General features: G+C 43.7%; 1 protein-coding gene across 1 annotated transcript; it reads left to right on the top strand.

The window, feature by feature from the left end:
* The first annotated feature begins 415 nt into the window (after nucleotides 1-415).
* LOC148019831 (P-loop containing nucleoside triphosphate hydrolases superfamily protein) lies at nucleotides 416-121,484 on the top strand. Its single transcript, XM_087700017.1, has 8 exons — nucleotides 416-799; nucleotides 6,884-6,950; nucleotides 9,292-9,455; nucleotides 9,691-9,841; nucleotides 9,936-10,046; nucleotides 72,455-72,590; nucleotides 72,689-72,804; nucleotides 121,017-121,484. Exons 1-8 carry the CDS (start codon nucleotides 618-620, stop codon nucleotides 121,209-121,211), a joined length of 1,122 nt encoding a protein of 373 aa, XP_087556143.1. The 5' UTR covers nucleotides 416-617; the 3' UTR covers nucleotides 121,212-121,484.
* The last annotated feature ends 412 nt before the right edge of the window (nucleotides 121,485-121,896 follow it).

Below are 121,896 nucleotides of genomic sequence, written 5' to 3'. Positions count from 1 at the left end.
TTTTTTTGCCATTTCGGGGTTAGTGGCGATTGGAGTTGTTCCATCTTTGTATGCTCGTGCAAATATCCATGTGACTCGTTTAAGGCTAGAATCACCTCTTCTGTTAGTATTGCCACACAAAGCTACATTATCAATCACCTCTTTCCACACTGCAATGATCATCTGGACTGCAGAAGAGTGTGGGATCTTAATTTGGGTATTGTGGCATAAGAGGATATCCCCATAGGAGAGGTCATATGCCGATGCCTTCGTGAACTCTACGCACCGAAATCCATTGTCTAACCATGGCTACCCATGTGGCTGCTCGGAGTCTAGGTCCGTTTAACGTTTTGGTATCTAAAACTTTGCATCTAAAAAGAAGAGCGTAATTTTGCTTGAAAAGGGGGTGTGTCGGGGAAGGTTGTTCACTTTGTAATTCAATGAGCTTTTGCTTGAAAAGGGGGGTGTCACTGTGTCGGGGGAGGTTGCTCGCTTTGTAATTCAATGCAACGCAATCTAGTCATTCTTTTTCAAAAAACACATTTCGACGAGGAAAGAAGACAGGTCACTCGGCGATCGCTCTGTGAGACGGGCTTTCTTCTCCCTCTTCGCGAGGCAGGGCGACAGGAGGAGGAAGAATGGATCATGGAGGGGGAGGAGGAGGAGAGGAGCTGGAGCTGGAGCCCGAGGCCAGCATCGCCAATGTGCTAGAGCAGGAGCAGCTCAAATGGATCTTCGTAGGAGGCAAGGGTGGCGTCGGAAAGACCACCTGCAGCTCCATCTCTCTCTCTCTCTCTCTCTCTCTCTCTCTCTCTCTCTTTCTCTCTCTTTCTCTCTCTCTCTCTCTCTCTCTCTCTCTCTCTCTCTCTCTCTCTCTCTCTCTCTCTCTCTCTCTCTCTCTCTCTCTCTCTCTCTCTCTCTCTCTCTCTCTCTCTCTCTCTCTCTCTCTCTCTCTCTCTCTCTCTCTCTCTCTCTCTCTTTCTCTCTCTCTCTCCCTTGACGATAATGCTCGTTTATTAAATCGGCCATAATTCTTGTTGGCCACTTCCATTATTGACGATTATTCTAGTTTTCATTTGCATCATTTCCATCATTGATGATAGTTTTCATTCGATCACTGTCGCATCGACAAAACTCTGGTCTATTAAATTGATCATAATTCTAGTTGGCCAAAGCAGACATATACATGTGTTGCCTGCCTAGACGCCTGTATGTTTAGCACTAACCATTATGTGTGCGGTGCGCCATGTGAAAAAGCACAATTGATCGACATGCTATCTAGATTCATAGATATGTCTACGTTTTAGAGAACATTTTCCTTTGATGCATGGAAATTACATATAGTTGAAACTTGAATTGCAAATGATGCCGAAGATCTGAGCCAATCACACAATAGTTCCCATCATAAGGCTCAATAAGAACATCAATTATGCACATATAGACATAAGCTTCATTGAATAGAGGCTTCTACATTGATATTCATCATTTCTACTACAAGTTTTCTTTTCAAAGCACTTTGGTATATCTTGATCAAAAAGGATAGCATAACCTTTATTAAAAATATTGAAACAAATAGGACTCATATGGTAGTTAGACAACATTTATGGAGATTAATGATTGGCAAAAAACTTTTTGCCACGGCTGCCTTAGAATCACATCAATATTGAGGAGAGCAATCACTTTCAGATTATCTCAAACCTTGAAATCTTCTATTTGGACAGCCATGACCTCCACTTATCCCCTTAAAGTGCTATTTCTTAGCTTTGGTCTTCCTCTTTGATCGCAAAGCTTGCTCCACTGGTTATGCCACATTTGTAAGTACCATTTGGAGATGATAATTCTTGACCAACCTACATTGGATCAAATTTTTAGATGCTCCACCATCCAACAAACATGTAGGATAGCCCATCACCATTGCTTGTACAAGCACAAGATCATGATTGGAGAGATATGCTAGGGTTTCCATCCAGAAAACACAAAATGTATGAAGATGACTAAAACACAATAACTCAAACAAACACAATAAATGCAAAATATGCAAAAAAGAAAACATGCAAAAATAGGGGGGAGTGGAATCTAATGAAATTAAATGAATGCTGAATGTACACAATGCTCGAAGTGTAGAGCAGTCCGACAGCCAACGACTCTCGTTGTAGTGGTTTGTGGGAGATGTTGATGTGTTGTCCACCAATGATAGATCCCAAGTGCAATAACCACCTGTTCGAGCAGAGGTTGATGAAGAAAAGTATTGAAAATGCAAGAACAACTTGCTTTTGATAAAAAAGGAGATCAAGTTGATGCCAAAAAGTGCTGGAAAACTGAAAATGCAGCAACAAGTATCTGGAATGATCACGTGGCAAAGTCAAGACAAGCTGACGATAGTCATTGCAAATAGACCAATAATTGGGCAAAGCTAAGAACTAGCTGGAAACTGTATTAGCATCCTGGTTTGATGATGGCGATACAATGAATAGTGAATATTGAATAGAATACAATGCTCAGTGAAGCAAACACGCTATGTAGTGAAGAATATTGACCCTCAAACTTCCATGTCTCGAGGACCAGGGCAATGAGTATGACTTGAACAATGTGTCATACTTTGATGGATCCCAAAACATAGCAAGTTAGCCTCTGAAGGTGTTTGGCAGCAGAAAACGTAGTAGAGATGTGTTGGATCCAGGCAGAAGAAAGAGTAGAATCAACAAACATGGATAATAATGACGAGGTGGTAGCTGTATGGATGACTAAATAGCAAAAACGAAGATTTGCAGCAACTTTCCCAAGTAGTGCGGCATTAGGCTGATCAAAACGCAACAATTTGCTAACATTGACAGCTAGCTGCAACTTCTCCATAAACAACAACAGGGGTTGGAGTAGGTGCCCAATGGTAGATAGTAGTGATGGACAGCTCCGGTTGAGATATCCTTCTGCGCCCAACTTGCATTGGCCATGAAATGTAGGGAAGAAGAACAACTACGGCTGGAATTACACGTAGCATAGTGGTCATGGAGCGGGTAAGCCCAAAAAGACCATGGACAAGCAATGGATTGAGCTGAGATATCTACTTGATGTCAAGGATGGACATATGGCTGCTGATAGATATCTGCATGGCCCTACTTTTGATTGGCGCTACCTGGTTCAATCCAGTCATGGCCCATGGTACCATCGAGCTTCTTAGAGGGGGTATCTCCATGGATGTTGAAACCAGCCTTCCTTTTTGGTTAGGGTGGTAAATAACTTGATTAAGCACTAACTACAACAAGCATAAGATTCACATAAACTGAAAATGCATACTTTATCACTTTAATCTTGGAAAGTGGATAGCTTGTTGGTCCCAAAATTGGTGCCACTTACGGTATTTCTTTATCTTATATTGCAACAGGAAGGAGTATAATCGAGATTCTTTGATCTCCTTTGCTAGTGTAAGTGTCTATTATTGTCAAAACTGACTAGCAAGCCTCTAAACTAAATTGCCCCTTGGTTTGCTAGGGATTGGCCTTCACCTTGCTCCTTGACAAGCAAATGTAGCCGCAAGTTTAATATTGGTTGGTTGGCGTATTAAATTTCCTTGAAAGCAATTCTAAGCACACATCTCGATGTGGTTGTCAAACCCTAATTTTTGCTGTAAATTGGGTTTTATAGCAAAGATTTTCCAATATCTCCACTCGTGATGACTCAAATGGCTGAATTTTACCGAGATAACTTGAGAGATGGCTAGGGGATGGGAGAGAATGCTGTAGAGAGAGAAATCTTAGAGTCACGTGAGAAATGTCGAAAAACTGTTGTTGTCCTACTCAAACGGCCATGAAAGCTGTCACCTACAGCTTAGGACCACTAGAAAGACTCTTGCCCCCTCCTACATGTTGTCACTTGCATCAGAAGGACCTTGGGCTACTGTCACTTGCTCTTGGAGGACTCCAAACTGCTGTTACCTGCTGTAGGAATGGTCCCTGGTGGTTACAAATCCCATCAACAACATCTCCTTGCTCTCTACTCCTTCTCTCTCACAATGACTGGAATATACTTCCATTAGCCCTTAAAAAACGTTTTTCCCACTTGTATGGGCAAGTTTTGCCAAGTGGTAGCCTTCTAATGTCATTTTCTAGCATTATCCAACTATTAAATTAATTTTCAGAATATTAATTTTAAAAATTAATTTAATAATTATTCTAGTACTCAAAAATTTAGTTTCACCAGCCAATAATTAAATTGGCTAATGCAATTTGTCTTCCAAGTATTAGTGGGTAGTTATTGAGCCTTAGACTAGCATGAATTATTTAATTAATGCCGAGTCTCTAATATCACCATTGACATTAGTGGCCAATACATTGGTCTAGGCCAAAATCTAATACCAGGTACCACCTAGTACCTGTTAGACACAACTTATTACAACTTTTACCTTTGGCACCAACTAATATCTCGAGGTCCTACGTTCCACACGGTGAAATAATTGATTTTCACCTCACATGTGCAAGTCACATTAGCACATTTGATTAACTTTTAATCAAATGCTAATCAAAGCAATAAAATTTCATGTCCTTGTGACATACGTAGTGGTAGCTTGTTGATAGTAGAAACTGAAACACAATGGTAGAGTCAATGGATTGATTCCTAGCAGGACCCATGTGTGGGCTTATCCATAGCCTGGACATTATTATAATATGCAAAGGACTAATGGACAAAGATAGTACTAGAGGTGCAATCATTGTTGCTAGACTCTTATAGAGGCTCACAACTAGAAGATGGGCACAAAACAAGACAAGAAATAACACACTTCCTAATCCACGAGTAAAGGCTTTAGGATCACAATAGTAATTAGGATGATCCTCTTGATCTCGAGGGCCTTTGTGGCAATCCTCGTAGTCTTGTCAACCTTGATTGTGATTCTTGTAGTCTCCATTGAACTCTTGATCCACGTGATCTTACCGATTGTTATGGTTTGGTGTCTTGAATCCTTTGAAATCCGCAAAAAAAGGCTGCATTTGTTGAAGTCGGCTGCTTGGGATCCACCAGTTGAGATACAGAGTTGCCAGGTGAGCAAGCATGATTAGGCTTAGAAGAGGGCTCAAAGGAGGGAAAACATGGCAGCTACGATCAAGAAAGAACATGGAGAGAGAAGAAGAATGTAGATGAAAATGAAGGGAACAAAACTGTGACCAAAGTGAACATAAGGAAAGCTGAATGCAACAACCCTTACACTTGCAGTCACTACCATGTCTGTGAGGGTGTCGGACTACAAAAGCTAGGAGAGAGAATGTGGTTGAGGAGAGAGGAGGGAGAAGACGATGATGACTGAATAAATGATCTGCAAAAACATAAATGATGACAAACACTAGTGGCAGCAAAAGGAGAAGCAAGCTCATGGAGGGATGATGCTAGATACAAAACGAAGGCTCTCTATATCCAAAAGGCTGAAACTGGCCGACAAGTTAAAATGCTGGTTGGACCAGTCTAAATGACTGCAATGCAGCTGACCAGCCATTGACCTCCCATCCCAATTGCTGGAACAAGGCTGCCTTGCCTGGGAAGGTGCCACCCAACTTGAAAATGTGCCACCTCTTGTTTGTGTGCCCCGTTTGACAAGGGAATCAGGAGCTCTGACTCTGTCAATTTCTCATGGATTTCTTGTGTGCTGCATTTTCATCCCGCAATCATTATTCGAGCATTTAATATGCATTTATGTGCACTTTTGCTGGCAGCTGAAACCAGCCTTCCTCCTCGGATAGGGTGGTAAGTCCCTGATTATAACTTAATTACAGCAGCAAACAATAAATGCAATCTGAAAATACAAATTTACCTACTGATCTTGGACAATGCACACCCGATTGGCCCCAAAATTGGCGCCCCTTCCGGTATTTCTTTAGCTTTATTGAAGAAAAAGTTGATTTACAATGGGATTCTCCCAATCCCCTTCGGTATTTCAACTCCCCTTGCTGTCCAAAGTGACCCGCAAGTCTTCAATCTATTTTGCCCCTTGATTCGGGCACTCAATTGGCCTTCACCCACTTCACAGACGATGGAAATGCCCCAAATTCAATGGCTGGCTAGTCCTCCACCTGAATTCAGCTGAAATTCACCTTTAGCCTTGTTGAATCCAAGTCTTGGAGTTTCCAATTTTTGGCACGCTTCCCAAGGCTGTTGGTAAACCCTAATTTCTGCTGTAAATTAGGGTTTACAATAGAGAAATTTGCAATTTCTCAGCCTTCAAGGGTCCAAATGTTGTGATCTTCGGAACAAGACTGTGAAATGACTGGGAGATGAGAGGGAAAGCGGTAGAGAGAGAAAATTCAGAGTTTTGTCGCGAAGAATGACTGAAAATCAGTCAAATGTAGCTGCTGCCCTGCCACGACAGCTTGTAGATGCAAAGAACTAAAGAAAATCAGTCATTTACAGTTGTTGCCCTGGCTCAACAGCCTGTAGATGCTGTCTCTTGCTGTTGATTGGTCTTCTTTTGCCCTTGGCTGCCTTAGAAAGTCCTCCAATGGCTGCAAATCAGACCAGGAGTCTTCGCTCCCTCTCTCTTGCAAGCTGAATTTATAGAAATGCCTCTCTCCAGCCTCTAAAGACGTTTTTCAATCTTGCATGGGCATTTTTCACAAGTGGTAGCCTTCCCAAGTGGTTTCTTCAACATTTTTCATAATTAAATATTAATTTTCAGCCTTTAAGTACTGAAAATTAATCTAATAATTATTTCGGTGCCCTAAAAAGTAATCTGACCAGCCAATAATTAAATTGGCTAGGCAACTTCCATTCCCAAGTGTCTCTACGCCATCTTTGACCATCAGATTGGCGTTAGGTACCATTAAACGCCACTTTTCTAATGTCACCAACTGACACTTATGGCCAAATGGATGACCTAGGCCAACAACTGGCACCAGATACCACCAAGTACCTGTGCGGCATAACTTATAGCAACTTTTGCCTCCCTTGATTTCTTCGGGTCCCGGGCTCGTAAATTTACTTTAACCCCAGTTGCACCTCACATGTGCATCATACTTAATCATGTGATTAAAAATTAATCCACATGTTAAGTGAGGTTTCAAAAAATACATGTCCTCATGACAACGGCTGTTATGTCGTTATGGCTTGGTGGACGTGCATATTGCAGCTAGGTCTATTTTTCAACATTTCGGCTATTTTTGCAGGTGATCTACCAGTTCTTGGAGTTTATGCTTATGTAGGCAGCCCGGTGAAACTAGCCTACCTTCTTAGAGAGGGTGGCAAAACCTGATCGGGCACTTAATGACAGCAATTATAAAATGAATATAAACTGAAATGCGCACATTATCATAATAATCTTGGACATTGGACACGTTGTTGGTCCCAAATTTGGTGCCCCTTGTGGTGTTTGTTTAAGTTGTATTGCTATTAGATGGAGTGCAACTAAGATTTCACAATCCCCTCCATTGATCCAAAAACCCCTTGCTGTCACCACCAATTGACAAGCAATTCGGGCCAATTGCCCCTTGATCTTCATCTAGGGCTTGCACGAATGGAACCACAAACTGGCCAAATGCTGCCACAAATCAAACGGGGTGGGTTGGCATGTGAAATCCTTGATATTCCTTTAATTACAATTGTTGATTTTAGTGTACAATGGCTTTAATTGATGGCATGGGTCCCAAGGTGGCTGCTAAACCCTAATTTTTACTTTTTTATTTCAGGGTTTAGTGTATAAGTTCCAATGCTGCCCACCAAATCTAGCTGAGACACTCTCCAATTGGTTGAGAATTGCTGAGATAACTAGAGAATGGGCAAGAGAAGCTGAGAAGAGAGAGAATTTGGAGTCTCCATGGGAGAAATCCCCAAAACTGGTTGCTGCCCTGTCAGATCAGCAGATGGAGCTGTCACGAACTGTCCTGAGACCACCAAAATGTTATCGCCTAACCAACAATGCTGTTGCCTGCTGTCCTTGGTGCATTAAATGTAGTTGCCTAGTTCTTCGGGCCTTGTGGTAGCTATTGCCTACCTTCAATAGCTGATTTCTGCTCCAAAATCAGATTAGCAGCACTTCCTTCTCTCTCCTAGCTAGTATACACATTGAGTGAGCCTCATCCCCCAAACAACGTTCTCCCCCATTGCATGGGTATTTTTGCCAAGTGGTAGCCTTCTAATCTCATTTTCCAGCAATTTTTAGCTAATTGATTAATTTTCAAAATTGATTAATTTTGAAAATTTATTTCAGCCCTTTTGACCCTGCCCAAAATTAATTGTGCCAATGCACAATTTGATTGGCTAGGCCATTTGTAAACCCAAGTGGTCCCTAGTCTCAATTGACCCTTAGATTGGCATTAATTAATTAATGCCTAGTCCCTAGTGTCATCACCAACGCTTAATGGCCAATTAACTATTCTAGGGCCAAATTTACACCAATTAACATCCAAAACCTAGCTTGCATAACTTGTCACAACTTTTGCCTTTGACACTCACTTCCTCCTTAGAGTCCTTGGCTTGTTACCATGAAATAACTACCATGTGCAACACATGCCTTAAAACATTGCACATTTGATTATTAAGTTAATAATCAAATGTTACTAGCAAGAGCAAAGCATCTCAAAAATTACACGTCTGCGTGACAACCACCAACATTGCATTGCATCTATTCTCTACCATTATCCTTTTCTTCATCAACATTCCTCATCATGGCTTGTGTCTTCTCCTCATCTTGTTGTAGTTTGGCACCCTCATTGACTAAATGCTTCTTTGTATGTAGCCCTTTGATTAGATTAGTGTGTGTGTTAATATATCTTTCTTTCTTTCTTTTTGTGAGCGTGCGTGCACATGTGCTTTCCTTCCACTTTGAACACACACAATGTGCACACGTGTGTGCACATACAAATGCATGCACTCATAGTTATGTAATCACATATACAAGCAGTCACACCTGTGTACAGCATAAGAAATAGCAAATTAAAAAAGAACCCTCAAGGATGAAGTTGATGCTTGTCTACATAATTGGGAACAAGAATAGCAATCCACATTATTATAAATAATTATTTATCCTCAAGTTTGAGCATTCAAAGTATTATTAAATTCTTAGAAACAAGCAGGTTGATAGTCTGCTTCATTTAATCTTACAGTTCAGTAAACATCCCTTATCAAGTTTAAATGAGATTGCTCTGGCAGAGCTCTTAATCATTTGTTATCTTATTTTGCAATGTAAGTTTTGAGTTATTGAAATACATACAATTATTATTATTATTATGATGCTAATTTTGTTATGTACCTTGACATTTTGTATGTGACAGTTGAATGTGCTGTTTACTTTCCTAAGTTGTTTGCTTTCTAACTGAGGTACTTAGATCTTTTAAGTTCCTCTGGCATGGTGTAGTATTTACTGTGCTATACTTTCAGGAAGTTGATCCCAACGTGGAGAGTGAAGATTTTGATAACATGGACAGTGGTGGATTTGTGTCGGAACTAGCCAATGCAATCCCTGGCATTGATGAAGCAATGAGTTTTGCAGAAATGCTCAAGTATGTAGGTTCTTAGCCACAATTCACAGCTGGTTTTTTTTCATTTATTGGAATGCTGGAGGAAACTTTAGAAAGTTACTTTTGCCTCTTTAAGCTCTTGACTAATAGTTTGGAAGGTTTGTTAAATGTTCAGGTGAGCATACAGTTGGTCTAATTTAGCTTAGTGCATGAAGCAAGATATTTGTCTTCATGGGTTGCTTCCTTGATCTCATGGATGCCTTCCTTCTTTTGCTAGGTTAGTTCAAACCATGGATTACTCTGTTATTGTTTTTGACACGGCTCCAACAGGCCATACACTGCGCCTGCTGCAGTTCCCTTCAACATTAGAGAAAGGGCTTGGCAAGATGATGGCCTTGAAGAACAGATTTGGGGGTCTGATCAGCCAAGTATGTTCAATATGTGTTTTGGGTAGGAGAGTTGTTCATAGAATAATTTACAAGTGAGTTAAATTGTTGAAAAATGCTCAAACTGTCTGGTCAGGTTTCTCGAATGTTTGGAGCAGAGAATGATTTTGGGGAGGATGCTATCATGGGGAAGCTAGAAGGCATGCGTGATGTGATTGAACAAGTCAACAGGCAGTTCCGTGATCCGGTGTGTATTGACTAATTTGCTAGTTATCATTGATATTTGCTTGTGGAAACATTTGCTTCAGTCCAGTTCAGAGTGCCGGATTTCTGTATTTATGGCAGGTCAGTATTGCCATTTTTTTCCATGTGCTTTTGGATGTTTGCTTGTGGAAATATCCACTTCAGGCCAGTTCAGAATGCCAGACTGTTGTATCTTTGGGGGATCAGTATTGCTGCTGTTTTCAGTTTCTTAATTTTTAGTAACTGTTTCTTAGGGGCATATTCTCATTGCATTTTTTTGAAAAATCCACTCTACTATCACAAAAGAATTGTCTACAAAAGGTTGAATTGTTACCAGTATTTTTGTTCAACGTTTTAGTTAATGAGGTTTCAGCATTGATTTTCTCCATTCCCAAAGGATTTGCTCCCATACCCACATGCAAAGTCTAATAAACTTTCACATCTAGTGGAGATGTTGTACATGTGTCTATCGTGTATCTCTCCAGCCTCAAAAAAATCCACTGTAGTGCATGATGGAGCACTATTCATGAAGAATATAGTTGCACTGCACTGTGCACATGCCTTTGGGGAGCTTTTTAAGAATGGTTCAATCTTTTCCTACCATGGCAAAAACGTCTAGGAGAAGAAGCTTCATCAAAATTCATCCCCAAATTTAAGAAAGTCATAAGAAAAAGAAAGTTGTCTTGAAGCGTGCAGCCTATAAACCAGAATGCAGAAGTACCTTAAGGCTTGATGATAGAGATATGAAAGGAAAGAGCAGCTGCATGGAAAGTTTCAAACCAAATAAAACATACCTTTCTCACAAGTCAAGAGAGTGGTTGCCCAAGTTTAAGGTTTAGAGCATTCCTGTATCAAGAAGAAGAGAGAAAACAATATCGAAGTAGATTGGAAGATTGAATGTTGGGTGTTGGGCTTTGAGGCTCAGATGGAAGATCTTCCAATACAAAATGAATAAGTGGTTGTAACTGCAGAAGGAGGATTCTTAGAAAGTTGTAAGAAAGAGAGGAAGGTAGAATTGGGAAGTTATAGTGACCATGTTGTTTAAAAGTTCAGGCTTTGGCTTTCTAAAAAAGTCTTGTAAAGGTAAGAAGACATGGCATTCTAACATAGTACCTCAGCTCCTCTTTATGAACTCTTGAAAATCATGATTTCATATACATGGATGTGACCTTTTTGTGGGTTTGTACTAGTTCAGAGAGAGAGAGGAGGGGAGGGATGGGATTGTATTAACATCTACCAGAGGCCAAAATGACCTAGGAGACCAAAATGATAAGTGAAACTGATCCATGGGTATGTCTCATCATGGATGAACGATAACAAAATGAAAACCAACCTAAAAGCCAATGCAAGGATGACTCAAAGTATACAAGAGCATCTGGCTCTCCTACCATCTACAAGATTCCTGTCAGGATAGAATTTGATGGGAGTTAATCCCTTGACAATGTCCGACTTGTTAGCAGATTAGTCAGCTCAGGGTGAGTTTGTGCTGCAGAGGCTGTGGCCTTTTTATAGTATTTTTAATGGCATTTTCTGGTGCCCTTTTTAGGGCTAGGGAGCATTTAGTGCTGGCCAACCAGCATTAAATGCTGGCCGACTGCATTTATTGCTCCCCCCATTTTATGCCTATATATTGCTAGGGCTCCTCCTCCTCTTTTGTACTTCAGCCATCATTTGTGGATTCTTCTGAGGAGAGAGGAGCTGGTGCCTGGGTGCCCACACAGCCAGTGACTCATTGTTGTATGTTGCTGTCTCATGTTCAATATGGATTCCGTTTCCCGAGCATACATGTGAGTTTTCATCTGCATTTGTGTTTATTCTTTCTCTTGTCTTGTGTTTCGACAGTTTATTTCAGCATGTTGTTTATGCTTCCATTGCTGCACCACTTCTGACATGGTATCAGTTTTTTAGGATTTGTGTTTCTGCTGTGTTTTATTGCTGTTTTCAAGACTGATTTACCCCTTTGTTGCCTTGGCGACTGCTGTCAACCTGATTGTGACCAGATTTTGGCTTCCGTACTCTGCGTTTTGATCAGCATATGCATCGCCTGCCTGTCCAACACCTCTTGCTGCCTGTGTTTTCCTCATCAGGTTGCTGGCGATAGTTCCCTACACCTGTTTAGGCAGTGTGCAGCCTGCGTTTTGCTGTTTACAGCACTATTTTGGGCTGGGCGACTGGCCGAACAGGCCGTTTTTGCTGTTTCTAGCAGATTTCCACTGATTTTTTGACTTTGTGCAGCAGATTTTGGCTTCTTTTGATCAGTTTTTGGGTTATCCTGCTTGTGAACTCTTGTTTTTTGCAGTCTGTGCTTGTGGTTTGGCTGTGTTCCCTCTCCCAATCCCTTCTTTTCTCTACTCTTTTTCTCAATCCTCTCTAGATGGCTCCTCCATGCACATCCACTGATGACAAGCTCCATGGACTTGATTATTACACGTGGAGTGCGGTGATGAAGGCTTGGTTTATTCAGAAACGGTTACGGTACGTAGTTAACAGAGCCGTGGCAAGTCCTCAATAACCTTCTCTTGTTCCATCTGATTTTGATGAAGACAACCATGAGGAGGCTGTGCTTACCTGGGATTCGGATGATGCCCATGCTTATTCGGCCTTACTTCGGTGTATTTCCAAAGAAGTCCTACCGGCGGTCACCTCCTGTACGACAGATGTATGGTCGAAGTTACAGTTGATGTACGAGGCTCCTTCTACCATGAGGGCCAGCTCCAGCAATTGAAGTTTGAATCCAAAGATACGATTCAATCCTTCCTACTTTGTGTTACCCAACTCCAGGACCCGCTTCGTACTATGCAGTCTGCCCTATCAGAGGCACATCTTGTTGGTGCGGTACTCTACAAGCTTCCTCGGGAATTTGATGGAGTGACGAATGCTTTACGGGTGCAGACATCTACGACTCTTGTCAGTTTTCTTCACATGTCCTCCATGCTACTTGAGCATGAGGCTACTTTGCGACTACAGGGGAGGCTTCTATCACATTATGGAGGTTTAGGTGAGGCTTTTGCAGCTTCAGAGAGAGGTTCGAAGATGAAGAAGTTGAAGGCCCAGTGTTATCACTGTGGCAAGAAAGGTCATTTAAGGAAGGACTGCAAAGAGTTAGCGGCTTCCAGGAAAAACCAAGAGCAGAAGATGAAGCGGGATGCGGCCTCCTACGACGAGTCATCTGCCTCAGATTTTGATCCCGATCCTCCCGCCAAGGTGAAGTCCAAGGTGCGGAAGGAATCCTCTTCTTCGGATCGAGGGAAGGGCTTAGTGGCACCTTCCTCAGCTGCTTTCTAGTGGTGGTGATGCGGATATCCTTCATGACTCTCCAGTGCCAAAGAGGGAGTGTGAGAGGGTGGTGAGATGGGGCAGCTGTGCCTCATCTATATGTCTATACAGATGCACAGGATCCAGAAAGGGACATCCCTGACGCATTGCGCAAAGTGTGGCAGGTACAAATCTTGGAGCTAGGATTGCCATCCAGGTTCATGATGGGTTGGTTACTTGACAGAGAGCGGGAGGATTTCGTCTGGAGCCCACATGAGGGGACACTTTGGCGGTTTTGGCCGAAGGCGGGGATTCCGTGGTCACATGTTTAGAGACATGTTTGGCAGATTGGTCTTGTATGTCTTGAGTGACATAACACAGAGAGCTGCTATGATTCTTCTCTATTTTTAGGTGGTGCTGTTATGCTAGACATCGACGTCAGATACTCTCCGAGGCATCTTGGTGGTGGGCTGGCCACTCACTGCTTGGATATCCATGGTTCTTCTGGTGGTTCTATGTTGTATAGTTTATGATACTCCATCATTGTACTATTGTATTGTATCAGATCACCCCTGATCTGAGAGAGGGTGTTAGTAAATTAGTCAGCTTAGGTTGAGTCTGTGCTGCAAAGGCCGTGGCCTTTTTATAGTATTTTTAATGGCATTTTCTGGTGCCCTTTTTAGGGCTAGGGAGCATTTAATGCTGGCCGACTGCATTTATTGGTCCCCCCATTTTATGCCTATGTATTGCTAGGGCTCCTCCTCCTCTGCTGTACTTCAGCCATCATTTGTGGATTCTTCTGAGGAGAGAGGAGCCGGTGCTAGGGTGCCCACACAGCTAGTGACTCACTGTTGTATGCTACTGTCTCGTGTTCGATATGGATTCTGTTTCCCGGGCATACATCTGAGTTCTCATCTATTTTTTGTGTTTATTCTTTCTCTTGTCTTGTGTTTCAGCAGTTTATTTCAGCATGTTGTTTATGCTTCCATTGCTGCACCACTTCTGACACGACTGTGGTGGGAGATGATAGCTTGGATCCTCTGATAATCAGAGAAAGAGAATCCACTTCCTTCCTTCTCTGCCATAGACAGCCAGATCTATTTGCAGGTCACGACTCCATCGACAGGTGCTGTTGAGCTAGTCTGCATCAGCCATGTACTCAGACCGTAGGCATTGCGAAGGACCTGGTTGTCACCTATTGCAGCTGCACATGAACTTCTGTGCCTGTCTGACCAGCACATGTATTGCAGGTGCAGGACATGGATTTTTCTGGACCTGTTGGGGGTAGTTGTCTGCTGGTTGGGAGCAGCAAGAGCAGCATGCAGGGTTCTTCTGTCAACCAAGGTATTTTCTTTGCTTTTCACAGTTATGTAGCATCACAGGTCATACCGTGCAGCAGAGTATATAGGGATGTGGCCGTTTCAAGCACAGGGTGTGGTTCTCTTGGCTGCTGACAGTGACGAGCCATAGAGGACACCACGGGATTGGCAGTCCTATTTATGTAGCATTGCAGGTCATACTGTGCAGCAGAGTATATAGGGACGTGGCCGTTTCAAGCACAGTGTGTGGTTCTCTTGGCTGCTGACAGTGACCAGCCGTGGAGGACATCACGGGATTGGCAGTCCTAGATACCCATTTGAAAGAAAGGTGCCCTCAATCTCCTGTGGGCAGAAAAGACGTGGATGCACAAGCATATGCTCTCATAGGCTAATGTATTGATGCAAGTCTCAAGATTACATGCATGCAAATGAAGGGCGAGTTGCAGGCTTGCCTGAGGGGAAACATGTTGTGGTAGTTTTGGGGGTTGATTTGGTGTTGCAACAAATTGCTGCATTCCATCAGAGGGATGCCATCTTTCATTTTACAGAAGAGACCCACTTGATTGCATGTATCAGCACATGGTTGAGGCTTTGGTTTTGAATGGCATTGTTGCGAATGAAAATGCATAGACACTTTGTTGAGGAAATTTACAATGGCCCTAGAGGCTTCTTTGAGGTCTTGTTTCGTACTTTGGAAGCTCATCTCAGATATTGCTGTGAGCTCTTTCGTTGTTTCATGGAAGCTTGTGGAAGTAGTTCAGGGTGTGCCTCAGCAAGCTTGTCAATCTAGGCAGAGGAAGTGGTGAATCTGCCTTCCCATTTGTTTGGCACCTTTTTCCATTCACCCTTGCATGCATTTGGATAGGTTTTAGTGGATGCAATATTCGCTTCCACAAACATGGTCAAAGCTTGCTTGCTCTACGATACAATTAAGCCTTGTCCTACAAAGTTGCGCTTTCAGGTTCCTGGATTGCAGCATTTTGTATATGAGTTAAAGTGGGGTACTTTTGTAGGACATTGAAACAATGTGGTCAATTGTATCAATTTGTTTTTGAATGTCCCCATGATGTTGTGGCACCAGAAGTGTCTTTAGAGCCATGACAAATTGTCACGGGGATGTGAAATTTTGAGATGCTTTAATGTTGCCGATAACATTTGATTAAGTTACTAATCAAATGTGCAAGGTTGTTTAGCACATTTGATGCACATGGCAATAATTTCATGGTAACAGACCAAGGACCCCAAATATGCAGTGGGTGTCAAAGACAAAAGTTGTGATAAGTTATGTCAAACCAAATGACAAGTATACATTGTACTATTATTTCCCTAATGGTAGTATGACCAATGGGACTCAAACTTTGTACACATGTTATTCACAGTCTAATGCACTTAACTTGATTTATTGAGATGTTTTTAGATAGCTTTATTATTTAAAACTAATTTTGTGGGGCATATTTCTTAGCACGAATGACCATTTTGAGTATACAACTAATAACTCTATACAATGCACATAGTTTACTATGTGAATTGTTGGTCAGTTGGTGTTAGTTTTGACGGGTCAATAGAGGTCCAGGTTGCAAATGGCCTAGCCAATTTAACTATGGATGGGCACATTTAATTTTGGGAGGGTCAAAAGGGTTAAACTTAATTTTTAGAACTATTTAATTTTGAAAATTAATTTAATTGTTTATGATGCTAAAAAAATGGGTTTAGAAGGTTGCCACTTGTTGTTGACCTACAATATGCATTACTTGCTGATTAGTCTCTTAAACAGCCCCAAAACACAGTAAAAAATTCTCTTTTAGAGTAAAAACGCTAAAATGGGGAGCGGTTCGAGAGAGTTCAGTGGAAACCCTAAAACAAGGAGCGGTTCGAGGGAGTTCAGTGAAAACCCTAATTTTTGGGGTGCCCTTCCACATCTATAAATAGACAGGCTGTCCCCATTCAAATTTATTCTGTCTGTGCAGGTTTCTCACTCCACGTGCAGATTTCAGCCATCAGCCTCCTCCCACGTGGCTGTCCAGCCCTCGAGACTGCTACCACTCCATCCGTGTTTGCTCCTGCTGCTGGTGCCTTCATCCATACTGACGTCAGCTGCTGGCAACAAGATCATCTGCTGCAATCTGATCATCGAGTCATCGCCAGCCACATCAAACACTGTTTCAACCTGTTGTTTACAGCAGACTGTGCATAGTTTCTAGCCTCCGATCGGTGGTACACTTTACTGGTTTTCAGCCTCTAGATTGCTGCATTTTGGTGACCAGCCTGGTGCCATTCACTATTCAGCATGTCACACTCCGACTGGTGGTCACAGACTTGGGATCCGTCTCTGATGGATGTCACACTCCAACATTGCTCTGCCCTTGAGCACACTGTACACTCTTACATTCATTTACAACGTTCATTTACTTCGGAGTTGTGTTCTCTGTCTTCCTTCTTCTGTTTGTGTTTGAGTTTCTGTGATTGAGTTTTGAGTTTTGTATTTAGGGTTTGAGTTTTTGCGTTTTGCGTTTAGGGTTTGAGTTTTGCGCTCTATGTCTTTGTCTGGTCTCTTTGTTTTTTTTTCGTGGGCGTACACTTTGTGTGTCCCCTAGGCAAATCCTAGCAGTTTTCTTCACACCACTTGTTGGCATAAATATGGTTGGGATGGGCTTCCTAATGAGCTTTTTTCAGCCCATGTTAAGTAACTTAAGGACCCATTAACTCGATTGTGTCAAGAAGTCTAGAATTTTGGTAGGATGCCTTCAGATTGGAAGATTGCTGTGATTCAGTTGTTGCCTAAGGTTCCTTCTCCAATATCTTTGAAACAATGGAGACCCATTTCTGTTATGGGTTCTTTGTGTAAAATCTTCTCTAGAATCATTGCCAATAGATTGCAGAAAGTATTCCCGCACTTGGTTCATCCATGTCAATATGGTTTCATTAAGGGACGGAATATAATGCATATTATTTTGAATGTGAAATTGGGGATTGGTTATGGCAAAGCCTTAGACCAGTAGGTTCTTATGCTTTAGCTTGAACTTGAAAAGGCATTTGATCATGTTAGCGGCATTTGATCATGTTAGCTGGTCTTGTGAGAGTGTGCAACGGAAGAAGGAACACACACACACACACACACACACACACACACACAGAGAGAGAGAGAGAGAGAGAGAGAGAGAGAGAGAGAGAGAGAGAGAGAGAGAGAGAGAGAGAGAGAGAGAGAGAGAGAAGGGTGAGAGAGTCGATGGCGCCCTGTCGCGACCTGCCGCCTACGCCCTGTCGTGACGTGACCTGCCGCCTGCGCCTGCACTGTTTCGTCACCTGTGCCCTGTCGTGACGTTACCTGCGCCCTGTTGTGACCTGCCGCCTGCGCCTGCACCGTTTCGTCACCTGCGCCCTGTCGTGACCTGCCGCCTGCACCGTTTCGTCACTCCTGGGGTCGGGGTCCCTGCCGCCGTCGCCCTGCAGTTCCGTTAGGCCTTGTTCTTCGCGTCCTGGTCCTGCGCGCCGCGTTGGATCGTCCCGGCTTCTGTTGCGCCTCTCTACTGTCCCGTCACGCTGCCACGCCTGCAGACACCCATTTTGGTTCGACGATTGTGCTGTCCGCGGGTCCGCGTGCTCGCGTTTGTTCTTCTCTACAGAGGCGCACAACTATTGTCAACCCTAATCTCGACTTCAACGAGAATGCCCGGTGTGGCTGGAAGTGGAAAATTGTCCAGCGGTCTATTGGCCATTGTTGAAGGATGCGATGGCAGTTGTGGGAACGGTGTTGGTTCCCCCAAGCCTCAGGGCTATGAATCGAAACCGTTTATGCATGTTATGGGACACGGCCAGGAAAAGGTCTGCGTGGCTTCGCCTCAATTGTTCTGGCATGCATCCTTTGCATTTTCGCTTGAAATGGGGCACTTTGCAGGACACTGCTTTTCATGTGGTAAATTGGGGCATTTTATGGCTGAATGCCTTGAAAGGCAACCGTCTTCCGAGGATGCGCAGGTTGTGCTACCTAAGGATGACATGGTGCTTGATGCCCCGACACAGGAGGCCCTTCAGCCACCTAATGTCGTGGATAAAGGCAAACAACAGGTCTTGGGTTTGGATTCACGTAGCACTGATTGGATTGAGGCACGTAAAAAAAAAGGTATAAAGTTGGATGCAGGCCTGGCGGATCCTGGGCCTAATGCTTCGCAGGATTCCGTGCGCACGTATATGTGCAGGAAAGAAATGTTCACTTCACAGCAGGCTGCGCGTACTATGGCCCCGTCTGCCTCCCGTAATCAGTCTACAAGGAAAGTCTATACAGACGGTCCCAAGGGCCCACCTGCTAAGCTGGCGTTTGATACAAAAGGTAATGTGATTACACCCTGGGATCGGCGTTATCCCCGCCCCACTCCCAAGGCAGTGGATTTTCCTTCTACCTCTAAAGTAGGTCGCCAGAATTCGTTTGTAGTATTGGCTGATTTTCTGGATGAGGGTGTCCTGGATGCTCTCGCGGAAAAGGTGAAATCGAGGCAACAGGCGCCTCGTTCCTGACTTTCCTTTTTTTGAAGATATATGAAGATAGCCACGTGGAATGTGCGAGGCATTTGCTCTCGCCATAAGCAACATACCATGTGGACTGTCTTGCATGAGAACCAGTGGGATGTATTGTGTGCAGTTGAGCACAAAAGTCACGGTGAAGCAGGAAAAGTTGTGGATTGTCATGGATTCCGTCTGTTTTATGCAGGGACACATGCCACGCACTATTCGGGCGTGCTGATGATTGTCCATGAGAAATACCACCCTGTTCTTGTTAAAAATGATGTGCAGGGCCGCTTTCTGGTAAAATCGAAGTCTTATTTGAAGGAGAGATTTTATGGTTGCTGGGCCTCTATGCTCCGAATGATCCCGCATCTCGACGGGATCTTTGGTCGACTTTGCAGGGCTCCATGTCACTTGGCCGAAGGGGGTTTTTGATGGGAGATTTCAATATGTGTGTTGACTCTTCTCAGTCCACTTCAGGGCATTCGGTAATGGATACGCCGGAAAGCCGGGTGTGGAATTCCTTTGCTTTGCACGTACTTAAGCAAGATCTTTGGTCGTGGCTTCACCCTTCTTTTTCAGGGTTTACTTTTCATTCCGCCCAATATGCAACTACTTGGTCGCGGTTGGACCGAATGTATATCATGCAGGGGGATGATTTTCTTCCCGAGATGCTAGAAATGAAGGTCTTGCAGCAATATGCGTTGTCGGACCATTTCCCCCTCCAGCTTGAGATGCGGGCACAACCTATTGCACGTTTTATGCAGTTGCTGGATAGGCTCCCTTTACGTTTCAACTCCTTTTATTTGAAGCATCCAATTTTTCAGGGCTATATACAGCAATTAATTGAGAGGTTCTTATTGGACTTCGCCTCTGAGGGCTTGGCTTCATTTGCACGACTGCTCTCTAATGTGCAGCGGGTTGCTCGGCAGTATGGGATTCATCATGCCTCTCTTTGTCGGCGACGTCGACATGCAGCAGAGGACTCACTGGCTTTGGTCCGCTTGCATGCTTCTCCGGCTCGCGAAAATATGACTAGACTCCAGGATTCGGAAGGTTGCATGGTCACTGATCCGCAAACCATTGTCAATATGTGCAGAAATTATTTTATGGAACTTCTTGGTTCTTCTCCCTCGCCTTCTAGCCAGGTTACGCATGCCCGCTCGGTCTTCTATCATGCAGGTTCCACTTGATATGCAAGCCACTTTGGAGGCGGATATTTGCGAGGAGGAGGTTATGGATGTTTTGTTGCACCTGCGTAAGGATAAAAGTCCTGGTTGGGATGGTCTCACTAATGAATTCTTTGAGAACTCGGCCACGCAGTTGGTGAAACCATTGGCGGTCATGTTTCAGCAGGTTTGGGACACAGGGGTCATGCCTTCCTCATGGAAAGAAGGCCTTATCAAACTGCTTCCAAAGGTCCCTTCGCCGTCCATGCTGCAACACTGGAGACCAATTTCTTTGATGGGCTCGATGTATAAAATCTTCTCCAAAGTGCTGGCGAATCGGCTTCACAAGCACCTTCCAGCTATTGTGCATCCTCTCCGATATGGTTTCATTAAGGGCCGCAACATTCTGCATAATATCTTAAATGTGCAAATGGCTATTGACTATGCGCGGCACTCTAGTCAGGAAGTGGTATTGATTCAATTGGACTTGGAAAAGGCGTTTGACTATGTGGACTGGTCTTTCATTGCTGATCTCATGTCTGCTATGGGCTTTGGTACTCGGATGTCCCGATTGATCTACACCATTAGTGCTGTGGCTTCTTCAAGAGTCATGCTCAATGGTGGGGTTACAGAGCCATTTGTCCTTGCACGCTCGGTTAGACAGGGTTGCCCTTTGAGTCCTCTCTTCTTTGCCCTGGCGACTCACCCGGTCCTTTCAATGCTATCTTCAATGGCGGCTTCTGCTCAGCTGGCAGGATTGTCTCTTCCTTTGGGGCAGCACTTCATTAGCCAATCTTTGCCTGATGACACCTTTATGATTTTGCGGGCGGACAGGGACAACATTCGAAAGGCATTAGATGTTTGGACGCTCTTTGGTCAGGCCTCTGGTCTTCGCATCAATGCCTTTAAGTCAGCCATTCTCAGTTGCACGGAGCCTGATTTACAGTCATTAGGCTGGCAGGGCCAGGTGGTTTCCGGTGGCTCCATTGTCAGGCATCTTGGATACCCATTGGGGGTGGATGTACGGCCAAAGGACCTACTGGAGTGGATTTCACAAAAACTGGCGGCGAAGTTTATGTATTGGAAGTCGCAAGCGTGGCCATTCCATGTCCGCCTCAAAGTGGCTCAAACAATTATGCTACCAATGCTAACGTATTTCCTGCCATTGCTGCCGTGGATGCCTACTACTTTGAAGGTTCTCACTCATCCCATTCGTTTCATGCTATGGAAGAAGGATTCACTGCAGGCAGGCATTTCGTGGATTTCATGGTCACATACATGTACCCCGAAACGCATGGGTGGTGGAGCGATTTTGGATGCAGAAACTCATATGCTGGCTCTTCGTTGGTCTCTTTTTCGTGCCATGTGTGTGGATCGTCACCCGTGGACCATCATAGCCCGTTATTTTCTTGAGGACAGCGGGCTACGCCATGGTAACACACGACTTCGAGCCTCCTGGTGGCATGTCCTTAATGCTGACTCTCGATTTTCCAGTCCCTCTTCCTCTTTGTTACTGCACTTGGTCGGCTCTTGGAAAGCGGTGCTCCAAAAGGCCCGTTGGCATCCAGTGGGGGACCGCTTGCAGACTAACTCCTTTCAGCTGGAATTGTTGGCAGTATCGAGATTACTTTCATGGGAATACAAACATCAGCTCAGACCGAGATTCAACCGCATGGCCCGTTTAGGTGTGACTTCGATTGCGGATGCTACCCTTGCCACTCGCAATGTCCTCGCATCGTTTCGGACTGCTAGGAGACTTTTCAGGATCCCGCGCGGATACCGTGGTTTATGGGGAAAGCTTTTGTCGGAGCTTCAGGGTAGGCAACCCTTTCCTGCCTTGGCTGTGGATCGTCCTTGGCAGGAGTGGGACCTTGCAGGCCGGTTGAGTCTGGAAAAGGCCTCTACTAATCAGGTGTATCATCTTCTCATTCAAGATCACCACTGGCCGGGTGTGAAAGCTAATACTGTTTGGGGACTGCGGAAATCGCTGTCATGGTGGCAGGCAACGCTGATGGAGGGCTGGCTGAATAAGGCACCTTTCAAATGCAAGGTCTTTCTTTGGCGGGTAATGATTGGTGGTCTTCCTCTTGCCTCGGCCCTTTCCAAGCGTCGAATCTCGAATGGCAATTGTTTCTTCTGCACCACTACTGCGGAATCGGCCCGACATCGTTTTCTTTCTTGCCCGCTCGCCAAGAATATCTGGTCACTCTTGTCGCAAATCTGGCGCGCAGTGGTGGGGTCCTCACTAACTCCTTTCGATTGGGTTTTTGTGCGCCCAAAGTACCCCACACCGCCACAGTTACATATGAAGATCTTATTTCACTTTTTCAGATACTGGGGATGTTGGCACATATGGACCACGCGCAATGCTTTTCTCTTTGATTCGGCCTCTAATGTACCGAGACATACTGCCAGGCTTAAAGGGCTCTTGCATTGGCAGTTAGATCTCATCCGGCACTCCGACTTGCTCCCTTGGGAGGATTTGCATCCCTGGCATATGGCAATTGCCTTTGGGTCGTTGCCATGATTGGTGTAACCTTTTTAGTGCATTAGGACGGGGATTTCCTACACGTTGGCCTAGGGCCCTCGTGCCTCTTGTAATCATGTAATCTTGTACCTTTTTTTCCGTAATTAATACAATTACCTTTTACGAAGAGAGAGAGAGAGAGAGAGAGAGAGAGAGAGAGAGAGAGAGAGAGAGAGAGAGAGCAGAAACTGAAGGAAGAAATACTGCACTGACTGAAATGAATGTTGAATACAAAGCTGTGGACTGATCAGTCCCGTGCACGCAGACCGGAGAGTCAGTGAAGGCATCAGATTGGACTTCATGTATCTATCTATCTCTCTCTCTTAATATATATATATATATATATATATATATATATATATATATATATATATATATATATATATATATATATATATATATATAGATAGATAGATAGATAGATAGATAGATAGATAGATAGATAGATAGATAGATAGATAGATAGATAGATAGATAGAGAGAGAGAGAGAGAGAGAGAGAGAGAGAGAGAGAGAGAGAGAGAGAGAGAGTATATTAACGTCTCTAAAAGGCCAATGTGGCCTATGAGACCAAAGCAATACATACAATGATGGTGTGTTTCTCATCTGGAACGAGAAAAAGATGAAAAACATGCCTATAAGGCTGAAAAAATGAAATAGCGTCCTAAAAAAGGGAAACATGTCAATGATCTAAAAGTGAGAGTAGAAAAAGGAAAACTCTCCATCAATGATATGCATGTTCTCTAAGGAGGTGTATCTCTGCATGGCTGAGGCGTCTCGGCATCTGTCTCCTGTGGCCCTCAATGATGGCTGTAATTTGTTTGTGGTGTGGATGTCTAGGCCTTCGTCCGGGTGGACGTGGGGGCCTAGACCGGCTAAGTGCCACTGCTCTATCCAAAGGGACACCTACAGAAGAGGAGGTCCAATGATGATGTACTCCTGTAGGCTGTGTGGCAGTAGTAGTGGTATCTGCCATACTCTGTCGTGTATCAATGAAAAAGTCAGTGACTGCTCTCTGTCTATGTGAGCCGAGCTGTGGGGGCCTCCTACTCCGTAGAATTGTTGCTCTGTGCCTCTGGAGCTCCAAGAGGAAGAATCCCAAGCATCTTTGATCCTCAAACTGCATGATCCGTCTCAGGGGTCCAAAACCCTCTCAAAATAGACAGTGGTATTTGCCTCGTATGCCATAATATACAGTGCATTGGCAGATGTAGTGTTCCTCTGTCTTTGGCTCTTTGTCGCATAGTGGGCATATGCGTTCTTCTGTCTGTATACCCTCCCATCTACCTGTCTCAATCCTCAGGTGGTGGGATGAGGTGCGGATTTGACCAATAACTGTGCGTAGCCCATGAGGCAGCTGTGTGTTCATGTAATTGGGTCGGGTGATGAAACCATCCTCAGATACCTGAAGGAAGTGGGTCTGGTAGTGTGCCATCCTCGTGCCATGGGGGGAGGGGGGTCGGATCCAGGTCTTCTCGTATCTAACTTCAGTATGTCTGCTCTGATCACATGGTTTAGCTTTGATCGGCTTAGGTCAAGTGTAGGGCAATCCGGGCTATGGTCAAAGGGGGGTAGTCTGTCAATCTGCAGCCCATGTAGACTCATCCATGTACTCATCTGAGCATACCAACAATGTCTGTCACCATCTGCTGCTAGTTGTCTAGAAGAGGCCAGGGCTAGCCGTGGGTATCTATCTTGGGGGAGCTCCCATAGTCTATGTATGAAAGTCAGTGCCTGGACCAAGGCCTCAGCCACCATGAGTGATACTCCCAACTCAGCTCTGATAATCTCATGTGGGGTCGAGCTCTTCGCTCGTATCATACGTGAGATCATCATGACCAGTGGTCTTTCCATATGCTCCCACGCGTCATAGTATTCCTTCTCTGGTCCATCCTGGTCTCCCAAAGGCTGTCTCCTCGTGTGAAAGAGACTCGGGCCCCAAATAGCTGCCCCATATGGGAGTGTGGGTGTAACCAGGGTGTCAAAAAGCCACAATTTGGTGCGCGGCTTATGAAATTGTATGTGAGCACATTGCCTCTCCAATGCACCTAAGGCTGAATATGCTTTTGCCCAACAAGCCTCTGATGTCTTTCTCCAAGAGAACTGTGGTCCCTTTAATGTGATCCCCAAATAGACATACTGCCTAACCATCTCCACTGGCTCTCCATCAAAATTTAAGTGGTGCTCAGCCCTTGTCACCCAAGCAGCTGAAGTGTTAAATACCATAACTTTAGTTTTCCAAAGGTTCACCTTAAGATCTCTATCTCTGCAAAAAGCTGATAATGCATCCAAGTGTCTATTTAGTCCCTCAGGTGAGTCAGATATAAGTACAATATCATCGGCATAAAGCAGTAATGGTATCAGCACTCCAGCTAGGCTGGCTCCAGCCCCACCAGTCCTGTAGGCTGTCCACATATTCTGAAATTTCATCTATATACAGCCCAAATAGTGTCGATGAAAGTGGACAGCCTTGTTTCACCCCAATGGTGCTATTGATTGTATCTGAGATGCCCTCAGGTGTTCGTACTCTGCCCGTCACTGTCTCATACAAGGCATAGATACTCCACTGTATCTCTACAGGCACATCAATGTTTTGCATTCTTCTCATGAGTCTAGCACGTGGCACTGTGTCAAAGGCCTTGCGAAAGTCCACAAAACAAGCAGTAGATCTTTTTCTTGAATGCCTTGCCTTCTTTGATGATTGCCCTCAATGTAAAGATATGGTCTAGAGTTGTATATCCCCTCCTGAAACCAGCCTGGCCTTTTGATCTCAGGCCATGCATCTTGGCCCATTCACTCAATGCTTGTTCCACGATAGAGCCATATATCTTAGCCAGCATGTGTCCAATCATGATAGTTCGGTAGTTACTAGGTAGCGCGGGGTCTCCACTCTTAAAGAGCGGCACAATAATATGGTCTGACCAACAGGTTGGAAATCCCTCACAAACTGCCCTATTAAAGATGTGAGCCAGCGTTGGTGCCAAAATATCACAGGCATGCGCAAAGTGTTCAGCAACTAAACCATCATGATCTTGGGCTTTTCCATTTTTGAGTTTCCATATGGCATTCCTCACTTTTTTTTCTGTGAAAAATCTGCAATTTTCTGGTCTTGAGGTTGAGGGGAGTGGCATAGGCTCTTGGCCAGGAACATCATAGAGTGTGCAAGCATATCCATGCCAATCATCCGGTCTAGTAATTTGTAGGGGTGGCTGGTTCTCATGCATCTTTTTCCATGCTCTCTTGCTGTCTAGTAATCTCTAGAGAGAGAGAGAGAGAGAGAGTGAGAGAATCAACACTTAAGCCTTAGAATCTAGAGAGATATCGTATCAACCATAATTCGTGAAATTAGAGACATAATAATCAAGTTTCAACAATAATAAAGATTCAAAACATTTTAATCAGAAATGGATTGCCGCATTCATGATTCAATATTGTGATCAACAATGTTGCATAAGTCCAACAAGTGTGCATCGCAAAGACACAACATATGCACTAAACTTTAAAGTCTAAAGATCCAAGTTACAAGAGCCCCAATTTCCAAGACAATACTCTAAAGTTCCAAAAGGCTAGCTGCTAAGGCTTAAGCGCTCTAATTCATGGAAGATGGCTCTACTGTGCTTGAATGCTCATCTTGCTGAACAACATCCTTGCCATCACCACCATCATCATCATCGTCATCTTTTTCCCAACGTATAAAAGAATCTGCGTTTGCAAGTGACGTACGAGCTAGCAAGCAAAGATTGGAGCTCACATAAACTAGGTCATTCGTCTTCATTGTACCAAGACAATTTCTTTTCTTTGAGTGAATGTGATTGAATGAGCTCCATAGTTACTCTAAACAAAAAGAGCTAATTGTTTGGCTAAGAATACGAATAGCCAAACTCTGCAACTTTGGAGCTTCTGCCCCGTAGTCCTCCCACCATAAAGCAGCTCCAATATTTGTCCTGTCCTGTAGTGCATCCTCTGTACCAGACGTCCCTAATGTTTGCCGGAACATAGAGAGCTGATTTTTAATTTTGCGTTGCATTTCACGGCTAGAATAAAGCATGGCAAGCAATGTGTTCCAAGCCTTGACCACCTCAAGGTCTCTTTCTTGCATCTTTCCTTGAAACTCAGGATCAAGCACATATGCTGCAGCATGCATAGGAGAGTCATACTCATTCCATATGCTGATGCATAACTCCTTGATCTGCTCATACCTGTTTGCATTTGGTTCCAAACTCTCCAACCTCTCAATCATGCGATCCATACCTTCATAGATCTTTCCAATGCATGGATCCATGCCATCTGCAAGCCTCAACATGTGCGTAATAGGATCAACCATTTGGTTGGTGCGATTCACCTCATCCTAAAAATCTCTATCAGAGACATATGCATTACATAACACAACAGTAGCAGTGGCAGCCCCCGTCCAATTTTCATACTCATCACTAGCAAATAGCTCCCTAATTGCACCTTTGCAATAGTGCAATCGACCAAGCATAAGAAAGTTATATGCAAATGGTGTATCCGAGTATTTGAGAAGTTCTTTGTCACTTCTCTTACGAAACTCAGCATGCAAGTATTGATGATTACATATAAATGTGATAATCTTGTTGCCTTTTGCAACAAGAGATGCAATCTATGGCAAGTCCCCACCATGCATGGACTAAAGGTGATATGTGGATACATTGCCATTAAAATGTTTCCTACTTCCCTGTTTGTAAGTTCACCATCTGCCACAAACTGCACTACATTTTCTGCCCCAATAGCTTGCACTGCCTTGCATCACTCAGATGCCAATACATCTACACTCTTTCCAGTCTCCGAAGCATCATGACTACCAATAAAGTATACATCTCCACGAGAATATGCGACAACGCCATGTATGGATCTATGGCGTGTGTCACTCCATCCATCTGCTATGAATATCACTCAATTTCTTGCCCATTGATTGCGAATATTTGTTATTGCAATCTCTATGGCTGCTTTCTCCTTCTTAAGCAATGTAGTCCTGATAGTTGCTGATGAAGGGGGCTTATATGAGGGTCCATACTTTGCAATCTTTGTCACCATATTTAAAAAATAAGGTGACCTGGCTGATTTGAATGCAATATGGTCATGGTAAGAAAAGCGTGCCACTGCTGCATCTGTTTCCTCTTTTTTCTTTGGTTCCCATGAAGTGTGCAATGAACTCTATCTAACACCACGACCTGCTGCCATTGATGGCCCACGAGAAGGTTGCGTAGCCACTAATCCTGGTGGTCTTCTACATGAAGCATCATGCCCTGCTGGCCTTGGAGTCCATGTTCTTGGATCCATTGCTATATTTGGAGTCCTCCTGGCATGTGAATTCCCCATAGAAGTGGCTATGCGGTCAAGTAACTCTTGCCTTTTCTCAATTGATACATCGGTGCAAAAACGCATCTCTTTCCCCTCCTCGTGTAGAAGATGGGCTCTCACTTTATCAGTCCCACTAGTGCCAACATAAGAGCAAAGTTTGCATTTCCAAGGACGAGCCCCTCCACCTCTCAATGGCACCCTTGCATCAACCTCATCCCACCATGACCAAGTAGTGCTTCGACTTCGTCCAATTGTTGACGAAGTATCCTTCCATTCATCAGAGTCTCTTCTTTCTTTCCTTCTCTTCTCCATGTTTGCCGAGTTCACTACGTGTTCCTCCCCGCAAATCCTATTGTCTCGCTGGTACGTCATCTTTTGACATGGTATCAGAGTTGGATCTGCTCAAACAGCGGCAAAGATCCTCCACTCCAGTGAATGCAAAGACCAGTGGCGGGTTCGGCTTCCACTTCTCTTCTTCTTTTGCTGCATCAAAATCTAGTTTTTGTAGATTCTAGGTGTTTCTGCTTGCTGCCCATACCCCGTTCGGGGAGGACATCTCAGCCGAAGCTGTCCATTGCTGTCTCCATCAGTTGATGCCTGATTTCGAGCCCTTTTCACGCAGTTTGGAGCTGATTCCAGCCAGGCGACTGCTGTTCCTGTGCAGATCTGGTGCTGTACAGCCTGCCACGTCATCAGAGTTCTGTTGCCTACGTTTTTAGTATTTCTCTCTGCTGCAAGTTGTCTTGCCTGCGTTTTTAGTCTTTCTCTCACCTGCTGCTTGCGGTTTTAGTCTTTCTCTCTTCTCGCCTACGTTTTTCTACTGGTTGCAACCTCTTACTACTGGTCGCATCGTCCTTCCACTAGCAGCTCACTTCCAACCCTTCCACTACCCTCCCACCCCTTGAGGCAGACATTGCAGTTCGTGCTTCACACTACCCTTACATCCCTTGAGGCGGACATTGCAGTTCATGGTTCAAGGTTCATGGTGGCTGACCTCTTTCTTCTTCAGCAAGGCACATTGGTATCCATGGCTTCTTTACCAAGAGATGACCAAACTACTGGGTGCTCCTATTGTGGCATCACGTGACACACTACTAATGCTTGCCGACTTTGACCTTTGCTCCCCATCCCTCCGGAGTATAGGCATCTTCCACCAGGCACTCCTTGTGCCACCTCTCCTTTCTGGGCCACAAAGATCGTTCCACATCAGCTATCAGAGTATTATGCTCAAGGCAATAAGATGCATCCGATGCGCACTAAGTCTTTTTGAGCACATGGAGGATCGATTGGTGCTATGACCTCTGAAGATCGTCGCAATGCCAGCGGCAGTCTTCTCCCACTTATTTTCAGGTACAGTGGCTTCCACGACCTACGGATCTGCAGTCCGCTCCATTGAGAGACAGTGATTGTTTGATATTGTCTCCTCGTCAGTTTGCTCCTTCGAGAGATAGTGTCTGCTCGACTCCTTCCTCTTCTTCAGCTACCCAGTCTGATCCACTAAGAGACAGCAACTGTTGCCCACCTCTTGCTCATTTTGAGCCCCACCCTTTCCCACCCTTGACTACTTAGGTCAGAGAGGCTACCTCTGGGCGCTCTTCGGCACCCCAGATACCTTCTTCTGTACGATCGACGGCACTTCCTTCGTCATCAGATATTTCGGAGTCCGTGATACATGAGTTTTGAATTTCCTATTCTCTTTAGAGGGGGATTTAGAGGTGGATGTTATTTCTTTGCCCTCAGAGGGGGCATCTACTTCTTCTTCGACTTCAGCGGAGGCTCCTCCACCTCCACCTCAGAGGGGGAACCTACTCTACATGAAGTTCTTCACCCATCCTCTACTTTCTTGGGGTGGTTGTCTTCGACCAGTCATCTCTTCTATTGATACCCAGGATCTTCAGGTACCACCTAGATCGGGACCTCGGAGGTTCAACCGGGACTTGGTGATGAGGCCTTCGTATTCCTTCCAGCATGGATGCACGGAGCTAGTGGCTTCTCTCCCGAGGTTGAGTTTCGGGTTCTCCAGTTCAGTCTATCTACTGTTCTTTACTAAAGATTCCCTTTGCGGTGGAAATCTTGGATCTTACGGGTCCTTTACCTCTTCTTGCCTTGGTCACTTGGTCAGCATGGAGCCACCTCTCAAGATCGAGTATGGTCATATCCTTATGGTTGTCGGCACCACACAAAGTCCGACATTCGTCCTGTGGATTGCATGTTTTCATCATCTTTGTACTAGGGCACTTGGGCAAGTGAAGAATTTCCCTACGAGGGACACTGTCCAAGTGGCACCTGTTGCATGAGCATTCTTCAGCATGTAGCATCGCATCTCCACCTCACTCTTCTCTTGTTCCCCTTTTTGGGCTTGAGAGGGGGTGTTGAGAAACCCTTCACCCTTCACCTGCAGTTTGCGTTTTTGCGTTTTTGCGTTTTGCGTTTAGGATTTGCAGCCCCAAAAAGGGGCGCCATCCTAGACTGACTGTGCTTATCTATAGGCCACTCTCTCATTCATTTCTTACGACTGATTCATTAAGTCCGTCATCTCTTCTCTCCAGTCTCTCCACTACCCTCACACCCCTTCAGGAGGGCATTGCGGTTCCTGGTTCGTGGTTGTCTTCATCATCTTCCTTGTGCTACGGCACCCTTGTTGCCTTGTATCACATTCACTCCATGATTCAAAAGTTCATCCTTCCATTCATCAGAGTCTCTTCTCTCTTTCCTTCTCTTCTCCATGTTTGCCGAGTTCACTACGTGTTCCTCCTCGCAAATCCTATTGTCTCGCTGGTACGTCATCTTTTGACAGACAGGAGCTCACAACCAGGAGATGACAGACTGACATACAAAATAGGGCAGGCTAACACCCCCTCTGAGATCTTGGGAGGGTCTAAAGACCTGACAACGTCATGTGATGAAGCAAAGAAGCTTGAGACAAAGGCTTTATGAAGCGATTAGCTGCATTGCCCACCGTGGGACAGTAGGCCATCACCAGCTATGAATCTACGATCGACTCTCGTACATAGTGGTAGTGAACCTCAATGTGCTTTGTGCGAGCATGAAACATAGGGTTCTTGACCAGAGCAAGGACACTCTAGTTGTCTACGCATAGCTCGGTAGGTCATGTCTGTGGAAAGCCAATCTACGCCAATAGAAGATAGAGCAAAATGGCTGCCATAGTGGTTGAACATAAGGCCTGATACTCAGCTTCTGTAGAAGAAAGAGCCATAGTAGGCTGCTTCTTACTCCTCCAAGAGATAGCTCTCGATCCAAGGGAGAAAGCATAGCTTGTAGTGGATCGTCGGGAATCTACAGCACTTACCTAATCAGAATCACTCCAACCAAAGAGAGTGATCCCCTCTCCATACATGATCATGCAGGATCAAGTCCCTTGCAAATATTGAAGGACACACAAGGCAGCCCTCCAGTGATCCTATGTAGGAGTCTGCATGAAAGAAGACAACAAAGCCACCACAAAAGAGATATCTGGTCGAGTGTGGATTAGCTAGATAAAAGAGCCAACAAGGCACTGGTAATGGGTGGGATTAGTAAGGGGAACTCCATCTGGCACAAGCTTGGACTCATGGTCCATGGGGCAAGAAATAGGCTGACACTCGGCCATACGAAACTCCAAAATCCCAAGATCCGTTATGTCAAACTCTTGCTGAAGAATAGTTCGAGTGTGATCCACCTCTTGAGTGTCGCTCCCTGCAATGATAAGATCATCAACATACACAATCAGCAAAACATAACAGCCACACACAACCTTGAAATGTAGGTTGGGATCATGACCGGAGCGATGGAAACCACTCTGCACATAGAAGCGGTCAATCCGTTGGTACCAAGTATGAGGAACTTGCTTTAGGCCATAAAGGGCCTTCCGCAACCTGTAGACACGATCCTCCTTCCCTTGCACAAGAAAACTGGGAGGCTGTGAACCATAAATCTCCTTCTCAAGGACGCCATTCAAGAAGGCTGACTTGACATCCATTTGATAGACATGCCAACGGTGGTGGGCTGCAAGAGCCAGAATAACTCGAATAGTAGACATCCGAGCCGTAGGAGCAAATGTCTCAAAATAATCCAATCTTGCTCGCTGTGTAAAACCCTTGGCAATAAGCCTAGCTTTATACTTGTCCAAGGAACCGTTGGCAATATGCTTGGTCTTAAAGACCCACTTCACACCTATCACCTTTTGCTTCTTGGGACGCGGTACAAGCTTCCAAGTCTGATTGCGCTCGATGGAATCGAGCTCACCTTGTATAGCGTGTCTCCAAATATCCTGTTTAAGAGCCTCCCCAACAGGAAGGCTCGGAATCCTTAAGAATCTTAGACATAAGAGCATAGTTCACACAGAGTGAACTACCCCGATGGGCTTGTAATCGGGCTGATCTGCGTGGACCTGAAGGAGTAGCAGGAAAGTGAGAAACACCGGAATCCTACATAAGCTGCCTATACCACTGAGAAATCCTAAGAGACTCTCTTGCTGCGAGGGAGACCGTGTAGCTGCCGGAACTTGCAAAGCACTTGTTTGTGGAAGGGACTCCCCCTCACCATGGGAAAGTGGATCCTCCTTATTTGAAGAAGGCTCCCTCTCTGACGGTTGAAGATCCCTAGAAGACTCTAGAGGGGAGACTGAAGGGGTAATAGAACTCGACGACGAAGTAGTCGCATCCGTCAAAGTTCGAAGGGAAGTCGGGGTGAAGGGTAAAGAAGGAGGAAGAGTGGTAGGAGGGGGAGGAGTTGAAAATGACGAAGGAGTGCGAAGAGGCAACCTGGAAGGAAGAAGAGGGATAGAAGGTGGGGGAGAGTCAATCGATAATGAAGTATCACCTGTAAGAGAACCATCAATAGGATCCTCGGAATCCGCAGCCTCATTGAAGATCACATCCTTGCTCACCTCAATCTTCTGTGTCGTTGGGTCATAGAGCTGATATCCCTTCGTGGTTGTGCTATAGCCTATGAAGAGATGCCTCATCGACTTCAAGTTGCGAGCGAGCTTCGTCTGCCTCTTTTTCTTGTCCACATGGACATAGGCATCACATCCGAAGATGCGAAAGTGAGACATGGAAGGGTTTTTTCCCAAAGAAAGCCTCATACGGAGTCATGTCCTGTAAGGTTGAAGTCAGAGAATGGTTGCGGATGTGAACTGTAGTAGCCACTGCCTCACCCCAAAGGGAATGAGGAAGGCTCCTATGCTCCAACATCGACTGGGCCATCTCCACCATGGTCCGATTCGCACGCTCCACCACACCATTGTCTGATGGTGTGTTTGGATGGAAATACTCCACCTGAATACTATGATCCCTGCAAAACTGAGAGAGGAGGTGAGAAGTAAACTTGCCACCGTGATCAACTTGAACACCACGAACATTGAAAGTAGTTTCCATCTCTGCAAATACCTTCCACTCGTAGAATCGAGAGTGCGCCTTGCTCTTGTATTCTAGAAAATATGGCCACACATAACGACTAAAGTCATCAACAAATAGCATGAGATACTTGGCCTTTCCTAGAGAGGCCGTGCCCATAAGTCCACAAAGATCAGTATGGATCAACTCGAGTGGTGAAGAAGCCCTCCTAGAAGCAACATGTGGGCGAGGCTACCTATGCTGCTTGCCCCTCAAGCAACTGGGGCATAAAGTGGAAGTGGAGGGAAATTAGGAAGTCCCTCCACCATCTTTCTCCAAGAAGCCCGCCGAATCGCATCAAGGTTTAGATGCCCATAATGAGCATGTCAAAGCAGGCCAAGCTTGTGGGAAGCCCTCTGGCTAAGGCTGTGAGCTTGTAGAGCCCACCCTCTTGTGGACCTCTCCAAAGAGGTGCATTTGTAGAAGCATCCTCCACAGTGATTGCATCGTGGGTGAAAATGACTCGAGTACCTAGCTGTGTAAAACCATGGACATACTTGAGGTTAAAACCCAAATCAGGTGCATAAAGAACTTTGGCGGAAGAAGACGGCCTGTTTGAGAACAGAGGTAAAGTCCCCACACCTCGAACAAGGATAGTAAAATTGTCACCAATGGTGACAGTGCCCCCTCTGGAATGTACATTATTAAGCCAATCCTTCCTGAAGGTGATGTGGGAAGATGCTCTGTTGTCCACACGCCAAGGCTTCTCCTGTGAGTGGTAGAAGCTAGGGCTGTATTCTCCACCTCAAAAAAATGTACAAAGGCAGATTATGTGGTAGCGGGGTTAGCCTTCGAATCCTTCGAATCCTTCTCCTTCGACTTCAAATGGGGGTACTTTTGCCAACATTTCTCTTCAGGGTGAGTGCTCTCCCCACAATGTGGGCACTTTGGTTTCTTCTCCTTCGAATCCTTCTTGTCCTTAGCTTTCTTCTTCTGCTTTTGTTGTTTCTTCCCGCCACCTGTACATGTTGTAAAAGCCTTGGTGGAGTCAGAACCATTGGCCCCCACCTCTCCGAGTCGCTTGTCATGCTCTAAGATAAGCGGTGAAAGCTTCTCGCATAAAAGTTTCTTGTGGGTCCTCTAGGTGATAAGGTAGGTATAGAAGACATTGAATTGAGGAGATGGCAGTGGAGTCAAAAGAATCATAGCCATGTCTTCAGAGGAGATCTTCTGTCCAAGAGAGGCAAGCTCACCTCTCATATCCTCCATTTTCGCAAGCTCACCCCTCATATCCTCGATTTTCGTGATGTGCTCCTTCATAGAAGGAGAATCATCAAGATTGAGCAGCCACAACTTCTTCTCAAGGGAAAAACCCTTTGGGCAAACATCTTGTGCTGATACAAAGACGCAAGCTTCGCCCACACTTCCACCGCAGTCTGCAACTTGTGAACATGCACAATAACAAAATCCTGTAGGCTAATAAAGAGAAAGGAACGGGCTCGAGAGTTGAGCCGATCCCATAAGGTGGCACGGTCCATGGAGACCCCATCATTAGGATCCTCGCGATGAGCAATAGGTAAAGAAACAAGCGCTGATAGATCCAAAGTGTCGAGAATGCACTCCACCTAGCACGACCATAGGGAATAGTTGGAACCATCCAACTTGTCTTCCTTGGCAAAGGAAGGGAGAATGGGTACCTTTATGGAGGGAATTAGGGAATGCATGTGAAGATCCGATGGAGGCTTCTCCGACAGGGTCTTCACAGTAGATGGAACCCTTTGAGATACATGGATAGAAGGACATGTTCAAGGAGACTCCTTGAAACCAGCCTTCCTTCCATGGATGGGTGGTATATCCCCGATTACAACTTAATTACAGCAGCAAACAATAAATGTAAATCTGAAAATACAAATTCACCTATTGATCTTGGACAATGCACATCCGATTGGCCCCAAAATTGGCGCCCCTTTTGGTATTTCTTTATCTTTGTTGAAGAAGAAGTTGATTTACAATGGGATTCTCCCGATCCCCTTCACAATCCCAACTCCCCTTGTTGTCCAAAGTGACCAACAAGTCTTCAATCTGATTTGCCTCTTGATTCGGGCACTTAATTGGCCTTCACCCACTTCATAGACGATGGAAATGCCCCAAATTCAATGGCTTGCTAGTTCTCCACCTGAATTTAGCTGAAATTTACCTTGAGTCCTAAAAAATCCAAGTCTTGGAGCTTCGAATTTTTGGCACACTTCTCGACGTTGCTGGTTTTTGCTATAAATTAGGGGTTACAGCAAAGAAATTTGCAATTTCTCAGCCTCCAAGGGTCCAAATGTTGAGATCTTCAGAGCTAGGTTGTGAAATGGCTGGGAGATGAGAGAGAAGGCTGTAGAGAGAGAAAATTCAGAGTTTTTGTTGCGAAGAATGACTGAAAATCAGTCAAATGCAGCTGCTGGCCTGCCACAGCAACATTAAATGTTGTCGCCTACAGTTGAGAGATCCAAATTAACTGTCACCTTGTACCCAGATGCAATCGCCCAGCTGTGGAGGGTCTCAATCTGCAATCGCCTCCTCAAAGCTCACTCGTGGCTGGTTGCAATGGCTGAAAATAGGCTGGCCATGGCTGCTCACAGCTCTCCCACATTTGCTACAACAAGAATGATCTCGTTTTTCTTCTTTTTTAGCCTTTTACCAGGTTGTATGGGCAAGTTTGCCAAGTGGCAACCTTCCCAAATGGTTTTTCCAACATTATCCATCATTAAATATTAATTTGTAGCCTTTGATTACTGTAAATTTATCTAATAATTATTTTGGTGACTAGAAAAGTATTTTGATTGGCCAATAATTAAATTGGCTAGGCATCTTCCACTCTTGAGGCGTTGTGCTATCTTTGACCATTAGATCGGCGTTAGGTATCATTAAATGCCACATCTCTAATGTCACCAACTGACACTTATAGCCAAATGAATGACCTAGGCCAACAATTGATACTAGATACCACCAAAAACTTGTGCAACATAACTTATAGTAACTTTTGCCTCTGGCATCCCATGATTTTCTCGAGTCACAGGCTTGTAAATTTACTTTAAACAAAGTTGCACCTGACATGTGCAACATTTACTTAATCATGTGATTAAAAATTAATCCACATGTTAAGTGAGGTTTCAAAAATACATGTCCTCGTGACACTTCTCCCGTTTGCAATCACGAAACTCTTGACAATCACGTCTCCGTTTAGAGGAGTGTCGAGAAAGAAGCTCCTCCTTCGAGTCATCAAAGCTTGAAAACTGGTAAGACATCCTTTAAATTTGTTATCACCAAACAATCTGTGATAGAAGATAAGCAAAATGAGTCGCCTGCTCAATGGAGACCACAATATATTCTATCACCTGCAAGAGTAGAGAGAAAAATCTGCTGCATGTAGATAAAATGTGCCACCTGTCCTCTGAATGAAGTTGCCTCCTCTTCAGTTGCTATTGCAGACACCTAGAGGGCTACATTTGATGGAAACACAGGCTGCAACCACCAGAATAGCTGTTGCCTCCACCTCCAGGAGATCCAGATCAGAAGAACCACCTGTTTATTTATAGATGTTGAAGGGTTCCCCAAAGAATTAGGGTTTTTGGGGGACCACTGAGGTTTGGCAGGTGTCGCGTGGTGTGGAGGAGCTGCTGCCTGATGGAGGAAGTTGTCGCCTGGGAAGATGACACCAAATGCAAGGTGTGGATGCAGTTGCCAGCTGCCACCAGGTGTCGAATAGGTGCAAACGCAATAGCAGGTCACTTGATGATGGAGGTGGGCTGCTAGCTCTTGCCTACACACTAGAGGAGCAAACGTAGCAGCAGAAGGTGTGGCAATAGTATTTGGGGCTTGACAGCCACTTGTGTGTGGACTGATAGATGAAATCTGAAGGGTGCCCCAAAGAATTAGCGTTTTTGGGGAACCATGAAACTTCTCTCGGATGCTCCTATTTTTAGGGTGTTCATTAATTAAGTGTGTTTGGGGCTGTTTAAGGATGCTAATCATTTGAAAAGCGTGTTTTAGCTCAATACTCCCTCTTAGGCCCAAAACTAAGTCGAAAGGTTGGGCAAGGCAGTTTGATTTTTACTTACCCCAAGGCGTCCCACCCCAAAATAGCATAGGCATTGGACAGAGGGTGCACGACGGCTGCCCAGTGGCCTACTAAGACTATAGAGGCGATGGTTATCTTACGAAGGTAGTGCAAGTAGTCACCCCAGAGAGGACAAGGCATCGGACAAAGGGTGCTAGTCAGCTGCCTAGTGGCCTACCAAGACCTACAAAGGCAGATAGAATCGCATTCAACTTTAAAAATAAAAATAAAAATAAGCGAGAGTTAAATTTTATGGGATGTGGCCGATTGAGTAAGAGTGACCCAGAAGATAAGAGTAGGGAGGGTACACCCAATACATCACAAAACAATACCAGCTTACCCATCCACTCAAGGGTGTCAATGACGAGGAAAAAAGGTGATAAGGTATCCATGTGATGGAGTATGGTGGTGTGGTGACAACAACCGTTGGTGGAAACAGCTTAGAATCCACTCAAGTGGTGCTTTGCACAATGAGATGCAAAGTATGCTGCATGTTAAAGAATGCTAATGCAGCAAGTGCCAATTTGGTAGTGTTTCTCGTGGGGAAATTGTTCACTTGGCCAGGTGTCCTAGTACAAAGATGATGATATCATGCAATGCAAAGGGGAAAGGTACAACAAGGGGGGAGAAACCGATGTTGAAGACAAAGTGCTGAAACCTGTAGAATACCAAGAAGGGTAGGAACCTCCTCTCAACTTGGATGTAGATGTCGAAGGAGGAAGAGGAGCCTAATGTCACTTCGTGTGGTGCCGAGAACCATGATGAATGGAATAAGATGATGATGAAAAGGATGAAGCACCTTGCAGCAAGACCAAGGTAGAAGTCATTGCCATGATAGCATCAAGAGAGATGCCGCACGATCCATCTCGGGAGGAGAAGCCTCCATGCTGAAAGAAGAGCAAACACTCCTAGGATAGTGAAACCATGAAAGGAATGGCACGCATTCCTACGTCTCCAGCCCAGGAAGGATCAAATCAAACCTACAAGTTAGCCCGACTGAAATACAAAACCGTGCAAAAGAGATAAGAATCTGCAAGCGCAAAGGTCAGTAGTGAGATGGTCCAAAGCAAAACATAACAGAAAGAAAAGCCTAACTGAAAGTCATAGTTACTAGGAACGGGGAACGGGGGGATGCCCAAAGTTAGGGAACGGGAACGGGAACGGGAACGGGAACGGAGGGAATGGCATATATATATATATATATATATATATATATATATAGAGAGAGAGAGAGAGAGAGAGAGAGAGAGAGAGAGAGAGAGAGATATATATATATATATATATATATATATATATATATAGAGAGAGAGAGAGAGAGAGAGAGAGAGAGAGAGAGAGAGAGAGAGAGAGAGAGAGAGAGAGAGAGAGAGAGAGAGAGAGAGAGAGAGAGAGAGAGAGAGAGAGAGAGAGAGACTGACTGACTCAGAGCTGAGAGTGAATGCGACAGAAAACACACATAGAGAGTAGAGAGCAGTAGAAAGGAGAGTGAGCACGACACTTGATGTTCTTGGGTACAAAAGACTAGTGTATCTCTTTATTTTTTTGGATAGATATATATGAAAGTACAAATGTGCTAAGGGTGTGTTCACACCCGTGTATATATAAAAGACACGATGGCGCTTTATTCCCAACAACCTATGTGCCTTAAGAGGAGAAAAGAATCAGCTAAGTCTAGGTATGTATAAAGCTGAAATACATATACCTATCCAACTTCCATCATCTGTCGGCAATGAGCAAACTGCTCTGCTGGAAGACCCTTCGTGAGAAGGTATGCAGGTTTATCATCTGTAGGTACTTTGACAAGCTCAATGCTCTTGCTGTCAAGTACATGTCTAATGAAGTGATACTTCACCTGTATGTGCTTTGTCTTTGCATGAAAGACAGGATTTTGTGCTAGCATGATAGCACTCTGAGTATCACAATGGAGAACAGGTAACTCTGTAATGCCAAGCTCTCCTACTAGACGTGAATGGCATAAAGCCTCCTTGCTTGCCTTAGTGGCAGCCACATACTCTGCCTTTGTAGTAGACAATGCAACACACTTTTGTGGCTTGGAGATCCAAGAGATTGCTCCTCCTGTGAAGGTAAACACATACCCAGAAGTGGACTTCCTGCAATCCGCATGACCAGCATAGTCTGCATTCATAAAGCCAACAATAGATGCCTTCTGCTTCCCAAAGCAGATGCACAACTCCTTTGCACCTTTGAGGTATCTCATAATACCTTTCACTGCATCCCAATGTTTCTTGCCAGGGGTTTCCATGTATCTGCTAACCACTTCCACTGCAAAGGCAATGGCAGGACGCGTAGCAACCATAACATACATCAAACTGTCAACAGGTGAAGCATATGGTATCTTGGCCATTTAAGCCTTCTCATCATCAGATGTAGGGCTGTCCTTTGCACTGAGTTTTACATATGGAGGCAATGGAACCCCAATTGTTTTTCTCCCCTCCATATTGAAATGCTGCAAAACCTTGGAGATATACTCCTGCTGAGATAGGTAGAGTAATTCTTTTGACCTATCTGTGAGTATTCGCATGCCAAGAATGTGATTTGCATCACCAAGATTCTTCACGTCAAAGTTGCCACAAAGACTTTACCTCAGTGAGTCCAAGGCACGAGTATCCCTGCCAACAATCAACATGTCATCAACATACAGAACCAAGATAATTAGGCTGCCATCTACTGCCTTCTTGGTGCACAAGCAGTGATCCACTTGACTTCTATGAAAACCTTGAGACTGCATAAATGTATCAAACTTATGATACCATTCTCTTGGTGCTTGTTTTAGCCCATACAAACTTCTTTTAAGTTTACATACCATCTTCTCGTTCTCTTTTGCCACAAACCCTTTAGGTTGCTGCATATAGATGTCTTTATGGAGATCACCATGTAAGAATGCAGTCTTTACATCTATCTGCCAAAAATGGTTCTCAATGTAGTCATCTTGACTACAGGAGAGAAGATCTCATCAAAGTCAACTCCATGTTCTTGTTTGTACCCCTTCGTAACCAATCTTGCTTTATACTTTGGCGAGGAACCATAAGTGACCTTCATTTTGTAAACCCATTTGCATGGAAGGGTTTTCTGCCCTTTAGGCAACTGCACTAAGTCCCAAGTGCCATTTTTCTCATGAGATTCCATATCTGACAACATGGCTTTATACCATTTCTTGCTGTCCTGTCTGTCCATTGCTTCCTTGAAGCAAGTCGGTTGATCGCAGTCTGCCAACATGACATAATCAGCCACATTGTTTGCACTAGGAATGAATCTATAAGGTTATCTAGTAGCCCTAGACGATCTCCTAACCCAATGATCATTGTTTGTTGGTTGTTGAGCTTGCAAATTTCCATTTTAAATTTGCTGTCATGGCATTTCAGCCTGCAAATCAGCATTAATAGCTTGCTGTCCTGGCTGTTCCTGCACATTTAGTGGCTCATCATTATGGGCAATGGCTGGCTGATCATTTCCAGCATTATTTTCTGCATTTGCACATTCATTTACAGCAGGTATTCACTGTTGTATAACAGGGACATTTTGCTGTCTAAATTTCTTGTCGGAATACAACCCTACGAACTTTCTCTGTTCTTTCGGGCTGTTTGTGCATGCAATCTTCGTGGAAGATATCATCAATGTCTGGTCAAACTCGAGCACCTCTTAGAGATTCGCCTTCTAGCCACTCATGCACTTATATGTGAGAAGGCCCGACACAAGACTTGGTTTGACAAGCATGTCAAGCAGTGCGACTTTGAACAGGGCGACTTAGTGCTCCTCTACTCAGTTAAGGGGCATAAGCAGAAAATGAAATTTAGAGGTCTTGGACCTTTCAAGGTTTGTGCGATCAGCCGCACAGGCAATGTCAAGCTCGAGACCTTAGATGGTGAGAGCATAGGCTTCTTCAATGGCAGTCGTGTCAAGAAGTACTACCCTCCCACCCATCCTTTGCACAAGCCCCTGATGTTAGAACCACCTGTCAAGATACGAGTGGCCATAATCACGGAGATTGATAATGAGGATGAGGAAGCCGTAGAGCCCGCATACCTCCATATCACGGTCACTGCAAAACAAACATGCACTTTCAACACCTTGATCAACGAGGGAGCAGACTTCAATGTCTTAACCCACAATCATTGGACTCAACTTGGCAGACCACCACTTCAACCCACTAATGCGAAATTAAGCCCATATGGGCCCCATTCCTACGCACTTCTCGGCAAGTGCAGAGCCGTCGTTTCTATCGAGTCCGAGACTGTTCCAATGGTTTTTTACGTATTGCCAAAGGTGCTGCGTTTTTCCTTACATATGTGCACAAATGCCTCGCAGCCAAACACTTTCAAGAGTGCATACGAAGGTGGCTTGCTCGACCACGCTTCTTGGGGAACTCCCTCCCCTCCCCCCCAAAGACTTGTTTGGTTACCGATTAATCAAGTGTACGGCTGTTATAACAGCCTTTGCCCAAAAACCATGAGGTAAAGCAGCATGTGACAACATTGTCCGGGCCTTCTCTTGAATGGTCTGATTCATACGCTCTGCAACACCACTTTGGGGCGGATTATGAGGGGCAGTGAGCTCCCTTTTTATCCCTTTGCTGTCACAAAATGCTTGAAAGGCCTTGAACACATATTCCCCACCATTGTTAGAGCGAAGACACTTAAGTGCCTTATCAGTCTGATTTTCAACCAATGCCAAGAATTTTTGAAACTTGTCAAGCACTTCATCCTTGCTACGAATAGGGTAAACCCATACCTTCTGTGTAGCATCATCGACAAAGGTGACAAAGTATTTCTTTTCCCCTAAAGATAACCCTGGCATCTGACATACATCGGAATGTACTAACTCTAGAGGAGAAGATTTCAACGAAAGAGACTTCTCATGAGATGTCTGTGCATGTTTGCCATAAACACAATGATCACAATGCTTAAAATCAGCGTAACAAAGACAAGGCAAGTAATCCAAACGAGAAAACACTTTCATTCCAGTTTGACTCATGTGCCCCAACTGACCATGCCACAAAGAAATGCTTGGCTGCTTGGTCACTGCAACAACATGGTCACGCACACTAGATACATGAAGAGGATACAAGGTATTACTTTTACAACTTCTCGCAATCACTCTAGATCCCTTACAGATCTTCCATTTCCCATCACCAAAGGTGGTATGAAATCCATCTCATCTAGCTGCCCTGTGCTAATCAATCTCTTCTTGAGCTGAGGTACATGCTGTGCATGCTGAAGTGTGAAGACAGAACCATGCTGAAATTGCAACTGCACACTGCCAATACCTGCAATGTCACATGCATAGTTGTCCTCAAGATGGACAACACCATGTCGACCCCTTGTATAGTCAGAAAACCACTCATGATGAGGGGTGACATGAAAGGAAGCACCTGAATCTAGAATCCAAGTGTGCATGTCATCATCCGTATTTGCAAGTAAAGCATGTGTATTAAAGTGTGAAGAGACAAAGAGTACGTCATTCCCACTGTCACTGTCATGAGTAACTACATTCACCTCTTCGATTTTGACACTGCTCTTCTTAGGTTGACTCTCTTTCTTCTCTTCCTTGCTATCATTTTCTTCTTGCCCTTTCCTTTATCTTTCTTCCATTTGTAGCAGTCATGTTTAAAGTGACCCTTCTTGCCACAATGATGGCATTTAACATCCTTACTACGTGATTTACTGCGTCCCTTGCTATCAAATTTGCCTTTTTGCTGCGATTTGCCCTTGGTATGCAAAGCACTGGAAGACTTACTAGATGCATTGTTCTGCCGATTTATTTCTTTCATGAGTAGAGCACTCTCTACATCAGGATACAAAAGGATAGCATTAGAATTGCTCATAGGAGTCCTGAATGTATCCCAACTCTCTAGAAAAGTGCAAAGCAAGAACGTAGCCTTAAATTCTTCATCAATCATGAACTTCAAGGCAACCGGCTAGCTGAAAATGGAGTTAAACTCACTCAAGTGAGTAGACATTGTTGTACCCTCTTTCATATGCAAATCCATAAGCTTTTTCAGCCATTAAACTTTGCTTGCGGCACTCTTCTGTGCATACAATTCTTCCAGTTGATTCCAAATAGCGTAGGCAGAATCCAAACCTTCAATGTTAAACAGCAAGGTATCAGAAATTGATAGCTCGATAGTTGAGCATGCAAGCTCATTTAACTCATCCTTGTCTTCTTGTTCCATACCTACGGGCTTTGTCCCTTTGGTCTTAATCAGGCTTGCCTGCTTCTTCTGCAACATGATATTATTTTCCAAGTGCTAGATGTCCAAATTGCATGGAATTAAATCCGCATGTACATAAAATGACCAAATGGCGCACAAATTTTGCCCAAACAGAAAAAGCCCCAAATTGCACGGGGTCCAATGTGCATCAATGTCAAGAAATTGTGTAAATTTCAGCCCAATTCTTGCATGTACATGAAAAGTCCCCAATGCCAGAGGAAAAATGTCAAGAATTTCTGCAATTTCTTAGACAAATATCACTGTTGTGTCTTGCTCGCATTAAATTTGGATAAATTCCCAAATTTCTCGGGTTCGCTGTCCACAAATTTAAGTGAAATTGAAAAAAAGTCACTAAAATGTGAAAAACCCTAAAATTCCCGCGAAAATGTGCACCGATTTTGCAATTTCTAAGTCAGATTTTCCAGTTTTACATCAAGGTCCCCAAATCCGAGAAAAGACCCAAAATTTTCAAGTCAAAATTGCACATTGTGCTTGTGCATATGAACTCTCGGTAAAGGGGAGAAGGAAAAATTTACAAAAAATGACGAAAAAGAGTACATCTGTCGAATCTTGGACTTGATGCGTTGACCTGTCCGTGTGTGTCGTCGGCTGGCCTGCTCGCGTGTGCCGTCAGCTTGTTTTGTCCGGTCGCAGCGCTGTTCGTCCCGTCTGGCGCCTGCAACCCGTTTTATTTGGTCGCAGCCCGTTCCTCCTGTCTGTCTGCACACGAGTCTAGTTACGTTTACCTTCAACCCGACCTTGTCGCCTGGTGCCTACCCTGTCGCCTTGTCTTGGTCACACACAATGGAGTTGTTGCCTGTTAGTGCCCACTCTGAGGTGAGAGCCCGAGACTCTTGCTCGACTGACTTTCTTTTGCCTTGAGGTTTGATCTCGGGAAGCGTGCACTCTATGCTTTGATACTAGTTTGTTGGAGCCTGACGCGGAGCTGAGAGTGAACGCGAAGGATAACACACATAGAGAGTAGAGAGCAGTAGAAAGGAGAGTGAGCACGATACTTGATGTTCTTGGGTACAAAAGACTAGTGTACCTCTTTAGGTTTTTGGATAGATATATATGAAAGTATAAATGTGCTAAGGGTGTGTTCACACCCATGTACATATAAAAGGCACGATGGCCCTTTATTCCCAACAAGAGAGAGAGAGAGAATCAACACTTAAGTCTTAGAATCTAGAGAGAGATATCATATCAACCATAATTCATGAAATTAGAGACATAATAATCAAGTTTCAACAATAATAAAGATTCAAGTCATTGTAATCAGCAATAAATTATCGCATTCATGATTCAACATTGTAATCAACAATGTTGCATAAGTCCAACAAGTGTGCATTGCAAAGACAAAGTATGCACTAAACGTTAAAGTGTAAAGATTGAAGTTACGAGAGTCCCAATTTCCAAGTCAATACTCTAAAGTTCCCAAAAGGCTAGTTGCTAAGTGCTCTGATTCATGGAAGATGGCTCCACTATGCATCAATGCTCATCCTGTTGAATAACATCCTTACCATCACCATCACCATTATCATCATCATTGTCATCTTTTTCCCAACATATAAAAGAATCAGCCTTTGCAAGTGATGTACGAGCTAGCAAGCGAAGATTGGAGCTCACATAAACTAGGTCATTCGCCTTCATTGTACCAAGACGATTTCTTTTCTTTGAGTGAATGTGATTGAATAAGCTCCATAACTGCTTGAAACAAGAAGAGCTAATTGTTTGGCTAAGAATACGAATAGCCAAACTGTGCAACTCTAGAGCTTCTGCCCCGTAGTCCTCCCACCATAAAGCAGCCCAAATATTTGTCTTGTCCTCTAGTGCATCCTCTGTACCAAACATCCCTAATGTTTGGTGATACACAGAGAGCTGATTTCTAATTTTGCGTTGCATTTCACGGCTAGGATGAAGCCTTGCAAGCAATGTGTTCCAAGCCTTGACCACCTCAAGGTCTCTTTCTTGCATCTTTCCTTGAAACTCAGGATCAAGCACATATGCTGCAGCATGCATAGGAGAGTCATACTCATTCCATCTGCTGATGCATAACTCCTTGATCTGCTCATACCTGTCTGCATTTGGTTCTAAACTCTCCAACCTCTCAATCATACGATCCATACCTTCATAGATCTTTCCAATGCATGGATCTATGCCATATGCAAGCCTCAACATGTGTGTAATAGGATCAACCATTTGGTTGGTGCGATTCACCTCATCCTAAAAATCTCTATCAGAGACATACGCATTACATAACACAACAGTAGTAGTGGCATCCCTAGTCCAATTTTCATACTCATCACTAGCAAATAGCTCCCTAATTGCGCCTTTGCAATAGTGCAATTGACAAAGCATAAGAAAGTTATATGCAAATCGTGTATCTGAGTATTTGAGAAGTTCTTTGTCACTTCTCTTGCGAAAATCAGCATGCAAGTACTGATGATTATATATAAATGTGATAATTTTGTTGCCTTTCGCAACAAGAGATGCAATCCATGGCAAGGCCCCAATATCCTTGAACAAGTTATTTAAGCAATGCGCCATGCATGGACTAAAGGTGATATGTGGATACATTGCCATTAAAATGTTTCCTACTGCCTTGTTTGTAGGCTCACCATCTGCCACAAATTGCACTACATTTTCTGCCCCAATAGCTTGCACTGCCTTGCACCACTCGGATGCCAATACATCTACACTCTTTCCACTCTCCGAAGCATCATGACTACCAATAAAGTATACATCTCCACGAGAATATGCGACAATGCCATGTATAGATCTTTCCAATGCATGGATCCATGCCATCTGCAAGCCTCAACACGTGCGTAATAGGATCAACCATTTGGTTGGTGCGATTCACCTCATCCCGAAAATCTCTATTAGAGACATATGCATTACATAACACAACAGTAGCAGTGGCCGCCCCAGTCCAATTTTCATACTCATCACTAGCAAATAGCTCCCTAATTGCATCTTTGCAATAGTGCAATCGACAAAGCATAAGAAAGTTATATGCAAATCGTGTATCTGAGTATTTGAGAAGTTCTTTGTCACTTCTCTTGCGAAACTCAGCATGCAAGTATTGATGATTACATATAAATGTGATAATCTTGTTGCCTTTCGCAACAAGAGATGCAATCTATGGCAAGTCCCCAATATCCTTCAACAAGTTATTCAAGCAATGCGCCATGCATGGACTAAAGGTGATATGTGGATACATTGCCATTAAAATGTTTCCTACTGCCCTGTTTGTAAGTTCACCATCTGCCACAAACTGCACTACATTTTCTGCCCCAATAGCTTGCACTGCCTTGCACCACTCGGATGCCAATACATCTACACTCTTTCCAGTCTCCGAAGCATCATGACTACCAATAAAGTATACATCTCCATGAGAATATGCGACAACGCCATGTATGGACCTATGGCGTGTGTCACTCCATCCATCTACTATGAATGTCACTCCATTTCTTGCCCATTGATTGCGAATATTTGTTGTTGCAATCTCTATGGCTGCTTTCTCGTTTTGAAGCAATGTAGTCCTGATAGTTGCTGATGAAGGGGGCTTATATGAGGGTCCATACTTTGCAATCTTTGTCACCATATTTAAAAAATAAGGTGACCTGGCTGATTTGAATGCAATATGGTCATGGTAAGAAAAGCGTGCCACTGCTCCATCTGTTTCCTCTTTTTCTTTAGTTCCCATGAAGTGTGCAATAAACTCTGTCTAACGCCACACCCTGCTGCCACTGATGGCCCATGAGAAGACTGCATAGCCACTAATGCTTGCGGGCCTTGGAGTCCATGTTGTTGGATCCACTGCTATATTTGGAGTTCTCTTGGCATGTGAATTCCCCATAGAAGTGGCTATGCGGTCAAGTAACTCTTGCCTTTTCTCAATTGATACATTGGTGCAAAACACACCTCTTTCCCCTCCTCATGTAGAAGATGGGCTCTCACTTTATCAGCCCCACTAGTGCGAGCATAAGAGCAAAGTTTACATTTCCAAGGGCGAGCCCGGCCACCTCTCAATGGCACCCCTGCATCTACTTCATCCTACCATGATCAAGTAGGGCTTTGACTTCACCCAGTTGTTGACAAAAGTCAAAGCTGGCACAGAGACACTCGACAATAAAAGTTGCCTAGCCAATTTAATTATTGGCCATTCATATTATTTTTTAGGGCATTGAAATAATTATTAGATAAATGTTTAGTATTTAAAGGCAGAAAATTAATATTTATTTATGAAAAATGCTGGAAAAACCATTTGGAAAGGCTGCCACTTGTCAAAAATGCCCATGCAAGACTGAAAAACGTCTTTAGAGGTTGGAGAGAGGCATTTTTATAAAGTCAGCCTGCAAGAGAGAGGAAGGGGAGGCTATTGGTCTCATTTGCAGCCATTGGAGGACCTTCTCAGCTACCAAGGACAAGAGAAGACCAATCAACAGCAGGAGACAGCATCTACAGGCTGTTGAGACAGAGCAACATCAATAAATGACTGGTTTTCTTCAGTTCTTTGCATCTACAAGCTGTTGTGGCAGGGCAGCAGCTGCATTTGGCTGATTTTCAATCATTCTTCGCGACAAAACGCTGAATTTTCTCTCTCATGCTCTCGGGGACGCACGAGCGCCCCTACTATCAGTCGGGTAACAACCGGGGAGGTAGAGAGCGCCGCGTCTAGCATGGATTCTGACTTAGAGGCGTTCAGTCATAATCCTACACATGGTAGCTTCGCGCCACTGGCTTTTCAACCAAGCGCAATGACCAATTATGTGAATCAACGGTTCCTCTCGTACTAAGTTGAATTACTATTGCGGCACCGCTCATCAGTAGGGTAAAACTAACCTGTCTCACGACGGTCTAAACCCAGCTCACGTTCCCTATTGGTGGGTGAACAATCCAACACTTGGCGAATTCTGCTTCGCAATGATAGGAAGAGCCGACATCGAAGGATTGGTGTTAGGTACCATTAAACGCCACTTCTCTAGTGTCACCAACTAACACTTATGCCCAAATGGATGACCTAGGCCAACAACTGGCACCAGATACCACCAAGTACCTGTGTGGTATAACTTATAGCAAGTTTTGCCTTTGACATCCTGTGATTTCTTCGGGTCCCGGGCTCGTAATTTTACTTTAACCCTAGTTGCACCTCACATGTGCAACATTTACTTAATCATGTGATTAAAAATTAATCCACATGTTAAATGAGGTTTCAAAAATGGGTGTGCTCATTTGCGGAAAGGTGAGAGGCACTGTGTTAAAGGGTGACATTCCTACTAACGAAGTACCAAGGTGCAAAGAGGTAGAGAATGGGGTAGAGAATAAGAAAGTGCTAGGTGTGGAAACGGAAGATTCAACCCCTAGTGTGTGTGATGCGGATGTGAAGTGAATTCCAAGGTTTTGGAAAGATGATGAGAGGTGATCAAGGTGTGATGTAGAAGAGGGTGGGATGTGAGTGAATTGAGAAGTGTGTGTTACATGCTCAAATGAAATAGAAGCTGTAGATGTATTTGAATTACGTTTGCTTTGAGGGCCCCCTCTATTGAAGTTCTGATACGCGAAGCCATCCAAATCTTATATCTCAAAAAAAGAAACATGCGAGGGTTTTGATTCATACAAGTCAAAAGGATTGTACAAACCTAACGTTGGACTTGGTTGAGATGATGAAGATGAATTGCTAGACGTTTCGAATGCCATATACCCTAAGGTGTTGATGGTGGAGGCACTAGAGCAACTAAGGCCTGTCCAAATGTCGGTTTGGGCATAATTAAATGACAAGTAGATCCAATAGGTAAGGGCATGGTGGCAAACTGTGGTTCTAGTTGATCGACACTTGGGTAAGCAGGGGTAGGAATCCTACATTGGGTGTAACCCAAAGGTGTGTTGGATGGAGGTTTAGCATCGCCCAAAGGTGCATGAGCACCACTTGGAACTGAGAAGGAAGAGGTCCTAAAGTTGAGAAACCCCCTCGGTGTGGTGGGTGCAAATGACTGATATGCGGAAGTGAATGGTGTAATATGTGATGGTGATGTAGCGGAAGAAGTGGGTGGGATTGGTGGGTTTGAAAACGGTTTAATACATTAGATTGATTGTGATGAGGTGAAGAGAAGGAAGGGAAGAAGAAGAGATACCCACTTTTTTTAAATAATCATCTCTTCTTGTATTGATGTACATGAGTGGATCTTCAATGGGAGTTTTGCCATGATCAACATATGGCAATCTTGCTTGTCTGTCCAAAAGGGGGGTCCATCCTAATGGATGTCTTGACGGCCCTGCAACATCATCAAACTTGCGTAGTATATATAATGAGAAAGAATCAAGTATACCTTCTTCATGTAGCTTTTGTTTGAAGTTTTGTCAACCCAAAGGATGGTGAAGACGGTGAAAAGGGGGGTGAAGTTTGAGGCCATCAGTGGGGCACAAGATAGATTGAAAGGTTTGATTTTCATTTAGCAGTTTGATGTAGCTTATTTGGGAGCCAACTTCACCAAATCCTCAAAAATTTGAAAGGCAACCACTTTTTTGAAGGCAAATGCATTGTAGTGGTGGTCCACACTCTTCTTGATGCAAGGTAGAGCACCATCAACATGGGGACATATTAAGCAAATGTTTGCTTAAAATCTTTTGATGATTAAATTAGAGGTAGATATTATGATAGCTCGGAATTAGCTTGTTGCAACACAATGCAAGATTTTGGAATAGTATAATAAGAAATTTTAGCTTCCCTTGTTGCCGTTAGTTCTTATTGTCTAGTTTCTCTTCATGAGCAAATGGAAAAGTATATGTGTGGGCTGCCTAAAGGAATCAAGGATTTTTGCATTAAATCCACTGTATCTAGCATGTCTTAGCTCATAGCTTACAGCTCATAAGCTGGTGCATTGGTGTGTGGGAAAGATTTAGCCTTCTAAGACATAGATGGGAAACTGAATTCTCAAATGCCAAGAAAAAGGGCAGATCTAAAAGTCAGGCTGAAAAGAAGTCAAAATAGCAAGGAAAGGGTTGGAAAACAGTGGCACAACGTAGAGAATTAAGGGTTGCAAATAAATGCTTTGTTTGTGAATAGGAGGGTCACATGGTTGGGGACTACCCCAATAGCCAGCAAGCTAGAAAATCGGAAAACTAGGGAGATCCCAAGGGAAAGAAGCTCAAAATGTCTGTTGGTTTGGTGCTGATATTGTTACTAATTAGCCCAATGATGATGCTATTGAGTTATGTAGAGCATGGGGCAAAATTAGAGGATCAATATCCATGAATGTTCTTTGATAATGGGGTGTGAGGCAACTTTATTTCTATGGATATAGTAGCCTATCTAGGCATTAGAGAGGATGAGATGGGGCCCTTGGAAGAAGTTGATATGGCATGCAAGGGTCGTGAAGACCTTGTCACATTACTCATTGGGAAGCTCCGCTTGTAGATTCAGGGATATGTGGACAATGAAGAGTTTTTTGTTATGCCGCTTGAGGGTTGTGATGTCTTGCGTGGTATAGCTTGGTGCCATCATATACATGCATTGATTGATTCACATGCTAAAGAGATCATATTCAGTATAAGGGCAAGCCCCATACTTTGAACGTAAAATTGAAAAGGGAATCTATCCTTGTTGTATTGGTTATTGTCATTTCTAAAGTACTGGAAAATCACCTTTCAGCATACTTAGTATTCACTAATGATAAGGTTGATAATGAAAATGTTAGAAACATGTCTAAGTTAGAAAAGGATCATATGTTATTTCTAAAAATGTATGCTGATTGCGTTTCTTAGTTACTTTTAGGGCAGCTACCGCTTGAAAGGACAGAAGATCATGGCACAGATCTTATCCTTGGAAGTAGCCCTCTTAATAAGCCGCCTTTGAGGGTAAGTGCAGCCTAGCAATAGGAGATGATCAGTCAAGTGAATGAGTTGTTAGAAAAAGGGCCACTTCAGCCAACTCATCACATTGGATACCCCGTTGGCCCCAAAATTGATGCCCCTTGTGGTATTTCTATAACTTGAATTGCTAATGGATGGAGTACAAGCTAAGATTTCACAATCTCGTGTTGATCGAAAACCCCATTGCTATACAAACGATCAGCAATTGATTCGGGCCAATTGCCCCTTGACGACTTATACAAATGGAACCACATACTGACCAAATGCTACCTCAAATCAATTGGGATGCGTTGGCATCTAAAATCCTTGATAATTCCCTTGAATTTCAGTATAAATGCTTTTATTGATGGCATGGATCCCAATGTAGCTGATAAACCCTAAGTTTTGCTGTAAATTAGGGTTTATAGCAGAAATCCCTTTACTGTTCACCAAGTTTGGCTGATATTTGATATAAATGGCTGAGATTTACTAAGAATGACTGAGCACAAGTTGGAGGAGGTGAGAGAACGTTGAAAGATGAGAGAAATTTGAGATTCTTTGTCTAGAAAGCCCCAAAATTTGCTTGTTGCTTGCTTAAGCCTGCATTAAATGCAATCTCCTGCTGCCAGACATGTTGTCGCTTGATCAGCAATGCTGCCGCTAGCCCTTGATGGGTGTTTCTTTGTCGTCACTTGTCTCTTGAAGGCTTCTGATGGTTGTCGCTTATAGCAAATGGTTGTATTCTGCAAGGGAAATGATTGCTCCCTCTCTCCTCTCTCTCAAAGCTTAGATGCACTGGATCAGCCTTTGCAACCCCCAAACAGTCTTCTCCCCCATTGCATGGGTGTTTTTGCCAAGTGGTAGCCTTCTAATCTCATTTTCTAGCAATTTCTAACCAATTGATTAAGTTTTAGAACTAATTAATTTTGAAAATTAATTTCAGCCCTTGTGACCTTGCTTAAAATTAAATGTGTCCATCCACAATTAAATTGGCTGGGCCATTTGCAATCTTTCGGTGGTCCCTAGTTTTAATTGACTGTTAGATTGGCATTAATTAATTAATTAATGCTAGTGCGTAGTGTCACTACTTACACTTAATGGTTAATTAATTGTCCTAGGGCCAAAATTGATACCAACTGACAACCAAAGCCTAGTTGGCACAACTTGTTACAACTTTTGCCTTTGATACCCATTGCCTCCTTGGTGTCCTTGGTCTGTTAGCATGAAATAATTGCCATGTGCATCACATGTGCCTTGCAACCTTGCACATTTGATTATTAAGTTAATCAAATGTTATTAGCAAGATTAAAGCATCTCAAAAATTTCACGTCCTTCTGATAGATCTCCCCCTTGAAATCGCTACAATCGTCTTTGGTTGCACTACATGGTGCCGAAGGAAAAGTATACTATGCTGGAGTTTCTATATGGTATCACAATCACAACATTGGCCATTGTTGTCTAACCATGCCCTATGTTCCAAAACTTGCTGAAAATTTCCAGCGAGCATAAACATAACATAAAACTGAAAAATAATCTTGTATTGTTGTTAGAAATCCATTGGATGCATCCCTAACTCATGCTTCTTAATTATTCTGACTTCACCACCATAGTAAAGCATAAACTCCACATAAACCATGGCTGAAATTGTCAATGACATTCACTAAACATGCTGTTGTCCATGGAACCAGCTGATAACCATTGGAAATTGAGCACAAATTGACCTGAAAGCTCGTCACTAACTGCTATAAATGTGACCCCAAGCTGATCACAAACTGAATGCAAACACTGATAAAAAATTGATGCAAAACTGATCCCAAAAGTGATCATAAACTTATCTCTAATGGATCAAGAACCAACTTGAAATTGATTAGAAATTGATCCCAAAATTGATGCAAAAGTATAGTCTCAGAGCCGTGGTAACAATAATACTTATTTGTATACATCTCACAGTGTACACTGAGTAGTGACCTCATGGCAGACATACTGTCAGCACAATTCCTTGGATGCATGTTGAATGTATCCGAGAGCTATACGTAATTAGAGGAGTGGAAGTGCTACCTCCCTCCTTGAGTATTAGGTATTGCTGTGGGCCCTTGCTTTGCTAAACTTGACTAAGCCTAAACTACAGTCGACTCCAATTGAAAGGCATCTTGGTAAAGTTGGAAACGTTGCAACATTTGAGGATGGTTTGCCAAGTCATGCCCTTCCATCCATTTAGTATCCATTGGTGAATAACTCCATCAAACTTCGAGGGGAGCTTGTAGAGTACCGCTCCCATGAGATGTGCCTTTGGAAGGGTAGATTGCATGTGTCGAAGTTGGTCCTGTACCTATGTAATATGGAGAAAAACTGATTGAATGGTGTGTTGAGCTAAGAAATGCACTTAGCCACTTAAACAGCCCCAAAACATGCTTATTTTAGCCAAAATCCTAAAACAGGGAGCGGATCGAGAAAGTTAAGTGGGAGAGGATCTAGAACCCTAATTTTCTATAAATTGGCAGCCAGTCCTCCACTCTTTCACAATCTCGTTTTTGTAGGTTTCAGGAGTTACCAGCTTGCTGCCCACACCCCGTCACGGAGGACATCTCAACCCTTGCTGTCCACCACTGTTTCCTACAGTTTGGCGCCTGTTTCCAGCCCTCCACACGTTGATTGCTGCTTTTTCTGCCTGACGACTGACTGCTATTCATTTGCACTGCTGTCGTACAACCTGCCACGCTAGCAAACTATTGCGTTTGCAGGCTCCAACTGCCGCCCTGACAATTTTCTCTCCTGTCTGCAGTCACTGCAGTCTTTCTCTCTCCTGTAGGCTATCCTGCCTATGTTTTCAATCTTTCTCTCTCCTGCAGGCTGTCCTCCCTGCGTTTTTAGTCTTTCTCTCTTCTGTAGGCTCCATTTTTAGTCTTTCTCTCTCCTCACTGTCGTTTGCATCAGATCCAGCTTCTCACTACTGTGTTTGCTGGTGTTCGACATCTGGAGGCTGCCTTGCTGTGATTTGGGATCTGTTCGGAGTACGACACACTCTCCAACTCATTACCCCTACCCTGATCCTAGAGATACAGGAGTTCGAGGTTCAGTATTCATTCATTGCATAGTGTGTTTTCTGCATGAGCATCAAATTATTAGTAGTCATATCATTTCATTTATTCACTGTGTTCATTGTCTCTGAGTTACTCTAACCCTAACCCTGACTGTGTTCTTTTTATCAGTCTATGCTTTGTCATACGGTTTGTGTTTTTGTTTTTGTGTTAGGGTATTTTTCTTTACATGGTATCAGAGCCTGATACTCTCTGAGAAACCTAGGCCTTTGATCTGAAAGCTTTTCGCAAGAAGCAAGAACAACAGTAGGTTCAAATGACTTCGAACACATCAACACCGATTCAGTCTCCAGATCAGCCTATGCCGAGAACCCAGCGAGAGTGGGCCGATCAGCTTGCTCCACAAAGTTCCAACATGGTGGGAGAAACATCTGAGTACATGGAAGAAAAGATAGGCAAGCTGACCTCTGAAGAATATAAACTGATTATAGCCTATCGACAAAAGAAGATTGAGGAGCTCGACCGAAGGATTGCCCTTCAAGAAAAGCTTCTAAATGAAGGTATGCATGGATTTTACTCTTCAGATGTTGCGCGTAAGTCTGATGATGTTGCAAGGCCGTCGAGACCTTCATCAAGGATGGGCCCCCCTCTTGGAGAGCAAGATCCGGAGTATGTTCCATTTTTTGAGACTCTTCCGTTCTCTCTGGTGCAAGGTACTTTTGATTCGTCTTTTGTGCCTTTTTCTTTTACCTCTTGTGTTTTGCAATATATTGGTAGAGATCATGTGAAAGAAAGAGTCCAGTCTGTTGACTAAGGAAAAGGTCCTCTAAAGGACCAATTCTTGTATGTTAACACACTTCGCGGGGATGATAAGAAAAAGCCAGGTAACTATTTTTCTGTCCTTCCTTTTTTTACGTCTACCTCAGATAATTAGAATGAATTTGGTGTTCCTTTGACTTCATTACATGGTTTATCATCACCTTCACAGTTCCATTTTCAGTCTTTAAATGATAAAAATGAACAAAAAGAATCTACATCTCATACACCTCACTTTCAAAACCCACCCATCCCACCACATTTTTCCGCTGCTTCACCACTTTCATTTACACCATTTACATTTCCATTTCAGACACCTCATGTCGCACGGCACATCACTCCGGCGGGTTATGGAAACATATGCACATCCTTTAGGGCCTCATCCTTCCCTTAGCTGGGTGGTTTTCCACCTATCTCATACACACTTTTGGGATCATTGCAGCCTGGGTATCCCACTTAGTCTCTCCCGAGTGTGGATCAGTTGTCTCCACAGTTTGTCTCTATGGCATTGCCTAGTGGATCTTCTGGTCATAATGTTGTGTCCCGGTCTCACTTTGGACAAGGCTACTGTGTCCCAGTGTCTCCACCTACACCGGCACTGACCAGGATAAGTGCCTAAGGATGATAAAAGTGAGTGTATGTGCCAATCATGTGTATTGACGAGGATAAGTGCCTAAGGATGATAAAAGTGAGAGTATGTATCAATCATGTGTTGAATATGTGAGGCAAAAAAAACGGTGGGCTTAGCAAGACAAGCAAAGTAAGCAAGCAAGGAAGGGTAGGGAAACTGCCTTTAGGAGAATTGCCATGTGTTATGCTACGAATATGGTGGATCCTAGAGTCGACCACTCCAAAAGACCGAAAAGGGATAAATGCGCATAGATGCATTATGCATGTTGACATGAACAGAATGCCAATGCATAGAGTAATGCAAAGGGAGATGCAAGATGTCATGCTCATGCAATATGCTATGCAATGGTGCCACTGGGACAATGCCCTCGCAGGGGAAGTGTTCACTTGTCCAAGTGCCCTTTTACAATCAGGTCATCCTGATAGTGCGGATGAAGTTACAAATGCCCATAATACAATACAAAAGAATAAGTGAATGTAATGTCTAAAAAATTGTAAGCATCATGACTGTCGCGATCAAGAGTAGGAGCCGCCCCCTCTCAAACTGGAAGGAAAAGCAAGAGGGAAGCACCCTCTCCCCCGTCAAGGTGAAGAAGTAGGGGAGGGTGTACCGAAGCCGATCCTGGGTAGCAGCTGCTGAAGAACCGGCCGGTTGACCGCCTTGGTCAAGATATCTGCAAAATTATCTGATGAAGGCACAAACTCTAGGCGAATAGTGCCTAGCTCAACTTGCTCTCTGGAAAAGTGAAAGTGGACTCCCAAATGCCGTGTCCATGGTGTGATGATCGGATTGCCCGCAAGGGCAATGGCACTTTGGTTGTCGCAGTAGACAACTGTGGGAGAGTCACATGAAAAATGAAGTGCCGCCAGTAAACTCCTCAGATAGATGGCCTCGGAGGTGCCATCGAAGAGAGCCCGGTACTCAGCCTTGGCCGTGGAAGCCGCCACCGTCTCTTGCTTACGGTTGGACAAAGAAATGGGAGCCGTACCCAAGGTAAAGAGGTAGCCGCCATGGAAACGCCGGGTGTCAAGATCTCTTGCCCAATCAGAATCAGTGTACCCTTGCAAACATAAACCAGAACCATATGTGAAGCCATAAGGAAAAGTACACCGCAAATAATGCAACACACGAAGACATGCAATCCAATGTGACATCCTAGGTGCTGTGAAATACTGATTGAGTATGCTAACTGAGCAAGCTAAATCTGGCCTAGTGTGAATTAACGAAAGAAGTTTTTCTACAACAGAACGATAGATGTGTGCATCGAAGGGTTGTCCTAGGGTATCCTTCGACAAGTGGACAGTAGGATCAATAAGTGTGGCCACTGGGCGTGTCTGATCCAAAGTGTATTGTTCCACAAGCTGAAGTGTGTACTTCTGCTGTGACACAAAAATACATCCTCCAGAATAAACTATCTCCATTCCCAAAAAATAAGACAACAAACCAAGGTCTGTCATTTCAAATGTAGCTTTAAGCTTAGCCTTAATTTTCGCTAGGGCAGCAGAATCTGAACCTGTGATGAGTAAGTCATCAACATGTAGCAGGATATAGCTAACCCCCTTTGGAGTGGATCAAACATATAAGTTCGGGTCATAAGGGGTAGCATGGTATCCATGAGTCTGTAAGAACTCATCCATTCTATGGAACCAAGACCGTGGTGCTTGCTTCAGCCCATAAAGAGATTTCTGCAAGCAGAATACCGTATCCCTAGGGTTCCCTGAGGGAAAGCCCGGTGGCTGCTCCACATAAACTTTCTCCTCCAAGTATCTGTTCAGGAAGGCACTCTTGACATCCATCTGATGTATTGGCCAGCCGTGGTGAGCGGCGAGCGCGAGTAGCAACCGAAAGGAAGTCGACCGTGCAGTAGGGGAAAAGATCTTTTCATAATCAATGCCGTGCTTTTGTTGAAACCCTTGTACGACAAGGCGAGCCTTGTACTTGTCTAAAGTCCCATCGGCTTTTAGCTCTGTCCGAAAAATCCACTTTGTCTCGATGACTTTCTTGTGGCTTAGACGATCCACCAATGTCCAAGTCTCATTTCGGTCAATACTCTCTAGCTCCCTTTCCATGGCCTCTCACCATTGAGGGTGCTAAAGAGCCTTCTGCCAGGTATTCGGCTCAGAATGTGCTATGTAATCAGCTGTAAACAACGATGCAAATGATGCCTGAGGAGCAAGCTGGGCAGATCTTCTAGGTCCCTACGGAGTGGAATCTGGTGGTAGGATTCCCGAATCCCGCATGGTCTGCTGGTACCATCGAGGTAACAGGTCTCGCGAAGGGGGTTTGGGAGGTGAAAAATCTGCGGGAATATCAAGAGCGGGAAGTAGACCAGGCTTAGTAGGCACGATCTCTGATGATGTGGAAGAAGGAAGCGGATCGAAATCTGGTGCAAAAGATTGCACAATATCCCTCTCGTCAAAGACAACATCCAATCTAATGATCACCTTGTTTGTCCAAGGATCGAACAAACGATAGGCTTTCGCTTCAGAGGAATATCCCACAAAAATAGGAGATCAGCTCGGGGAGTAAGCTTTCCTATCTTGTCATCAGGCGTGTGTGTGTATGCATGACACCCAAAGACTCTGAAATGGGAAATAATAGGCCAAGAGCCAAAAAATGCCTCATACGGGGTCTTTTGAGGAAGAGCCGTAGTCGGACATCGGTTGAGGATGTACACTGAAGTGTTAACAGCCTTGACCAAAGGCGCTCAGGAAGCTCTGCTGCGAATAGCATAGAGCGTGTCATTTCCATGACTGTGCGGTTCCTACGCTCTACGACTCCATTCTAAGAGGGGGAGTTGGTAGAGGTGAGCTGGCGAGAAATACCATGCTTTTGTAGAAACTCGGAAAACTCGTGGGAGATAAACTCACCACTGCTATCACTTCTCATGTACCGGACACGATGACCACTCTGGTTATGAACCAGCAGTACCCAAGTAGAAAAATATGTGAAAGCATTTGACTTATGCTTGAGAAAGTACACCCACATGTATTGAGAATGATCATCCATTATCAAAAAGAAGTACAGCGCGCCGTTCAAAGTGGCAGTGGATGTCGGCCCGCAAAGATCAACGTGAATCAATCTAAGAGACTCCTCAGCTCTATGTGTAGACTGCTGAGGAAATGGGGTACGGTGTTGCTTCTCGAGCTGACAGGCTTGACAAACATCTCGAGCTAGCTTCAGGCATGGAAGGCCTTCCCGAGCTGATAGGCTTGGCAGACATCTCGAGCTAGCTTTCAGGCGTGGAAGGCCCTCAACCGGCTCACGACGTGACAACTTATAAAGTGAGTCATAACCAAGATGCCCTAAGCGAAAATGCCAAAGACGCTCATTGTGCGTAGGCTCTCGAGATGTGGCTGAGGCTTGGAAGCTATGAAACACGGAGCCTTCGGCAGTCGGCTCGGTCAGAAAGTGTGTCATGTGGTATAGGCCATTAGACTGTGCCTCACCGTGAGGAATCACTAAACTAGTCAGAGAGTCAAGGACCTCAACTGTGGTCGCTGTAAAGAAAATTGCTCGCCCCAACCGGCAAAGCTGCTGAACAGATAACAAGTTCACCCCAAGCTAAGGGACATGATATACATTGTCCAGCGAAGCCAGATCCGGACCCTTATCAGTGGTAAAACTGACGCAACCTTGAGCCTGAATCTTGACCGAGGAGTTGTTTTCTATACGGACCCACCCGGCTGCAGGGGCTCGAGTACGGAAAATGTCCTCTATAGGAGTCATGTGATGTGTAGCTCCACCGTTCACAATCCAAACTGGAGCTGAAGTGCTTGGCTGTGACGAGTGGGCCTCTGCAATAACCTCGTCAGGAGGCAACTCACAGATGTGAACGAGACTCGCATCGGATGTCTCTACGGAGACGATGTGGGCCTCTGCAGACCAGTCAGACAAGCCCTCTGGAGTTGAGAACGTTGTCGACTGAGATGACTTTGTGGTGGCAGTGTGAGTCTGACCTTTAAACTGCCCCTTGCCATCACCCTGTCTCCCCTGTTGGGGGTTACCCGATTGAGGGGCAGGGGTCTGAGACTTAGGTTTTGGTGATGTGCCTCGTGCCTTTGATCGACACTCGTTGTCAAAATGGCTAGCCTTTTGACAATGTTGACAATACCTATTTTTTTAAGGTACATTCTGCCACCCAGGTTTGAGTTGTGACTGGGAGTTTTCTTGAGAATCCCCAGATTGATTTAGCTTTTGAGTTTGATTTTGATTTTGAGTGGAGGTTTGGTTTGGTTTGCCCTTCCCTTGTTGCCCTTTCTAAGAATGAGCAAGAAGAGCCCCCTTTGAAGAGGAATTCATATGAAACTGATCGAACAACAGTGCGTAACGCAATAGCTGACACTCAAATTCATGGAATGTAGGCAAGGTAGGCTTTGAAACTATTCCTTCCACAAAATTGAAGTATTTCTTGGGGAGTTTATTTAGGAACAATGTGACCTGATCGTCAGAGGACTTGGGAGTCCCCGTAGTGGAGAATTCAGCGAGGAGACGTCGATACTCAGCCAACTTGACTTTCAAGTCATCCCGGTCAGTGATTTTGAAAAGTGGAAGCTCATGGTCAAGATTAATACGATGGGTCCTATCTTGAGCCGCATAGCGGTTAGTCAAGTGTGCCTATCGCTCTAACGCTAAGTCAAAACACTGAAGTTGAGAATGAAACTCTGGCAATAAGCCCTGCATCAGCTCGACAATAGCAGAGGCATTCCTAGCCTTCCATGGGGGGACGACCTCGTATGGAACAAATGCGGGATCGGGTTGGGGTTCCAACCCCTGCACTAGATCCCATAGGTTCTGTGAATCAAGGACATGTCTCATCAAATTCGACCAAGGCATTAAATGCATTCTTGGCAGAAGATGAGCTAGAACCATGAGGTGTCGGGTGGGTGGAGTAAGATGATGGAGGTGAGAGTGCCTGATAAGAGTAAGAAGGAGGGGGGAAGAGGTGGGTAGGCAGAAGTAGGCTGTGAGTGTCCAATGAGTGCCGATTGATGCGGAGGCACTGGAATATGTATGTTTCCATAAGGTGCCGGTGTAGGTGAAGGCACTGGGATACAATAGCCTTGTCCAAACTAAGGCTGGGACACAACATTATGACCAGAAGATCCACTAGGCAATGCCATGGAGGCAAACTGTGAATGCAACTGATCCACACTCTGGAGAGACTGAGTGGAATACCCAGGCTGCATTGATTCCGAAAGTGTGTATGAGGTAGGTGGAACACCACCCAGCTAAGGGAAGGATGAGGTCCTAAAGGATGTGTATATGTTTCCATAACCCGCCGGAGTGATGTGCCGTGCGACATGAGGTGTCTGAAATGGAAATGTAAATGGTGTAAATGGAAGTGGTGAAGCAGCGGAAGAATGTGGTGGGATGGGTGGGTTTTGAAAGTGAGGTGTATGAGGTGCAGATTCTTTTTGTTCATTTTTATCATTTAAAGACTGAAAATGAAACTGTGAAGACGATGATATACCATGTAATGAAGTGAAAGGAACACCAAATTCATTTTGATTATGTGAAGTAGACAGAAAAGAAGGAAGGACAGACGAAGAGTTACCTGGCTTTTTCTTATAATCCCCGCGACGTGTGTTAATATACAAGAATTGGTCCTCTAGAGAACCTTTTCCGTAGTCAATAGACTGGACTTTTTCTTCCACATGATCTCTACCAGTATATTGCAAAACACAAGAGGTAAAAGAAGAAGCTACAAAAGACAAATCAAAAGTACCTTGCAGCGGAGAGGATGGAAGAGTTTGAAAAAATGGAACGTACTCCGGATCTTGCTCTCCAAGAGGGGGGGCCCATCCTTGATGGAGGTCTCGACGGCCTTGCAACATCATCAGACTTACGCGCAACATCTGAAGAGTAAAATCCATGCATACCTTCATTTAGAAGCTTTTCTTGAAGGGCAGTCCTTCAGTCGAGCTCCTCAATCTTCTTTTGTCGATAGGCTATGATCAGTTTATATTCCTCAGAGGTCAGCTTGCCTATCTTTTCTTCCATGTACTCAGATGTTTCTCCCACCATGTTGGAACTTTGTGGAGCAAGTTGATCGGCCCACTCTCGCTGGGTTCTCGGCATAGGCTGATTTGGAGACTGAATCGGTGTTGATGTGTTCGAAGTCATTTGAACCTACTGTTGTTCTTGCTTCTTGTGAAGAGCTTTCAGATCAAAGGCCTAGGTTTCTTAGAGAGTATCAGGCTCTGATACCATGTAAAGAAAAATACCCTAACACAGAAACATAAGCAGAAACCGTACGACAAAGCACAGACATAAAAAGAACACAGTTAGGGTTAGGGTTAGAGTAACTCAGAGACAATGAACATAGAGAATAAATGAAATGATATGGCTACTAATAGTACGATGCTCATGTAGCAAACACACTTTGCAGTGAATGAATATTGAACCTCGAACTCCTATATCTCTAGGATCAGGGCAGGGGTAATGAGTTGGAGATTGTGTTGTACTTTGATCGGATCCCGAATCGCAGCAAGGCAGCCTCCGGATGTCGAACACCAGCAAAGGCAGTAGTGAGAAGGTGGATCTGATGCAGACGACAGTGAGGAGAGAGAAAGGCTAAAAACGGAGTCTGTAGGAGAAAGACTGAAAACGTAGGCAGGACAGCCTGCAGGAGAGAGAAAGACTGTAGCAACTGCAGATAGGAGAGAAAACTGTTAGGGCGGCAGTTGGATTTTGCAAATGCAGCAGTTTGCTGGCGTGGAAGGCTTTACGACAGTAGTGTAGATGAATAATAGTTAGTTGCCAGGCAGAAACAACAGCAATCAGCGTGTGGATGGCCGGAAACAGGCGCCAGACTGTAGGGAACAATGAGGGATAGCAAGGGTTGAGATGTCCTCCGTGACTGGGGGAGTGTGGGCAGCAAGGTGGTAACACTTGAAACTTGCAAAAACGAGATTGTGAAAGAGTGGAGGGCTGGCTGCCAATTTATAGAAAATTAGGGTTCTAGATCCTCTCCCACTGAACTTTCTCGATCCGCTACCCGTTTAAGGGTTTTGGCTAAAATAAGCCTGAAATAAGCATGTTTTGGGGTTGTTTAAGTGGCTAAGTGCATTTCTTAGCACAACACTCTCTTTAACAGGAAGTCCACTTGAAGAACGATGATGACTGTATGTGACTGAGGAGGAGGAGCCCAATATATAGGCACAAAATAGGCCATAATGAGTGGATGGTTGGCTAACATTAAATGTTGATTGACTGGTATAAAATGCCAAAAGCCACATGAAATGCCCAAAATAGAAAATGCCTAAAATCCTAGCTCCTTTGCCTAGCCCATCAGGCCTGCATAGACTCACACATTAGTTGACAATCCTCCTAACACGAATGCCCTACATTTAGAAAAACCTGCTACCCACATAGCAATATAAACTATGAATCGTGATAGATCATAGATTTATACATACGATTAAAAAGGTGAAATTAGAATGAATGGTCATTGATTCACTTACTTATCTTGAGACAAGAAGATGTTTTTGTCGAGCGTCTCTCCAATCTTATCCATGTACTTATACAAAAGGCCTAGAGTAGTACCCTCCATATGAGTGATTCTCAGACATATGTAAATGGGAGTGAAAGATTTTATGAATGTAGCTGCATCCTTCCAATAGGCCTCATCCATAACATTTTTGATAAATGTGAAAGCCTTAGGCTGCTCCCTCTTATCCAAGACAAATAGTGTATCTTTTTGTCTTGATCTTGCGTAATGCACATAGCAAGAATGTGGTGCACACTCCCTAAGCCTTTCATGTGATATATCAAAGGTTTCATGCAATCCTTTTTTTAAAGCATCCATATTTATAATGGACTTCCAAGCAATTAGAATGTCATCCACATATAGAATCAAGAGCATAAGGCTACCATCCCTAGCCTTCCTAGTGTATATGCAGTAACAAGCCCAATGTAAGTCATCAACCTTTGTGGGAAATCTATGAAGGCCTAAGGGCATTGTAAATAGGAAATTGGTCTCACTTCTAGTATACCTATGAGATTGCATAAAGGTATCAAACTTATGATACCATTCCTTGGGGTTTCAAACTATATATGCTCTTATGTAGCTTACATATCAACCATTCCTTGCCTTCCACAACAAACCCCTTAGGTTGTTGCATGCAAATATCCTCATGCGAGTCCCCATGTAATAAAACAATCTTTACATCCCATCTGAACCAACTCCATATCCGCTCTAGCAACCAAAGTAATGATGGTATGAAGGGTGGTCATCTTGACTACTGGTGAGAATATCTCACGAAAGTCAATTATCTTCTCTTGCTTGAATCTTTTGGCCATCAATCTTGCCTTGTACTTAGAAGACAATGCATCAAATGGAGATATCTTTAGCGGTCTTTGAATTATGACTATCATCCATGGACCATAGTCATAGCATCAACATAACAAGAAGGCTCACCACAGTAAGTATGACATAATCCAAAGATGGAGTGTATCTATTTGATGGTCGAGAAATCCACGCATATCTGTGTAAAATTGGCTCAACAGGAGCCATGTGGATAGGTGATTTCTTTGTAGTTGGTGCAAGCTAGCTATCCAATATCTTGTGGTAGTCCCAACTCATTGCTCCATAATCCAACAACTAGTTTTGAGACATGCCATTATTCATGGCAATAAAAAATGCATCACTCAAAGAGGATACATATAAAACATCACCATCATCATTGCTACATGCATTTATCTCTTCTATCTTTGCCTTACTTTTCTCTTCCTTTTTGCCATCATCCTTATTTGTCCTTTCTCCCTTTTGCTTTATCTTCCACTTGAAGTAGTCCCTTTTTATGTGTCCCTTTTTATAACATAAGTAATATTTCACATTCTTTTTGTTGCATGACTTGCTCCTTGATTTGCCTCTCTCACGAGAGTTCACCTTAACATTTGACATTTCTCTCACCATAAGTTCATGGGAGCTCTTTGACCTTGTATTATTCTTTTTGTTCACCTCTTTATTTAACAAACTGCTTCACATTAGCACTTGTAAGATTATTCGCAGATGCAGAGTTACTAACGGAAATCTTGAAAGAATCACAACTCTCAAGAAACATATGTCCACCCAGCTATTGGCCATTGGCCTTTACCCCAATAGGATAAGAGATGGGTCACAGAGAAAGCAAATAAAGTTTGCTTGTTTGTGACAATAGAGCTAAGTGGCATGATCCGCTGCTTCAATTGTGGAAATCTACGCTTCCCTATTAGGGGAAAGGCTTCTTATTGGGGGTCTTCCCACAAGTGATGTGTTGCATGGTTGCAAGATCTCCCGTGGTAGATATATCTTATGTACCACATGTGATGAAACTCTTGCTCATCTTTTCATGTGTTGCTTGGTTGCCAAACAAATTTGGGACTTCATTTCTTGAATATGGGCCTCGCTCACATGTTAGAGAACACCCATCTGATCTTGGGTTTTGGGTATGATACCATCCATAGGCACGTTACAGTCCCATCATCCTTGTCTCTTATATTTCATGTGATGGACTGGTCTTTGGCACATTTGGCAAACTCACAATGCTTTTATCTTTGATTTGGCCTCCCACATTGTGGTCATCTAGGTTGTGTGTGAGGATCACTTTTATGGCAGATTACCTCCATGGTTTTTGTTGTCTTGGTTCTTAGAGAGGTGGCTGTGCCATGCATGGATATCGTTCGCTCCACCCCTTGTTCTGCCCACTTCATGATTCCTTTCTTTTGTTCTTGTAGCATTGTGTTTTCACAGCCTTTTGGTTTCAGGAGTGTTTGCTGCCTGTCTTTGGTCGTGCTTGGCTGGCCAACGGCCTGATATAAATACTTCAGTACATTGATTCAAACTTCTTCACACGAGAGAGAGAGAGAGAGAGAGAGAGAGAGAGAGAGAGAGAGAGAGAGAGAGAGAGAGAGTTTTACGAAGGGGAGAGAGAGAGAGAGAGAGAGAGAGAGAGAGAGAGAGAGAGAGAGAGAGAGAGAGAGAGAGAGAGAGAGAGAGAGAGAGAGCTGACCCTGAGAATCGCGATAGTGGGAGCGGGACCGAAACCCTACCGTTGACCCGTCGTCTCGTCTGTCGCTGTCGTCGCCTGACACGCCGTCGCCTGTCTGCGTGCTCGTTCGTGCCCGTCAGTCGCCGTCGTCCGTGCTCGTCCGCCTGTGCTCGTCAGTCGCCATGCTCGTCCGCCTGTGCCCGTGCGCGTCAGTCGCCGTCGCCGTCGTCTGTGCCCGTCAGAGAGAGAGAGAGCGAGAGGATCTGACGCGCCTCTCTTGACCTGCAGATGTGCTCCTCTGCCTCACGCGCTGCCTGCGTTCTCCCCTCGGACCAGTATGGGGTCTGTTCGACCCTGTGGCTCGACTCCTGCCCTTGCCTGTCTGCGAACAGCTGGTCGCCCTACAATGCGCACCGCACAGAGAGAGAGAGAGAGAGAGAGAGAGAGAGAGAGAGAGAGAGAGAGAGAGAGAGAGAGAGAGAGAGAGAGAGAGCTCGCCCTCTGCTTGGACGTTCCGTCGCCCCCTGCCTGCTGCCCGCCCTGATCTGCCCGTTTTGCCACCAAGGGCCAGCAGCCAGTCATACCCAGGTTGCCACACAGAGCGCGCGACAGCGTGAGCCAGCAAAGGGAACGAGCCCTTCTCTGCCTGCGGACGTGCCTTCTCTGCACAACGGCCGTCTGATTCTGCGCACGCGCTTCCCAAGCTTCTTCGTCAGTCCAGTGTCGGGTCGTTTTTTCTTGAGAAAGAGGGAGAGCGGCTTGCGCATTCCTGCCTCCCGTGAGATCTTCGTTCGGCCTCTGACCGGTATACGCAGTGATACACCATGGCTGGCCTGGACGTGGATTTTATAGACCAAACGGTGGCAGCGCTTGGTCCGGACTCTGATACCGAGGAACCTGACGATATGGTTCCTTGCAATGAAGAGATGCCCACTGCTCCTAGCTTTCAGCCTGCAGGCAAATGCACCAAGCACACTTCGGAGGAGTCAATGGATCATCAGGATCGTTCCTATGCTCAGGTTGCTTCGGACTCTGCAGACTCTCAGGATGTTGACTGGGAGCATTTGCTAGAGTTTGCCAACACTCTACTTGGCGATTATGTTCAACATAATCAGGAAGTCTTTTCTGACTCTGCACCGGAAGATGTTTTGGAAGCCACTGTTGATCCCAAATCTGTCTTGCGTTCCTTTTCAGTATTCTATGATCGCGCGGTGATACTCTTCTTCACTGGTAGAATCCCCCAGCTTTCCCGTATTCGCCAGTGGCTGCACAGTCTGCTACAAGGGGAATGTGTTGAAGAGATTTTTGTGGAGCCCCGAGGTTTTTTTGAGGTGCTGTTAAAATTTGAGATGCACCGTGTTGCTCTTCTGTCTAAACTACCTTTGTTTTTTGATCGCCGTTTGGTCCATGTTGTACCATAGCGCCCAATGGCAGATTTTTAGCGCCTACTGCAATGGGAGTGCCCTGTATGGGTTGAAGTGGAAAATTGCCCGGCTGTTTATTGGCCACTGTTGAATGACGCCATGGCTGCTGTGGGCATTGTTCTGGTCCCTCCAAGTTTAAGGGCAGTGAATCGTAACCGCTTGTGTATGTTATGGGACACTATCAGGAAAAGGCCTGCGTGGTTACGTCTCAATTGCTCTGGCATGCATTCTTTACACTTTCGTTTAAAATGGGGCAATTTTGCAAGACACTGATTTTCCTGTGGAAAATTAGGGCATTTCATGGCCGAATGCCCAGAACAGCAACACACTTCAAATGCTGGGCATGTTGCGCTACCCATGGAAGGTATGGTATGTGATGTCCCGTCGCAGGATGCTATTCACCTACCTAAAGCTTTGGATAAAGGTAAACAACGGGTTTCGGGTTTAGATTCCCGTGGCACAGACTGGGTTGAAGTACGTGCAAAAAAAGGTACCAGGGTGGTTGCTGGCATGGAGAATTCTGTGCCTTCTGTGTCACAAGATTCCATGCGTACTTATATGTGCAGGAAAGAAATGTTGCCATCGGAGCACTCTCCTCCTGCGATGGCTTCCTCTGCCCCCCGTCCTCAGCCCACTCGGAGAGTGTATTCGGATCGTCCAAAGGGTCCACCAGCTAAGCTGGCTTTTGATACCAGAGGCAACGTCATTACCCCGTGGGATCGTCGTTATTCCCGCTCCATTCCCAAGCCAGCAGATATGCCGTCTACCTCCAAATCTGGTCCACAGAACTCTTTTGCCGTGTTGGCTGATTTCTTGGATGAGGGAGTCCTGGACATTCTCGCAGAAAAGGTTAAATCGAGGCAAGCTGTGCCTCGTACCTGATTTTCTTTTACAAATAACACATGAAAATAGCCACGTGGAATGTGCGAGGAATCTGTTCCCGCCATAAGCAACATGCCATGTGGACTGTATTGCATGAGAATCAGTGGGATGTCTTGTGTGCTGTTGAACACAAGAGTCACGGTGAAGCTGGAAAAGTTGTGGATTGCCATGGCTTTCGTCTGTTCTATGCAGGGACACAGGCCATGCGTTATTCTGGTGTGCTCATGATTGTACACGAAAAATATCAACCTCTTCTTATTAAAAATGATGTGCATGGCCGCTTTGTGGTGATTGAAATTTTATTCCATGGAGAAATCTTATGGTTATTTGGTCTCTATGCTCCGAATGATCCTTTATCGCGCTGGGAGCTTTGGCATACTTTGCAGACTTCTTTGTCACTTGGCAGACGGGGCCTCTTCATGGGGGATTTCAATATGTGTATTGATTCTTCGCAGTCCACATCGGAGCATTCGGTAATGGACGCGCCGGAAAGCCATAGGTGGCATGAGTTGGCTCTTGCTGTTCTTAAGCAAGATCTCTGGTCCTGGCTGCACCCATCTTCTACAGGGTTTACTTTCCATTCTGCCCAGTATGCAACAACATGGTCGCGGTTGGACCGCATATACATCATGCAGAATGATGATTTGCTCCCTGAGATGCTTGAAATGAAAGTGTTGCAACAATATGCATTGTCGGACCATTTTCCTCTGCAGCTTGAGATGCTTGCACAACCCATTGCACCTTTTAAGCGATTTCTGGAGAGGCTCCCTTTGCGTTTTAACTTGTCTTATTTGAAGCATGCAATCTTTTAGGGTTATATGCAGCAATTGATTGATAGATTCTTACTGGACTTCTCCTCTCAGGGCACTGCTTCGTTTGAACGATTGCTCTCTAATGTGCAGTGGGTTGCTCGGCAGTATGGAATCCATCATGCCTCTCTTTGTCGACAGCGTCGGCAAGCAGCGGAGGACTTGCTGGCTTTGGTCCGTTCTCTGCTGGTGGACACTCCAGATGATGCATTTCTACTAGCACTGGCAATGCGTGTGGCTCATCTTATTCAAGAGTTTCAGTTGAAATCGTATTAGCAGGCCAAATTGCAGCATCTGACGGAGACTTTGCAAGATAATGCGTGTCAGACTCATAAGTTCTTTCGAGCCCTCCATGCCTCTCCTGCTAGAGAGAATATGACTAGACTCCTGGATGCAGAAGGGCACCTGGTCCTTGATCTGCATACTATTGTGCATATGTGTAGGAATTATTTCATCGACCTTCTTGGTTTCACTTCTCCACCTTCAGCCCAAACTACTCAGGCCCGTTCAGTTTTTTATGACTTGGTCCGTAATCAGGTCCCGCAGGACATGCAAGCCACTAGGGAGTCAGATATTTGTGAGGCGGAGGTTATGGATGTTTTGTTACACTTACCCAAGGATAAAAGTCTTGGTTGGGATGGTCTCACCAATGAGTTCTTTGAGGTTTTTGCTACCCAATTGGCGAAACCATTGACGGCTTTGTTTCAGCAGGTGTGGGAAACGGGGATTATGCCTTCCTCATGGAAAGAAGGACTTATTAAATTGCTTCCAAAGGTTCCTTCGCCGTCTATGTTGAAACATTGGCGCCCAATTTCTTTAATGGGTTCTATGTACAAAATCTTTTCCAAAGTAATGGCGAATCGGCTCCACAAGCATCTCCCTGCGATTGTGCATCCTCTTCAATATGGTTTCATTAAGGGCCGAAACATTCTGCACAATGTATTAAATGCGCAACTGGCAATTGATTATGCAAGGCATTCTAATCAGGAGGTCGTACTGATTCAATTGGACCTGGAAAAGGCTTTCGACTATCTGGACTGGTCTTTTGTTTGCAGAGCTTATGTCTGCTATGGGCTTTGGTGATCGGATGTCTCGACTGATCTACATCATCAGTGTAGCGGTGTCTTCGCGAGTCATGTTGAATGGAGGCGTTACCGAGCCATTTGCCCTTGCCCGCTCTGTCAGACAGGGGTGCCCATTGAGCCCTCTTTTCTTTGCCCTTGCGACTCATCTAGTTCTTTCGATGTTATCTCATATGGCAGCTTCCACTCAGTTGGCTGGATTGTCGCTTCCTTCTGGACAACATTTCATTAGTCAATCCTTGGCTGATGACAGTTTTATGATTCGCGGGCGGATAAGGATAACCTTCGCAAAGCATTGGATGTTTGGGCTCTCTTTGGTCAGGCTTCCGGCCTTCGCATCAATGCGTTGAAATCAGCCATTCTCAGCTGCACGGAGTCGGATTTGTAGTCATTGAACTGGCAGGGTATCGTTGTGCCTCGTGGCTCCATTGTCAGGCATCTTGGCTACCCCTTGGGCGTTGATGTTCCCCCAAAGTAGCTTCTTCAGTGGACTTCTCAGAAACTGGCGGCTAAGTTCCTGTATTGGAAGTCTCAGGCTTGGCCATTCCATGTTCGCCTCAAAGTAGCCCAGACAATTATGTTGCCGATGCTCACATATTTCTTGCCCTTGCTGCCCTGGACTACTACTACTCTGAATGCTCTGACTCAGTTTGTTCGTTTTATGTTATGGAAGAAAGATTCCTTACATGCAGGCATTTCCTGGATTTCTTGGTCGCATGCGTGCACCCCCAAACGCATGGGTGGAGGAGCTATTTTGGATGCCCAAACTCACATGCTGGCCCTCCGTTGGTCTCTTTTCCGTGCCATGTGCTCAGATCATCATCCGTGGGTCGTTATAGCCCATTATTTCCTTGAGGAGCATGGGCTTCGGCATGGCAATACCCAAATCCAGAGTTCATGGTGGCATGTTCTTAATGCCAATTCCCGATTCTCTTGTTCCTCTTCATCACTGCTTGCCCATTTGGTATGTTCCTGGAAACTGGTCCTCCAGAAGGCTCAGTGGCATCCGACGGAGGATCGCTTAGCTGCTAATTCTTTTCAACTGGAATTGCTGGCAGTCTCGCGGTTACTTTCATGGGAAGGTAGACAAGAGCTTTGACCACAATTCAACCGTATGGCACGTTTGGGCTTAACTTCAGTCGCGGATGCCACCCTTGCCAGTCGCAATGTGTTAATATCATTTCGTACAGCCAGGAGGATCTTTAGGATCCCTCGTGGATACAGGCATTTATGGGAACAGCTTTTGATGGTGCTCCAGAGCAAACAACCCTTTCCTGCCCTTGCTTCGGATCGCCCTTGGCAGGATTGGGACTTTGAAGGCCGGTTGAGTTTAGGCAAAGCTTCCGCTAACCAGGTCTATCATCTTCTGATTAAAGATCATCACTGGCTGGTCACTAAAGCTAATGCTCTATGGGGATTGCGTAAATCCCGGTCATGGTGGAGGGCAACTGTGATGGAAGGGTGGTTGAACAAGACACCCTTCAAATATAAGGTCTTTCTTTGGAGGGTGATGATTGGGGGTCTTCTGCTTGCTTCGGCTCTTTCCAAGCGACGAATATCCAATGGCAACTGTTTCTTTTGCACCACCAGTGTCGAATCTGCCCGTCACCGATTTATTTCTTGCCCTATCGCTAAGAAAATATGGTCGTTCTTGTCAGCCGTTTGGAGAGCGGTGGTTGGTTTCTCGCTAAGGCCCTTTGATTGGGTCTTTGTGCAGCCCAAATACCCAACACCAGCACAGCCACATATGAAGCTCGTGTTTCACTTTCTTCGATATTGGGGCTGTTGGCATAACTGGACCATTCGGAATGATTTTCTTTTTGATTCCGCCTATAATGTTCAGCGGCATATTGCTAGGCTTAAGGGTCTCTTGTATTGGCAGATAGATCTTCTTCAGCATTCTGACTTACTTTCCCGGGCGGACTTGCATCCCTGGCATATGGCAATTTCCTCTACATCTTTGCCATGACCTTGTAATTCTTAGAACTAGAACCGTTTCACATGATGGCTTAGTGCCATCATGTATCTTGTAATCAAGTAAACTTGTACTTTTTTCGTAATTAATACAATTACCTTTTACGGAGAGAGAGAGAGAGAGAGAGAGAGAGAGAGAGCAAATAACAGTGATTCATTTTCTGCAGGAACTGACCACATTTATTTGTGTCTGCATCCCTGAATTTCTCTCTCTTTATGAAACAGAGAGATTAGTTCAAGAACTTGCAAGATTTGATATTGATACACACAACATTATTATAAATCAACTGCTATTTGAAGAAGGTTAGGATGAACAATTCTCGGCTTTGGAAACTCCTTCTATGTGTACTAGCTGATTACGTATAATTCCACCAGTTGTCTAACCTTTATTTTTTGGGCAGGGGTCGAATCTAAATTGCTGCGTGCACGGATGCGGATGCAGAAAAAATATCTAGACCAGTTCTATGAGCTTTATGAAGACTTCCATATCACTTTACTCCCTTTACTTCCTGAGGAGGTGGGCAAGACATTAATGCTTTCGTTTCCCTTTGTTTTGCTGGTCGCTTTGGGAGGGGGTGTGGATGGAGTGACAAAGGGAGTAAACTAGTATTGGTTCAAGTGGATGCATATGCTCGTAACAGATCTTTCATTGTGCCTGCTATTATGAAAAAAGTCTCTTGTTGAAAATTGCATCAGTTGACTGCTATGATATTTGGTTGAGATCTCACAAGACAATCTTACTCTAGATCTGCTTGGGAAGCCAGGATTCGGTAGGTCTTTTGTCTGATATTTTCTTTGGTCTCCATGATGACTCAGTAGGCTTGTCTTTTATGGTCTTTTAGTGCCATTAAGGTGGAGCCATTAGCAGTCTTCTCTTGGTAGGTCTTCAGTTGTTTCTCAAATTCTGGCACTTACCATTATCTTTGTAAACGATTGAGTTGGATAATCTCTTGCTTTATGTGGTTCCAATATGTACAACCTCTCTGGCCTCTACATATGTGCTTGCTGATTTCTGCCAAAGATTTGCAATTATACACTTTAAATGACATAAGGGGGTTCAAATAATCTTATGGGAGTTTCTTAACTAGGACATGCTATGCTTGGGCAAACTTGTATGGATTTATGGCAGACAAATCACAGACAGGGTGGCTGGACATGCCCATTCCATTGGGAGAAAATCTTGCTTTGACTCGAGTGTACATGATGTATGTTCATCATGCAAAGCATAAGGATTTCTGTAAAAGATGGCATCTCTGTGAAACAAAGGAGGCAGGCCAGATGTTTGATTGAAGAGTTGCATGCTTGCTGTACACAAGTTGGTAACAAAGATGCTGGTGTTTAGATCAAAAAGGTTTTATAGAAAGGCTTGACAGTTTATATAGGGCACCCATTTCAGGCACGCTGATCACCTAGAGTGGTGTTCCATCAGTTATGTATGTTCTCATTGCATCCCAACTCTATAGAGACACATTTTCCCTTGCAGTTGAACGAGTGGGAGTTGAGACACACCTGTATCTGTGGTTTTCATCATCCAAAGGAGAGAGTCAGGTATTTGTGACGGAGCTGCAATCTAGACCTGTGATCTCCAAGGTAGAAGGTACCTCACAGTGATCATTGAGCTGATGTAGCTATGTTCAGCACTTGTAACTCATTTCTCAGCATAGAAGTTTGTGTTTTCATCAAAATGTTGCAGTGGGAGGCTGCAGTCATCAGGTGAAAGCAGTTAGGAGGCTGCATTTTGACTCTCTAGAGTAGCAGGAGGCTGTGCTTTATGACATGAAGCAATGAGATGCTGCTGCTAGTTGGTGGTTGCTATAGACTGATTTCTATGAGCATGAAGCAACAGTAAAGCAGCAAAAGGTTGCATTTGTGACAGCTATCACTGGTGAACCTCTGACAGTTGGCATGCAATCCAATGGGTGTAGCTCTTAATTGTCCTTGGAGGGTGAACTGTGAGGCCAGTAGTGGCGACTTGTCAGAGAGTCAATTTGGAATCGTGGCGAAAGTGCAGAGCTAGGAGTGAGGCAGTGTAAGTGGGGCCAGCCACAATTGCCTTGTCCAAGCAAGAGTTGGAAGCTTCATGGTGCAGTCTAGCAGGGGAGGTCATAGGTGAGTTTGGGACATGCTGCTTGAAGGATCTGCATGAGAAAAGCTTCTACATCAAAATTCACAACTTGGAGGTAGGTGTTCCTGCAACAGGCCATGTCCAAGCTTGGCCTCTCATCTCACTTCACATTTTTCAGCAGGACAAGAGGAAATAACTGCAGTTTTTGCCAATTCAGACACTAGTAGCTGCCATTTCATGAGGCGAAGCAGTATACAGCTGTGTGTTTTGAGCGGATGGAGCAGATGGCTGTGTTTTCGATGTTCATTAGTCCAGATAGCGAAGTCTAGATGGGGTAATAGATAGTTGCATTTTCACCTAGATAATCATCTTATTGAAGGAAAGTTGAAAGAAGGATAACTCACTCATTCAATCAACTCAGAACAATGGCACAGAGAGCGAAAATTCTGATGGAGAACTGTGAATACGAGGAAACCATGGGGATGCACAATGCTGGAGACAAATCTCATTTCTACGATAAAGCAAATTGTTTTGTATGCAATCATTGGACACACATCTTAAAGTGTGTTGATGTGCCATAAGTGGGGGAAACAATGGGGTGACTAAGCGTAAAGATGAGCTTGTACAAAATGGAGTTGAATACCATCTCAACACTTGCTCTCAATGATTTGGGAGACAAACAATAAAGAAAAAGAAGTCTAAATCTAAAGGTTGATAATAGAAAACTTAGTTGGTAGTATCATAAGTGATAAAGTGGACCTAGGTGGGACATGAGGGTACATATCATCTTAAGAAATCCCTCATCAGTCATTGACAAATAGCCTCAATCTCATTGCATGTAGAGAAGAACTTGGGGGGACTTGAGTTTAGCTCAAGCAAATGATTTGCTATATCCTCCTATGCATGTGTCATCGATGTATCTATTGAGATCTAGAACACTTGGATTGGGCAAACTAAACCGCTTGATCGATCAATGTCCCTTAGGTAGATATAAGTTGAGGCTGTGTAAGGGACTCTTCGATACTCCTCTCGAATGTAGATTGAGTTTGATCTGATGTTGGTTGGGTACTCCTCATGAGGAAGTGTGTGGGCTCTCATTCAATGGTCATCAACAAGTGAGTGCTCTACCCTTGAGGAGGGTCTCTTTGTATCCTCATATAGACCTTATCCTCATATAGACCAAGGTATCTTTGATCTATGTAGTCCATGACTCTCGACAGCTTTCCAAACACACCCTTGAATAAACAATGGACGCACCCTTGGATCTCATAGTATGTCGAGCAATGAAAAATATGATGCTCCTTAGTCATTAGCTCTAGCTTGTAGATGTGACATCTATGCTCCTTTGGAGGTGTAGTTGTATATTTGCTAGTCTCAATCTCTAGCTGCTGTGAGGAGGTGCATATCTAACCAATATCACATCTGATTGTTAGAATTTGCCATTGCTATGGGCAGTGCCCAATGTTTTAGTTAGTTGGTTTGTAGTGTGAACACAACTACATTAATAAGTTGTGTCACCACTTCTAGAGTTAGTTCTAGAGTTAAATTAACTCTAGTTGAGGTAGGCATAGGTTTAACTTACCTAAGACCTATTGTACTTTCATTCTATCATTCTAGCACTTGCATCTTTTGAGTGTGGAATTGCTGCCTATGCTTGCTCGTTGTCTTGTGTTCACACACACTTTCTCTTCCTCCATCATTAACACTACTTTTGGAGTTAGTTCTAGAGTTAAATTAACTCTAGTTGAGTTAGGGATAGGTCTTACTTACTTAAGACATATTGTACTTTCATTCTATAATTCTAGCACTTGCATCTTTTGAATGTGGAATTGCTGCCTACTCTTGCTCGTTGTCTTGTGTTCACACACTCTCTCTTCCTCCATTTCCAAAATTGGTATCATAGCAGCTTAAAATCATGAATCCTGAATAGCCACTGTCAATAGGTGCCGCTCTGCCAAGGTCCTGTTGTAGCCAGCCGATGTTCAGCCCAAGGAAGAGAAGTTGCTGTTTTGGAGGAGGTGCTGTTGCTGTTTTCAGCCTGCATACAGTCCTACATGCAATCTGACATGTAACTCTACACACATAGCCTCTCTCCCCCTTGCTCGTAATATTCTTAGCCTTGCTTGTCATTTTCTCAGCCCTGCTTGCCATTTTCTGCAGATCGGAGAAAAGATGCAGAAATCCTAAGTTTCCAAATTTAGGGGATTTCTAAAATTTTGCAATTTCTTAAATGCCTTGCTCATCTCATACCTAATTTCGAAGAAATTTTTAATTTTTCACACTTGTGCCAAGAAATTTGGGAATTTTCGGCTAACTTTTCCAATTTCTAAAATTTCTCAAAATTTCATCGAGGAAAGTTGGGGCTTTTGCCTGATTCAAGTTTCCTTGTGTGAATCTCCATTGAAATCGCTAACATTGCACAATTTCTTCAACATTGGTGCAAGAAATTTGGGGCTTTCTAGCATGCATTACGAGGCGGATTCCAGCTGCTGGTTACCTTTGGCATGCGGCCCAAGGCGACATTTTTGCAGAAATTTGGACTGCAAGGCATAAATTTCTTCAATTTCTTTGAAATTTTGCAAAGAAATTTGAGGTTTTTTCCTTATACGCATTCCAAGGCAAGAAATTAGTGGTACAAGAGCATGGATAATGAAGTAGGTGTATTATAGTAGTATACAACAGTGCATTGTTGTTATTCTTGTGCCTGAGTGGTAATTCGGATGACATTGTGCACACTTTGGCATTTGCGTGACAGTTTGACACTTGTTTGATAATCCAGAGGGATTTTTGGTACTCTAAGGAGTACATGCACTCTACTTTAGCACTGAAGTATTTGGTTGCAGATTTTTGCTCATTTTTGACAGCATGGCATGTAAGGGAAACAATGATTTGAGCAACATCCTTGGTGTCCCCACTTAGGAGGACAAGCTTGATGGTGCCAATTACTTGTTGTGTACTTTTATGGTTCGCAACATTCTTGTTGCGAAGGACTTGTGGGACTATGTTACAAGTGACTTGTAGCGACCAAGAGGTCTTGCACCTTAGATACCTGAGCATCATGCTCAAGAACAGGTTGCTGGTGCTACTCCTTCTCCCCCTCATACTGAGGATCAAAGGAAATGGGATTCAAAGGATGCTCGAACACTTTTGATGGCATTGTTAGTAAAAAAGAGCCATCATTTTGCACATTTGGTTTTGCAAGATCTCAAAATCAGCATGGGATATACTTGAGCGTATGTTTGCTGCCTGCAATGAGGCTAGGAATTGTTATCTTTACAAAGAGTTGGTAAATGTAAACATGGATGTGGGTGATAGCATGATGGATCACCTTACTCATATACAAGATTTGTGTGAGCAATTGCTCAATGTTGATGAGATTATTCAAGATGCTGAATTGGTGAACATTGCATTGAACTCTTTTTCAAAGTCATATCTTGGTTTCCATCCCTCTTTGATGTTGTCATTGAGAGGGGAGCAGCAACCCCTTACTTTTGTGGAGTTGGAAGGCCTCTTGATACAAGAGGAATAGACTTGGAAAAATGTTGCATTATATTTAGGTGATGTGGCTATGCTTTCCAAGTTTCAAGGCAAAGGAAAAGTGGGCAAAATGCAAAGAATCAACTAAAGGGTGATGTTGGATAGTCATCCAATAAGATTGCCCAAGACTTAGAAAAGTCTAAAAGAAGGGGAAAGCCATTGTTGTGAGAAGCTTGGTCACTATATTGATGAATGTAAAAAGATATTGGCTAGAGAGGACTTTGGTTTGGTTGTCCAAGAGACTAAATTAGTTAGCAAATCTACGGATGGTGATGCTTGAGCCAACTTTGTGGAGGAGGATTATGCATTTATCACATATAGTTATGATTCTTTGATGGCTGATTCAGCATTTAATGTTGTTGAAATGCAACAAACATGGTACTTTGACAGTGTAGCATCAAAATTTTTACAAGATTGCTTCATGCCAGTTAAGACATCAAGTGGGTACACATCATGTCTTTATAATGCTTGGAGGATGCACTTACAACAACTAGACCACCCATTAGTGCCCCAAAGGGACTATTATTTTGTAGCCCAAGGACATGCCACAGAAATTTCATAGTTACAATATGTTTTTACCCTTCCACCTCCCCTAGTAATATTCTAGTACTAGATCTCAAGTCCCTCCATATTCCTGTCCTATCGTTAGCTCAATATATTCCAAAAACTGATAGATCTCCTGTAATGGTTTTCCACCTAGGAAGAGGTGGCACAATTAATTTATGTTCAATTGATGGTTCCTTCTCTATTCAATCTTCACAAATTCCCTCACTTATACTATGACTTGCCTAGTCTGTTATCCTATTCTAATCTTTTATGTGACTTTACATAAATAAATACTAACATATGCCTTTGACAATACAAGCTATTGTCATATGGACTTTGTTTACATAGATGCTTTCCTAAGTTTGTGTCATAGTGAAAACTATTGCTAGCATTCACATCTAATCTCTTTACATTATCATTCATTCAAAGATGCAAGCATCCATTACCTCCTTGATGGATTAGTAGTTACCACTCTTTTGTTCGCTATGCAGAATCTAGAGCTATGGCATGCTTGCCATTGACATTGATAACCCTTCAAAGGTGTCATAGGATACATGCATTGCCTCCAATGGAGACTCCACCTCCGCATGCATGCGAAGGATGTATTTTGGGCAAGATACATAGGTTTGCCTTAAAAAAGGATGGTGCATTGCGTGGTGTCTAAAAAATGTAGCTTATTCACTCTGATATTTGTGGTCCCATGAGGGCACATGCACTTGGGGGTCATCTTTACTTTGTTACATTTATTGATGACTACTCACGGTATACATGGGTGTATGGGCTAAAGGCCAAAGTTGATGTATTTATGCATTTTAAACATCTCGTGGCAAAGCTTGAGGCTGAAATTGGTTTAAAAGTGCACACACTTTATACGGATAGGGGGAGGGGGAGTATATGTCTCGTGCCTTTGAGATATATTTGCTTGATCATGGCATTACACATTAAGCCACTGTGAGAATGACTCGCCAGCAAATGCACAGACACTTTCTTTGATTGCCTTGGCAGTGAAAAGATCTATTATTCTATACATCCGGCCTTGTAAGACCTCGAAATCAGCATGGGATGTACTTGAGCGTATGTTTGTAGCACGTAACGAGGTCAAAATATCTTATCTCCGTAGAGAGTTGGCCAATGTGAACATGGATGAGGGTGATAGCATGACAGATCACCTTACTCACATATAGGATTTGCGTGAGCAGTTGCTCAATGTGGACGGAATCATTCAAGATGGTGAATTGATAAACATCACACTAAACTCTCTTCCAAAGTCATATCTTGGTTTCCATACTTTGATGTTGTCTTTGAGTGAGAGAGAGAGAGAGAGAGAGAGAGAGAGAGAGAGGGGGGGGGGGGGGCAGCAGCCCCTTACATTTGTGGAGTCGGAAGGTATCTTGTTGCAAGAGAAACAAACTCAGATGAATCTTTATTGTGTTTAAGATATGTTGCTATGCTTTCGAAGTTCAAAGGCAAAGGAAAAGTCAAGCAAAAAGCAAAAAATCAGCAAAAGGGTGATTTTGGATAGCCATTAAATAAGGCTGTCCAAGGCATAGAAAAGTCTATGAAGAAGGGGAAATGTCATCATTGGCAAGAAGCCGGGTCACCATATTGATGAATGCCATACAAAATGCTCTGGCAGTCGCTACTCTATTGCTTGCTATGCAGAATACGGAGCTATGGCAGACCCGCTATGGACATATGAGTTTTGGAAGTTTGATGACCCTTCAGAGGTGTCACGTGGTAGATGCATTGCCTCTAATGGAGACTTCACCTCCTCATGCATGCAAGGGATGTATTTTGGGCAATATGCACAGATTTACCTTAAAAAAGGATGGTGTAGTGTGTGCTGTCCGGAAATTGCAGCTTATTCACTTTGATGTTTGTGGTCCCATGAGGACACGTGCACTTGGAGGTCATCTTTCCTTTGTTACATTTATTGATGACTACTCTCGGTATACATGGATGTATGGGCTGAAAGCAAAATCTGATGTGTTTATGTATTTTAATCATCTTGTTGCAAAGCTTGAGGCTGAAACTGGCTTGAAAGTGCAGACACTTCTTCGCAGGGATAGAGGAGGGGGGGAGTATATGTCTTGTACTTTTGAGACATATTTGCTTGATCATGGCATTACACATCAAGCCACTGTTAGAATGACTCCTTACTAGAATGGTGTTGCTAAAAGGAAGAATCATACTCTTATGGAGATGACTTGTTGTATGGTCAAAAGCAAGCGGTTGTCTCATCAATTTTGGTTAGAAGGCCTTCAGTGTGCACATCATGTGTTGAATCATGCACCCACTAAGGCACTAAAGGCGATCACCGGTTTGGAGCTTGGCATGGCAAGAAACCCAAGGCTGACTACTATGACAAGGTTGTAAAATGCATATTTATTGGCTACAATTCGGAAAGCAAGGGCTATCGCTTGTATGGGCTATGCACAAATAAAGTTTTTGTCAGTAGGGATGCCATATTTATTGGAAATACTGCATTTTAACATGATCTGTTTCAGATGTCAGCCACCCATGACATTGGTGATGTTTTTGAGGGTCTCTTGCCACTTTCTTTGGAGTCCATGCCTGTTGTAAATGGCTGGACAGACATAATACAACAAGCTGTTGCTGCACCATATCCTTGTGAACAAGGTATTGACGATGATTTGCCACATGTAGTGGAAGATGCAGTACAACATCAAAGGGCTGCTGTAAATGCAACAAAAATAGTCCCGAGATGGTTGTTATAAATTCTTCAGGAGAGTAAAATGGATGCTCCTTTAGCTCAATGCACTAGAAGGGTTTTCGGCATGCAACACATGATACAGGGGGAGCCCATTCGGCTGATCTTACAAAAGTAGATGATCGTGATGAGCTTGTATATGAGCTTACTATTGGATAATGATGAGCCTGCTTTCTTGGATGAAGCTCAACAAGATATACATTGGATGTAGGCCATGCAAGATGAGTTAGACTCTATTGACACTAACTCTACATGGGATCTTGTGGATTTACGACTTGGCAAGAAGGCTATTGGCACAAATGGGTTTTTAAACTCAAATGCAAGGCTGATGGCACCATTGACAGTTACAAAGCATGGTTGGTAGCAAAAGGCTATGCACAGAAGAAGAGCATAGATTATAAAGAGACTTTTGCTCCTACATTTCGTATGAGTACAATGAGATGTTTAATTGCTATGGCTACAAATTATGGTTGGAAGGTACATGAGTTGGACATTAAGACAATATTCTTGAATGGGGATTTGCATGAGGATGTTTATGTATCACAACCTCCAGGCTTTGTAGTTAAGGGGAAATAGCACATGGTATGCAAGCTAAACAAAGCTCTTTACGGTCTCAAATAAGCTCTCCATGCATAGTACTCTAAAATTGATGCATATTTGGGCAGCAAAGGATTCAAAAACAATCAATTGCTCCCACTCTATACATTAAGAATGAAGGGAGGGACTTGTTGATTATCATTCTTTATGTAGATGACATGCTATTCATTGGATCTTTAGAAGCAAAAATTGCAGATTTCAAGGCTGAATTAAAGCATGCATTTGCTATGTTAGATATGGGTTGTCTACACTATTATTTGGAGATTTAGTTCACCCAAAACGAGTATGGTATCATCATGTCACAGTCACAGTATGTGGATACGCTGTTACATAGGTCTAATATGCAAGATCGCAAACCTATGTGCACTCCTATGGAGCCATGCTTAAAGTTGTCTATGCATGATGGTGAAGAGATGTTTGATGTCGCAATTTACAGCCAGTTGGCTGTCTTATTTACCTTTGCAACACACACCCTGACATTTAGTATGTAGTATCTCAGGTGAGTAGGTATATACATAGCCCATGGACTATACATTGGCAAGTTGTTAAGTGGATCTTCAGATACTTGCAAGGTACTTAATCACATGCATTATTATTTTCCAAAGGGGGGACTTGCAATTATAGGCTTATAGTGATTCAGATTGGGCTAGTGATGTAGACATTAGGCAGTCTACTAGAGGACACTGTTTCTTTTTGGGCCGTTCATGCATTTTATGGCTAAGCAAGAAACAGCTTGCAGTGGCTACCTTGTCATGTGAGGTTCAGTATAGGGCAGCCTTCATGGCAACAATGGAAATTGGAATGTGTATGGTTGTGCAGATTGTTGGCTGATCTACATTTATCATTGGAGGGTTCTACACCCATTCTTTTTGATAGCCAAAGTGCTACTGTAGTGGCACGAAATCTTATGTTTCATGCTCACACGAAACATATTGAGGTGCATTACCATTATGTTAGAGAGAGATGCTATGCAGGAGAGATCAACTTGATGTATGCTCCTACACAGGAAAATGTTGCAGAAATTTTCACCAAGACACTACCTCGTAAGAAGTTTGAGGCTTTTCGCAAGTGCTTAAACTTGCTACCCTTTGGTGATTGATCATTCTTGTACTTTACCACATTGGCAGGGGGTGTTAGAATTTGTCAATTATATAGGCAGTGCCCAATGTTTTAGTCTTTAGTTGTTTTTCAATTCTTAGTGTGAACACAACTAAAGTTATAAGTTGTGTCACCACTCTTAGAGTTAGAGTTATAGTCAGTTAACTCTAGTTGAGTTAGAGCTAGTTCTATCTTAGACCTATCTCGTACCTTTCATTCTCATTCTTTCAGTTTAGAAAGTACACTCTACTTTTGCTTCAGCATACTCTCATTGTCTCTCTTTTCTCTCCTCCATAGTTGGCTTTTATTTTCCAACAAAAAGCTCATGGTATGCAAGGTGCATAAAGCTCTCTATGGTCTCAAACATGCTCCTCGTGCATGGTACTCAAAAATTGATGCTTATTTGGGTAGCAAAGGGTTGAAAAATAGTCCGACTACTCCCACTCTATACATTAAGAGTGAAGGGGGAGACTCGTTGATTATCATTCTTTGTGTAGATAATGTGAGAGTGTGCAACAACGTACACACACACACACACACACACACACACACACACACACACACACACACACACACAGAGTTAGAGCGATTCTTTTCTTCCAATAGTGATTGATATGTGGGTGGAGCGACTGTATGTCTTGTTAGATCATTGTCCCTTGGTTTTGGAATCGACTCATAGGCTAGTTCATGCCTTTAAAGGATTTGCTTGCTCACTCGCCTCTGCGTTTCAATCAATCTTGTTTGCTGCAAAATCAATTTTTGGAGTCTATGTAGCAATTGATTGCTTCTTTCAGCTCGAGGGTTCTATCTAGGGGTATGGAACCATGGGCTGGTTTTAGGGATAATGCGCGCGCGTTGTCCAGATAGTATGGTATTTAACATGCTTCTTCTTTTCGAGCTGAATTGTAGCATTCACAAACTTTGTTGGCTCACTTGTTGTCTCGGTATCAGTGAGGGGATACTGCTAATGACTTGGTTACATGCATTGAATGGTTGAAATGTCAAGTTCAATCTTTTCAGGAGGAGGAATATGCTAAATACAAATTGCTGGCTTGGAAGCTTTGCATGATAATAATTGTCAATCTCATTAGTTCTTTGCTCGTTTATGCCAGAAATATGCTTGAGAAAATATTGTGCATTTGTTGGATGAGCAAGGTGATTTTGTTACTGAGCCTTTCTTTATCACTTAAATGTGCATCGACTATTATAAATCTTTGTTGCGTCCACATGAAATCGTTTTTGATGTTGTTCTCTATGCTCAGCGATACATTTGTGGCTTGGTTAGTAATTAGGTTAAGCTTGAATGGGTTGATTTGATGGAGGCTGATATCTCAGAGGTTGAAGTGAAGGATGTGCTATCCCATATACCATGTAGGAAAAGTTTGGGATGGGCTTCCCAATGAGTTGTTTTCAGCCCATGTTGAGCAGCTTAAGGACCCATTAACTCACCTGTATCAACAAGTTTGGAATTCTGGTTTGATGTCTTCAGATTGGAAGATTATAGTGATTCAGTTGTTGCCCAAGGTTCCTTCTCTAAATTCCTTCAAACAATGGAGATCCATTTTTGTTATGGGTTCTTTGTATAAAATCATTGCCAATAATGTTCAACTAGGGATTGATTATGCCAAAGCCTCGCTCCAGCAAGTTGTTATACTTCAGCTTGATCTTTAAAAGGCATTTGATCATGTCAGCTGGTATTTCTTGTAGCAGTTGATGTCTACCATGGGATTTGGTCCTCGCATGACTTCTATTGTTGATACCATTAGTCAGGGTGTTGTGGCACGTATTGCACTTAATGGGGGGATTACATATGAAATTGCCTTCTCTTGTTCTATTTGGCAAGGGTGTCCTCTCAGTCCTTTGCCATTTGCCTTGGTCACTCACGTAATGCTTTCATTGTTGGATAAGTTGGTTGATTAGGGCGAGATCGTTGGTTTATCTCTTTGCAGTGATACCCAACTTTTGGGTCAATCTTTGGCTGATGATTCCTTTATATTTCTAAAGGTCGATCGGACTAATGTAAATCGGGCAATGGTTATGTGGAATCTCTTTGCTTTAGCGTCGGGGCTTCATATTAATGCTCAGAAATTTACATTGATTTCCTGTACGGAGAGTTGTTTGCAAGCTTTGGATTGGCAAGAAGCTGTGATTTCTAAAGGAGATATTACCGACACTTGGGTTATTCTATTGGTGTGGATGTAGGTCTCGGTGCCTTGCTTGATTGGATGTCATCACGTATACATGGTCGGTTCATGTACTGGAAATCTCAAGGCTGGCCTCTTCATGTGAGACTTAAAGTTGCTCAATGCATCATGATCAACATGGTCTCGTTTTTTTCTGCCATTACTTTCTTGGACTAAGAAGTCTCTTTTGGAACTGGTTTGGCCTATTTGTTGCACGTTGTGGAAAAAGAAAGGAAATCGTTTGGACTAGGTGTGGATTTCTTGGCAGCATGTGACTACTCCTAAAAGGATGGGGGGAGCAGTTTTATTGGATGTTAATTTCCACATGGTTGCTTTGAGGTTGGAACTTTTGCAAGCTTTATGTGTGTAGAGTTATCCGTGGACAGATGTTGCAAAATTTTTCATTGAAAAGACTAGTATCTTGCATGGTCGGACTGCTATTCAAGCTTCTTGGTGGCATGTGCTGAATTCGATGAGGCCTATTAATGTCTCCTAGTCTTTTCTCCTTTCTCATTTGATTGCATCCTGGCAAGAGATTTTGCGTTTCGTAGTTTGATGTCCTCTTGATTGTTGGGGGTAAAGGCGCCTCCGCCTAGCCGCCCGTGTATTACTATATTGACAGTACTCGCCATTGCACATTGCAGGTGGCGGGCGCTCGTCACCATCACTTTTTACTTTATTATTTTAGTGATAGTTTGAATAAAGGAAGGCCCGGTCACACATTGTGACTGTTGGAGTTCCTATTTTGTGTCTCTCTCTTTTTTGCTCTTGCTCTCCCACCATAGCTCTTTCAAGCAAGCTTCGGTCCTTCTTACCTTTCAATTGGTATTAGAGCATGGATTCATGGTTGCTCGAGTATTCCAACTTGGTTCTGTTAGCAAATTAGTCAGCTCAGAGTGAGTCTGTGTTGCAGGGGCTTTGGCAGTATTTTTTTGGGCATTTTTTGGTGTCCTTTTTAGGGCTAGGGAGCATTTAATGCTGGCCAACCAGCATTAATTGCTAGCCGGCTGTATTTAATGCTCCCCCCATTTTATACCTATATATTGTTGGGGCTCCTCCTCCTCTTTTGTACTTCAGCCATCATTTGTGGTTTCTTCTGAGGAGAGAGGAGCCAGTGCCAGGGTGCTCACACAGCCAGTGACTTACTACTGTATGCTGCTGTCTCGTGTTCGATATGGATTCCGTTTCCCGGGCATACATCTGAGTTCTCATGTGTATTTGTGTTTATTCTTTCTCTTGTCGTGTTTCAGCAGTTTATTTCAGCATGTTGTTTATAATTCCATTGCTGCACCACTTCTGACATGGTATCAGTTTTCAGGTTTTGTGTTTCTACTGTGTTTTATTGCTGATTTCTAGACTGTTTTCCCTCTTGCTGATGAGGCAGTTGCTGCTCCAATCAGGAGACCAATTTTGCTTGCGTTTTTTGCTGCAGTCAGCATCCATACAGCCTGCGCCTTCATTTCAGCCTGCGTTTTGGTATTTCTGCATTTCTTCCTAGCTAGGCACTTCCATCATCAGGCCGTTTTTACTGTTTTTGACAGTTTTTGATTGATTTTTTGACTTTTAACAGCAGATTTTGGCTTATTTTGATCAGCTTTTGGGTTATACTGCATGTGAACTCTTACTTTTTGCAGTCTGTGCTCGTGGATTGGCTGTGTTCCCTCTCCCAATCCCTTCTTTTCTCTACTTCTTTTCTGAATCTTCTCTAGATGGCTCCTCCATGCACATCCACTGATGACAAGCTCCATGGCCTTGATTATTACACGTGGAGTGCAATGACAAAGGCTTGGTTTATTCAAAAGCGGTTATGGTACGTGGTTAACGAAGCTGTGGTACGTCCTCAACAACCTTCTCCTATTCCATCTAATTTTGATGAAGACAACCATGAGGACGCAGTGCTTATATGGGATTCGGATGATGCCCATGCTTATTCAGCATTACTTCGATGTATTTCCAAAGAAGTCCTACTGGCGGTCACTTCGTATACAACAGTGCAGATGTATGGTCGAAGTTACAGTTGATGTACAAGGCTCCTTTCACCATGCGGGCCGTTACTCTCTATGGACAACTTCAGCAACTGAAGTTTGAATCCAAAGATATGATTCAGTCCTTTGTACTTCGTGTTACCTAACTTCAGGACGAGCTTCGCATCATGCAGTCTGCCCTATCAGAGGCACATCTTGTTGGTACGGTACTCTATAAGCTTCCTTGAGAGTTTGATGGAGTGTCGAATGCTTTACGGGTGTTGACATCTAGGACTCGTGTCAGCTTTCTTCACATGTCCTCCATGCTACTTGAGCATGAGGCTACTTTGCGATTACAGGGGAGGCTTTCGCCACATTATGGAGGTTTAGGTGAGGCTGTTACAGCTTCAGAGAGGAGTTCAAAGATGAAGAAGTCGAAGGCCCAGTGTTATCATTGCGGCAAGAAAGGTCATTTTAGGAAGGATTGCAAAGAGTTAGCGGCTTCCAGGAAGAAAAAGGAGCCGCATACGACGTGAGATGCGGACTCCTCTGACAAGTCGTCATCTGTCTCAGATTCCGATTCCGACTCTCCAGCCAAGGCGAAGTCCAAGGCATGGAAGGGATCCTCTTCTTCGTATCATGGGAGTGGCTTAGTGGCCCCTTCCTCAGCTGCTTTCTAGTGGTGGTGATGCGGTCATCCCTCACGACTCTCCACTGCCAGAGAGGGAGTGTGAGCGGGTGGTGAGATGGGGCAGCTGTGCCTCATCTATATATCTTTACAGATGCACAGGATCCAGAGATCCTGGAGCTAGGATTGACATCTAGGTTCATGATGGGTTGGTTTCTTGACAGCGAGCGGGAGACTTTCATCTGGAGCCCACATGAGGAAACACTTTGGCGGTTTTGACCGAAGGCGGGGATTCCATGGTCACATGTTTAGAGACATGTTTGGCAGATTGGTCTTGTATGTCCTAGGTGACAGAACACAAAGAGCTGCTATGATTCTTCTCTATTTTAAGGTGGTGCTGTTATGATCGACATTGACGTCAGATACTCTTTGAGGCATCTTGGTGGTGGGCTAGCCACTCACTGCTTGGATATCCATGGTTCTTCTGGTGATTCTATGTTGTATAGTTTATGATTCCCTATCATTGTACTATTGTATTGTATCAGCTCACCCCTGCTGAGAGAGAGTGTTAGCGAATTAGTCAGCTCAGGGTGAGTCTGTGCTGCAGGGGCTGTGGCAGTATTTTTTCACGTATTTTTTGGTGCCCTTTTTAGGGCTAGGGAGCATTTAATGCTGGCTGACCAGTATTAATTGCTGGCTGACTGCATTTAATGCTCCCCCCATTTTATACCTATATATGGTTGGGGCTCCTCCTCTTCTGTACTTCAGCCATCATTTGTGGTTTCTTCTGAGGAGAGAGAGCCGGTGCCAGGGTGCCCATATAGCTAGTGACTCACTGCTGTATGCTGTTGTCTCGTGTTCGATATGGATTCCGTTTCTCAGGCATACATCTGAGTTCTCATCTGCATTTGTGTTTGTTTTTTCTCGTCTTGTGTTTCAGCAGTTTATTTCAGCATGTTGTTTTTGCTTCCATTGCTACACCACTTTTGACAGGTTCGTGACTCCTTCAGCTTCCTATTGATTATCTACACTCATTGGGTCTCCTTCTCGGCAGTCATAGTCGACTCTCCCAAGCTCCTATCCCTCCCCAGCTCCCCGAGCACCTACCTGGGCCTCTTTGGGCACCCTCAGGGTACTCCAACAAAGATATTCATTCATTTGCTTCATGGTTTAATGCTGGTTATAAGTGTATAGGTCTGAGAAGAGAAAGGGCTAGCACCATTGAAGCTCCGGTCGGTGCTCCATATCTTGACATGCTTGGCCTATGTCACTACTACATGCCTGTTACATTGTTTGGAGTTGGATGCTACTGAGCCTTGCTTTGGCTTGACATTTGATTGCCCGGAGCTTACTTTGGCTATTTCTCAGCTTGCCAGAGGTACAGTTTGGATGTACTTGATGTCTATGGATACTATGTATAGATGCTATACGGTTTATATGCTCATGAGGTCTTATTGATACTTGATCTTGGATCTTTTGCCATTGGTGCTATCATATGTCCTCGTGAGCTTCTTTGCTTGATATTTACGGCTTTTGTGCCAGTGGGAGGGTCTTGATACGCTTAACAGACATTGAGCAGGCGGTTTATGCTACTTGAGCATTTGGATTCTCGAGATTGGGATCTTCACTTGGATGTTGCATGGTTGATATGCGGTGGTCCTTACAGATATACTTGGGCTGATTTGGGCTTTGCACTCCCTGAGCATACACCTATTTGTGTCAGGTCTTGCTAGTGTTGTGTATACTTTGCCCTATTACACAGGGGGTGTGCCGGCTTACTGGCGGATTCATTTGACATGCTTGGGTGTTTGCTCGATGTCCGTATGACTGTCACATGTTGATTTATGCTTGCTTGATGTTGGTTATGCTTTGATAGTCAGTGGTTGACTTGGTGCATTTATTTTGCCTACAGTTTTATCTCATTGTACCGGGCTGTAATTTATTATAAAAAGCAGTTATGCATGGAGTGATGTGGAATTTTCATGTTAAATCATCTTGATTTTATGTAGTTTTGATGGTACTTGATGGGCAGCATCATTAGCTATCAATTCGTGGTCATTTTGCCTTGGTTTTGGTGGTATTTTGGCTGTCTACAGTAGAAAACAGCAAGCAGTTTTGAACTGTCTACACCATTTTGGACTGCAGTATGGCATCTTCTTTCACTGACAGTACTATCTTCAATGTCACTAAGATTGACGGTACGAATTATGCCTATTGGAAGAGCCAAGTTTGGCAGGTATTGGTGCAGAAATCTCAGATCAAGCCACTAAGGATGCATGGCGAGCAAATTGAAACTATGACTGATGATGAATGGGATGAGCTTGATGAGTTATGTAAGTCCACCCTCATCTTGTCTCTCACTGAACAGGTGCATTACAATGTGGTTGAGGAAGCACAGAGTGCTTAGCAGCTTTGGGATAAGATCAAGAACCTCTATTACAAGAAAAGTCTAGCAAGTGAGATGTATTGGCTGAAGCAACTTATGGACCTGCACATGAAGGAGAATATCACAATGTCTGCTCATTTGAGCCAGTTCCATGCTATTCTTAAGAATTTGACTTCGCAGGGCATTACCTTCATTGATGAGGTTACTCCATTGTTTTTGCTTGGGACTCTGAGTGAGTCATGGGATGTATTCCGCACTGCCTTATGTGCTCTTGCTACTATTCTGAACTTGCCTCATGTAGATAGTGCTCTTTCTGCAGAGGAAGAGATCAACTGTAAGAACTTGGATGCCTCTCGTGTGTCGCATGCTTTGACTGCTAAAGGCAGAGATGGTAATGGAAAGAATGACCGTGGGTATGGACCTGGCAGAGACTCGCAGAAGTCTAGGTCTAAGTCGTGTGGTAAGTCGCGCAGCAAGTCTCATGGGAGAAATGCTAATGTGACATGTCATCATTGTGGCAAGAAGGGTCATATATGCCCACAGTGTCATGAGTTGCACAATCAGAAGCACAAAGAGAAGGGGAAAGACAAAGTACAGGAAAGTTCCTCTGATTGCAGCATTATGCTTGCGAAATCCAGTGTGAAAATCGAGGAGATAAATGTTATACAAATTTTAGACTTCGATGGGGACTACATACTTGCAGCTAGTTCTTGTGATGCTATACTGTTGACTGAGGTTCACTATATGTATGTGCAGTGCTGGCTTTTGGATTTTAGTGCTTTATTTCATGTTATATCATGCCGTGAGTGGTTCCATTCCTACCGCACCGTCTCTGGTTTAGTTCACTTGGGTGACATATCACTTGCTATTGTTGGCATTGGGAATGTACGGCTGCAGTTCTCTATTCGTAGTACTTTTTTGTTACAAGATGTACGTCATATACCTGCGCTTACATGCAGTGTTATGTTTGTAGGACAGCTTGATGATACTGGATTTCATATTTCATTTGGGAATTCTACCTCGAAGATTACCCGTGGCAGACTTGTGCTTGCTAGAGGTGCCAAGGCTGGCAGCCTCTATCCTCTTGTAGTTGATGGGTCCTCTGTTGACCATGTTTTGTTAATCAGTTCCATCCCACGTGTATCTCTTTGGTATGGCCGTTTGGGCCATATATCTTTGAAGGGAATGAAAATGCCAAGGTTGGCAGTCTCTATCCTCTTGTAGTTGATGGGTCCTTTGTTGACCATGTTTTGTTAGTCAGTTTCATCCCAGTTGTGCTTGTTAGAGGTGCCAAGGCTAGCAGCCTCTATCCTCATGTAGTTGATGGGTCCTCTGTTGACCATGTTTTGTTAGTCAGTTCCATCCCACATGTATCTCTTTGGTATGGCCGTTTGGGCCATATATCTTTGAAGGGAATGAAAATGCTTTCTGGTTTGCAGTACTTACCACCCCTTGACTATGCATGTTTTGATTCATGTGAGTATTGTCGTTATGACAGACAGACTAGGAATACACATAAGAAGTCTGGTAGGACACGCATGAGTGAGTCCGTGGCATTGGTACATTTAGATGTCTGTGGGTCCATGCCCTATCAATCTATGGATGGTGCAAAGAATTTTGTGACGTTTATCGACGATTTTTCGCGTAAAGTTTGGGCTTACCCCATTAAACTTAAGCTAGATGTCTTGGCTATGTTTCAGAGATGGCTTGCATTGGTTGAGAACCAGATTGGGCATAGGCTGAAATGCCTTAGGACTGACAATGGGGGAGAATATGTGTCATGTGCCTTTGAGCAACTATGTGACGACGAGAGGGGTATTAAGCATCAGTTGACCACCCCCTATATCCCATCCCAAAATGGTTTGACTGAGCGGATGAATAGAACCATCTAGAAGCGTGTACGCAGTATGCTTAGCCATGCAGGCCTACCATAGAGCTTTTGGGCGCTGAGGCAGTTAGTACAACTGTGCGTGTTATAAATAGATTACCTTCTAGTGGTTTGGATTTTCAGGTTGCAGAGAAGGTATGAACAGGGAAACCTCCAACTTATGCGCGTCTACATGTCTTTGGATGTGAGGCATTCTGGGATGTACCCAAGGACAAGCGTAGTAAGCTGGATCGTAAGAGTGTAAAATGCATTTTCCTTGGCTGTGGAGATGCAAGCGAGATGGGTTACTGCCTCTGGGATTTGTAGGTGTGGAAAGTCATCAGCAGCCATGATGTAGTATTCCATGAAGCTTAGATACATAGATAGCGTGAGAAGGTGGTAGAGATATGCAGGGTTATATTCCAGGAGGAGCCACATGCTCCTACACAGCCAATTAGACAGCCTGCAACAACAATTGATACACATGGCCAGGGTGTTGGACAATATGCTAGACATGCAATAGAGTTTGCAGTGAGACGATCTACTAGAGCTAGACGTCCACCTGATCGATTTGAGCCCTCGATGCATTATGTCTTGGTTACAGATACAGAAGAGCCTGTCACCTATGATGAGGCTATGGGCAGGGGTGACAGTCACTCCTGGGAGAGGGCTATGCAATCTGAGATGGACTCCCTGCATAAGAATATGACTTGGGATTTGGTTGCATTGCCTAACGGCAAGAAAGCTTTGCCATGAAAATGGGTGTACAAGTTGAAAACTATCCTTGGGCACCCAAACTTGCTTATAAGGCAATACTTGTTGCTAAAGGTTTTAAACAGGAGCATGGAGTTGATTTTGATGAAGTCTTTTTCCCTGTGGTCAAGATGACCATCCTACACTTGGTTTTGGCCTTAGTCGCGCAGCTTGACTTAGACATGTATCAGATGGATGTTAAGATTGCATTCTTGCATGGGGATTTGCATGATGAGATATACATGGAGTAGCCTAAGGGCTTTGCAGAACCTTGCAGGAAGCACGTAGTGTGCAAGTTGAAGAAAAGTCTTTATAGCTTAAAGCAGACACCTAGGGAGTGCTATCATAAGTTTGATACCTTTATGTAGTCACAGGGCTATAGTAGGAGTGCTATGGATTTGTGTCTTTACACGAAGAAAGGACGTGATGACTCATTACTTATTTTGGTATTTTATGTGGATGATGCGCTGATAGCAGAGAAAGCTCATGATGAATTGGATGCTCTTAAATCTCAACTGAAGAAGAGCTTTGAGATGAAGGATTTGGAACATGCCTTTCACATTCTTGGTATGCGCATTAAGCATGACAGGCATCAGGGACTACTCTACCTTTCACAGAGGGATTACATTCATAAAATCCTTGGGCGTTTCCGCATGCAAGACGTGAAGCCTATTGGTTGTCCATTACCTTCTTATGTGAAGGTCTCACAGGGGCCGATTGTCTGCAGACAGATAAGCAAAGAGCCGAGATGGCCAAGATCCCTTATGCATCAGCTGTGGGCAGTTTGATGTATGCCATGATAGCACTCGTTCAGATATTGCCTTTGCAGTTGGTGTTGTGGTACACTATATGGCTACACCTGGCAAGAAACATTGGGATTCCGTGAAGGGTATCATGAGATACTTGAAGGGCACAACAGATATGTGTATTTGGTATGGTAGCCAGGATACAGGAGTTGTGGGGTACACAGACTCTGATTATGGAGAACATGTAGATAGTAGGAAGTTCACTTCCGGCTATATATTCACCTATGCTGAAGGTGCTGTCTCTTGGATGTCTAGGGTTCAGAAGTGTACTGCTCTCTCTACCACTGAGGCCGAGTATGTTGCAGTCCACTGAGGCTTGCAAGGAGGCCATATGGTTGGGCCGTTGGTTCATGACCTTGGGATTGATGCTATACCCACACTACATTCGGATTCTATGAGTGTTATTCAACTAGCCAAGGATCCGGTCTTTCATGCGAAGACGAAACACATTGAGATGAGGTATCACTTTATACGTGGGGTCGTGGAGGACAGGTTTGTTGACCTTGTCAATATCTCCACTGATGAAAATCCTATAGATTTGCTCATGAAAAGCCTCACTACTGAGCGCTTTGCCTTCCTCAAGAGATTGATGGGCGGATGATGAAATGACGTTTTTCCTCGTCTTGTTGTACATGTGTACATTGTACTGTCTTTTTCTTTTTTTCTTTTCACTCCTCACTAGGGCAGATTCGCCTTAAAGTGGGAGGTTGTTGGGGGTAAAGGCGCCTCTGCCTAGCCGCCCGTGTATTACTACACTGACAATACTCACTTTATTCTTTATTTTTTCAGTGATATTTTGAATAAAGGAAGTCCGGGTCACACATTGTGACTGTTGGAGTTTCCATTTTGTGTGTCTCTCTTTTTTGCTCTTGCCCTCTCGCTATAGCTCTTTCAAGCAAGCTTCGATCCTTCTCACCTTTCACTGATGTTCAAAAGGAGGAGAATTCGTTGCTAGGAGAAGTGCTAGCTACCTCTAGGTTGTTGGACTGGCTTGATAAAGACTTGCAGTGAGATAAGTTTAATCAGATGGCTCAGTTGGGGTTGTAGACAGTCCATGACAGTGTCATTCTTGGGTAGGCCCATCTTTTTTCTTTTCAGCACATTCATCAGTACTTTCGGGTATCTCGTGGCTATCATGACATTTGGTCGACCTTATAGGAGCAAGTTCTTAGGTACTCTCCATTCCTTGTTTTATAGACCTGGTCTCCTTGGCGGGATTGGATGTTTGTGCTATTTGATGATTTCGAAAACAGGTCAGTTAATCAGATCTATCATCAAATGGTCGAGGTTAAGAGATGGGTCACTGGAAAGGCCAATAAAATAGGTCATATCTGGGGTAGCAAAAAGAAGTGGCAAAAGAGATTCCTCCAACTCTAGAGGTCTAGGATTCCTTGTCAAGGCAAAGTTTTCATATGGAGATTGCTCATTGGGGGTCTCCCAATTGGGGATATGTTGCCTGCTCGCAAGATCTTCCGTGGTCATTGTGTATTTTGCATTATATGGGACGAGACATTGCTTCATCTCTTCGTCTCTTGCCATGCTGCTTGGTAGATTTTGAGTTTTGTTTCCCGTGTGTGGTCCTCAGTGGCTCAGCAGCAGCAGATATCAGCTTGCTCATGGATTATGGGAAGGATGCCTTTTATGTCTGCCTTGCAGTCAGATTATTCTTGCCTTTTCCATTTCCTTAGTTTGACAGCATTGTGGCACATTTGGCATACTCGGAATGCCTTCATTTTTGATTCTGCGTTGGGTATCCATGGTCATGTGGCTCGTGTTCGTGGTTTTTTGTTATGGGAGATCTCCTCTATGGTTTCAGCTGACGTGGTTCTTTTGACATTGTTGTTCCTGTTGGATATTGTTTGCTCCACTCTGGCTGTCCTTTTGGTGTGATATTTGTGTGTTATGGTCTTAGAGGCGTTTTGACTTGATTTGTGTTTCTTCTATTTTTCTTAGCTGACTTGATGGTTTGATGTAAATATTGCCATTTAATTCTATTATTTTCGTGAGAGAGAGAGAGAGAGAGAGAGAGAGAGAGAGAGAGAGAGAGGAGAATACTGCAGTGATTGAAGAAGAATGTTGATACAATGATGATGTATTGATCAGTCCTTGCACTGTGTGAGAAAGTATCTAAGTGTTTGATGATTTGTTTGCACTACAGAATCATCACCAAGCAAATAGTACTTCCAACTAGAGAGTGCATGGATCACAGCCAATAACTCTTTCTCATAAATTTGGTAAGTTCTTTCAACGACAGAAAGTACTCTACTCTCGTATTCCACAACTCCGCCATTCTGCATTAATGTAGCACCAATGCTCTTTCCACATGCATCACACTGCACTACGAATGGCTTAGACAGATCTGTTAAAATAAGTACTGGATCTGTAGTCATTTTTCCCTTCAAACATCTAAATGCTGATTTCTCTTTGTCAGTCCATTGCCATTTGACATCCTTCTATTCAAGCGCATGTAAAAGAGAAGCAATCTCTGCAAAGTATTTTACAAATCTTCTGTAGTAAGAGCATAGGCCAAGGAAATTGCGGACATCATGAACGGTTTTCAAGTCTGGCCAAGAGACAATTGCTTCTATCTTTGCAGGATCCATCTTCACACCATCTTTAGAAACTGTTAGAAGTCTCAGTAAAATTCCCTCCAGTGTAAGTTTCATCAAATTGCTGTATAAATGTCAAAGCTTTCAGCTTATCTTGCATACCACTGAAGGTTTCAAACTTTAATGCATGACCATGCTCTTTATAGTCTTTAGGCTTTGCACTTTTTGGTGTCAGGTTATCATAGACAGGTGGTTGTAAAAAGGGGAGTCCCTTAGACACATTATTAGCATTCATTTCACCTATCTTAGCTGCCATATGCCTGCTAGGCTGAAAAAAACCAGCCGTTGTATTTTGTACTCCAGGCATCAAATAAGGACTCTGCAAAGTTTGATAACCGGGTTGTAGACTAATATTAGCATAAAGTGAGCTCACTGTCTTAATAGGCATCATTCTTGGTGGCCCTCTAGACAAGTATCCCTAATAACCCGTGGGTAATCCATCCATTGCTTGAAAAACTAACCCACCACCAAAGTAACCAGGATAAGTAGCAAACTGAGGAGGAATAGTCTGCTATGTTGCATTGGATCCGTCTCCATGTTTGGTGTCGTTTCCACATGCTCACGCACAATAGATGTTTGCCTTTTTGACCGCTCCATGGTATGATGTGATGACTCAGCTTGAGAATCCTCATTATGTGACTTCAGAAATTTTTGCATCCGAGGATTCTTTACAAGCTATTGGAAAGAGCCAACCATACTGAGGAGTTGTACCATAAACAAGTCCTCCTGTTCTTGCTCCTCATTGTGTGGTTCACTGTTGGTTCTAGAAGGTGCTGACACCTATGTACCAGTACTCTCTCTTCGGTGTCTACGAGCAGAAGAACTCTCTTCTTCATAAGGGAGTTTCCTTTGCCTTTGTCCATGTCTGCCATCTCTCTAGTCCTGTAATCTCTGTAAAACCTGTGTGTATGGCCTTCTCACCCAAAACTGTCCGAGCTTAAATTCTTACAGAAAAGAATCAAATCCCAGGGATGGAACCATGAAACTGGTCTATGGCTCACATAAAGCAGTAGTTCTTTCAATTAACACCTGGTCTTTTCACACACACGCACAAACGAAGGCCTCACTCCTGCGCTCAACACCAGATTGGCCCCGAAGACTGGCGCCCCTCTCGGTATTTCTTTATCAATTAAAAGATGGAAAGTTACAAAAATGAAATGTTCCAAAATACACAACGTGTGAATAGTTAGTTTTCATCTTTTCTGAGTAAATCCCAGCTGCATAAGGACAATACAGTATGACCAAAACAACATCCCCTTTAGGAAAGCATTTTCTGTGATCATAACTCAACGATTCATGTGCAGAATTGTAGTCTATAGAACTTTGTATTCACTGTTCTTACTGTCCAGCATATCCAGAACAACATCCCTTTTACCTCGGCATCATTCCAGCAGTAAAACAATCCCATAAACAGCACTAAATCAGACCTGAAAAACCCTGTTCTTGTGTGGCATGGTCATCACTTTCTTTAGTTCCTTCAATGGAATCAGCCCATCATGCAGAGCATTTCCTCTGAGAATATAGAGAGAGTTGACTAGAGGGAGCAAGCTCTACCTCCGTACATGAGTCAGAGATGAAGAAGTACTCTCCATAGCTGATGAACATGCAGCAATTTGCCCTCAGCTCTACAAAACTTCACTCTCAGATCTGTCCCTCATGCCTATTACGTTTTGTTTAAAATGCTCTCTCTCTCTCTCTCTCTCTCGGAGTTTGTGCCACATGGCATACATGTAACAATTTTCCCGTTTAAACCTTTCGGTCTAAAATTCTCCATGATCGGTGCAAAATTTGACCTCGGCACAGACCTGAGAATTAATTCTCGTGCAAAAACAAAGATAATGATGCGAATAGATTTTGGGGTAAAAAAATAGTAACTTCCTAAATTTTAGGGATGGTGACCCTTGCATGACTTTTATTCCGTGAGCATTTTTACATGTGCATCTTCTGTCTTGGCCAGGCTCATTGTCTTGCACCATCTCCAATGGCTAAGCACAAAGTGGCAAACCACTGGCATTCTATTCTTCAGTGCCCATTCAATATGGAAGCAGTCCTAAGGCTCAGACAAACCATTAGTGCAATTTGTCCCTCTTTTGGCCATACAAAGATTCCAGCTTAATCCAAGAGAACTTTGGGGGTAAAAAGCTACAGCAACTTAAGAAAAGAAAAATAAAATATTTATGTAAGTAAATAAGAAAAACACCACGTTGTCCGATCATTATCCAGTTCTCCTGACACTTGATCCTCCAACATCTGCCCTAGACATACAATCGTGTTGGATCCCTGACTCGATCTATAGGAGGGAGTAGGTGAAGAGATAGATTGAGCAGGTTTGGACCAGAGAGTGGGGCAGGAGGGACCGGATCGTAGAGGAGTTTGTAGAGGTCCTAGCTGAGTTGAGCAGTATCTACTAGGAGGTAGCCCTACAGGCCAGGCAGCAGAGTTTGGAGGAGGAGAGAGAACTCCGGTGGGACCTTGCAACCATGCAGAGATTATTACAAGAGGTACGAGGAGATCCCACCCTCCACGCAGAGGAGATGCGCGCGTGAGCAGCCATCGCAAGCCAATAGGACAAGCGCTCCGAGTTCTCATTCTGCACCTCAGTAACCTTCTAGGTGTGGAAGGGGGACACGATGTGCATGGAGTTTTTCCAGGTGCACCAGCTCGGCGCCTCAGGAGAGTAGATACACAGCCTTCGGGATTAGTATGGGAGGACTCGTTCTAGCCCAGACAAGGTGATGGAGATTTCCACCGATTACTACAGATGCCTTTTTCAGTAGGAGACAGCCTTAGCTAGAGGATAACTATGTAGATAGGAGGTTTGGGATCACATCATGTCCCTTGTCACAGAGGAGATGGGACGCTCCCTCCTAGCCCCCTTCACAGAGAAGGAACTAGAGGAGGCTTTCCATACAAAGGACGGGCAGAAATGCCTGCGAGAGGATGGCCTTTCTAAGGCTTTCTTCACTACCTACTGGGAGGTGGTGAAGGACCCCTTATTGATAGCCTTCCAGGATATTTTCACTTTAGGATAGATGCCAGGGACTCTTTCGGCAGGCCTCATTAGTCTTCTCCCCAAAGGGGGAGATCGGTTGGAGCTTTCCCGGTGGAGATCAATTACCTTACTGTCAATGGCTTATAAGGCACTGGCAAAGATGATTGGTAAGCGACTACGCCATGTGCTTCCAGACATCATTTATGACACATAGACAAGCTTTTTCCAGGATACGAGTATCCTAGACAATGCATTCACCTTCTTTGAGGCGAGAGAGTGGGCTCAGCACAGTGGGCAGGGATTGGCCATACTACTCCTAGACTTCGAGAAAGCCTATGACAAGGTGGATTGGGATTTCCTAGAGGGTACTATGGAGAGGTTGGGATTCCCCCAGGCATGGATCTGCAGGGTCTCCACACTTTACAGATCGGCTACCAGTAGGGTTCTCACATGTGTTAGGCGAGGGGAGGAGTTTTAGCTCAAGAGATCAGTCCGGCAGGGCTGTCCCTTGGGCCCGTACCTATTCTTACTCTTTGCAGAGGCAATGTCTCACTTCCTCAGGTCACGTGTGAGCGGATTACGCGGCCTCCGACTTCCAGTGAGGGAGGAGACGCAGTTATTAGACTTAGAGTATGCAAATGATACAACATTCTACATAGAGGACGATGAGTTGATGCTAGAGAGAGTGAGACTAGCTCTTGAGGTGTTTTGTACTATAGCAGGAGTGAAAATCAACAGGCGAAAGTCGGTTGGATTTCTTATAAACCCGCAGTCTAGCACAGAGTGGGGCGTCCACCTGGGATTTAGATGGGTGAGCAGAGGGCAGACTGTCCGTTACTTAGGGTTCTAGGTGGGACTCGACATCACTCCTGCTCAGCAGTTTCTTCCAGTCCTTGACGCTATTTGGAGGAAGCTGACCTACTGGAGTATTACACGCCTCTCCCTAGCAAACCGAGCCTTGGTGATTAACCAGGTCCTCCTAGCGGCGGCCTGGTACATCGCCTTGTGTTTGTGCTTCTCCTCATCGTGTGTAGTTCAGCTTCGCTGCCTAGTGCGGAACTTCCTTTGGTTCGGGTTAGACGGTTCCAGGGATTCCCAGGCCGAGGTAGCGTGGGTGACCATCATTTGGCATCGGTCAGAGGGAGGGCTTGGGATCATAGATCCAAAGTATCAGAGAATGGCCCTCTTGGGCAAGCTAGTAGTCCGCGGCCTCACACCAGGAGGGCAGACCTGGAAGGTCTTATTGCAAGAGTGTCTTTAGGATTGTAGACCAAGGCCTGGGGGTGAGTGGAGGCCGTCCCTGAGATGGATCTTCAGGACAGTCCAGACCCCCCCCCCCCCCCCCCCCCCGATCCCCCTTCCTACGCAACTTGCTCTGTGTGTGGCAGGGGTTCCATAGGGCCCTAATTGAGAGGACCCCAGGTTGCCAGGAGGAGATAGACAGTCAGTCGGTAATCTGTAACCCCTAGGTTAGAGATTGGGAAGGGGCACAGATTGGCGAGCGCCCCTACATCCAGTGGGTTGGTGGTTGGGAGGCCGGCTTGGCTCGTACCATCAGGACATGGCGGGAGGTGTATAGGATGGTGGATGAGGAGGTGTTGCAACGAGTATCAGGCTGCCAAAGAGGATTGGAGTTGAGGAGAAGGGAGATAGACGCATCAATACCTGCGGGGTGGCTTGCTCTCGCGATACGAGAGCTGGTAGAGCTCGGGGAGGTATGGGCCCCAAGGTTTTCACCAGCAGGTATCCCCCTACAGGGGGCTGGTAGAGTGGACGGCTCTCCACTTGGGACCTTTTTCACCGTGTATGATGGGGGGAGGCAGCAGGATGAGGAAATAGCTGTCCTTTCATGGAGGAGGATTCAGGTGATTGGCCTTCATGGGAAGACATGGCAGTTGGACCCTTATGTCTTTTGGGAGGAGCTCAGGGAGTGGCACCTCTGGATCTAGGAGGGCATGCCACTTGATGAGTTGGAGTGGGATTTGGGGGAGTGGCTATGGCTGGCCATTGCGGTCGCCAAGAAGCCACTGAGGTTTCTGGAGTACATAGCCAGGATTGGCAGACATGTACTGATGTAGGAGGACATGGATTGGGTGCCGTCATGTAGTAGGCATTGGGCGGAGCACAACATCACGGAGCCTTTCCGACGGACCTTATGATGCCGCGTATAGGATAGTTGGAGGTCGAGGAGAGTATCGTATTTCTTATGGCTGGTGGCACATGGAGGCTTGGCGGTGAAAAATTGGCTAGCCCAGATGCAGGAGGGAGGTTGTAAGCATTGCACACAGTAGCCTCTGGAAACTCCAAAGCATTGCCTTTGGTCGTGTGAGGCGGCGCAACTTCTGTGGAGAGAAGCATGCCGCATTCTTCGATGTATAGCACCTAGCCTTGGATGTATCTAATGGGGAGCTTTCTGCTGGTAGGCAGTCAGCCAAGGCTGTCACCTTCTGTGTGAGGCCGGGATGCAGGGCACGATATTCATTATTGAGGCAAGGTCGTGCGTAGTGGTCGGTTTGGAGGCTCTATCCATTCGCCAGGTATTAGAGCCCACAGTAGACCACTTTGAGGTATGGGAGATCATAGGGAGTCTTACTAGATGGCATATTTGGAAGGCACGGTGGCAGGAGGCTTTTGGCGGAGAGAGACTTTTAGCATAGGTAACCTTAGTAGAGCTTTGGACCTCCATCATCCACTCCCTTCGTGGCCGATGGGATCAAGTGCAGGGCGAGTCCAGGGCTCGTCAGGAGCTCCGCTGTCATTTCATGCGCACTTTGGGCGGCCGGGACCTGTTTTTTGTGATGGAGGCAGGCAGCCTCAGATGGCGATACACCCCCTTCCATGGCTTTTTGCCCCCATTGCCCCTAGACCGCCCTGAGAGGCTTGTACATTTGATATATCTGTGACTTTGCATCAGCTCCAGGTAGTCTGTCGTGCATGAGCACTTCCTTGTATTCAAGGTTTTTTTCTGAAGTAACATAATTAGCCACACTTTATTTGCAATAAAAAATGTGCACTCCTATGGAGCCAGGTTGAAAGCCATCAATGCATGATGGTGAAGAGATTCATGATGTTGCAATTTATAACCAAAGGTTGTTGGCTACCTTATTTACCTTTGCGACATATATCGTGACATTCAGTATAGAATATCTCAGGTGAGTAGATATATGGACGGCCCACGGACCCCCGTACTTTGGCAAGTGGTTAAGCAGATCTTCAAATATTTGCAAGGTACTCAGTTACATGTTTTATTATTTCCCGAGGGGGAGACTTGCACTTATAAGCTTTAGTGATTCAGATTTGGCTGGTGATGTAGACACTAGGCAATCTATTAGTAGACATTGTTTCTTTGTGGGCCGTTTATGAATTTCATGGCTAAGCAAGAAACAACCTAGAGTGGCTATCTCATGTTCAGAGGCGAAGTATAGGGCAACCTTCATTACAACATTAGAATGTGTATGGCTGTGTAGATTGGCTACCCATTCTTTTTGACAATCAGAGTGCTATTGTAGTGGCATGGAATCTTGCGTTTCATGCTCGCATGAAACACATTGAGACACATTACCGTTATGTCAAAGAGATATGCTATGCAGAAGCATGAAATACATTGAGACAGATTACCATTATGTCAAAGAGATATGCTATGCAGGAGAGTTCAGTTTGATGTATATCTCTACACAGGAGAATGTTGCAGACATCTTCACTAAAGCACTTCCTCTTGAGAAATTTGAGGCTTTTCGAAAGTCCTTGAACTTGCTACCCTTTGGTGATTGATCTTCTTGTACTTCTACCACATTGGCACTGCTCGGGGGTGTTCGAATTTCCCAATTCTATGGGCAATGCCCAATGTTTTAGTTAGTTGGTTTGTAGTGTGAACACAACTACATTAATAAGTTGTCTCACCACTTCTAGAGTTAGTTCTAGAGTTAAATCAACTCAGTTAGTTCTAGAGTTAAATCAACTCAGGATAGGTCTAACTTAAGACCTATTGTACTTTCATTCTATTATTCTAGCGCTTGCATCTTTTGAGTGTGGAATTGCTACCCACTCTTGCTCATTGTCTTGTGTTCACACTCTCTCTTTTCCTCCATTTCCAACACTAATCCCTTGCGATTTCCAATATGTCACTATCATACCCTGGTGTATCCAGCACTGCCTGAGGAGGAAGGTTAATGTAATCGGATGGAGAGGGCAATGGAATAAAAGGGGAACATTGTAATGGAAGATAGGATAGATCATAAAAGGAAGGTAAATGAAGGGATAAAGAAGGTGGAAAAGACAGAGAATACATAAAAAAGGTATGAAGGAATTTTGTTGGAAAAACAGAAGGAATAAGAGGAACGGTAGGTGGAGGTTCAAGAGGAGTAGGAGATAATGTAAAATCAGCAATGAAAGGACATGAAGTAAAAACAGGAATATGAGGAAATCCTGAAGGGGTAAAGGATAAGAGAGGAATGGTGTCAGGACTAGATGAAAGAAGAGAAAGATAAAGAGGGAAACAATAAGACATGAGGGAATAAGAAAGAAGATCTGCAGGATCTGAGGGATAAATAGAACAACGAAAATTAAGTTCTTGAAAAAAGGACTCGGTAAATAATGGGTGATTAGCAATAAAGCTCAATAACTGAGATCGTAGAGGTTGGATATCAGATTTATGAAAAACATTTCTGAGTCGACAAGGCTCCAAAGCAACATCCTCCAAAGGTGGATGCCAAGCATGTATCGCGAGCGTAAATAACCCATTCTCTATGGTGTGGGAAATAATGCAATGACTTGGTTTTTTGCAAAAGTGGCATTTTCTCTTCTTTGACTTATTTGCATCATTGCTGCCCTTCTTTGAAGCATAGTTTATAGGCATTTCGGAAACAAGAGTTTCAGAAATGGGAAGAAATGGAGTCACTGGCCAGCCAATTGGGATCAGGGGCCATTAGCCAGCCAATAAGGATTAGGAGCCATAGTAATTTGTTGGTTGCAAGCTGCCCAAACATTGAAAAACAAGACCTAAGTTTGAAATAGGGCATACATGGCTGGCAAGACTAGAAAGTTCATATATCTTGGGCTGAAAATTGCAGATATTCAAGTTTGAAGTTTGTAGAAAAACAGGCTGAATGTTCACAGTTGAAGATTACCTTTCATGAAGAGAGCTCTCAATGTTGTCAAGGTGAGCATGGATTGGTGTGTAGCAGCTGGGGTAGGTTTGCAACAGTTCCTTGAGCATGCATTGAAACAGCTTTTTGTTCTGATAGGGTGGTAAAACTTAAACTTGATCAAGTACATAATTATAGCAATTAATAACTGAGCATGAAAAACTAAAATGCACACATTACCATAACAAACTTGGACAATAGACACTTGGTTGGCCCCAAAATTGGTGCCCGTTTCGGTATTTCTTTATCCTTAATTGCTAATGGACAATGTACAAGTTGAGATTCCACAATCTCTTTTGCTGATCCAAAAACCCCTTGCTATACATACAATTAGGAAGTAATTTGGGTGAATTGCCCCTTGATTTTCACCCAGGACTCGCATGAATGGAACCACCAATTGGCCAAATGCTACCCCAATTTACAATGGATGCGTTGGCATATGAATTCCTTGATAATTACACAAATTTCAGGTGTTGAATTCTGTGTATGATGCCTATTCCTATTGCATGGGTCCTAAGGTGGTTGTCAAATGCTAATATTTGCAGAAATTTAGGGTTAACAGTAGAAATCCTCTTGTTGTCCACCAAATATGGCTGAGATCTGCTCCAAATGGCTGAGAGATGTTGAGAATGGCTGAGCACAAGCTAGAGAGGAGGGTGAGAGAGAAAATAATATGAAGCACACTTGATTTTATCATTTTCAGCATAACTTTCATTATCAAAATATGAGTCAAATTGACTTAGCCAAGAGAGAACCTTACGACCATCTTTAATACCATCATAAGTATTGAATTTAAGGTACGTTTGCTTATCTTCATCTCTTCACGGATGTGCTTCAAGGGCGGCATTGATGTTGTGGACCATAGTGTCATTGGTAGAGGAAATTTGGGATGAAGGCGCTTGAGAGATCATAGCTCTTACTCCAATTAGGTTTGATGTTGGCATTTTTCTTCTAGTTGCATGGCCAATAAATCCATGCATTGCTCCATGTTGGTTCAAGAAGCGGCGATGTAGAATTCCAAAGGAGAGAAATTTTTTATTTTCTCGGGAGAAAAGTTTGAAATCTGATTGCTGCCTATACCAGATAGCATTTAATGCTGTCGCTTGTTTCTTAGGAGGCCCCAAATTGTTGTTACCAGCTGTTGGGACATCTAGAATTATTGTCGCTTGCTCCAATTTGGTCTTCTCTTGCCCTTGGTTGCCTCAGATGGTTCTTCAATGGTTGCAGATCAGGCCAGCAGGATCTCCTTTTTCTCTTTTGCAGGCTGAATTAACTGAATCTCTCTCTCTAGCCCCCAAAAATGGTTTTCAGTCTTGCATGGGCATTTTTGCCAAGTGGTAGCCTTTTAAACCCATTTTTCAACGTTATCTAGTTATTTAATTAATTTTCAAAATTAAAGAATTCTAAAAATTAATTGCAGTCCTTTTGATCCTGGCCAAAATTAAATGTGCCCATCCATAATTAAATTGGCTAAGCCATTTTTAACTTGGAGTGGTCCCCAACCTTCGTTGACCTTGAGAGTGGGTTTAATTAATTAATTAATTAATGGTAGTCTCTAGTGGCACCACTGATACTTATTGGCCAAACAATTGTCCTAGGGTCAAAATTGACACAAACTGACCACCAAAGCCCAATTGGTATAACTCGTCTCAAATTTTGCCTTTGATACCCATTGCATCCTCAGGGTCCTTGGCTTGTTACCATGAAATAACTGCCATGTGCATCACACGTGCTTAACAACCTTGCACATTTGATTAATAACTTAATCAAATGTTATCGACAAGATTGAAGCATCTTAAAATTTACATCCTCGTGATAGGCGTTGGACTTACAAAATGTGCAAGGAACGGGCGAAATGAGCAAGCGGCACAAATGTAGCCCAAAAGGGCGTTTCACCCTATCCAAGTCTTGCATTGCCCAAGACACCATTTTTAGGAAATGGAAACGACTGAAAATGGCTATTTTGTCCAGCAAGGTGGAAACGGTGTTTCCAAAAACTGTGGTTTCAAGGCTGCCCAATATCAGCTTTGGACTGATTTGCATCTCGTTGTCCTTTCCCTTCAGGCGTTTTGTACCTAGAAAGCATGGTTGAATCACCGAAGCTACATGTGACATTTTGCAAGAGATGCAATGTATGCTAGCTCTTTTCACTGATAGAGCTACAAATAACAAAGCTTGTGCATCTTGAGAATCCCATCTCTTTTGGTTAGGTGTAACAGCAGTGGGGGCAGCAGCAAGCTATCCTTTATCTCTCTCTCCCTAGGTGAGGAGATGTGCCAGAAGCGATTGTTGTGGGTCAAACTTCATCACCCTCGACATGATGCTAGAGATTCTTGGCCAGAAGGAGATTTCAAATCATGAAACTCTAGAGGGAGTAATTTGTATCATCCAATTTGTCCTCATTGTTGAGGATGCCAAGAACATCATTGTTATTTGCTGCCATTGCTGAATAAAAATTGAATGAAAGATGCAAACAAAAATCCTGACATGAGATGTAAAATGAACAAAATCCTCTTTGGGATCCCAATGCAAACTAGTGTACTAGTTGTACCAAAATTGTTGAGTGCTCAATCATTGCGACAAGTAGTTGAAGGGTAGTGTGGCATTGTAGCACCTGGGCAATGGCTAGAGCACCTTGGTGATGGCTAGTTGTGGTTGGTAATGTAGGTGATAGGTTTTGCAGAAGGTAGTTGGATGGTGATAGTAGGTGCAGAAGGTGGGAGAGTGGCGGTGTTGCTTAGGTAGCGCATGTGCCACAAGAGGCACTAACAGCTGTGGGTAAAGTAGGCTGTAGGTGATGCAAGAAAATTGGTGGGTGGCACATAGAGGCCAGTTGTAGGTAGAGGCTAAGTTAGCGGCACTTGCAGGAGAGCTCATGGTGGAGATAGAATTGGTGGGAAAAATTGTTTCAGTTAGCAACTTCTTCCACTAGTAGTTGCTCCCCTCTCTCTGGTTGAGTGCACTTTGAGTAGCGAATGGCACTGGCAGCCAAGTGGTGATGAGATGGAACTCTTGTATTAAGCTTTGATACCAAGTGTTGGGTATGGACGTGAGTAGAGAGAGACAATGAATACAAGATAGTGAGCAAGAGTGAGCGATAGTCCCACATTGAAAAATCAAAGTACTGGAATGAAAGAAAGAAAGTATAACATGTCTAAGGTAAGGGAGACCCTTCCCTACTCAACTAACGATAAACTAACTCTAGAGATAGTGACATGACTTAGTTGTGTCCACACCATACACTTAAACATTGGGCATTGTGAATTGACAAATTCTAACATGACTAGGGACCGCTAGATTAGTAATCTATTGTTCCATTAGAGAATAATGTGCAGCGTACAATTGGTCTTTGGCCATTTATCCAAGGTGGTTAAGAGAAATCTCATAGGGCATTGTGGCTTGAAATACATAATGGCATCTATTGTGATAGTGGCATGCAGCCAAGCATCCAAATTGGAATGTTTGGTCAGTTGGAAGCCCTTGCAAGGTAAATGCCTAATGTAAATGCAGCAATGGTATCTCGTAGCCCACCATGTTTGCAACCACTAGTATATGATAATGTAGTACCAATGGGTGATGCTCCTGATTAGTTCTATGTGGCTTTGTTAGATACACCTTTAGAGCATGCCTTTCTTCATATCATTCTACCTTCTTCTGCTTCATCCTTTTCTCATTTATCTCTCATGAGGCCATTTCATTTGACTAGGCCTGATTGGCACCTGACTCTAGAATATTGATGACCAATAGCTCGACGATGCCATCATCTTGTAGGCAGTTTTCCACATTAGTAGTAGTGTTTTGCTGTTTTCTTGTAGGTCTCTTGAAGGATACAAATGACAAAGGAGTATGATTGGTAAGATCGTATTGGTTGGGACCACAAGGACCAATGAAGTGATAAGTGAGATTGAGAAGATTGGTGTTCCGATTGCTATGACCATGAAGACCCGCCGAGATGAAGATAGAGGATTGATTGATAAATTGCGATCGGGTTTATTCTTGACCACCTTTGTATCATTCTAACCTTGTTGCATCTTTTGTGGCCTTATCCATTGGCGATTATGGCACCACCTATACATGTGCTTGTTCTATCCCCTATTCCCGCTTCCAAAAAGCTACATGTGTCACCAAGTGGTGATACTTTTTGCAGTTGCTTTTCTTATTTACTTATATAAATATTTTATTTTTCTTTTCTTTAGTTGTTGTTGCTTGTTACTCCCAAAGTTCTCTTGGATTAAGTTGGGATCTTTGCATGGCCAGAAGAGGCAGCCATTGGGACAAATTGGACTAATGGTTTGTTTGAGCTAGGATCGGTTCCATATTGAACGGGCACTGAAGAATAGAATGCAAGTGGTTTGGGACTGTGTGCTTAGCCATTGGAGATGGTGCAAGACAATGAGCTTGGCCAAGACAGAAGATGCACATGTAAGAATGCTCACGGAATAAAAGTCACCGTAACTGAGCCACATTACACTTTTTGATGTGGTTGCAATGATAAAAGTTGCTCAGAACAACTTGAGGAATGCAGGGGTCACCATCCCTAAAATTTAGGGAGCTACTATTTTTGGACCCCAGAATTTGTTTGCGTCATTATCTTCATTTTTGCACGAGGATTAATTCTCTGGTTTGTGCCGAGGTCAAATTTTGCACCAATCATGGAGAATTTTAGACCGGAAGTTTTAAATGGGAAAATTGTTACATGTATGCAATGTGGCACAAATTTCCAAGAGAGAGAGAGCATTAAAAAAAACGTAATAGTTATGAGGAGAGATCTGAGAGTGAAGTTTTGAGGAGCTGAGAGCAGATTGATGCAAGAACATCAGCTATGGAGAGTATTTCTTCGTCTCTGACTCATGTACACGGAGGTAGAGCTTGCTCCTTTTGGTTAACTTTCTCGCTATTCTCAGAGGAAATGCTCTGCATGATGGGCTGATTCCATCGAAGGTACAGTTCTGTGTTTTCTTTGCACTTCTGTTGAGGCAAGAGCCTCATTGTTTAGGTTTAGGAGGAGCTGTTGGCTTCTCCAATGCAAGAACTAATGAAAGTGATGATCATGCCACACAGGAACAGGGGTTTTCAGCTCTGATTTAGTGCTGTTTGTGGGATTGTTTCAGTGCTGGAATGATGCTAGGGTAAAAGGGATGTTGTTCTGGATATGCTGGACAGAAGGAACAGTAAATACAGAGTACTGCAGATTGCAATTCTGCACATGAATCATTGAGTTATGGTCATAGAAAATGCTTTCCTAAAAGGGATGTTGTTCTGGATATGTTGGACAGTAAGAACAGTGAATACAAAGTTCTGCAGGCTGCAATTCTGCACATGTTTTATTGAGTTATGGTCACAGAAAATGCTTTCCTAAAAGGGATGTTGTTCTGGTCATGCTGTACTATCCTTATGCAGCTGGGATTTACTCGGAAAAGATGAAAACCCACTATTCACAGGTCATGTAATTTGGAACATTTGTAACATTCCATCTTTTAAAGAAATACCGAGGGGGGTGCCGGTCTTTGGGGCCAATCTGGTGTTGAGCGAGGGAGTGAGGTCTCTGTTTGTGTGTGTGTGTGTGAAAAGACCCGGTATTAATTGAAGGAACTACCGCTTTATGTGAGTCATAGACCGGTTTCAACATGGAACAAAGTATTCTCTACGGGCATATAGAAGGTTAGCATTTCGATCGTTGTGTTTGTGAGGATTGTTATAAAGACCATTGAGATCAACACAAAGATTGTGATCCTGATTGATCGAGGGACCGTGACGGGTTTCTTCGGAACTATCTTCATGTCATTTTAGTCTTGCTTTATCTTTGGTGGCCAACAGTCCTCAATCGGCGATTATGTTACCGCCTATACATGTGCTCATCTTGCCCTCTATTCGTACTTTTGAGAAGCTACATGAGGTGAACTATGCTTTGTGGTTATGCAAAGTTGAGTGCATTCTCGATACCTTTGACCTTTGAGTTTTTATTATTATCCTTGATCGTCACCTTACCATGAATTGCCATGTTGGAGTGACCTTGAATTTAATAGCTGTATAGGAATGACTTGTGAAGATATGTTAAGGTTTGCACTGAGGAAACACATGTTGGAAAATGACAGCCGGCTATGGAGGAGAAAAAAGAGACAATGAGAGTATGCTGAAGCAAAAGAGTGGAGTGTACTTGTTGAATCGAGAGAATGAGAATGAAAGGTATAAGATAGGTCTAAAATAGAACTAGCTCTAACTCCATTAGAGTTAACTGATTGTAACTCGAACTCTAAGAGTGGTGACACAACTTATAACTTTAGTTGTGTTCACACTAAGAAGTGAAAAACAACTAAAGACTAAAACATTAGGCTCTGCCGATAGAATCGGAAAATTCTAACACGCCCTTTGCAATGCCAATGTGGTAAAGTATAGGAATGATCAAATTACCAAAGGGTAGCAAGTTTAAGGACTTGCAAAAATCTGAAAATTCTCATGAGGTAGTGCCTTGGTGAAAATGTCTGTAACATTTTCCTGTGTAGGAACATACATCAAGCCACAAACATCATCACTGCTATTGTTTGCATATGTAACATGCTTGCTAGCAGGGGCTGAATGCAAAGAGAAAAACAAACACTTGTTAGAAATGACGTGTTTTGAATCTCCATTGTCAAAATACCATGATTGTTGTGTTTCAATGGCACTAAATGGTGAATCACCCATTGTAGAATCATAACTGCAAGTCGGAAATGCACAGTCCTCCTCCACAAAGTTGGCTGAAGCATCACCATTAGTATATTTGTTAGCTGATGTCTCTTGGACAGCCAAACCGGAGTTCTTTTTCTTCTCTTTGGTTAATCCCTTACGACCCTTCATCAATATAGTGACTTGGCTTCTTGCAATAGTGACATTTTCCCTTCTTTTTAGACTTTTCTATGTCTTGGATAGCCTTATTTGATGGCTGTTCAACATCACCCTTTCGTTGATTTTTTACATTTTGCTCGACTTTTCCTTTGTCTTTGAACTTGGAAAGCATAGCCACATCTCTTGAACGCAATGCAAGATTCTTCCAAGTTTGTTCCTCTTGCAACAAGAGGCCTTCCAACTCCCTAAATGTAAAGGGTTGTTTCCCCCTCCAAAAAGACATCATCAAAGATGTGTGGAAACCAATATACAACTTTGGAAGAGAGTTCAGTGTGATGTTTACCAATTCAACATCTTGAATGATTTCATCTTGAATGATGTTTATCTAGACTAAAACACATACTTAGAGAGAGACAAACCCTAAACGCAAAACTCAAACACAAAGACAGACACAGAGAGAAGATACTTTAAAGTGAATGAATATTGTAAATGAATGTAAGAGTGTATAGAATGCCCAAGGACAGAGCAATATAGTGTCGGAGAGCGACCTCTATCAGAGACAAATCCCAAAGTACTGTGATCACCAATTGGAGTGCAAAGTGCAAGAAACACCAAATGTTGATCACACTAGTGTTTGGGAATTGAGACGACTGTAGAGAATGATGCCTCTTGATGAGGGTGATATAAAAAAGCTGCAAATGTAGCAGTAGAAGGGCCGCGTGGAGGAAGAAGAGCACAACCAATTGTTGCGTGCAGGTAGGAGAACCAAATGTAGGCTCAAGAAGGTCACCTAATGCTGTGAAAGGGTACTGCTAATTGTTGTGTGGTTGATGAGCGTCAAACGCAAGCAGTAGGGCCAGGCTGATCACTGGCAATGGTTGATGGGACCAAATGCAATAGGAGAGAGGGTGTTAAACAATGGGGATAGTTGTGGAAGAAGGTGCTAGGCACTGAAAGGGTTGATGGAGGAGTGACAACAATTGTGAAGGGTAGACCGCCATGTGTGAAGGGGAGAGCGTGTGCAATGGAGTGCGAGATCGAGGCGTGAGCTACAGAGCTGAGAGTTAGAGTGAGTGAACGCAAAGATAGGTGTACCGGATTGTAATGGTACACAGAATAAAAGAATGTATTTATATGTTAGGGTACAATAAGGGTGTGTTCACACCCGTAAGATTATTTAGACGGAGACGAAGGGACTTTACACCCAACAATGTGGGTGAAGGCTGATGGCTGAAATTTGCACTGAAAGAATGAGAGTGAATGGTGGGCAGCTTGTCTATTTATAGATGTTGAAGGGTGTCCCAAAAAATTAGGATTTTATGGGACCACTGAAGCTCTCCGAACATGTGTATCAAATTTGTGTTTTTAGTTAATGAAGTGTGTTTTAGGGGAGTTTGAAAATGCTAACTAGGTGTAAAGTGTGTTTTAGCTCAACACATCCCTTCAAGCCCAAAACTGAGCCTAAAAGGGAAGGCAAGCAATGTGTATCCCAAGGTGTCCCATTCCAAAGCAGCCAATGCATCAAAGAAAATGTGCACATTAGCTGCCTAGTGGCCTACTAAGACTACAAAGGCGATGGTTATCTTACCAAGGGACTCCAGTGGTCACCCCAGAGAGGACAGGGCATCAGATGAAGGGTGCTCGTTGGCTGCCCAATGGCCTACCAAGCCCTACAAAGGCGGATGAAACCACATTGAACTTTTTTAAGTTTTTTGGATGGAAAGTCTAATTTTAGGGAGTAGCGGTTGAGTAAGTAACAGTGAACCAGAAGACGGGAGTAGAGATGGTACACCCAACACATCACAAAATAGTGTAAGCTTACCCAACTACTCAAGGATGTTGATGATGAGAGAAAGGTGATGAAGTATCATGGAAAGAAGGATGGTGGTGTAATCCGCCGATGGAAATAACTTAGGAGCTGTCTAGTGGTGCTTTGCACAATGGAATGCATAGTATGCTAGATGCTGAAGAATGTTCATGTAGCAGGTACCACTTGGACAGTCTCTCTCCTAGAAAAATTGTTCACTTGCCCTAGTACAAAGATGGTATAGGAGAAGTTACAACATTACGGGAAGGGCCGATGTTGAAGACAAGTGTTGAAACTTGTAGAATATCAAGAAAGGTAGGAACCCCCTCTCAACCTAGATGTCAATGCCAAAGAAGAAAGAGGAGCTTGAGGATGTCAGTCTTCGTGTGGTGCTGAGAACCATGTGGATGAAAATGATGAAGCATCCTAACTAGAAGAGCAAGGATAGAAGACATCGCCATGATAGCATCAAGGGAGATACTACACAATCTGCTGTGGGAGGGGAAACCTCCATGTTGGTAGAAGAGCAAAACTCCAAGTCAATGAAACCATAAAAGGAACGGTGTGTATCTCTGGTCTCTAGCTTGGGAAGGATTGGTGCAAGCCTGTATGTTTGCCCTACATTGAAATACAAAACCTTGCAAAAGAGATTAAAATCTACAAGCACAGATGTGAGTAGTGAGATGCTCCAAAACACTAAACTGAAAATGAAAAAAAGCAAAGCTAAGTACAATGCAATGAGTATGTAAGTATGCAACGGAAGTCTAAAAGGGAAAGACTAAGTGCGTGGCCACCATCGCGTATGATGAGGTAGGGAAGTGGTCCTAGAAGGTGCAGTGGATACCCTAGGAATGGATGTGTAGCTATCTGTGTATCACATATCCAGTAGTTGTTGGGGCAGATGGAGTAGATGGTGCAGCAACGGGAGGCGTAGCCCCACTAGACTGGCTGGTCGGAGTAGAGGCAGTCGTAACAATCTATGGTGGTTTTCTAGGAGGAAGATTGCGGACCTTGCTATGACACTCCTCGTCCACATGGCCCAACGTCTAACAATATGTGCAAAACCTATTTTTCTTAGGAATTTGTTGCCAAAGGGGTTGTGGTTCTTTGGTTCCGTTGGAGAAAGTGATGTCACCCTTGTTTTGGCTTGCCTTCGCATCTTGTGAGTTCTTGCCTTTGGTGGTTTCCTTCCCAAGGAAGAGGCAATCAACACTTGCCCTTGTGAATGGATATGTGTGGAGGACTTCTTGTGGACTTGATCATGTAGACTTGCGTAACACAAGAATTGGCACTCCAACTCATAGAAAGTCGGCAATTTTGGCAATGAGATAATGTACTCGATAAAATGGAAGTAGTTGTCAGGCAATTTGTTCAAGAAGAACGTAACCTGCTCATTGTTTGACTTCGAGGAGCCAGTAGTGGCAAACTTGGCGAGTAATTGCTGATATTCGGCCAACTTGACTTTTAGATCATCCCCTTCCTTAAACAAAAACTCGTGAAGCGCAAAATCGAGATTCATATGTTGAGTGTGATCTCAAGACGCATAGCGGTGAATGAGATAATTGCAATGCTCAGATGCGAGGGAAAAATGTTGTAATTGAGAGTGGAATTCAGGAAGCAACCACTGCATTAACTCAGCATTGGCTATAGTGTTGTGGGCTCTCCATTGATGGATGTGATCAAGGCGAGCTAATTGAGTGTTCGGCATAGGTTCGATACCATTGACGAGGTCCCAAAGTCTCTGAGATTCAAGCACTTATTGTATGAAGTTTGACCAAGTGGCAAAATTTGACGCATTAAAACATGTCTTATTGTGAAGGCATTCATGGCTGTTGCAATAGGAGTGGTAGTGCTAGGAGGTGGAGAAGGTGTTTAATGGGGGTAAGGTGAATAGGGGGGATAGGGTGGGGGAGTGGCGTACACTTGGGAAGGAATCCAAGAGTGCGCGCTATACATATGAGGAATGTGCATAGTGGATCCAAATGTGGGCAAGGGAGGACTGAGTGTGGGCATGGTAACCACCTATGGAGCCCAAGGTGAAGGGATAGGGATATGAGGAACAGAGGATGGAAATCCTTGTGTAGGAGTGATCCAAGGGATGTGGAACGATAGTCCATAATCGGAGGATGGATATTCTTGCGTTTGAAAGGTCGTGAAGGGGGGAGGGGGATTGTGAGTGCCCGGATGTAGTGAGGGGGATGCCCAACACAGTAGTCCCAAAGTGAAAGGATGTGATAAAGTGGGGGTAGATGGAACGTACATTGCTAAAGGGTGGTATTTCCCCTAATAATGCACCAAGAGATGGAGTGAACGGAGGATAGATAGATGGTCGGATGGAGAAAGAGAAAGTGTTAGGAGTGGAAATGGAAGATCCAACCCCTAGTGTGCTTTGAGGGGAAATGGGATGTAATCCAAGATTTTGGAATGAAGATGTGAGTAGATTAGAATGTGGAGAAGATAGTGATGGGATGAGAGGGAGTTGAAAAGTGTGGTTTACTTATTGAAAAGGAATAGATGGTAGAGGTATATCTAATGAAGGGTGTCTGCTTCGAGAGCCTCTCTATTCAAGTTAACATACTAAAAATCATTTGGATCCTACACAACAAAAGAAGAAATAGGAGAGGGTTTTGGTTCATATGACTCAAATGGGTTATACGAACCTGACATAAGGCTTGGCTGTGATGAAGGAGATGGATCTCTAGACACGTTGAATGTTGTGATCTCTCCAAGATCAAAGAGATGGCCAGTCTCACCAATCGATCTAGATGGAGTAGTAGCATTGGTTGTTGGAGTGTAAACCGAATTGTATGTGATGCGCAAATACTCCTCAAGCTCTTCATTTGTAAGGTAACTAAAATGAGAAGAAGAAGATGGTAAAGGTGAAAGTGTGTCTACCTTTTTCTTGAGACCATAATGCCTTCTCAGAGCGTGGAATAATGGAGAACTCTGATAGAGCGTCATAGGATTCCTAGAAGGTGCATGATACATTATGAATTAGATTGGAGTCACTTGTGACTCTCGCACTAAGACTAGCCTCCACAATCACCATAGGATACTCTTTAGAATAGCACTAGCTTTGATACCGTGTGAAGATATGCTAGGGTTTGCATTGAGGAAACATAGCATGTATGACCAATATTGAAACACAAAGACTCAGACAGAGACAAGAAAAACTCAAACCCTAAATGCAAAACTTAAAGGCTCAAAACTCAAACACAGAGAGAAGAAACTTTGAAGTGAATAAATGCTGTAAATGAATGTAAGAGTGCACATAATGCCCGAGGGTAGAGCAATGCGGTATCGGAGAGTAACATCCATCGGAGACAGATCCCAAGTGTTGTGACCACTAGTTAGAGTGTGAAGTGCGGAAAACACCAAACACTGATCACCAAAGTGTATGAGAACTAATGCGACTACAGAGGATGATGTCTAATGATGAGGGCGGCAACAGAAAGCTGCAAACACAACAGTAGAAGGGCTGCCTGGAGGAGGAAGAGCACAACCAATTATTGCCTAGAGGCAAGAGGGCCAAATGGGGGCTCTAGAAGGTTATCTAATGTTGAGGAAGGGTACTACCAACAGTCGCATGGCTGATGAGGGTCAAACACAAGCAGTAGGAGATAGTCTGATTGTCGGCAATGGTTGATGGGACCAAATGCAACAGGAGAGAGAGTGCTAAACAGTGGGCAATAGCTATGATAGAAGACGCTAGGCACTGGAAGGACTAATGGAGGAGTGGTAGTAGTCGCGAAGGGTAGGCTATTGCGTGGGTGAAGGTTAATGGCTGAAATTTGCATTGAAAGAATGAGATTGAATGGTGGGAAGCTTTTCTATTTATAAATGTTGAAGGTGCCCCAAAAATTAGGGTTTTAGGGGACCACTAAAATTCTCTTGAACCGCATACCAAATTTGCGTTTTTCATTAATTAAGTGTGTTTTGGGGTTGTTTAAAAATGCTAATCAGCTGTAAAACATGTTTTAGCTCAATCCGGCTCAACACTCGAACCTTTTTCTTTTCTTTTATAGTTGTAGAGATTTTTGTGCGTGTGCATGCATATATATTGCGTCCGCACTGCAACATAAGTGTGGACTAGATTGACATATCTTTACTAGATCGTGATAGTCAAGCATCGCATGTCCTTGGAGTTGAAGCTTTGACATCTCACTGTCACAAGCTCCCCTACAATTAATGATCACATCAACAAGATGGAGGAGATTCGGGATGCATTTGCATCCCTTGGTAAGGTTGTGGTTTGAAAAGACATTGTTGTGATATTTCTTTCATATTTGTCATTAAAGTATGCTGTATTTTACACGAGTCTTTTCACCTCGTGTATGAGGGATACTATCACTTGGGAGGGGATAGTCTTGATGGTGCTAGACCAGGATGTGTGCCACAAGGAAATAGATTCTTGTTAAGCCCATGCACAAAGACATGCCTTTGTGGTGTCACCTTTGGGCAAAATATGACAAAAGATAAGCCAAGTAGAAGAAAGGAAAGGAAAGTAGCCTAAGAAATCGGAGTCAACTTCTGATTTTGATACAAACACAAAGATGCTTTCCCAGGAAGCAATGCCCTCACTTTCATCCAGTAGCAAAGGATGGAATCATCCCTTTACCTCTACACCCACTATTACTACCAAGTCAGCATTCCTTCACATCCATTAGTTGGAGGAGCTTTCTTTGGCACTCTCGTCTTTTGAGAGGCCTTGGCTCATCTATAGTGGTGCATCAAGTCACATGACTCCATGAGGAGATGGGCTCTAGTATCTTTGACCATAGGAGGGTACAATCACTATTGGTGACATTACATCAATGCCTATTTTTGGTCTTGGCATCTTCCTTTTATTGCTCGGCCACCATTTTCGAGCTGCATCCTAGAAGCCCTATATGTTTTGGAGTTGGGCTTCCATCTCCTCTTAGCTCATGACGTACATGACTTTGTACCCGCTTTATCTTCACAGCGCAAGCCATGTTTGTTGAGGATTCCACTTTAGGAGCCATTCTTGGGACAGGTTGGCAAGAGAGGGTGCTATATAGGCCATTCCCCTTCCGGAGTGAAGCGCCCTCTGAGGTAGTTTTCTATTGCCACACCCATTCCCATTTTGCCTCCACCATCCCACAAGTTCGCTCCCATCCATCTCCTCTAGTAGCTCCCTTGTCCCCCCATTCCCATTTGTGCACCCACCAACCCACAGGTTTGCTCCCAGCCATCTCCTCTAGTGGCTTCCTTGTCCCCCCATCCCTTTTGGAGGGGAACGATCTTGGAGATGTGGCTGTGGATTTTTTGACCTCTGTGTTTTAGAGGGGGATTCCTAGGATCATGATGAGCTTCCTCAAGGATTGTAATCTTCTATGGGCCTTTCTTTCATGTGGGCATATCTTTTCTTCATCATTTAGTCACCATCCCCCATTGCTTGCATGGTCATCACATGGCCCTTGGTCCTTGTTGCTCTTTTTTGGCAGGCTTCTGCGCCTTTGATACCTTCTCGCTATCATCTCTCAATTGGGTTGGTGGCTTGGGCCATCCATTCCCAACCGGATATCTTTAGAGACTAGAGTGATCCGTTCAAGGCCTCTCCATTCGTATTGGCCTATGGTGGCTGCCCGTTGGATCAGATTTTCATTTGGAGAGGGGTCTTACTCCTTGGTCGGTGTTCATCACTGAGGAACTTCATCGCAGTGGCACTCCTGCCATCCTTGAATCAGTTCTATCTTCTTTTGGCTTCCACCACATTTGGGATCTGAGAGGGGGTGCTAGCAATCATATGTGTCATGTATGGTCATCTCCTGCTTGTGAGGTTGAGTAGTTAGACGAGGACATTTGGAGCTCTAATAGTGTGTTGGTCTGTCATTCTTCTGGTCCTACATATTGTAGATTGAAGTCCACACCTACATTTGAGTCCAGGCAGACTATTTGCCCCAGTTCTGGGCTAGATATTGTAGATGGAGGTCCACACCTAAATTTGAGTCCAGGCAGACTGTTTTCCCCAGTTCCGGGCTAGACATCCATTGCCTTAGCAGGATGGATATTTTTCAGGCATGGGCTACATCTTAGAGCGTTTACTATGCATTTATGGCACATTTTGCTGGTCTGACCTGCATGTTTCAGCATGTGCCCCTATTTATTTGCTGCCCGTCTCCTTCACAGTTGGTAACTTCTCATTTATTCAGCCAGCCCGTCTCACATTTTTGGACAATATTGTGTTATTCATTTTGTCAGTTCCAAGTTTTGTGGTGGCTATCTTTTCAGTCATTTTGGAGGATCCTCACTCTTCCATCTTGCCTCAGGCTTACCTTAGTTTGGGGATCTTGCTATGTTCGACTTCACATTCATTGAGGATTCCGATTCGAGGTTTTATGTGCTCTTGTGCTTAACCGATAGCCAAAGGTCCAAGTACTGTCACCAGGAACTTGGTCTTCCATTTGAGGATTAAGCACCTTGGAGATCTTTTGTCCTGTATTGGAGTTGAACTATGGTGGCTGTACTTTTGTTTGGTTGAAAGAGGGACGAGGTCCATTTACCCTGCAATCCATAATACAGATGTCCCTCAAATTATTCATGAATCATGTTTTTATTCCCTGATATGTTGCTAGCTCCATATCATCAGTGTCATCAAAGAATTCGCATTCTTGTTCTAGCTGCCTTTTTATTTCCTTCTAAGTCGTGGCCACTTATGCCATCTGGCATACACATTTATGTTGGCCATGTTCCTGGACTCAGATCAGCCAGATTTTTTCCCATTAAGGTAAAAGCCAATTTCAGGCTTCACACACATGCCCCAAGACATGCATGTGCTTCAGTTCTTTTATCAGTATCTGCACCTGAGATCATAGCCTGTGAGCCTTGTTCAGCTTTGCTTTTATTCTATTGTGTTCGCTCTCTCTTTGCTGTCCACTCATCTCTGGGCCTCTATTTCTATCACATATTATGCTTTGTGTTTTAAAAAAGTGGAAAAAGAATTTTACAGACCCCACACTGCCTTTGCTTGACACCCAACTGCTGCGCTGAGTTGGATGTGATGTTATAGCTTGAGCCTTGTTTGACTTCATTATGCTTGTTGGCACGTTTAAACTGCTGAACTGAATTTGCTATACAACATTTTACATTTCATTGACAATGATAGCTTTCTGCCTTGAGTTCACCTCTTTGTTTGCCTTTCTTTGGTCTTTGATTCCTATGTTGATATTCAATCAAGTGATGGATATATTGTGTTTTGATGTCATGAAAGAACACCCCACAATCATGGATGTGAGAAACACAAATCTCAAGTGGAGAAACTACTGGAAACTACATACAACCCTTGTGTCAGATGGGATGGAGTGATATATGTACATACCCTAGGTGCATCAATGTGCCATAGGGAGGAATAGTGAGGTACTGGGCCTGCCCAAATGGAGATTCGATATTATCAAACACAGAGGCCTGCCATCAGCATAGAGTGTGCTTTTAGGAGCAGTTGATCAGCATCTATTTGCGTTTTCAAATAAAGTTTTCCAGATGAACTTTCCCAGTTTTGATTCAGCATCTAAGGAAAGTGATAAGAATTATATGCTAGCAGTTGGTCAAATAAAGGTCTGAATCTCTCAAGGGTAAATCTTGCCTTCGAACCCAACAGTACATTGGTAAGGGATATTAGGAATCATGTCCCGTTCTGGTCACATGCACTTTTTGGTCTGCCTAGAATATTTTTGACTATGTGGCAGTCCAACAAGCACAATCTGGAGTCATGGACGATTGAGCTCTTCTTTTGCTCATGCTGCTACTCCCTCTACCACTGGGAAACTTGAGTGGGATGGAAAAGATACCCAAGGGCTGAATGTGTATGTCCAACTTGGTTTTGTGGATGCCTTAAAAGTTTGTCATCTGTTGCTTGCATCACAAAACCCATTTAATGCTGCCACTTACTATGAAAAATCTAAAAAATGCAGCATAAGTGGATTGAAACATGTGTATAGTATTGCCTGTGCACAATAGATCACACTGATGTAAGAAATGCTGCCACCTACTATGATAAAGCTAAAAAATGCAGAGTAAGTGGATTGAAACATGTGTATATTATTGCCTGTGTGCAATAGATCACACAGATGTAAGAAATGGTGTGGTAAAAATTGGATATGAAATTGAATAACTGGAGATCAAGATAACATTTGTGTATATAATGGCTGATACCAAACAAAGTTGTTTTCAGGTACGAGGTGTTGAAGCCTTGAAGCATTTTGCAAAACACCTTACAGTTCCTTACAAGGATGTTCAGCATATGAGTACCCTGGATTCTAAAGGCTTTGAAGAACTGGAAGCAGAAGCTGAGAAGCTAAGGTCTCGCTTGTCTGAAATTGAAGCTGATTTGGAAGCTCGGAGGAAAGGGAGGGGTGGATCAACTTAATGGGTTAAAATGCATTGCTAACACTTGGTGAAGCTCAACTCTGCTATCACCAAGCTCTTGAGGATTGTTAAGTATAGGCGATTCATTCATTTGATATAATTCCATGCTTTTAAGGTTTCTCATCTAAGAGAATAGCTCTAATGGGAAAATTTTATTGAAGTCCCATATGCAGCATTGATGTCCATGTTCTGATGTTGGTGCCTGGACAGATGCATGTTACACTGTAGTCTGTAAAAGGTAGGCTAAGGCTTTGATTATCTTTACCTTATTCAATGAATGAGCTTTCCTCACAATTTGTGCCAGGTGAATCTACAACATGATAAAAACCTACTTTTGCCAAAAAATGCTTATTTTAGTGGTACTTGAGAAAAATAGAACATAGAAGAAAACAACAAAGTTTTATCATTCATTAAAACCCTTGTTCTTGGCCTCTGGTGGCTCTTCATGAGATCTGATATTTTGTTTATTATTGCTACTAATTGCAAAAAGTAAGATAGTATCAAGGAAGAATAATAATTCATGAGAACTATGTTACACAAGCAATTTTGTTAAACAGACAAATCTTCTGCAATCAATTAGAGGCATGGAGAAGATGAGACAATTGCTGGTAGCTTTTGCTGAACATCTTTCCATTTTTTTGAAAGAGCTACGTTTATTTGTAACTTTTTTCCAGTCCAGCAGTCTT

Source organism: Lygodium microphyllum, chromosome 19 (genome assembly GCF_053477565.2).
Source record: "Lygodium microphyllum isolate KBCC chromosome 19, Lygodium_microphyllum_v1.1.10, whole genome shotgun sequence".
Lineage (NCBI taxonomy): Eukaryota > Viridiplantae > Streptophyta > Polypodiopsida > Schizaeales > Lygodiaceae > Lygodium > Lygodium microphyllum.
Note: the sequence above shows the minus strand (reverse complement) of the source record. Positions and strands in the feature narration are given on the sequence as shown.

Excerpts from the sequence above, each read along its gene's own strand:
- LOC148019831 (XM_087700017.1), top strand. The coding sequence starts at position 618 with ATGGATCATGGAGGGGGAGGAGGAGGAGAGGAGCTGGAGCTGGAGCCC. Across the intron at positions 800-6,883 it reads TCTCTCTCTCTCTCTCTCTT|ACTTATAGCAACTTTTGCCT; the intron begins TCTCTCTCTTTC and ends CTGTGCGGCATA. Across the intron at positions 72,591-72,688 it reads TCAACTGCTATTTGAAGAAG|GGGTCGAATCTAAATTGCTG; the intron begins GTTAGGATGAAC and ends TTTTTTGGGCAG.